This window comes from Lynx rufus, unplaced genomic scaffold (assembly GCF_022079265.1).
Source record: "Lynx rufus isolate CCGP_SWC_20201006 ecotype Redwood Valley unplaced genomic scaffold, mLynRuf1.p SCAF_16, whole genome shotgun sequence".
In the NCBI taxonomy this organism is placed as follows: Eukaryota; Metazoa; Chordata; class Mammalia; order Carnivora; family Felidae; genus Lynx; species Lynx rufus.
The window spans coordinates 56,210,222-56,350,031 of NW_025814830.1; the positions used below are offsets into that span (position 1 = coordinate 56,210,222).

The window sequence follows — 139,810 nt, forward strand, 5'->3', positions numbered from 1 at the left end:
CTATTTTTGAGAGAGAGCAAGAGAGAGAGAGAGAGAGCTCGTGCGGTATGGGAGAGAATCCCAAGCAGGCTCCTTGCTGACAGCACAGAGCCCGATGTGAGGTTCAAACTCATGAACCACGAGAACTTGACCTGAGCGGAAGTGGGATGCTTAACCGACCGAGACACCCTGGTGCCCTGTAAGTGTGACTTTTTTAGATTCCACACGTGAGACCGTGCAGTGCCTGTCTGTGTCTGGCTCACATCACTTAGCATGATGCCCTCCAGGTTCATCCACGTTGTCACAAATGGCAGGATGTCCCTCTTTCTTGCAGCTGAATAGTACTCCATTTTTGACCTATGCCACAACTTTTTCATTCGCCGATGGCCACTTAGCTTGTTTCCATGTCTTCCTATCGAGAAGGAAGCTGCGGCGAACACGGGAGCGTGGACGTCTCTTCTGTTTGCGTTTCGTTCGGATGTTCACCCAGAAGTGGTGGCTGGATCACGTGGTAGTTCTATTTTCAATTTTTTGAGGACCTTCCATACTGTTTTCGACAGCGGCTACACCCGTTTGCATACGTGGGTTTTATTATGCTGAGGCCTATTACCGCATTTATTGCTATTTTGAAAGCTTTTATCATGAAGGGTGCTGAATTTTGTCAAAAGCTTTTTCTGCATCTAATGAGATGATGGTGTGGTTTTCATTGTATTGACGTGGTGGGTGGGTTTCCCTCCGTGTCCCTTGGTGGGTGGGACTGTTCCTGGACCACGGCTGCCGAGTGGCTAGAGCTGGGTCTCAGGGTTCCAGGAAGGCTTCAGCCATGGATGGCTGTTGAATTATGGTTGCTGAGGGGGTGTGTGATGGGGGACCTCCTATTCTACCATGTTGCTGACGTACTTCCTGGCCCGTAATTCTCTTGACGGACCAGAACGTGTGGCTGTGGCCTGTCTCGGGTCTGGCTAGAATCCACGTAAGTGGGGGACGGGGCTACAGTGCCTGCTGAGCGTTGCTTCTTCCCATTTTCCCTGAACCACCCACGGACTCCTCTATCATCGTTCATCCCCAAACCTCATCTCTTCCCAGCAGGTGCTTTTGTGTGAGGCAGAAAAAGGTGTCCCGGGGTAGGAGCGGAATGACAGATCATCCCCTGTAGGTGGACAAATGATAAAGAGGCACTGTTCGGGGTAGTCTCCAGAGCTGTGGCTGGTGGTCAGTGGCTGGTGGTGCCCAGAGCTCCTCATCTCAGGGAACGGTGCTTCTATCCGTCTGTTTTCCCGTAATTGCAGGCTCAGGTGACATCCCAGATGCCACCCCCAAGCCCTGCGCCTTGCCTCCATCCCCAGTATCAGGTTGGGGGTCAAGTCCTTTTGATCTCATCCCATGACATCTCTTCTCCACTGTGACCACCCTAGTTCAGGCTTCCGTCACCTCTTGCCAGGACCCCTGCCACAGCCTCCTCAAGTACTCCCCCAAATTCACTTAGGAACCCTCCTCCCCATACCCCATTCATTTTTCATCATTCCAGCTAAAGCAACTTTTGAAAATGCAAATCTGATCATATCTACCCTTGTCCCAAACCTTGAAAAGGCTTTGGTTATTTTAGGATCAAGACAAAACGCATCCTTTGGCCAACAGGGACCCGCACAGCCCATATCCTAACCACCTTTCCCGCCAGATTTCACAACCTTCCACCTCACAGCTCTAGCACTGCCTTGGCCGTGTGACCCTGGGTGTTAACCTCTCTGAACTTCACGTTCTTCACAAAGAATACGGACTATAATATACGCCTGACTCAAGGCACGGCAACTTAACACATGATAATGCCATCATTTCTTGAGTCGGGCCTTCTGCGAAACCCTTTACAAGCTCTACTTCCTTGAATCCTCCCAATATTCCCATGAGCTGTGAGTCTGAGACGCCGTTTCCGGAAGAGGCGGCCAAGGCTCACGAGGCCTCGGCAGTGCAACATGTGCCACAGGAGAGCTTGGATTCCAAGCCCAGGTCAGGCCAACTCCATGTCCCTGCTCTTACAGACAACTGTGCTGTTTTCTAGGGTTTTTCCTGGGCAACTGAGAGTTTCACGAATAATGGACTTGGCTTCATACTAATGACATCTTCAGGAACAGGACGCTTCTGCAGGATCCCAGGGTCTGCTGGAAACGGCATCGCACAATTTTGATGGGGCCTTTGAGATCTCTGCGAATGCCCAGTGCGCACACGTGGAAGGGGGTTCCCCTGTTTCTGGTACCATCCAGGCCAGAGTGCCCTCCCTCTCTGGCCATAAAGCCCCCACTAACAGGACACTAGCCTCATTACCTCCAGAACCTGGACGGGAATCATGTACGAATGGACTGGCGTGGAGCAGGGCCCTCTGCAATAGGGAAGCAGCCCTTCTTTGGTGGACAGCTGGCTTTGCCAACGGCCAGCTATTTAATTATTTTTAAAACCGTGGCTAATCAGCTAGATGTCAATATTAACACTCTCCTTTATTTGAGCTTCCTGGGTGGCTAAGTGTAAAACGCACGAATCTGAGTCATCAACAACGAGAAAGAGAAGTCAGTGACTCTGGCATAAGCGCAAAGACAGTTTTGATGGGCTTACTGTCTGATGATGACTTAGCAGTGGCTTGGGGCCCCGCAGTGTGCAAGGCCCGGCCAGGAAGGAGCCGGCCACCCACACCTGCACTGGAGCTACAGACAAGGCACTTTGTGATGTTTTGAAATGACACGAAAATTGCCAGTCTACAGTTAGCTGCGTTCTCGTCAGATACGCACGTATCTAAGAAATCTCAGTTGGGGCGCCCGGGTGGCTCAGTCGGTTGAGCGTCCGACTTCGGCTCAGGTCACCATCTCACGGTCCGGGAGTTCGAGCCCCGCGTCGGGCTCTGGGCTGGTGGCTCAGAGCCTGGAGCCTGCTTCCGATTCTGTGTCTCCCTCTCTCTCTGCCCCTCCCCCGTTCATGCTCTGTCTCTCTCTGTCCCAAAAATAAATAAACGTTAAAAAAATTTTTTTAAGAAATCTCAGTTAAGTTTTAGACTTGGCTATGACTGAGGCAGGGGTGGGGACAGAAGGGACGGTCGTCTAAAACCATTTTGCAGCCACTCATCTCTCAGGATCTGTGTGCTCAGCTTCCGCAACCCTTTTCCCCCACTATGAGCAGACTCTAGACCACAGTGTTTTGGATTCCAAACTCCGCTTTTGTCTTTTTCCAGCAGCGTGACCTTGCTGAGCAATTTTCCCTCATCTGTAGACAGGAAAATTCTCATTTCAATGTGAATAAATATCTCTTCCAGCACTGAGCTTCTGTGACTCTTCTCTGGAATTTCTTTAAGGCACTTTTCCTGCAAAGAAACCCAATGACCAGCCTCAGGAGAGCTCCCAGGTGTTAATTCTGGAAGAGATTCTAACTAACGAGGTTGCCCAAGGTCACACGGCGCGTTCCTGCCCTGAATTGGGCTTTTTGTCCCTGGAAAAAAGGGAAGTGGGCAGGAAACTTGCAGGGAAGCGTTTTCTTTCCCAAATGAAAATAGCTCCACAGCCTTGTTCTTGCTCGTCGTAAACAACTCGGAAAACAGAGGCGAGTAGAGAGAAGGAAAAGCAATGGGAACCCCAGCCCACGTGAGGCGCAATGCTGATGGCAGTCAGCAGGAATCGTTTCTGGGGATTGTCTACAGTTCAGTGATTTCTTCCCACGAGTGCCAACAAGCGTGCAATTATGCTACATGCGTGGAACACGTCCACACACCGAATTCGTGCTCGTCCATAAGATAGCCTATACATTACTGACGCACGTCTCGTACGGTAACACATTAGTTACATACGGTACATATGCCACATAACCACACACACGTTTTTCCACTCGTGAGCGCCGGGAGGTGTGGACGGACGCCGGGGAGCCCGGGGCACCTCCTATTACCGGTGGGCGCGCCTCCCCAGCGGCAGCGGCCGCGACCCCCACGTCTCAACTACAAGTCCCAGCAGCCGCGGGCGCGGCCCCTGACGGGAGACCCGAGTACGGAGAGACTACAAGTACCGGCAGGCAGAGCGCACACGCAGGGACTACGATTCCCAGAAAGCACCGCTAGCGGGTCGCGCACGGCCGTCTGGGATATGTAGTCGTCGAGGGGAGAACTGATTCCTATTCACTCGGCCTCAGAGAAAAATGTAAATTCCTCTCACGGTCCACCGACGCAGCTTCCCACTGGGCTAACGCGGAGACGGAGCTTACGCTGAGGAGGTAAGGACCCTCAGAGGCCCAAACTAGGGCGCGGCAGGAGGACGCGTGCGCATGCTCGGCGGTCGTCGGCGCGGGCGAAAGCGCGCGCGGGAGGCTCCGAGCGGCAGGCCCCACCCCCTCGCCCCGTCCCTGCGCCCGGCGCGCCCCGCTTAGGGAGCGTGCGCAGACGGTGCCGGGCGGAGGGCCGCGGGGAGGGACTCGCGGCGCCTGCGCAGAGCGGCGGCTTCTCTCGCGAGGACGGACGCCATTATCGCATCTCCCCGACAAACACCACGAGAATTCCGCAGCCCACACGGTAATTGCAGCTCCCGCAGCCGGTCGCGTCTCCACCTCCCCCTTCCCGCGGGGCGAGAGCGAGAGCGAGAGCGAGATCTCCCCTCCTCCCTCCTCCCTGCGCCCTCCTCCGGCCGCCGCGCCCGCCGCCCCCGCCCGGGACGCCCTGCGCGGCCGGCCAACGGCCCGCCGCCCTCGGCCCTGTCGGCGCCCTCCGCTCCCCCTTCCCGGTTCCTGCTGCTTCCCCGCCGCGGGCCCTCCGCCCCCGTCAGCCTCTCCTCGCCGCCCGCCGCGAGCCCGCCCCTCCCCCGCCCCCTGGCCCCGGCGGCGCTCCCGGCGGCGGGCCGGGCGTGGGGCCGCGCGCGAGCCTCGCTCCCCCCGGGGTGCCGCGCGCCGCGCCGGTGGGACGGGCGGGGGACCGGGCGGCCGCGCGCGGTGGCGGGGCCGCCCCTGCCGCTTGGCGGGGACGAGGGGAGACGGCGCCGCGAGCGAGCCCGGCGCCGGTGGCCGCTGTCAGGCCGGTCTCCGGGCCGGCGTGTGCCCTGGGCCACCGGCGAGCGAGAGCGCACGCCCCCGCTCGGCCGAGGGCTCCCGGAGCAGGGGGGGGGGTCGTCCGCGAGGGAAGATTTAGGGGTTCGGTCCCCCCCCGCCTGTTTGGTGTGGCCCTTCGGAAGTGCGGCCTCGGATGCCGGTCCCACCTGCACCGTGTGAGCACCTTGGAGACGCCGCCTTCACGCGGGGCTGGGTTTTCACTGAAGACCTGAGTGCTCCCGGAAGAGCTGCCCACGCCTGTGGGCGTCTGAGGACCGAGACTTTGCCCGGCTTTGGGTCTGTTCGACCGGAGTGGCTCTTGGCGGCCCGTTCGGAATTACCTGTCCCGCCCCGGAAGGCGCTCCCGGGCCCGGCGGCGTTGGTGCGGCGGCGCCCGGGGAAGGTGGTCGGTGGGAGGGGCCGGCCCCTTCTCGGGCACACTTGCGACTGGCCGTTCGGGAGACGGGAGCGAACTTGGGGGTAGTCAGGTGGTCCTGCGGAAGCGGGGGAGCAGGCGGTCAGAAAGTAGGTCACCCGGCCATTCGAGATCCAGCCCTTGGGACCGCCCCGGGGTACAGACGCCCGGTGGTAGCAGGAACCCCCAAACCGCCCGCGAGGCTAGTTCTTTCTGTATGTCTGGCTCCCATTTTCTCCTCGTCTCGCAGTTAAGATAAGAGTACGTTCTCGTGATGTTGGATGCTGACCACGTCCGTTGGCTTTAAGTTTTCAGAAATGGCTGCCGTTTGTGGGTTATGTGCTGTGGCTGGGACTGCTAATCATTTCCAGTGTCTCTTGTCCCAGCGATCCGGTGAGGTGGTGGAGGCCCACAGAGGTTAAGAGACTCGTCCAGGACACACAGAGCCAAGGCTTTGAACTCAGTCTGTCTGAGGTTCGAGCTTTAATATATACATATATATCTGCGTATATCTGATATTTTAACCAAAGTCCTATACACAGTAAAATGTCGGTGAAAAACTTGAACATTGAGAAGCAGCAGTCCCCTGTCCAGCCTTTCAGTTTGTCTCCTCAAAGAAATCTTTTTAATGTTCCTTCTGGAAGGTTTCCATAGCTCTGAAGCGAAAGTTGGTAGTTTATTAGTTTTACACATTGTCGACTTTCTGTAATGATAGATGATTTCGCTTTTTGGGTCAGATGCCATTTTTTCTACCCCCTGAATTAACTGTGTTCAATTGTTTATGACTGTACAAATACTGTTTGCTTCAAGGCCGAGTGGTGCATTTTCTCTCTCCTGCAGTCTTTTGTTTTTTCTGTTGTTGGTAATGGCTTTTTTTTTTTTTTTTTTTGGTATTTTTGCATTTGCTGTTCCCATGATTCTTTGTCTTAAATTTTAAAGCATGCCAGATCTCTCCAATGTCCCGTCTTCTCCCCAGGTCTCTGTCCTCTTTTTCTGATCTGGATTGATTACTCTGTAGGCCAGTGACAAGTGTACTGCCGATATTGTCCTGTGTTGTACATCTGAGTTTGTTCAAGATTCCATGTGTAATTATGGCTTTCTTCATCATTTCAATGAGAACCTTCTGCCAAGTAGCCTTATTCCTTTTGGGTAACTCTTTAGGATCCTCTTTGGTGTTAGGGGCATTCTCAAAGTGCCCCAGGATGTGGAGTCCCACTTTGAGTGCTCTGTGCCTCTGGGGGCTTGCCTTTCAGCTCTGGGAAATTCTCTTTGTATTTATTTGAGAATTGTTTCTGCTTTTACTCTTTCAGGAGTCCTTATTAGTTTGATGGTGGACATCTTGGATTGATCCCTTGAATCTTTCTCCTCTTCCTTTGTCATTTTATTCTCATTTCTGGGAGAGGGCCCAATCTTTTAAATTTTTTATTAACACAACTGAAAATTTCGAAGAGCTTATTCCGTTTTTTCCCCTCCACAGTTTATTGTTTTGTGAATGCATTATCTTCTCGACTTTGAGGAGACCAGTAAGGATTTTTTTTCATTTCTTTTATTCTCTGATTTCTTATTCTAGTGTCACTGTCGCCATCATCTTTTTAAAAATACAGGTTTCATACTTCATATGGCAAATACTCCTTAAATATTGGTAATTATTGTTGTCTAAGGCCAGAGAAAGGCAGAGAGCTGAGTCTGTGGGGCTGGTTTTGAAAATGTGCGGGTCTCCCCTCAGGTGATCGGGAACTTGTTACTGTGTGGGACTTTGAGTGCCAGAATCCAGAGACTTTTCCTCTGCGTCTTACAGCTTAAGAAAGACCCCTTTGATGTGGGGCTGCTCCCCCTGGTCTAGGGAGGACTCTTGTATAGCTTTTCCATGCAGGGATCCCACTTCTGTGAGCAGGCTCAGCCCTTGCTTCGCCGAGTGTCCTGGCCTACCACAGGCTTAGAGCCCTCCTCTGGCCATACCCATTCCTATGTGCTCCAGGTTGTGGTTTCGTTTGTCCTCCTAGATCCTTTCAGTCTCCCAGAAATTGGCAAAATACCTTGCCCGTGTCTTCTTTCTTGTGGGTTTATTATATGCGATTAAAAGTCATTTTAATGGGATGAGCAGAGATCACATTGTGGCTCGTTCTCACTGTGAGCAGGAATTCCAGAGCCCATTCTTGTCACTCTGCTCTCCTGCCTCCCTGTGGCCTTGGTAATGGGTGCCTTCTGTCAGTAGAATGGGTGGCCTACTCATTGTCCCCATGGCCATCTCCGCGCTGCAGTGTGGGCGGACGTGGTGCGTTCCTGCTGGAGGTTCTGGCTCTGCAGCCTTGGAGGAGTGCCAGGCTCAGCTGGGGAAGGCCAACCATAGACAAAAGGTTGTGATTTCATACTCTTCTTTCGGTCTTGGCATGTCGCACCGGCTTCTCACACCACGTCCTCGTACAAAGATAGCACTTAAGCATGCCCGAGTTTAAGGGTTTGCCTCCGGTTAAACAGTGATTACTGTACTTGAAGTGTAATCTTTTAACAGTATTTTTTCAAAATATTTTTATTCCCTCCCCCCCCCCGCCCCGTGTTTTATTTATTTATATTGAGACAGGGAGAGAGAACGAGCAGGGAAGGAGCAGAAAGGAGAGAGAGAATCCCAAGGGCTCAATCCCACTAACTGATCATGACCAGAACCAAAATCAGAGTTTGGTGCTCAACTGACTGAGTCACCCAGGCGCCCCTAAAGCGTAATCTTCAACGCATTTTAGTCGATTGTCCTTTGAAAGTTGTGCACGGTGAAATACATCAGCTGCATTTGTCAGGGCCCAGCGAGGCCCATGTGAAGTGGTCCGTGGATCAGTGACCTTGCCATCTCTAGGTGTTTGGGAGAAATGCACACTCTCAGGCCCCCAGCATACATGGAATCAGAATCTGCAACTTTGTAAACTTTTAACTTTGAAGTAAATTTACAGTTAAAAAAAAGTTGGGGGAGTAGTTCAGAGCGCTTCCCTCTTCCTGTCACCCACTTGCCATAACGCTGACTTCTTACATAATCAAGTGTCCTTAAAAATCAGAACCTTAGCATTAGCACAACACTATTGACTAAATTACAGACCTAACTGAATTTCATCAGTTTTCCATTAATGTCCTTTTTCTGTTTCAGGATCTAATCCAGGATCCCACTCTGCATTTAGTTGTCATGTCTCCTGAAGTGTCCTCCAATCTGTGATACTTACATAGCCCCAAGTATCTCTCCCAAGAGGTTTATATATCACAAAGGGAAAAATGGTAACTTCACGGTGGAAAAACCTGACAGATACCACCTTAACCAGTAGTAAGACATACTGTGTCCTGCACTGAGACAGAAATGCGTGCCCATAGTGCGGTCACGTGAACCCAGATTGAGAGACAGTCACCAAAATCTTAACTGTTGCTCCTCAGAAGCGTCCAGGTCTCGAAAATCCGGGAAAGACTTAGAATTTGCATTTGCAAAGATGGCAGGTGTGGTATATGCACTTTGACGCTGCGGAAATACTTCCTGTCCTAGATGGGTGCCAAGGAATAAGAGATCACCACAGTCCCGTTTTGTGGATTGGTAAATGGATGCTTCAGGCACAGGTCCTAGGTGAGTTTATGTTAATGGTTTATTGATAAAACACCCAGCATAGAGTATTAGTCTTCATTTTTCCTGTGATCTTCACCTACACTGTATAAATTCTGAAAACATTAGCGGTACCATTAAATACACAACCCACAAGACTGACTTTAAAATGTGCGTGTAACTTTACCAGTTTAGCTATTTATAATCTGGAAAACAAACATTTTTCTCATTTTGAAGAAGCTCCTGGGGGAAAATACACATTGAGGTTTTTGGTGAGACTGTCTCAGATAAAGATTTAAAAAGTCCTCCCTATAACAGGTAAATAAAGATCATTGTTGTGTTCTCTGACTTCACGTATATGATGGTCATGAAAACATCACGTAATGGATTGTTTATTGGAAGTACTTTGAAGCATTCTGAAATGTTCACTTTTGGGGCTGTGAGGGGGAGTTTTAGGGAATTTGAGAGCAAATATTGAGTGGGATCTCGTTGCAATTTGCTCTGTCTCTCTCTCTTTTTTTTTTATTTTGGTGAAGTTTATTTTGAGAGAGTGCACATGCGCACGTGAGTGGGGAGGGCCAGAGAGGCAGAAGGGGAGAGAACCTCAAGCAGGTTCCGCACTGCCAGCACAGAGCCCACCGCAGGGCTCAATCGTGACCTGGGGGACCGGGCCCCAGCGCCCTGCAGTTTGCTCCTAAAAAGCTACCCTTGTTTTCTTGCTGGGGGCCAGTGCCTGGAGCTCATTTAGCGCGTCCACAAGAATTGGAAACGGCAGTCCCGTCCTGCCTGCTTTTCAGGGTAGCGATCAAATAACGTTTAGGTTTCCCTTTTTCATCTTGTGCATGTTGTGAAACCAGTTACATGTTAGAGCTTCAGCTGATAATTCAACTTCATGCTACCTGCCTCACCTTTTTGGCTCTGTCCGTTGTCCAGGGCTGTGGCCGCACTGCCCCCCCTGGAGGAAGTTCTGGACTCCTCACCCCCCAGTGCAGTGGTGAGGTGTGGCATCCTCATCATAGAGCATCGGTGTGTGCCTCTTTAAGAGGAAGCAGAGCCTGGGGGCAGCACCTGGAGCCTCCCATCCCTTGAAACCTGTGATTGTTCTTGAATTAAATTGTGATGGGAGCATGAACTTCTTAAGCCACACGCGGACGGTACGTCCAAAATAGAGTGACATCACGTGAAATCGATTCCTATATTGAATTAACTTTTCTGTACCTTTCACTTCTACCCACGGTCAAGAAGTGTCCAATATAATTGAATGTTTTGGGCCATCTACCTCCATGGTGCCCCAGAATACCTCAGGAGGTCAGGTCGCTTACAGTGCATAAGCGTGGAAGACGAATATCCAACAGGAAGGGCCAGGGAAGGCAGAGATGAGAACATGTTTTAATTGAGTCCCTGAAAAAGTAGATAGGTGGTATGAATGTATATGTGGAAATTGACTACCATTTCCTTGTCCTAAATTATCTTGTATTAGCAGATAAAATAGTCGAGCGTACGTAGGGCACTGAAAGTGCAGGCGGGCTGGACGGGGGCCCAGGTAGGGAGTGCCCTCACGGGTGGGAATGCTGTCAGGAGACCTGGGATGCGTTGAGCCAATCAAGCAACTGTGGCCAGAAGCCTGTACTGACAAACTGTTTAGTAATAAAGATTTGTATTCTGAGCTTCAAAAACTGCTGCTTGTGGTCTGTAGTGATTTTTTTCCTTTTTTTCACAAGGTAGAAAATCACCAAATAACTTGAAGCGTGGCTTAACCTTTCTGAACTTTCTAGAAAGGGGTTTGGATGACACTGGCAGTGAAAACTTGATGTGTGTGTACTGCTGGACTCCCTGGGTGGCAGTTGGGTCCGGTGGGTGTGGCCAGAGCCTCGGGCATCTTCACGTCAAAGACAGATCAGGAACCGTGGACCCAGGCTTTGGTTCCTGCTGTCACCGCGGTTCGGCCCTGTGATCCATCGGCAGGTAGATGGCTGGGGTGCGCCTGTCTGCTGCCACACCATCCTGTGGACTCGTCGGCAGGAGCCAGGGATGGTCCTCGGGAGCAAGGTGCTGCATTAGGCTGCCTTTTGTGCCAGAATGCTTCCCTGAAGATGCCGAAGCCGTGTTAATTCACACCCCGTGTGTTTTTAAACAGAATTGGACAAAGAAAGCTGAGCGTCCTGTTTACCTGCTAAAAGTGGCTGCAAAAAATGTTCACGTTTTTTGCAAAGTGAGGGGTTAATAGGTTATTTTAGATTTGTGCAGTTTAAATTTATGTAAAATTGCAATCCTGCTATGCTAGGAGAAAAGCTGACGGGGTGACGTGTGATGAAAGCAGATGAATACTGCTTGGGGTTCCCTTCAAGCATAGCTGCTAATAAAAAGTGCGGTTAGATTTGCGTCTTGAGTTCTGGGGACCATTCGAGAACTCGGCCTGCTGTACCTCGTTGGGATTTCTCTGGATCCACCCTCATGTGAATCAGAAGTCACTCCTTACAGCCAGCAGGAGTTGGAGCAGCAGGATCACCGGGACCTGAAGGCAACCGAACCGTGCTGTGGTCGCGCAGGCCCCTCTTCCAGAAGGTCAAGATTACTCTTCTGCAGGAATAGTTCTGATTTCCTTACCCCGCAGTCTCAAGGCAGTTTCGAGATTCTAAAGATTCCACAAATGTCACTAAACACTTGGGAGCTCTAGGGCAGAAGTCAGGAGACTTTTTCTGTAAAGGCCCAGATTAAATAAATTTTTTTGGCTTTGGGGTCTCTTGTCACAACTGCTCAGCTTTTCCCTTGGAGGGTGGAGGCCAGAATGGGTGTCGCTGTTTTCCAGTAAAATTTATCTACAAAAACGCAGGATTTGGCCTGTGGGCTACAGTTTGTGAATCTCCAGGCTCTAGACTTAAAAGTGCTAATGCAAGTTGGAGAAATAAGTCAAAGCTGGGGGTTCAGTAACAGATGATAGGAATACTTCAGCCGGTGCCAGGTGCTGTTCACGCACTGTCCTCATCTTACAGGTTGCTGTGCTGTTCCCTGGGAGCGCCTTGCTCTCGAATGCAGACCTCGAGACTTTGGGGTGATCTGGAAGAAGTCCTCCAAGCCGTCTCATTCATCTGCTGAAGGCACTGAGAGTGTAGGTCAGACGCTATTAGTTCATTTTAGAAAAGTCTACTTGGAAAGGAAGGATCGGGTGGCAGCCTTTCGGAAATACAGCGATGACAAAGTCACCTTCAGATGAGAATCTTCTGTCCTCACTGCCTTTCTTTGGAGAGCAAAAGCCTCGGCACCTCTTAGGGACTGGGTGTTTTCAGGCTTAGACGTTGCAGGAATAGTACAAAGAATTATAACAGTCTTCTCGGATGTTACTGTTCTGTATTTGCTTTATCACCTCTCCTCACTACAGCTGTATATGTGTGTATTTTTTTCTGTACAGAGTAAGATAATGATGTCCTCTTACTCAACCACTTATGTGGCTGTTTCCTAAAAACCAGGGATATTCTTTCATACAACCACAACATAATTATTAAAATTTGGAATTTAACGTTGATACATCTCTTATCTGAGCAACAGATCTAATTCAGGTTTTACTAGTCATCCCAATAATGTCCTTGATAGCAAAAGAAAAAGGGATTCTTGCATGCACTTTGATGAATCTTTTTCCCCAAGAATATTTGCCCTGGCCCATGTAATTATAAATTAGGCCCACACTCCTCACAAACTGCAAGTTTAATAAAATCAGAAGTGCAAATTTATTGCTGACAAAAGTCACTTTGAATAATCCTTTCCTTCTGCCCTTCTATTGAGAGAGGAGTGGGAGACTCAGCCGAGAGGCCGAATGCATAGCTCTTTCAAAAGTCCACTCAGGTCATTAGTTCCAAGTGTAAATGAGCTGTGATTAGAACGTGCTAGAATTGTGAGTCCGAAATGAACCTGACCTTACATGGTATCATTTGCTAGAGTTATTTTCAAAAAGGTTAAATTACCTAAGGTTGCCCTCAAGTATATATAACCCTATTGGGCACGTTAAGGGTTACTTTACAGGAGTACCTACTCAGGGCTGGATCTGTGTGTGTGTGTGTGTGTGTGTGTGTGTGTGTGTGTGTGTGTTTAATCAGAGCATACATATTTTGGGTTTCTGCATTGAAATTCGTCCCGCCCCCCTCATCCTCCCCTCCTGAAAGTCAGGTTAATGGCCCAGGGTGAAAACGTTTCTGAAAGGCAGCTAAATTATGTCACGTTTCTTTAATCAAAGTAAAATTTTTTTAGTGTAGCAAGTAGATTTTCTTAACATTTAAAAATAAGTTTCATTTGGAATTGTCTTAGCATGTAGCAAGCAGTTCCTGGCTCCTATGTTGCTGTCCCTGTCCGCATTTGTGACTGGAGTTCCAGTTGACTGGGTTCCCCCGCGCCTGTCTGGATTGGAGTTTTGGGTTCCATGTAGCACTTCTTCCGACATAGGTGGGACAGTCCTCCCCAAAGATGTATTTTGGCTCTGTTGCTAATAGGATTGACTTATGTTGTGTGGGCTGGTTTCGAGGAGGGGGAGTGTTGGGGTCTGAGACCCAGATCACCTTGTCCTGGTTGTTTGGCTCAGGGCAGACTCTTGAATGTCTCCTGCAGAGGAGGAGGAGGCTGGTGTGGAGGGCAGATCTGAGCACTTGTGAAGCCGTTAGCCCAGCATTCACCAAGTTTCAGGGCCTAGTGCTGTTTGCAGCCTAAAATCCAAACTCCTCGCGTCTCACACAGGCTTCCTGGTGTTCTTGAGCAGTAGTGGGAAGGCATCCTAGTTTGATTCAGACATGTGACTACAGATGTGACTTTCAAAAATTAGGATACATGCTTTACATGGACGTTTTGATTGCATGGACTTTTGTTTCTGTCTTAGACCCGATCCAGTTGATTCTGGGGTTCTAAGTACAGTTCCTTTCCTTCTTTGTTTTGTCCTCAGTTACACATCGAGAACTCTGATCTTAAGGAAAACAGTGCCAGGATGCTGTATCTAGTACCAAGAGTGTAAACAGATTCTTGGCCCCCACGGTGATGGTGGCGTGGGATGCGTCTGCCTCCACCGAGCCCTCGTGAGGGCTGTGCTTGGGTCAGCCAGTGTCTATGACACAACCTGGCCAGTCTCCTCAGGCTTTGGTCTGTTTTCCGTTCCGGATCCTGTGAATAGTTCTCCTTGGTTATCGGCCCTGCCTCGGAGGGGTCGCACTTGCTTGACAGGTTGTGTGGGTCAGAAACCTCTGGAAATGTCCCTGCCTCTGCCATCTGTCATTGTTACTTATTTTAACGACTGCTCAAGTTGGGAGTTAATCTTCTTTTGTTTTTATGTTGCCTGGCTAGGGTTACAGATTCCCTTAACATTTAGGCACGTGCTAGTGGTTTTGTTTGGTTTCTGTGAAATTGCGAGGTAGGGAGAGGAGAGTAGGACGCTGTAGTATCCTCACCCTCGGACTGCTGTCCGCCTTCCTCCCCAGGCTTCACAGCACGCCGCATGAAGTAGGAGAGGCGGGCGGGCGATACAAGGATGGCAGTTTCTGGAGGGAGCTCACGATGGACGGGTGGCTTTGGGAGGGACCGGGGGGACGCTCGGCTTGCCAGATCAATGGACTCCGCGGCAGAGTGTGTCACAAGGAGAGGAGCTGCGGTGTCCAAGTTTTTGACTTGATTTTCCCCATGAGGTGATTAAAGCCAAGATTTGGAATGTCCTGTAGCCGAAGGACTGACCGGAGAGGAAGCGCAAATGTGAGCGATGGATAACGGGCGGGCTCGGTTAGCAGGACACAGACGAGTGTCTGTGGAAAGTACTCTGCTTCCTGCCCCCCCTCCAGCCCCCCTTCTTCAGGGCCCTGTGGTCTCATTTCCCTTAATAACTGTTCATGATGCCTGTCACATAAGGGAAGCGTTTAGGGCTGGGCCTACCTGTAAAATGGGGGCACAGTGACCTGCACCAACAGGTGTGAAGATAAAATGCCTTACTGCTGGGGCGCCTGGGGGGCTCAGCCGGTTAAGCGTCCCACTTCGGCTCAGGTCATGATCTCGAGGTTCGTGAGTTCGAGGCGCACATCGGGCTCTCTGCTGTCAGCGTGGGAGCCCGTCTAGGATCCTCTGTCCCCCCCTCTCTCTGCCTCTCCCCAGCTCGTGTGTGTGCACGCACGCTCTCTCTCAAAAAATAAACTTGGAAAAAAAATGCCCTAGTGCTCATAATGGTGCTTAGAACTCAATACACGGAGTTGTTGTTGTCACATTACCTTCCAGGCCCCACATCTTCTTACGCTTGTCAAGCTCATATGGTGCTGATTTCACTGACAGAAATGTGCATAAAGTCACAATCTTGTTTGTGGTAAACTTACATCACAGAATCTTGGAATTTTAGAACCAGGCCAGGAACTCAGAGGTATTCGAAATTAGTAAACTTGCTAAGAAAAAGCCTGGCCGTGCTTGTAAAGTACACGTGTCTTGTAAATGCGAGAAGCCACAATGGCCTTTGTGTTTCTGCCGTGAGGAACTGGCCGGTCTGGACGCCACAGACCGCCGTCCATGTAGGCTTTTAGGGTTCAGACACCCTCTTGTTCTCTCCAGGGAAGTGACTTCTCCCGCACTCCTTACTGTAAACGGCGATGGATTCTGTTATTACACGGTGTTGTAATGTGTGCGTACTGTTTGTTACTTCATGATACTTAATTGAGAATTTTAAATTCTATTAGATGATTTTAAACAATTTGCAGCGGGTACGGATTCTTACAATCTTAGGGCCAATAGTTCTTGTATGAACGAACATACGTCAATGGGAAAAGGACTCTAAGTGTTTAATTTTACCTTTAATTCAGTCTCATAGAATGCGCCATAGCTGGATTTAGGTATATGATCACCCAGTAGATGATCAAACCAGTAGAATATCTCTTTGAAACATGGCTTTCTTCTCTGGAGGGACAAAAATCGGCCGTGCCGTCTGCCCCATCTCCACACCTCTAAGTGTTGTCTGTCTTGACCGAAACGACAGAGGTTCAAGTCGGTCAACTTATAGGAGAGAGTCTGCCTTAGAGCTGCATTCTCCAAGGGGTGAATGCTTCCTTTTGACTTTTCGTCCCCCATGAGATGATTCAAGCCAAGATTTGTACCGTCCTGTAGCTGAAGGACTGACGTAGCTGTCCAGCCAAGGACTGGAGACGCGAGGTTCGGGATCGCGTGTTCACAGGGTCGTCGGGACCCCTTCGCTCACCGGTACCTGTGGGCGGCTCCCGCGTGCCCAGCGCAGCCCTTGCGGTTCCCGCCCGGTGCACACTGCAGTGGTTTGATATTAAAGTGAGAGGTTCAGCGCCGGATGAGCCCTCCCAGCCCCTAAGCAGCTGTAGACAACATGCAAACAGCTGGGTGTGGCCAGGTTCCGATAAGGCTTTCTTTGGGGACGCTGAAGTTGAGTTTCATATGATTTCGTGTCACAAAATACTGTTCTTTTGACTTGGCTCGAGGGCTGTCCGGCAACAGGGGTGGGGGGGGGGTGGTATTTGACCTCGCACGCGTTTGTGGGGCAGATGAATTAGAGGAGGTCGTGTATGGGCAGGCAGGCTGGAGCCAGACTGGGGAAGGTTTGAAACCTGGGTGAAGGGGAAGCCGAGGAGGGCCATGCGAGGCGCTGGAGCCGGGCTCTGAGAGGACGAACCTTCTTTGGAAGAGTGTCATACAGGGCGGATGAGGGAGGACCGGCTTCCTGCCCCAGCCGCCTGTGGCTTCGGGAGGGACCAAGGGGACGCTCGGCCTGCCGGATCAGTGGGCTCAACCGCAGAGTGTCACAGGGAGACGATGCTGCACGTCAGAGGGGCTAGAGGCAGGGACTGGGGGGAGGCCAGCTGAGCGGCCCCCCGGCGGACCAGGTGCAGCGGGAGAGAGGAGGAGGAAGGGGGAGGAAGTCGGGTCAGAATCAGCAAGCGGGAAGAAGCCCTAGGGTCTGGTGAGGGTCGGAGAGTGAGGGTAACAGCAGCGAGAGCTCCCAACTGTCTGCGGGGTCTTTTGTGGGAGGCGCCGGGAGGCGGGACCTCCTCGAGCAGCCTGCTTGGGGGTGGGGGGCTGGCTCGGGCAGAGGTCAGTGGCGGAAGCGTTGGGTGGATTTTGTTGTCCCAGGCCGTGGCGTGTTTGAAATACGAGGCGTGAGGGCAAGGTGGGGGACAGATTCGGGAGGGATGGGGTCGCCCCCCGTCATTGAAGCGTGAGCCTGCCGGCAGCCCTGGGAGATGATGCCTTCCGTCCGTCCAGCGTCCCAGGTGCTGCTTCCTGGGAGGCGGGAGGGGCCTCGGTGGCGCCCCAGGGGGGTGGGTGTGCTCTGCAGGGAAAGGTGGGGAGCTTTCGCAGGAGGGCAGAGGTGCCGGGAGAGAGGGAGACGAGACCTGGGAGGGGTGGTGCGGAAGGGCAGTCAGGAACGGATACCGGGCTCCCGTCTGGGCCCTTGGAGAAGAGCTGACAGTGAGGTTGGAAACCATGTTGTTTGTTTGGGGTTCCGAGGGAGAGGGAAGAGACCTCGTTTGTGGATGCGCTCGGGTGGCTTCCAGAGTGTGCTTTAGGAGTTTGGCACGGGAGGGATGTGATGGTAGGTGGTGGGCAGCAGAGTGGATTGCAGGGTCTTGCTTTTGTTTTTTCTAACGTTTACTCGTTTGAAGACCTTTTATCAGCTCCCTGCGCCGATAGCCCGGGTCGTTCTAGCTACCTGCACCGGTGGCTCCCGCTGCCAGCAATGCACAGCGCTGCGACGTGGGGCTGTGTCCGGCGACGGGGGGGCTCCAGGCACGGCGTGGCCCGTCAGCCTGAGCATGTTCCGATCAGCCGTTCTGTGCCGCGTCCCCTAACTGGAACCTAGGGAGCAGGTGCCGGAAGAGTGCCGTGAGTACACAGGTGTGTGTCCTTCGTCTCGGTTCACAGAGGGTTAGTGTTTGGGCCGCGCTGCATCCGCGTGGGCAGGCACACCTCGGACGCGCTGTGGGCTGGCTTCCAGACCACCGCAGTCGGGCGGGTGCCGCGGTAACGCCGGCCGGTCACGTCGGGATCTGGGTTTGCCGGCCCGAATACTTGTTTACTCCGTACTGTAGTTGACTTGTGTGCACTGGCAGTATGTCTAAGAAACAATGTCCGTACCTTAATTAAAACATACTTTATTGTGGGGGCGCCTGGGTGGCTCAGTGGGTTAAGCGTCTTGACTCTTGATGTCGGCTCAGGTCGTGATCTCACGGTCCTGAGATCGAGCCCCACATGGGGCTCTGCCCTGAGTGTGGAGCCTGCTGAGGATTCTCTCTCTCTGCCTCTGCCCCTCCCCAACTTGTGTGTGCGCGTGCGCTCTCTCAAAAAAAATAAAAAATAAATACTTTATGGTTAAAAAATGCTACCCATCGTCTGTGCTTTCGGTGAGTCATAATCATTGATCACAGATCACTGCAACAAATAATAATGAAAAAGTTTGAAATATTGTGAGAATGACACATTTTGGTAATTTTTGGTAGCCCTCTATTTTTTTTTTTTCTTTTTCCTGCTTTCGAAAGTAAGTTGCATAGGGGCGCCTGGGTGGCTCAGTTAGTTAAGTGTCCGACTTCGGCTCAGGTCACGATCTCACCGTTCCGGAGTTGGAGCCTTGCGTCGGGCTCTCTGCTGACAGCTCAGAGCCTGGAGCCTACTTCGGATTCTGTGTCTCCCTCTTTTTCTGCCTCTTCCATGCTCATGCTCTCTCTCTCTCTCTGTCTCTCTCTCTCAAACATAAACATTAAATTTTTTTTTAATTAAAAAAAAAGCAGGGGCGCCTGGGTGGCGCAGTCGGTTAAGCGTCCGACTTCAGCCTGGTCACGATCTCACGGTCCGTGAGTTCGAGCCCCGCGTCGGGCTCTGGGCTGATGGCTCAGAGCCTGGAGCCTGTTTCCGATTCTGTGTCTCCCTCTCTCTCTGCCCCTCCCCCGTTCATGCTCTGTCTCTCTCTGTCCCAAAAATAAATAAAAAACGTTGAAAAAAAAAATAAAAAAAAAGTAGCAGAGAGACCACTATATTTCACCCCTAAATGCTTGAGCGCTCATGTCCTGAGAGCAAGGGCATTCCTTTATATAGTCATACCTAAACAACGAACAGTATTGAGTGTCACTGAAGATACTGCCCATATATTTAAAAAAAATTTTTTTTTGAATGTTTTTCAGAGAGAGAGAGAGAGAGAGAGACAGAGACAGAGAGAGACAGAGCATGAGCGGGGAAGGGGCAGAGAGAGAGGGAGCCACTGTATCCAAAGCAGGAGCCAGGCTCTGAGCCGTCAACACAGAACCCAGCGTGGGGCTCGAACTCACAAACCGTGAGATCATGACCTGAGCCCAAGTCGGACACTCAACCGACTGAGCCACCCAGGCACCCCGACACTGCCCATATTTAAATGTCCCCTGAAATTTGTTTGTGGCTAACGACCCCCTGCCTCCCCCAAGACCTCGCTGCGTCTGGCAGGTCTCTGTCTTGGTTAATTGAGAGCAGGCCTCTCCCAGTTTTATGCCGTGGACTTTTCAGGGGTTCCGGCCAGTAGACCTGTACCTGTATCCCTTTCGTTCCTGCCTCTGCCGACTCCCTCAGGTCTCCACTGGGGCTGGGGGAGCTGCCTCATCGGTGCACCCCTGCCTAGGCCTGTTCTTAGCGCTAGCTAAGCGGGAGATCCAGGGGGAGCCCATTTGTCACGTGTAGTTACTGCTCTCTTCTCTTGGAGTGGCTGTTTAGCACAGTGCCTAGTGATTCTTTTTTGAAGGATCAGTGAATGAGTGCGAGATCACTTGCGGCCGCGTACAAGAGTTCGCAGACACTCGCTAAAATTCCTCCCAGGACTAAGAAATGAGGCGATGGCTCCCAGGCCTGCAGTCCGTCGTACATTCTCACACTCGCGCATCTCTGGCAGAGGTAGTATTGTGTGTTGTCGGGGTAAATCCTTGACAGTGTGAACAATTTATAGCTACCAAGGAAGAAGTAAAATATGGATGCAGTAATGTAAGCACCAAAATTTTTTTTTTTTTTTTTTTTTTTTTTTTTTAAATTTTTTTTTTTGAACGTTTATTTATTTTTGGGACAGAGAGAGACAGAGCATGAACGGGGGAGGGGCAGAGAGAGAGGGAGACACAGAATCGGAAACAGGCTCCAGGCTCTGAGCCATCAGCCCAGAGCCCGACGCGGGGCTCGAACTCCCGGACCGAGAGATCGTGACCTGGCTGAAGTCGGACGCTTAACCGACTGCGCCACCCAGGCGCCCCAGCACCAAAATTTTTATGGCAAGACACATACAGGCTTCTGGAGTGTTTTCCCGTTTATCGTTGGCAGTTGGTAAATCAGGTGAGAGTTGCTTGTAATTGCACTCATGGTTTATATTTTATAGCAGACATCTGAAGTTCACTTTAGGTCATACACGGTTCTTCTGCTTTCTTTCTGGAGCTATGATATCTGAAAGCACTGTTTGTCAAAGTGTGGTCCAAGGAGCCACATGGGTGACTTGAGGCCTTGCCGGGGGCTCTTTGAGGTCAAAATGGTTTTCATAATGATCCTAAGAGGTCATTTGTCTTTTTTGTGGGTTGACACTTGCACCGATGGTGCAGGGTTGATGTGGCAAAGCGGCCGCGGCCTGGGCCCGACAGAGGCCAGGCCCCCGGCCGCGGCTGGGTCCTTGTTTTCTTCACTGCCATGCAATTAAAAACAGCCATTTTCACCTAAGAATGTCCCTGAGGAAGCAGTCAAATTCATTTTATTAAGTCTCAGCCCTCGAGTACGCCTCTGTTTCATTCTCAGTATGACAACACAGGAAGGTTATGGAAAGTTCTTCTGCGGTGTTTCGGATTCGGAGCCCTGCCTTGGAGACACCCCTTCTGCACTTGTGTTACTAGCTCAACTAGCTGTGTTTTCTCATGGACCACGTAAAAGAACAGCTGACAAACTGGGCATTTTTTTTTTCAATGTTAGAGAGAGGGTGGGGAGGGCGGGGGGGGGGGCGGGACAGAGCATCCCAACGCGGGGCTCAAACTCATGAACCGCAAGATCATGACCTGAGCTGTCGTGACTAAGCCGCCCAGGTGCCCCGAGGGTATTTCTTAATGAGTTTTTTTTTAAATTTTTTTAACGTTTGTTTATTTTTTGAGAGAGAGACAGAGTGTGTGCAGGGGAGGGGCAGAGAGAGAGGTAGACACAGAATCCGACGCAGACTTCAGGCTCCAGGCTCTGAGCTGTCAGCACAGAGCCCAATGCGGGGCTCGAACTCACAAGCTGTGAGATCGTGACCTGAGCCGAAGTCAGATGCTTAACCCACTGAGCCATCCGGGTGCCCCTTTACTGAATGAATTAAGTTAGCCTTTTGCTTCAAGGAAAGCCACTGTGGCACCATTACTGGTGAGAAAATTTGCACTTTCAAGTGGAATAGGAATTTTGGGAAGTGTGTATCTGTCATCAAGATCCTGATAGCTTCTCAGTACTTAAAGGTATTTCTTTTTTTTTAAACTTTTTTTTTTTTCAACGTTTATTTATTTTTGGGACAGAGAGAGACAGAGCATGAACGGGGGAGGGGCAGAGAGAGAGGGAGACACAGCATCGGAAACAGGCTCCAGGCTCTGAGCCATCAGCCCAGAGCCCGACGCGGGGCTCGAACTCACGGACCGTGAGATCGTGACCTGGCTGAAGTCGGACGCTTAACCGACTGCGCCACCCAGGCGCCACCCAGGCGCCCCCACTTACAGGTATTTCTGATATCAGTGTTAGTGAATGTGATGCTTTTGGTAATACATGATAAACTACACCTGGAATGTTCCGTGCGTGATGTTACAAAGTTGCACTTGGGTAAAAGATCCATTGACAGTGCAAGACAGACCAATGGATTTTAATTTAATTAATTTAATTTATTCTATTTTATTTTATTTTATTTTATTTTATTTTATTTTATTTTATTTTATTTTATTTTATTTTATTTTATTTTATTTTATTTTATTTTAAATGAAACTTTATTTTTTGTTTTTAAAAATTTTTAATGCTTAATTTGTGAGAGAGAGACAGAGTGTGAGCGGGGGAGGGGCAGAGAGTGAGGGAGACACAGAATCCGAAGCGGGCTCCAGGCTCCGAGCTGTCGGCACAGAGCCCGATGCGGGGCTCGAACCCACAGACTGTGAGGTCATGACCTGAGCCAAAGCCGGACGCTTAACCGACCGAGCCCCCCAGGCGCCCCCAGACCAATGAATTTTGAAACAATAAAGTAAAATGTTCACTCACAGGGTTTCAATGCAACATGACTTTAGAAAAATAAAACGCCAGTTGAGTTTTGCTGTTGGATTAAGAAAGAATATCCACAGGTGCCGGAAGAGGCTGGTAAAATACTGCCCCCGCAGCACTCTGCGTGAGGGTGAATTTTCTTCATGTGTGTCAACCAGGGTGGTTCGTTCTAGGGCAGCAGATTGGGAGCTGATGTGCGTGGGGGGATCCAGCTGCTTCCCAGGGAGTCTGACATTAGACATTTGTGAATATGCCGCGCTGTGGCCCTCTTCTTGCTCAGATTTTGCTGCTGCTGTTGTCTTGGAAACTATCTCGTACGTTAACATGGAATATGTTGATTTTTACAATTTCAAACGAATAAAGAAATATTCAAACATTTTCTGTTCTAATTTCAAATATGGTAACTACTGATAGATACACCCATACAAGCATTAACTCTTCGGGGGCCTCACTAACTTTAAGGCGGTAAAGGGGGTCCTGGGTGCTGTGCGTGTGTGAACTAGGGCCGTGGGGGCTGTGGGAGCGGCTGGAATCCAGCCACCTCTCCTTCGTGTGTCGTGGTTGATGTTTGAGGAGGTCTGTAGTTTTTGGAAAGGAAGAGTGAAAGTGCACGTTTAGCCAAACATATTAACCTTAAGAGGAAGGATCTGCTATCTGAGGCTTAACTGGCCTTCTTTGTCTCATTTTAAATGTAAACACATTTCGGGGGGGGGCTGTCTTACACGAGGGGCAGTGGGCTGGGTTTTCCCCAGAAGTGAAAACCTTGGGAAGAAGGATTTCCTGCTTCCCAGTGTCCTTGTTTATCTGGCCCCTGACCTTTTATGGAACTATGTCCCTTTCCTCCCCAGTTCGTCCTTTGCCTGCACGGATTTCGGAGGGAAAAAGGAAGCGAGCAGAGTTTTTTCCACATATCTCAGCTTAATAAATACTGATTTTTTTTTGCTTGCCGCAGACCAGCTTTTAATTATTTTATTACTGTACTACTTCCATCCAAAAGGATTTGACTAAATGGAATGATTTCAGTTTCCTGGAGGTTTCCCTGTTTCTGGAGATTTAGCCTCGAGTGCTGCTTAGCCACGTCCTTCCGTGGGGATGGAAATCCCTGTTGTGGTTTTGATGGCGTGGTGGGCTTGACATTCCTGCTCACGTGCGTTCGAAGCCTCCAACAGGAGCCATGCAGGGTGACAGGTGGCGGCTCGGCGGGCGGCGGGCTGGGGCGGCCGGCGTGCGGTAGTGCCTCAGCGGTAGCGGTCCTCCCCGGCACTGCTGTCTGGTCCCAAGCGTCTGTGTCGTGTCATGGCGTCCTGAGACTGTCATGTATTTGTCCCGGGACGCTCCCAACCCTCAGTTCGTGTCCTCGTCCCTAGACCTCAAGGGCCTGCAAGGTAGGGGCCTCCGCCGACTGTGTCTCTTTAGACTGGCCCCTCTGCGTGCTTCTGATGGCTGGTAAATAATTGTAGTAGCCGGAGTCAGGTCGCTGCCCGGGGAGGCTGTGCGGAAACAACTTCGTCCAAATCACACTCAGCATCAAGGCTTCGCTCGAGGGTTAATGTCGGAAACGGCTCTGTGAACAATTTCTGCCCTGAAACAACTGATGAGAAAATAAATCCCGTACGTGTGACATCCCTAGCGAGACAACTCATGTGTTGTTCCCGCAGTGACTGGGAAGGTCCTTGTGTCAACACAGGGAGGCTTTATTTGGTGGTTTTTCCTTGCTGTGTTTTTTCACGTAACGAGAGCCGATCGCCTGTAGCATTTTATTTTTTAGCTGTTACTGCTAAAGCAAAGTTGTGTGTGTGCTCAAATACAGCAGTTTGTCTCTTACGCCTGTTTTAATGGCCTTGTGGTTTTATTTTATGGGGATCCGAAATATTTAAAAGTTAGCAGAATTAAAAATAAATGTGCAGTTCTGTATTTCAGCTGATGGAACGGCTGCTCGTGTCTGCTGTTGACAAGTGATGAGCGGCTTTTCATACTTTCATTGTTAACGACTGAGCGCGCCATTCGTATGAAGTTGGCCGTCGTAAACTAAACAGACTCATGACTCCATTGTGGTCTCGTCCTTTTTGATTTTCTTTTATTTTTTGAAGTTTATTTCTTGTTTTAGCAATCTGTACACGCACCGTGGGGCTTGAACTCATGACCACAAGATCGATAATTGCAGGCTCTTCCTACTGAGTCCTTATTGAGATCAAGACACAAAGGCAGTACTTTGAAGAGCTTACTCTGTGGTTTTTTAGTGGAAATGCTGACCTTCCCAGTTGTGCGTTGGCACGTAACCCCACAGTGGGCTCGTAGCGTTCCAGTGTGCAGCCTCTGCTAGGCAGGGGACAGAGTGATGGAACTTCCTGCCCCAGTGGGGCTCATCTTCCAGTAGGGGAGACAGGTGTTAGACGAAGTAAGTATTTAGCACATGTAGTGAGGTGGACCATCAGTGCTGTGCACCGAAGCAGGAGAGGGGAGCAGGGAGGCGGGTGCTGGGGGTGGGTTTTGAGTGGGTGTAATTCAGTGTCTCTGGGAAGTTGGCGTTGGGTAGGGGCGGGCAGGTGTTGGAGTGCCGGGGCCCTGAGCTGAACGGGTGCCTGCTGAGTGGGGAGGCCACCTTGGACAGGGACCCGTAAGCAGCAGTGGGGAGAGCCTGACGGGCCCCGGAGGGTGCTGGCTGGCACTCCAGCAAGCACTTGAGTCGGCAGGAAGGCTTTGGTGGGCTTTGAACAGGTAAGGGGCATAGTTTGACATGTGTTTTCACGCGGTCCAAGTAGCTTTTTCACTGGGTATTGGGAACAGTTACGGGGCAAAGACGGAGCGGGGAGACCCACGCAGAGGCCAGCACACAAATCCAGATGTGAGGTGACGAGGCCAGCGCGCAGGAAGCCAGACACTTGCCCACAGAGTGGCTCTAAGAGGGACAAGATCTGAGGACTGGAGGTTTTGACAGGGAAGGTCTGGGAGGAGCAGGGCGGTTGTGGAGTGGGGGTCTAGTGCGGTTTGGGCACGTCGAAGTCGAGACTGGACTCCCAGGGGTGGTGTCGGGAGGCTGTTTGCTTCGTGGGTCTGGAGTTCACCTGAGAGGTCTGAGCTGAAGGGTGAGCCTGCGCCATCAGCATGCAGGTGGTGTTCCAGAAGGACCGAGAAAGGCCTTGCCCCCAGCCGGGCATTCCGTCTGACGCCGACCTCCACAGAGGGAAGGGAAGGCCAGGAGACGCGTGGAGGAGGCGGGACAGAGCCCGTGCAGGTGCTGCGGGCGAGGAGCACAGGACCCACCTGGGCGGTTGGCTGGGGGGGGGGGGGGTGGGGGGAGAGGGGACCGCTGGTCTGGGTTCTAGAGGGGATGAAGACAGCAAGTCTAGGCAGCAACTTGGGGGGCTGTGCTCTGGAGGGGAGCAGAGCAACGGAGATGGGGGGCTGGGGGAGTAGCTCTGGGAGTAAGCCCAGAGCTGTTGTGGAGGGGCTGTGAGGAGGGCACGGCGTGTGGGGGGGTGCCCACGGAGCCACAGGGAAGCCCTGGGGGAGGTGGCGAGGTGGCCCGCCGAGCCCAGGCGAGGAGGGGCCGGGACTTGGAAGGGAGAGGAGAAAGGATGGCGAGGACTGTCCCCGATGCCACTTCCCTGCAGGCTGAGGCGGCTCCCTCGTGTTGTCGGGATTTGATGCCGTGGGCCTTGGCCACGTACTGTTCTGTCGTAGAGAAAGCATTTCACGGTGATCGTCATAACGTGCCTACAGAAAGCTCCGCCCTCGGGAAGGACAGAGGATGAAGGGAGCCCGTGTCATCTACACCCTCCCTCCCTCACGGGTACCAGCAGGTCCACCGTGATCACTCCAGGCCTCTTGTGTGCATTACACACACACAGACATGTGACTACACGCGCACGCGCGCGCACACGCACACGCGAGGGAGCGCGCAGTTGTTAGAAAGCCGAACTGGGATCGTGTACATGCTGTCGGCCGATTTTCCTCTTATATTCCTTTCCGTTGGTGTTGTGTTCTGGGGATCTTTCCATTTTGGTCCGTGTGATTGAAGCAGTGTCATTCCCGTTAACAAGTGCAGCGGTTGACGGGACGGACGGCCTGCCGTCACTTCTTTTCTCGTTCCCCGAAGTTCAGGCGCTTAGGTCGTTGATCGTGGTCGGAGGGTTCTCCTTCCTGTGCCCCAGGGAAGACGCTGTCTTCATGGGCTTGCTAAGGTTCTGACTAGTCGTTGCCATCAGAGACATTGTTGTACATTAATCTCAGTCCAGCTGCTTTATTATGTTAAGACTGGACTGTCTCCAGGACTTCTGAGAAATGGTAAATTTAATTTGCCAAAATGGCAACCGCATGTATCGCTCTGTTCCAGTTTTCTTGGGCTTCTTGCCCTAGTTTTTTCTATTCAAACCTTCCCTGTTAGCAGAATTTTAAGTGACTCTGTCCTGGCAACAGAACCATTTTGAGTAAACAACTTGGATAACGTGTGGTGTCCTCATTTGGAAGACGTTGGGATGCAGGATTTTATGGAGAGTTTGGAGTATTTTCCTCAGCTGCTCGCGGAACTGTTAGAGGCCAGGAAAAAGCTTGAACTGGGCGTTTGAAAACTTTCCATTAGCCCTTTATGAGACAGCTAGTTTAACCTGGAGCCTCTGAGCCCAGGGCCGTCGCGAACGGCTTCGGTGCGCAACACTTAGGTCAAGCCTGGCTGCGCATTACAGATCCCAGAATACGCTGTTTCAGAGCAGGTGGTTGGTTATTTTCCTTTCTGATAAGGAAGTCTGAGGCCGGCAGTCCAGGGACATGTGGCAGCGTCCGTCTTGTCCTTTGCTCCACTGTTCTGGTTCCTTCTGTCCCGTCCTCATCCCTATAGTCCAGCAGGAAAACAGGATGGCTGTGGCCACACGCCAGGTGTCCTCAACGAGGTGTCCTGGCAGCTGCCCCGCGTCTGCACGTACACCCCCTCGGCCAGGCCTGGTCGCTAGGCTGCAGGAGCGGCTGGTGGGGGGAGCGGTCTGGCGGCGCGTGGCCCGGTAAATTCGGGTTCCTCCACTGAGCATCAGAAGGGCGGCTGAGATAGGCAGCCCTTCCTGGTGTTTGTGAAGCTCTGAAACTTGGCAGAATTTTGTCTGTCGTGCTTTTCCTGGAAAAGGGTCTACAGTTTTTTGTTTTGTTTTGTTTTGTTTTGTTTACATTTTGAAAGCAATCTGTGACCCCAAAACATTTTAAATCCACCAGGTCAAAGGTTGATTGGGTGGTATTTTGTCCCCGAGGACCACTGCCTTCAGGAAACAGCTCACTGTACCCTTTAATAATCTTTGCTTGGGCTCTTAATTTGGACAGAAGACCAAGTTTACGGCCTGAGTAGCCCCGATCTTCAGACTGACTGCCAGTGAATCTGTACTTAGGGGTCATCTTTGGAGGACACGGAGTCAGCAGACATCTGTTCTCTACCCCGCGTCAGGCCTGACGGGCCCTCCTGGGTCCACCGGGTTCGTCTTGGCGCCTCCTCGGAGCTGTTGCCGTGCGTGCGACACCCGCTCCCAGGGAGGGACACGCACTCCAGTGCCCAGGCAGCGCGCTCTGGGATGGACGCTGGAATTGAGGATTTCCCCAGCAGTTTACGCCCATGTGTTTAGCTGACCAGTTTTATTTCTGAGAAGGTGACACATGCGCAGGATAAAAATGCAAATATTATAAGAGAGTGAAAAGGGAAAAATAATTTTCTCTCCCTCTAATGTCCCAGGAATCATCTGTGCAAATAGTCTGTGCGTATGCAGCATATTTCTTTTTAAAAAAAAGCATGCTATACACTTTCTGCCCCGCTTATATTCATATAATTCTGTATCTTGGGCGTGGTTTCTGGGAGACACCTGCCTGGCTCTTTCACACAGCCACTTGGCGTCCCATCGTGTGGCCTCGTGGGCCCTGTTTTAACTCCCTGTTGGTGTACGTGTAGGCTGCGTCCACCCTTTTGCCTCTAGAACCACGCCTTGGTTGTGTTTTGTTTTGGGTTTTTGGGTACGTAGATCTTGGCACAGGTCTGCTTGTCCTGATTCTCAAGGACATGAAGAATGATCGACCTGGACTGTCCCAGAAGTACTCATCTGCACACGAACGTTCTCAGAAGGGAACGCCAGTGCTCCCACTCAACGTGGTCATGGGAGATCGTCGGCCTTTTTCTGTGTATGTTCTCCCAATGTTTTTCCCCATTGTGAACAGTCGTATGTGTGTCACAGAGCGTGTAGCCATTGTGGACGGTACTCTCTCCTTTATATTCTTCACTTAGTCTTAGTTCTGCTTGTAAATGCACAGTGCTCACCCCCAACCAGTGTGCGTGTTGTCTCCTCAAGTGACTTGAGTTTTCTGAGCTTTGTTTTCTAGCAGCTTTTTCAGGAAGGGTTGATGGGAACGCCCTTCTCTGAGAGCTAGCGGGTGATAAATGTTTGCTGCCTTCACACTTGAAAGTCATTCTGTCTGGATATAAAATTCTTGGCTCACATTTCTTTCTTCGAGTATCTTAGACATGTTAATCTACTTTTTTTTGTTGTATTTGATCATCCGTTTTTGCCCATTTTAAGTCACCTGGTGTTTTTGCCTGAATGTGTAAAGGAATTTTTTTTTTTAAATTTTTATTAGCGTGTGTCTTGGGATTGATTCGTCCCCCCGCTCCCGCACCGAGGTTTGTGGTGTGTCTTTTTCATAAGTAGTTTTAAACTTTCCCCCCTCGGAAGAGTTTTCTTGATTTACCCTTTTGAGTGCTCTGTTTCCTTGGACTTTGCTTTGGTTTTCGTCATTAGAGCCTTGCTCTCCACGTCCACGGGGCCTTCTCTGCCCGTCATCTGTGCTCCTCATTCTTGAACTCTTCCTTCATTTCGTTCTCATTCTTCCAATTTGCCCCCTTTTTCTCATTTCATTTTTCTTAAGGCACAGTTTACCGTGTTTATGTGCTCCTGGGCGCCTTCTCACTTCCCTCCTGCGTCCTGTCCCCTCACTTCTGCACATCTGTAATGCTGGCTTAACGGCTAACGATAACCCGCTCCCTCTGTGTGGTTCAGCTTGTTTTGGAATACTAGGGTTGGGTTTCATCTCTTTCAAGGACATGGCTTTACGCACGCTTTCATGGTCTGTAGTGCTATTATTTTCCTCCTTAGTCTCTTTTTCTATTTTTTTATTAAAAAATTTTTTTTAATGTTTATTTTTGAGAGAGACACACAGAGTGTGAGTGGGAGAGGGGCAGAGAGAGAGGGAGACACAGAATCCGAAGCAGGTTCCAGGCTCCGAGCTGTCAGCACGGAGCCTGACGCGGGGCCTGAACCCACGAACCTTGAGATCATGACCTGAGCTGAAGTTGGACGCTTAACTGACCGAGCCACCCAAGTGCTCCTTTAGTCTCTTTTAAAACATGAAATCTTTGCATGAGATTGGACTTCAGTATTTTCTGTTGTTCATTTTCATGTGGAATTAAGTTGCCTGGATATTTAGAAGGGAGGCAGGATTTAGAATAGTTATCTCTAATTTCCGTGTTCTAGGCTCTACATTCTATTGATGTTAGAAAGTTTTAAAAGACGCAGTAACTCACTTTCTGAGCTCTCCTGGCTCTGTTTTTTTTCTCCCACTTTCTTTTTTAAGTTAGCTCTGTACCCAACATGGGGCTCGAACTCACTACTCAGAGCACATACCACTGATTTAGCCAGCCGGGTACACCTTTCTCTCTCATCTTCAACCAGACGTCCATTTCTCTCAGTCTCTATTTTCTCTGTCCTGTACATTTGGTATTCTATTTCCAGTTGTTTCTCTCTAGGGTATTTAGCCTAGAAGGGAGCTTTGGGTAGTTAGCCTTGAGAGTTCATGGGGCCCAGACTGTCTAGGCCTTCTAGATGCTCCCGCAAAGCCCTTTGTGGCTGTCCGCCATTGGACTGTGCTCACCGCCTGGTTTCAGCTGCTGTTGTCACCCTGTCCCATTGCTTCTCTCTGCTTCCTGCTTTGTACCTGCTCCCACCATGGCGATCCTGTAGCTGTCAGTGATTTGTCCCCACTTGCTGGTATTTTGGGGTTCATTAGGAATACCTCATCACTCAATCTTGTTATAGACATGGGCCTGGATTTTGGTTTTGCTATCCTACTTGCTCATGTGTTTTTATGGCGGGACATGGAAAGATTAAAAATCTTCGTCACTGCTGTCTTTTCATAGTTGGACTCTTAAAGCGTTCTGTCACAGTACCTTGAGGCCTCTTTTTCCCTCCCTGGCGCTTGTCATCAGTTTCTCCTTTGGTGCATAGACACCTTGTTCACTGTTGAGTCAGGTGTATCAACTGGGAATAGAAGCACCTTTGCCATTTTGCCGGTTATACATTTGATCGTGCATTTACGTAGAAATGTTGCACATACTCCATAAAGGAAGATTTAAGGGGCGCCTGGGCGGCTCAATTGGTGAAGCATCTGACTCTTGACTTCTGCTCAGGTCATGATGTCGTGGCTCGTGAGATCAAGTCCCGAATCAGGCTCTGCACTCAGCTTGGAGCCTGCTTCGGATTCTCTCTCTCCCTCTCTCTCTCTCTCTCTCTCTCTCTGCTCTGCCCGTCCCCACCCCCATACTGTCCCTACCCCCTGCACTCACCAAAAGAAAAAAGAAAAGGGAGATTTAAGGCAGGAGATTGGTTTCTCCTTTTTATAATTGTTTTCTCTAAGAAATTATGTAGAATTTAAATCTGGAAGAAGGGGAAGAGGAGCCACTCTATTCACAGGATGTGAGAATTTAGAACTTTATGCCTCTTGGAACTTATTCGTTAACAGGAGTTGTCGCTAGACCTGTAGCTGAAAGCGGGTGATCTGAAAACTTTAATTTGACTCCTCCTGCCCCACAGGAGTGTTGACTGGGGGCTGGGAGCACTTAGTGCCAAAAGGAACACAGCTATAGAGTTGAGGGCATAGTCTAGTTGGGGAAAGATCAATACATGATTTATTTTATAAACATTTACCACAAATAATTAAAACAAAACACGTAAGATAAAATATCACGGTGACGTTGATTCCTGACTTCTCCAGGATGTCCCATTTTTACGTAGTATGTTTAGATCCGTGTGTTGATAGACCATATCTGACACGACATGGCCTCGTTTTTGTTTTGGAAGATAAGGTCTCTCTTGGCCTAATCAGAGCGTTTCAGGAGCAAGAAGAAAGTAACTGACTGTTCCAGACATGGTTTTTGGCTCGGGGATGACAGTTCAAACCCCTGCCCGTGAGGGCGCTTGGGGGAAAGGACGATGGTGCTCCCAGGCCACGGTAGCAGGGCGGTGCTGTGGTTTGGGTCTGCTCTGGAAGCCAAAGGAAAGCAAAGCAGAGGCGCGTAGCGGAATGGTGCCTCGAGCCGCAGAAACGGAGTATGGGAGCAACAGCCCTGGGTAGAAGGGCCCGTTCAGGTAAAAGCGGGAGGCAGGGCAGCGTGGTACCGGGCGGTGCGGCGTGTGTGGCAGGACGGGCCGGCCGGGCGGGGGCCGCCGAGACTCCGGCCGGCGGACGGCACGGTCAGTGCTCAGGCCGTCACGGGAGGCCGAGCGGGGGAGGCTGGTGCGCGGAGTGGACCGAGGACGCAGGAAGCGGGAGGCCGTGGGGCAGGGCCGGTCTGGCGGTGGGGATGAGCAGGGTTTCTGAACTGCCGCTCGCTTCTCCGAGAGCGCTACCTTTCGGGGGTCTGAAGCGAGGAGTGGCCTGTGTCAAACAGCACGGCACCGGCTGTGATCTGGGAGCCACGAGGCTGGCGGTCAGCCTCACGCCGCAGGTCACCGTGTGATCTCCCTGTCCCTGTCTGTCCCGCTTCTGTAGGTGGCGGAGACGCAGTCCCGCGCGAGTCTGACTCCCGCCCACTCGCCGGCCACCCTCCTCTCGCTCTGGATGATGTCAGAACAGGATCTGGCGGACGTGGTGCAGATTGCCGTGGAAGACCTGAGTCCTGGTCACCCAGGTAGGGAGCTGGGGGGCAGCTCACATTCTTATCCTCTCTGTCCCTCAGAAGTCCAGAAGCACTTCCAGAAGTTTTCTTTCCTTTGAAAAGTACAGCAAGAGCAAAGACGATGCACGCGCTAACCACGGGGGGCCGGAACGTCGGCCCGTGGCCGTCCATCCCAGGGGGAAGCCACCTTCCTCCCCTGCCCACGGTGGTCCTGTGACCCTTGGGGTTCCACAGCTTCCCCCCGGACTGTAGTGCGCCTTGGAAACCATGCTTGGCGGGAGCGCACAGGTCTGCTTCGCGTGTGCCCCGACCGATGGGCCTCTTGCCCGCAGACGCCACTGACCTTGTCTGCACCACACCCTGGTAGTCAGGACCCTTGCCCGTGTATCTTCGCAGATGTGTCTGTAGGGTAAGTTCCCAGAAGTAGAACTGCTGTGTATGTTCAAACTTTTGATACGACACTAACAGATTTCCCGGAAAAGTTTTCACTTTTTTTTTTTAATAATTTTTTTTTTTTTAAACACTCAACTGGTTTATTTGCATGATTAATAATCACATTTCCAATAGTGGGTTTTTTCTCTTTAACGTTTATTTTTGAGAGAGTTGGGGGTGGTCAGAGCGAGAGGGAGACAGGATCCCAAGCAGGCTCCAGGTTCTGAGCTGTCAGCACAGAGCCCGACAGGGGCTTGACCTCATACGCAAACCGTGAGATCGTGGCCTCAGCCAGTCAGACGCTTCACGACTGAGCCACCCAGGCGCCCCTCGCAGTAACGTTTTATTCAGTTATTCTGTCATTGACTGTGTGTGAGAATGACTTTTTTTCTGTGTTTTTGTTTAAGGCTGGTAATTTTTCTTAATGATGTTAAAAGCACACATCTACTTTGAAACTTTAAATATTTGTCTTGAGCAGACTGTGTATAAAAGAAACCCTACATTTTAGGAATTTCATCTATGAAAAGCTTTGTGTACGCATTTGTTTTAGAAGATTTCTTAGTAAATTCCTCCCCCTCTTTTTTTTTTTTTTTTAAAGTTGGAAATGAGAAGTGCATACGATACAATCACTGAGTGTTTTAGTTGCCTGGTTATTCTTTTTGGAATAATAGAATTGAAAGGCTGACTTTTTTTTTCCCCCACAGAAAAGAGAATTTTCAGAAATCTCATAAGAAGTAGGAAGACGTCTATCTTTTGTGATCTGTTTGATATGTTAATTGAAAAAACTTCATTTGGAACTTAGCTCTGCTCTGGAAGGGAGAGAGTAGTATAAATGATTTTAGAATCACGTGAGCAGTCACAAAGAAATAGAGGTCCTTTTTTGAGGGATGCTGTGCTTTTCCTCTTAGTTTGCTTCTGATTTGTTTGTAAGAACCACTGTCACCTGTTGGCTGGCGAGATCAAGAGCCTGGCAGGTCACTGAACAAAGTTACGGTCTGTGAGTGCAGCTGTGTGACCACAGTTTCGTCTGTGAAAGTTAGTCTGTTTGTTTAGAGCTAGAACTTGGAACCTTGGCCTCATTAGCACCACACCTTAGATGCCACTGAGCTAAGAAAAACAGAAGCACTATCACTGTAGAACACTTTTAAAAATGTCTTCATATTTTGGTAGGTGAATGACAGTTTCTTTAGAAAACACACATTGCAATGTTACCAAAGGAAAATGTTCCTATTACATAACTTTTAAACCTTTTTAGAACTGTTAAAGTTCCAGAGAGAGTTTCCTTCCTAAATAAATTGTTTCTCTGTAGATTATAGTTGAGAGAAGGCTCAGAGAAACCATTTCTAAGCTTGGTTTTATCCCGTCTCTGTTCCTTAAATAACTGGGAACTATAGTTTACTGTTTCTTGAGACCATTGTGTACGGGGCTCTCTGAGGCCTTAGTAGGCAGAAAGCTTCCAATCTCTGGTCCAAAAGGACTTGCACACACCCAGCAAATACCATGCTGCATATACGTGTTTGCCTCTAGAGTGGGCTTAAGACTGAGATGATCTTTTTCCCTCATCCATAAAATACGAACTTTGTGAAATTTACAAGTAGTTAGGCAAGTAGAAGTAAATCCTAGCAGAAGAACTGCTTATTGGCATGTATGAAAACAAAGATGTTTAGGTTCCTCTACTTTTCATGTCCCCTCGCTGCCGCCCCGCCCCCCCCCCCCCCCCCCCCCCCGGCCATGGCTACACTCACTATGCCTGTCTAGCATGGACCGAGATTGCAGCCTTCTTTAGGCCTGCCCTTCCAGTTGTTAGTCACGGCTGTAATGAACACGGAGTTCTTCTATCTAAAAGTACTGCGAGCAGAATTCTAAAAGGCAGCGCAAGCAAGGTGTGCAAACGTAGCAAAGGACGAAGGAAAGTAAACTTGTAGCCCCACGTCCATAGGAGGTCACTGCTAGGATCCTGGCATGCTCCTGTCATCTGCCGCGGGTGCACTGCCTTTTACACGTCTGCCCCTTTGCTTAAAGCCTTGAGGTACTTGACGCTGCTGTGGGGCATGGACTCTTCTGTAGTTACAGGAACTAGCCGTGTGGCCCTGGACAAGTCACTTAACCTCACTGGACTTGCTTTCTGTTCAGCAAATTAAAAGGATTAGAATAACGGTTGCCAGGATCTGTCTTCCAGTCCTGATACAATTCACCTACCAGTTTTCACCCACCAGTGGGAGTAAATAGACTCGGGTTTCGAGAACCCGTGTTTTGCTAACCACAAACACTTGCAGGCATGGATTTTTTCTGTTTTTACTTAATTGAATGAGAATCCATTCTCACCCATTTCTATGGAGGTGGCTGAGGCATTCCCTCCACAGGATGCACAGTGCATGATGCAAAGCCCTTTGGTAAGCAAGATGCTTTCTGTTATTGTTGACCTTGGCTATAAGGGTCTGCAAGGTACAGCTCTGGATAATTTACCTCTAGGAAATCAGTTTACAGCTCTTGCCTTGGACCCATGAAAGGTTCACGTTTGAGCCATAGGACTATTCAGCGTCTCCAAGTTTTGGAGCTTTGAGATGAGTCATCTAGTAAGTATGGGCTTAAAGGCATTGACGCTTTAAAAAAAATCGAGATCTTATTTGGAACCTTAGTCTGTACAACCTGTCGAAGCGTCAGTGCTTTGAGGTGGGGGCAGGGCACCTGGCTTTCCCCGTGCTTGCCCCAGCTGTCCCTTAGCAGGTGAGGAATCACATGCCAGCAGGATGTGCTTTGCCCACATCTGTGCATAGCTCTGTGGGTAAAGGGCGGGGAGGCACCCGCCCGGGGGGTAGACACCGTGCCATGGCTGGTATCATGGCATGAGCCGGTGTGAGTTCCAGCATCTGCCCGGGGCTGCAGGGAAGGGGGACGGATTTCCCGGAGTAGAGATGGCTGGGCGGTGGGTGGTTCTGGGATGGTTGGGGGAGGAGCAGGGATGTGGTCAGACAGCACCGTCTGAGCAAGGCAGACGATGACGCCTGTCGCGGCGAGTCCATCCAGAATGTGGGGTGCTCAACTAGAATGTGGGGTGCACTTGAAAGGCGGACAGATGATACCCCGAAGTGTTTGCGTGCTACGGTTTATTCCCACAAGTGCCGTGGTAACCTGTCTTGGTGTGTGCATGTATACGTACGGTGTTCTGCACACGCACCTGTGTATCCTCACGCGCTGGTATTATTTCTGATATTGCCCTTAAAAAGTAATTGAAGCCACTAGCCAGGAGGGTTGTCCACGTTCCGTTGCTAAGTGCAGAGGAAAAATGCAGACGGATCTGTTGGTAAGCCCGTGGCAGCCCCACTCTGTGTACCTGTTTGTGTCCACGTGTGACCACGCAGGACGGGGGAGGGGAAATATACTAGGCCGTGAAGGTTGGTGACTTTGGCAAGACGAGAAGGAGGAAATACTGGGGCAAAATGGAAAAGCCCTCACCGTATCATGTGGAAAACAAACATCGAATCTGAAATTCTGTCTACGTTTGTGAGTGTGTCCCACTTACAGATTAGATTGACTAGGTCTGGGGCCGAGGAGCAGGGGTAGAGAGAAGCGCCTTTGCAGGGACGATGTGATCGTGGCAGTTTTGGTGTGGGATTTTGTGTTACCTTTACTGTTGTTTTTGCGGCGGATGCTGGACGATAGGAAGGCGGTGGGGAGCCCCCCCGGGCCGGCCCGGAGTGCGGAGGAGCTGGGAGGGGGAGTTGGGAGGTGCGGACAGGGCGGGTGGCTGGTGCAGGGAGAGATGAGACAGCTGAGGCGGTCTCCCCGCGCGCCGGGGCTGAGACGGTTTTGAGGAGTAAACACCTACGGAAAGGGAGTATAAGAGCGGTTTTGGTTTTCCAGTGCGGTGGCCAACAGACACGACTTTGACGCTGGAGAGAAATGTGTGTTACTTGGGTTTTCTCCTGCTGACGTTCCAACAGGGCAGCTCAGCGGAGCAAGCGCTAAGTGGGAAGTCTGTCGTTTTGGTGTTAGGTCAAGTTGGTGGCCTATCAGGGAACTCCTTTGCCTGGTGTTGCACTTTTTTTTTTTTTTTTTGAGATTAAGGAGAGCTCCTGTTTTCTGTTTGAGAATTTTAAGTTTACACGAAACAAGTACAATGAGAAAGGGCTTGCGTTATTTCTCCATTACCGGAAAGGCGGCCCGACTGCTTCCTAGCTTAGTATCGACGCGGCCCCGTCCGGCCGTTCACGTTCACGTGTGTGTTCTGTCCCCGCCGTTGGTTTTCAGTGGTCCTGGAGAACCATGTGGTGACCGACGACGACGAGCCGGCCCTGAAGCGCCAGCGCCTGGAGATCAACTGCCAGGACCCCTCCATCAAGGTGAGAGTGCGGCGCCTCCCCGGTCCCTCCTCCACCTGCCCCGCCTGCTGGGGGCGCGCCTGCCGCGTGGAGTGCGTGCCTCCTCCCCGCTCCGTGTCTGCTCCGCGCCCTCCGACAGCACGTGCCCCGCGCCCCGCCGCGCCACGCCGTCCCCACCCCACGCTGGGCCCCGCCTGTGCCGCTGTGGCACCTTGGGCTCCGCAAGGCCGCGGCTGCGTGCGGCGGCGCAGCGCGAGTGAGACGCGCTGCCCGCTCCCTGTGGTCACGTGCTGCCGTCACGCGCCGTTCTCACGCTGCCCTCCCGCGCTGCCCCCTCCCAGCTGTCCCGTGCTGTTCGCTCACGGTCCTTTCGCCGCCCTCACGTGCTGTCCTCACACCCGGTCCCCGCGGGAGTGTCCTCGGAGGGGGTGCAGGTGGGCCTTCCCTGCCAGTGGCCGCTCTGGTGAGGAGGTGTGTGGGCACAGTGACCGCTCCACGAAGCGGGTTGCGTGGACGCGTGCGGACTGTGTTCATCCCGTGGCTCCCCTCGCTCCCCGCCTCCCCGCGCAGGCGGTTTCAGAAGCGCCTAGGTCCTTGAGAAGACGAGCTCGGTTGCGCAGGGACTGAGGATGTCTGCCCCTCCCCATTAGAGCCCGCCTCGTCCCCATTCTTGGTCCCCCCGGTCCCCTCAGCCCCGTGCCCGCCCGGGTCTCTTGTTCCCACAGCCCAGTGCCCACCCTGGTCTGTCCCCGTAGTCTGGTCCCTGGTCCCCGTCTCCTGGTTCCGCGCCCGTGTTTCGCAGGTGTCTGTTACTGTCCCAAGTCAAAGGAATGGAGGGAGAAAAGATGGACACCGCTTCCTGTCCTGTCCGGCGGTGGTTTCTCGAGCCCCCCCACCCCCGCAGACCTGCAGCAGGCAGTGCACTGGTTGCGGGCGAGCTCCCCCCCTCCCCGAGGAGCGCCACTGGCGGGAAGCGAATTTCAGGGAAGCTCCATGGCCCAGGGAGGCGGGTGGGACTTGAGCCCGCAGCCCTGCACGCGCAGGCCGCGTGCCGGCCACTGGGTGGCGGGCTTGCTGTTCGGAAGCGCCCGGCCGGCCCCGGCAGGCCGTCCGCTTGCTGTGTGCCGCTTTCCCGGTGGGCGACTCGGGCCAGCAGGGCAGCGTCCCGAAGACCGCGTGCGCGCTGTCGCAGAGCTGGGACCCTGGGCGCACGGGGACGGCCCCGGAAAGCACGCCCTGGGGAAGGGGGCCCCCACGGAGGCGCTGCGGGGTGGTTCTCCCCGAACAGATGCGACCAGGGTCGGCATCCGGGGACGTGGCTGCTTACGGTTCTCGGCGTCCCTTCTGAGGGTCTTCTCTTTTCCGCTTGCAGTCATTCCTGTACTCCATTAACCAGACAATCTGCTTACGGTTGGATAGCATCGAGGCCAAGCTGCAAGCTCTGGAGGCCACTTGTAAGTCGTTAGAGGAGAAGCTGGACCTGGTCACGAACAAGCAGCACAGCCCCATCCAAGTCCCCATGGTGGCCGGCTCCCCCCTCGGCGCGACCCAGACGTGCAACAAAGTGCGATGGTAAGAGCGGAGCGCGGGGCCCCCTCGCCGGCCCGCCGGCCCGCCTGGCCCCGTGGCGGGAGTTGTGCACACGCCGGCGTCCCCTCCTCGGTTCCCTGGCCCCGGGTGTAGCGAGAGGAAAGCACACGTGTGACGTGCAGCCTGAGTGCCGCTGAGTCGGCTCCCGGGCACGAACCAGCCTGTCGCGTGTCCTCTGCAGCCAGCCCACCAGATCTTGGAAGGTGTACCTTTCTTCCCTTTACTGTGTCCCATGGGCTGGTTCTCAGATGCCAGTGCTTGTAAGTGTTCCCGGAGCATCCTGCACTTTCCTTCCTATCGGTAGTTACTGCGTCTTCTAAAAACACTCACGGTCTAACCTAGTGGTGCCTGTGGTAGTTTTACACCGTGTGAGTTGAAACTTCATAAAGAATTCACCTAGACTGGAAAGATGTGTCCCCGTCTGTGGCCTGTTTGTGTCTCTGTCCAGGGTGCCCGGTTAGATGCTGGTGTTCCTGGCGTGACCTAAAGCTCAGGCTCTGGGCATCAGTTTCCGTCAGCCTTGGCGTCTCGTCTTTTCCCACGGGGGCTCCAAAGAAAGTCACACTTGTGGTGGCGGCAGAATTTGTCCTTGTAGGTGATGAGAACTTGAAGCGTTTTTGCTAAGGGCTCTCTTGTCGTCGCCTTGCTGCCAGTGTCTGCTGGGTTCTGCCCTGCCCACGTGCCCTGGGGATGGGAGCAGCGATAAGGGGCAGGTGGGGTTGACCGGGGGTTCCTGGTTTGGTTTGGGAGTGCTCACGAACACGCTTCACTTTCAAGGTGGCCACTTGTCCCAGTTTGTCTGGGACGGCTGCTGTGTGGGTGTGATTGCTAGTGCCTCGTGTGTCTGGAATGCCGCGTGGCCCACGCCTGATCTCTGTCCCTAGGGAAGGTGGGCTCCTCCGTGGTGTTGCTCGGAGACAGGCTTTCGCCCTGTGTTTGCAGGTGCCCTACCAGATCCCGCGTGGGTTTCCTCCAGCAGACACTCGTGGACCCTCATCTCTGTAGGCCGTGGGGCTCCACCCTGGCAGAACCAGTGCCTGTTTTCAGAGCAGTTTTTTTGTGATACCCTCTTATCCCAAAATGTGATGTGAAGAAAACATTTATATTGGAAAAACCGGTAAAATGTCTTAATTGTAGCATAAGGAGAAATTAAAGTCCGGTGGGGTATAATACGATAACATGTATTTCCATAAGTGAACGGTTAGGTGAGATGCACGAGGGGGCAGTGAGCAGGCCAGATGCCCAGACGTCGTATGCGGAGTCCTGGTGGTGGGGAGGGCTGTGGCGTGAGTCCGCACACACTGGGAACTCAAATACTAGTTGGTGATGGAATCCTACAAGGTGATGAGCTGTTCTTGATGAAGTTTCAAATAAAGCAAAATGGAATTTTTTCTAGACTCGAACGATAGTTGAATTCCTGGAAAGTTTGTTACGTTAAAATTACCCGAGAACATTTTGTGTTGGAGCATAGAATAGAGTCAGATGCTAGGCTCAGAGAGCTGTTAGAATCCTGATTTTCCTGGAGTGTCGGGGACATTGGAAGTTTGTGCAGGAAGATGTTTTGTTAGATGAGCGTGTCTCACGCGCCGAAGGATGTCTTAACCTCCTTGGCCATACCCGCGAAGTGCCAGCGGTGTCTCGTGAGTGTGATGACCCAGTACGCCCCACTGGATTTCAGACCCTGCCCCCAGCAGTTCCAATGGGAACTGCTGCTCCGGGGCACGAGAAGAGAATGACTCGTGAGCAAGCAGCCGGCCCGTGCCGAGGGTGGTCCTCCTTCGCGTGTGACTTCCTTACCTGTGTTTGGAAGAGGTAATCTTGACGAGTCAGGGAAAGTGTCGACGAAGTCTGCCTGTTCAGATTCCACAGCTGATGCCTTGTGACGGTTCCATCAGGGGCAGGCGGGTGAGTTCCAGGTCTGAAGGGTGCTGTTGCAGCTGCGGTTTGGACCTGCGAGCCGCTTGTTTTGGGATTTGTTTTGTATCCGGAGCAGGGTGTGTTACTGGGAGAACAGGCCCCTGCGTGCCACGGGCTGCCCTGGTCTGAAGCCGCGCGGTGACCTGGGTCAAGTCACGTGCTGGTATTAATTGTCCGTTTCCAGTTTCCTCGTCTTCAAAAACAAGACAAGACGGAGGTGACCTGGGCCTGCCTTTAAGGGCTCCGTTTCCGTCTCCTGCGGTCCTAACCATGAAGCTGGGGGGTGGGGGCTGGGAGACAGGGTGGCACCCCTTCCTTTGGATTTGGGCCTCCGGGCCGGTGTGCCGTGTCCTGTTGGGCTTTGGGTTGTCCGAAGGCAGAGGGGCTTACTTGGATGAAGGCATTTCCGGGCGGCAGGGAGCCACCAGCTTCTCCAGCTTTCTTCAGCGTTTTCTCCATCGCGGGACTGGCAGGGAGACACCATGGGCAGCCTCCCTGGGTGGAAATCCCACCGTGCTTCCCTCTGCCCCAAGACAGGAGGTAAAGCTGCTGTGGTTTTCTGTGTGTGTATTGACAAGCGGTAAATTAAAAGGAAAGCTTTCTGATACCGAGTCAGATATATGATCTGGCTAAACCCAATCAGGTAGGTTTTCTGGCTTTGAGTAATTGTACCGGTAACATAAAATCAACCTGCCAGAGAGCGCACTCACTGTGTCTTGACACAAGGTTTGTGAATGTTTTTCGTAAAACAGTTACGTGTAGAAACTGCTGTGAGAGTAAGAAAGGAACAGTCCTTTTTCTGTTTTCTCCTAAGTGTGGCGTTAAGTCATATGTATATGAATGATTGTTAAAGAATTAAGACAACAGTTGAAAGCTGCTGACAGGAAATTTTGGGGAGAAGTAAGGGAGAAGAATTTAATTACAGTAGATCAGAGGAAAAAGTGTATATTTTAGTTAGAAGGTTACAAATTTGTAAACCGTAAGTAAAGGAGAATCGTGAGTATGAAATGCGAGTAGTAAGTGGGACGTAGAAAAGGGAAAGTCTCCAAAATAAATTAAAAATTGATTAACATTCTGAGTAACAGAGTACTTTTACCAATTATTTATTTTGGGCCTCAGATGTTTAAAATATAAGTTAGAAGCATTTAAGTTCTGGATTACTTTAGATGTAAATCATATGCTTTTAATTTAAGATTTTTCAGGCCCATGTCGTGGATGATTCGTGGGGAAGTCTGAGTGTAATTGAACCCGACAGATGGGGGCCCCTTAAAAGGTCTTTTCAGTTAAGGAGGAATCGGGTGGTGGGTGAGCAGCCGTCGTCTGAAACCCCGCTCGCCCTTCCATTTGGAGAGGCTGCCTGAGGCCCAGAGCCGGCCCGAAGCCGCGGTGCGCAGCTAAGTCGGCGTCTGCATTCTGAGATGCGCCCGCTCATCTGCTGGTTCTTTCTCGAGACCGTGCTCTTAGCTCTGAGGGTTACTTGTTCTCTTTAGTCCCTGGGGGGCAGAAGGCGGCAGAGCGCTGCCAGCTCCAGGTGGCGACTTAGGATCCAGATTTTCAGATTGTACGCCTGAATGAGATTCTTTAAATGAGTCCAAGAAAAAGAAATGGAAGAAAACCTTTTTCTTTGATGCTCAAGCTTAACCGTTGTAATGAAACTGTCGGTGAGGGTGTTTGGATAGGTTTCATCCAATGACGGTGTTCTTCTTGGGGAAAAGAACACTCGAGGTGCTGCAGGTAGGTGCTTTTCTTTCTTGGAAGTGCACCATAAATTTGGATTTTGTTTAATTGTGGTTCTAGGTGTAGCGACTCGAGGCTTTACCTCTAAAGCTCCTCTCACGTTGGTGTCGACGTTGGAAGTGGCTGACCGCTGACGTGCTCCTTGAGGAGCTGTGGCAGGCCCTCTGCGCATTTCAGAAGGGCCTCCGTTTTAGAATGTGGGCTGCAGGGGCCCCTGGGTGGCTTAGTCAGTTAAGCGGTTAAGCGTCTGACTTCAGCTCAGGTCACGATCTCACAGTTCGTGAGTTCGAGCCCCGCGTCGGGCTCTGTGCCGACGGCTCAGAGCCCGGAGCCTGCTTCCGATTCTGTGTCTCCCTCTCTCCCTGCCCCCTGCCCTGCTCACACTCTGTCTCTGTCTCTCGGAAAGTGAATACGCGTTTAAAAAAAAAATTTTAGAATGTGGGCTGCAGGGGTCAGGTGTATGCATAGGGACGTTCACGCAGATCGGCGTAGAAATTCCTCTTTTGCACTTCATTGAAGCTACACACCGTGCCATTTGGAGAGAGCACAGTGAGTAGGACATCGCTGAGCTGCGGCTGCTGCCCTAGCTGATGACCGCCAGGAAGCTGGCAGGACGGTGCCCGCACGGTGCCTACCTGGAGTGGGAGAATTCCCGCTTGTCCCCGTTGCCCTACGGGGCCAGCCTGTGTGACGAGTCAGACAGCAGCTCAAACCCTCGTGCTCCCGGTTGGTTTTCATTAACGGGACACGTTACTACACATTGACTCATTTAAAAAAATGCTTGTCTCTTATTTTTAAAAGCAAGATGCTTTTATTTTTTATGCACAAATGGTTTTTTATTGAGATGTAATTGCCGTACAACAGATTTTCATTTTTAAAGCTTGAAAAGTTTTTTTTTTGTGCTTTTAAAACTTTAGTGTACTTCTACATCTACAATTTTAAAACAATCGGAGTAAATCAGGGGCCTCTTTGTAATACTCAGACATACAAGTGATTTCTTTTCGAGATAATCTTTTCCTTCAGAGAGATATGTCCTCTGGGACACCTGAGGGAAGAAAATGATTTTCTCTCCTTTCCTCTAAGCTGATTATTGATCAAGAAATTATTTAAATTCCCTCTACCATGCTGGCTGCTGAGTCTGTTTTATTTCCCAGAGGGCCTTTTGTGTTAAGTGTTGGTGGATGTTTGTGGAAAGGCTATTTTTTGAGCCTTCGTGGCTTCTGGGTAGAGAGAGGTCCCCTCCTGGGGTGTCTCGGGACACTTGCAGTCCTGGTGAGGGGTCATCCGTGTTCAGAGCGTTTCCGCTCTGGGTCATTGAGCTCTTCAGTCAGGACCGTAGCATTTCGTAGGCTTTGGAATGTGAGAGACTCCAGATAGGGCTGTTTGAATTATGAGAAAAGGTTTGGTTTTAGCCACAATGGGCCTGGTTTTAGTTCTTTCCTTACCAAGTTTTCAGTTTTTCGATGTTTCCACTTAACTTTGTTAGACGTATGATCTCTCGCCGACTGTCTACACTCCTTTGTACAGCCGCACGCGTTTAGTGACCTAACGAGGGTACCCTGTACTTGTCAGGGCCGAGTACCAGCCAAGGAAAACTCACAGTTTACACACATACAACCGGCGGAATGATTAACCTAATGTGATGACTCAGATACAGTCTGATAAGCAGCGCAGATGCTAAACGTGCAGCCGAGCATTTTAATAGATCGCGCACGTCTGCTAATCTGGAGTACTTCTCTCGTGGTAGAATAGTGCAAAGCTCATCACTTGGGATCTGTAGGTCAGTTTGGAGAGAATTGCCCTCTCAACGCCATGGAGTCTTTGGACCCAAGAACGAACACGGTGCACGTCTCCCCTTACGCTGGTCTTTAATTTCTCAGCAGTCTTCTAGTTTTCGGTGCGTAGCTCTTACTCCCATTTTGTTAAAGTTTTCTCCAAGTACGCCATACTTTCAGGTGCTGTCACGAAGGGTACTGTGTTTTCTATACTTACCTTTATCTTGCATCGTTTCTAAATTCACTTTGTTTTAGTAGCTTTGCTGTAGGACTTAAGATAAAGGGAAGTATTTGTGGTCATATATGTTTTTTACATATATAGAGTTTTACTTGTCATCAAATTTCTCTAGCATTTCTTTTTTTTGAGAGAGAGTGTGAGGGGAAAGGGCCAGAGAGAGGGAGACAGAGAATCCCAAGTAGGCTCCACACTCAGCGCAGAGGCCAAAGCAGGGCTCGAACTCAAGAACCCTGAGATGATGACCTGAGCCAAAATCAAGAGTTGGGTGCTTAACTGACTGAGCTACCCAGGCACCCTGTCTGCTCCATGGATAGGATCTCTCATTTCAGCGTGTATTTTTTTTTCTTTTTGTACTTTTACTTCATTTCTGATCTCCGAGTGAAAGCATCCAGTCTTCCACCGTTAAGTGTGGTGTTGGCTGTAAATCTTTTGCAGATGCTCTTTATCAGGTTGATGAAGTTCTATTCCTGATTTCATGAGAGTTTTTACTGTGAGCTGGCCTTGAATTGAATGTTCACGTGCTCTTTCTGTATCTTCTTGAGATGATTATGTGGTTTTTCTTTTTGATTCTGTTGTTGCAGTGAGTTATACTGATTGATTTCAAACGCTAAACCAGCCTTGCCTTTCTGTCATAATAAACCTGATGGTCATAGCATGTTACCCTTTTTATGTATTTTTGGACCGACTTGCTAACGTGTAGTGGAAGGTTTTCGCATCTGTTTTCATGGGGTATGCTAGTCTATAGTTTTCTTTCTTGACCTGTCTTTGTTACTAGGACGATGCTAGTCTCAAAAATTTATCTGGGAGGGCTGCTTGGGTGCTCAGTCGGTTAAGTGTCTGACTTGGCTCCGGTCATGATCTCATGGTTCATGAGTTTGAGCCCCGCATTGAGCTCTGTGCTGACGGCTCGGAGCCTGGAGCCTGCTTCGGATTCTGGGTCTCCCTCTCCCTCTCCGCCCCTCCCCTGCTCATCCTCTGGCTTTTTGAAAAATAAACAAACATAAAAAAAACTTGAAAAAATGGTTTGGGAAGCCTTCTCTTGTCTGTTTTCTGATAATGTTTCTGTATGGTTAGTTTTATTTCTTCCTTAAATATTTGATCCAGTTTGCCAGTGAATTATGAATTCAGTTTCTTTAATAAATACAGAACTTTGATAAACGTGGAACTTTTTGAGTCACTGTTATTTAATTTGTATTCTCCAGGGATTTTGTTTTTGTCTAAACCCTGGAATTTGTTAACGTAATACTTTTTCATAGTACTGGCATATTTATTTTTTTATTTAAACAATTTTTTTAACGTTTTTATTCATTTTTGAGAGACAGTAGGGGAGGGCAGAGAGAGAGGGAGACAGAATCGGAAGCAGGCTTCAAGCTCTGAGCTGTCAGCACAGAGCACGACGTGGGGCTCGAACCCGCGAACCGTGAGATCGCGACCTGAGCTGACAGAAGCCGAGGTCGGATGTTTAACTGAGTGAGCCACCCAGGCGTCCCTCACGTATTACCTTTCAAATGCCTGTAGGTCCACATTGCCATTTAGTTGCTGTGTCTTCTTGGGCTCCTTTGGTGTGTGATAATCTCACAGACCTGGTTTTTATAATTTTTTGAGGAGTATTGGTCAGGTGTTTTATAGATTGTCCCTCACTTGGGATTTGTCTGTTGCTTTTCTCCTGATGAGCCTGGGGTTGCCGAAGTCTGAGAGGCAGACCCCAGAGGCGAAGTGCCATTCTCATCACACCTTCTCCAGGGAGCGTGCTGGCTCCGTGACTTCTGTCTGCTGGTGTGGTCTTGGATCACTGGGCTGAGGTTGCGTTGGTCAGATTCCTCCCCTGTCAAGTTCCAACTGCCCCCCTTCTCTGCCCCCTGTGCTCTTGGGAAGGACATCACTGGACATCACTGAGCTCAGCTCCAAATGAAAGAGTGTGGAGTTCTTTTTTTTTTTTTTTTAATTTCTAGTTTGTTTGTTTTTTTGTTTTTTTTACATTTATTCATTTTTGAGAGACAGCACACGAGCGGGGGAGGGGCAGAGAGAGAGGGAGATGCAGGATCGGAATCGGAAGCAGGCTCCAGGCTCCGAGCTGTCGGCACAGAGCCCGACGCGGGGCTCGAACCCACGAACTGCGAGATCATGACCTGAGCCGAAGTCGGATGCTCCCCGGGCGCCCCAAATGAAAGAGTGGGAAGTTCTGCTGCACCTCTTGGGTATGTTGTTACTGTACTGCACGGGAGGCTTATCTCTTCCTCCCCCTTTGATCATCACTCATTTATATCAGTGTGGACTCACGGGTATTTATTTTACGCTTTGGGTTGGAATCCAGTACTCCTTTGTTTTGCTGCTCAAATGTTCCAGCTTCTGTGGCTGAGACTGCTCTGCTGTGGCTTCTGTGTCCTTGGACACTCCCTCCCCGCTAGTCATTTTGGTTTGTTTTGAGCACTTCCTTCCTTTCTGGCACCACAAGGCGCTCCAGGCTCGTCTTGCGTGCTCCCCACGCCAGTCCTCCAGTCAGCCGTCTCCTGTATTGGAAAGTGGCGGCAGAGACAGGATCCGAGCATCCGGAATCTCACCGCTGTGGTGTCCCTCACGGCTCTGTGTCCCCCTGCTCCCCCTGGGGGTCCCTCCTGTTGTCCGGCTTTTCCTCCTAGCAGTTCTTGTCCGGTAGCCATTTTCCTGTAGCTCCTTGGGAAGAAGAAAGGATCTGCGTTCCCAACCAATGTGCCCTTCTGGTTTGGGACTGACGGCTTGCAGTCAGAGGGCTCCGTTACGGTGCAAATGTGGCTTCTTGGGGAGCGGAGGCAGGCTTAGAACGAGCCCTCCTCTGAAGCAGCTCGTGGTCGACGTTTACTGCATTAGGTTATCCCTGTTTCTCTGTGGCAGCTGCTTATTTGGGGGTGTGGTTTTCACGCTGGAACTTGTTTTTTTTTTTTTTTTTTTTTAATGTTTTTATTTATTTTTGAGACAGAGACAGAGCATGAGCAGGGGAGGAGCAGAGAAAGAGGGAGACACAGAATCCGAAGCAGGCTCCAGGCTCCGGGCTGTCGGCACAGAGCCCGACGTGGGGCTCGAACTCACGGAACGTGAGATCGTGACCCGAGCCGAAGTCGGACGCCCAACCGACTGAGCCGCCCAGGCGCCCCAGGAACTTGTTCATTTCATTAGATATTGGGAAGCAGTTTTTAATGCTCATTTGTTCTTATCCCTAAGGATACTTTTTTGGATCCTGGTTTTTATGACTTTTTAATCTTGAGCCTGTAAAGAACAGAACTAACCCCACGAAACAAATTTCAGTGAAGGTCGAACGCTTGGTACGTCGGTTGGGTGGCTTGAACTGCGGTGAAGAATCCTCCAGACTCGTGGGCTGACTGTTGCAGGTTGGCACGTTCTGTTCCTAAAAATGCTGGCCCCTCTCCTGTTTACATCTCATCCGTGAGCACTGGTCCCAGGGCCGTGCTTGCTCCGAAGGGAATGTGGCTTGGCTGCCTAGTGGCTCCCCAAGATAGGACCACCCCGTGCACCGGGGGCGGGGGCCCCTGGTGGCCACGAGCCCCCCTGCTGCTCTGGGACGTGAGGATCTCGGGGTGTCTGGTTTTACCGTTTTAACTAAGGGCAGTGCCCCTGCTTCTGCTCCCACCAGGTTTGCTGTCACTGAAGTCTGAGGCTGGCCGCTGGATGGTTTAGACAGTTGGGTGTGTGTAAGTACACTTCACACACCGTTTTATTACGACCCCGGTTCCCGTGTGCCGTGCAGGAGCACGCCTCTGAGCGCCCGTGGGAGAGTGCGTGCTGAGGGAGCACGTGTCTGTGGAGTTGGAGAATCTGTACCTGTTTTCTTACGAGTAGAACGTGGAATTACTCGAGATTTTTGCTAGCTTGCTTTGTTGAGAGTCTTTGGGATAATTCACAAAAATGAGAAGATGAGTATCTCAGATTTCCCCAGCCGAACTTTACGAGTAGTCACTTTGAACGGCAGAAGGACCGGCCGGCAGAGGAATGTGGCCCGGGTGAGACTCCTCTGTGGGTGCGAGGGAGGCAGGGACGCGGCCGACATTTTTTTGATGTTCTGGCAGGTCCCTCCTCCCTCGGCCACAGAGCACAAAGCTGAACGTTACTGTGTGAAGAGAAGCCGCACCTGAGCTGCCCGCCTTGCGCGGGCAGGGGCGGCGTTGCGTGAAGGTGCGGTCTTGCCTCACCCTCGAAGGTTAGCACGGGACACAGAACGGGACACCCTGAGGTCGGGGCGTCTCTCCCGTGCCCGGAGCCTGGCTGTCACTCACTGAGCGTCAGACTTCCTAGGGGAAGGAGTATTCAGAGGACTTCCTTTGGGCGTAGAAGTCAGTCTCTTCTAGGATGGTCGTGCTCTCAGCACCTGCCTGCGTGAAGTACGACGTAGGCAGAGAACCTAGTCATGGGCGTTCTTCTCTGTCCTGCAGTCGTTTGGTGATGGGTGTCTGCGTCCCCCCAGCAGTGAATGTCCGTGGGTGTGTCGCCATCGATTGATCAGACTTGTTCGCCGTTGGTTTCTTATTTCCTGGAGCGAGTGCAGTCAGTGCTTGTGAACGTTTTCCTTGGTGATTAGGAGCTGGAAACCGGTTCATACAAACCTGACTTCCCCAGGGCACCCCATTCTGCAAGGAAGCAAACGTAGAGGCATTCTCTTGGGTTAAGCCCAGTGCACTAAAATTCTTGGGTAGGGAGGGAGGCTACCCCCCTGCCCCACCATTTGCACAGCAGACTGGCTAGTTGATGGCGGCCATCCCCTCTGAGCTGGCAACAGCTTCAGACCCGAATCGGCATGCTGTTTCCTTTGGCTTCAGCCGGCTCCAAACATTAATCTCTTTTGCCATCTCTTTGTGAGGACACAACACAAGTTTTGTGTGTGTGCAAGTGCACGTGTGTGTCTGTGTGTACATTCGGAATATGGTCATAAGCCACTGAAATCTGTATGAGGTTTTAGCTAGTTCAGAGTTAGAGTTTCTTTCTTTCTCTCTCTCTCTCTTTCTTTCTTTCTTTCAATTTTTTAATCTAGAGAGAGTGCGCATGCAAGTGAGGGAAGAGGGGCAGAGGGAGGGAGAGAATCTCCGCTTAGCGCGGAGCCTGATGCGGGACTCGATCCCAGGACCCTGGGATCCTGACCTGAGCCAAAATCCAGAGTCAGACCCTCAACCAACTGAGCCACCCAGGCACCCCAGAGTTAGAGTTTCTGTAAAGTTCTCTGAGTTTACGTAGCTCTGACATCGGGCTCTTCCCAATAATATTTGCAAACTCTGGGTCCACCTGACTTGACGTCATTGTGTCCTCTTTGCCCGAGGTCTGTGTGTGTTTCTCTTTGCACACTACATGCTGAGCTCCTCTCCGGTGTTGGCTGATCTTTGTCCCGCGCACCCCTTGCCCTCCTCCTCTCCGTGTGCCCACCTGCACCGGCCACTCTGTGGTCCTCAAACTCTCTGGCTCAAACCAGCTTGGTTTCTGTTTTCCTTTGTAATAAAAAGTGGCAAACAGCGCTTTTAAAATGACGTTTTAAAACTTTTTACCTACGGTTTTCAAGATTTTTTTTCAGGTCTTTTGTTTTGGTGGTTTGTTAGGTTTTTTGCATAGACTTCAATAGAGCCCCTTGGCGTATATTCAAATGATGGTCCATTTTGTGTGAACGATGAGCTAAGGGGACAGAGATGTTGATGTTTTAAAATATGAGTACAGAGACTTTTAACACGGTCACAAAGCGATTTCCTGAAACAGAAGAGAAGTCGAAGGTCACTTTGTAAGCATAGCTCGGAAAATGTCTGCCATGACATCTCTGAAAGCTGGAGACTTTGTTGTAAAGCCATCGGAATAAAACAGTGAAGATATGCAACACTGAAAGGCTAACAGAAATAAAGGGGTATTTCTGGTCTTGACTGACAAGTGGCTAAGAGCTTGAGAGGTGCTTGGTGACAGGCTCTGTCACCTCTAAGGGGTGAGACCTTGGGCAAATTCTTACCCTTTCCCAGCTTCGTCATCAGTACAGTGGGAATAAGACACTATGTGAAGATTGCTGTGAGAGAGGTCATGCATATGAGCGCTTGGGTTCTTTGACCCTCAGCAACCTCGCGAGGGGTTTTGTTTTGGTTTTGGTTTATTAGAAAGAGAGCGAGAGCGAGAGAGAGAGAGAGAGTGCACGCATGTGCATGCGCAGGGGAGGGGCGGAGAGAGGGGAGACAGAGAGTCCCAGGCAGGTTCTGAGCTGGCAGCGCGGAGCCCCGCGCGGGCTCCATCTGAGGAACCGTGAGATCATGACCTGAGCCGAGGTCTGACGCTGAACCGACTGAGCCGCCCGGATGCCCCACCGACCCTGTGAGGTTTAAAAACCCGACCCTATTAAGGCTTCTTGTTCACCAGGGGGTACCGTCAGCCAGGCCCCCTGGTGCGTGCGGGGCTCACGCTGGTGAGCGCACAGAACTCTAGGTCGCCCCGCCCTCTGTGGGTGACAGTGCGCTAGGCCGTCCCGTGGGCATCGTCTTCCTAAGTTTCTCTTCTGGCTCATGAGTCTTGGTCTCTTTTCTTTCCACGACACGAGACCATGGAGTCTAGAGGCAGGAGCCAGAGGACTGAACTAACTCAGAATCGTTCTCGAATTCATTCACATCTTATACACACGGGCTTGACTGTGTACTGAGCACTCGCCGAGCCAGTTGGGGTCTGTCCTTCAGAAAATGGACAGAAAGGCCCCTGTGCAGGGGCTGCCTCGTACCAAAAGCTAATCTGTAGTGAGTGAGCCATGTAGTGCGTGAGTGCCGTGTGGGGCCCGTGGACACAGCAGGTCTGTGCCTCTTCTGTGGGGTTGTGTGTGTGTGTGTGTAGTTTTGTTGTTTTATTTATTTTGATGTTTGAGAGAGAGAGACAGCGTGAGCAGAGGAGGGAAGAGAGAGAGGGAGACACAGAATCCGAAGCAGGCTTTGGGCTCTGAGCCGTCAGCACAGAGCCCGACAGGGGCTCGGACCCACAAACTGTGAGATCGTGGCTTGAGCCAAAGTCAGATGCTTAACTGACAGAGCCACCCAGATGCCCCTGTTGTTTTAAATCATCAGCACCCATCAGAATCACGTGGGAAAAATGGTTAAAAAACACAAAAAATAACTTTGGGCTCTCTGGGGGCAGCCCCTAGTTTCCCCAGGAAATAACGGTGTTCAAAGAGTTGTGGGTTATGGACCATTCCTATATTGGTTTTGGTTGGAATGTCCCCTTTGCTGCTTGAGAATTTGGGCTCAAATCTATCTTGGCTGTGTGGGCCTGGGCACGTTATTAGCTGGTCCACGCGGTGGTCTGCTGATCCGCGCAGGGAAGGTGCTGTGGTGCCCTCTCCCGCTTTGAGGATTGGGTGTCTCCTTCCCCGCGGAGCCCTGGGGGCAGTCCTGCCTGCCCTGACTCTCCTGGGGGGAGTGCCTGAGGGCCCTTTGCTCAGTCACTGCACACGGGTGAGTGATTCTTGTGCCCCCCCCTGGTCACAGGTCACTGGGCCACGTCACAGAGGATTTTTTGCTTCTGAATGATCCTGTTTTACCCAAGAGTATACAACTTGGGCGATTAGCATAATCTTAGAATTAAAACAGGACAGTCTATGAGTCTACCCTTTTCCCTTTTACTTAATTTTGGTTTTTATTTAATAAGAACTTAAAAAACAAACCAACATACGGTTATAGGTAAGGGTATAGAAAACGATTTAAGATTGCCAAAGAATGAGTTGAGCATGTAGTTTTTAGAAAACAAAATGATTGGGGCGCCTGGATGGTTCCGTCAACTTGGGTGTCAAACTCTTGATTTTGGCTCAGGTCGTGATCTCACGGGTTCATGGGTTTGAGCCCCGTGTCAGGCTCTACGCTGACATTGCGGAGCCTGCTTGGGATTCTCTGTCTCTGTCTCTCACCCCTCCCCCACTTGCTCTTTATCTTTCTTTCAAAATAAATAAAAATACACTTAAAAAAAGAAAACAAAATGAGGGAGAGAGAAATTGATCATTGGAACATAGAGCCTAGAAATAGCCCCGCTGAGCTTTGACAGAGGATCGAAGACCAGTGGGGAAGGGCAGCCTTTCAACACACGAGCCAGGGCACTTGGACATCCCCAGGCAGAACAAGCGAGATGAACCTCGGTGTCCCATCATACCTGGAACAAAAACTAATTGTAACCGGAGCACACGTTTAAATACAAAACTGTAATACCTGTAGATGAAGACGTAGGGGAAAGCGTTTGGGGCCCGAGGCCCGGTTCAGACCCCCAGACTTGATGGTGAAAGCACCACCCGTGGAAAAGGAGGTGTCAGACATGATGGAAATCACCAAGTTCTGCTCCACGAAGACCGGTGAGGAGGACGGAGAGTCAGGCTGCAGATGGGAAGGGGCATGCTGGTTCACCACGCGCCTGGCAGGGACCGACGGCACACTCATCTGTAGGAAAAAAGCCCGGTTAGAAACCGGGCAGGAGACTCGAAAAGGTATGTTGCCAAAGAGGAGATCTGGGTGGTGAATGGGCACGTGACTATTAGTCGTCAGGGAAACCTGAGTCCAAACCACACCGAGTGTCGCTCCACGTCTGTCAGAATGGCGAAAAGCACCGAATGCTGGCGAGGATGCGGAGAAACTGGATTTCTCATCCCTTGTTGGTGGGAACGTGAAAGGTACAGCCATTCTGGAAAAGTCTGGCGGTGTTTTTTGTAAAGCTAAACGTGTACTTACCATAGGGCCCAGCAATCACATTCTTGGGCATTTCTCCCAGAGAGATGAAAACTCAGGTTCACGACTTCTACGGGGATGTCCGTGGCAGCGTATTTGTAAGAGCCCGAACCTGCCAGTACCCCAGATGCCCTTCTGGAGTTAAAGGTTCACAGACCCCTGTGCCGTGGGAAACTGCGCAGCGATGACGCCGGTTGAACCGGTGGTCGCTCTGCCCCTTGGATGATCTGGGGCTTCCGCTGAGTACAGAAAGCCAGTTTCCAAGGTCACGAGCTGTTTGATTCCACGTCTGTAATATTCTCGAAATGTGAGGACCGTAGATGGAGAGCAGGTTAGCACTTGCTGGGGGACGGGTGGGGCTGGGAGGCCGGATGTGTCTAAAGGGGCAGCATGAGGCCGCTGCTCGTTAGCGGTGGCACGGTGACGGCACAGTCACATGGGGTCGATCCGTGCACAACCGCACACGCGTGCACACGTGCGCACAGAAACTGGCGGCGGAGTCCGAGCGAGGACTGCCGTCGCATTGACGGAAGCGTCCCATTGTTGACTTCCTGCTTCTGATGCTGTACTGCAGGCTTTATGGGATGTCGCCACCGGGGACCTAGGACTTGATGTGGTACTTCTATTACTTCTATAGTTATTTCACAGCAGAACCTGTAGGGGATACGTTCGCACCCGTGTGTGTGTGTGTGTGTGTGTGTGTGTGAGAGAGAGAGAGACAGAGAGAGAGACAGAGATCTCACACACACACACACACACACACACACACACACACACACAGTGCACCAGCACACCCTGTAAAGGATTTGTTATATGGAGTTGGCTTACGGTTGTAGGGGTAGCCAGGCACGCTTGAAGTCTAGGGCAGGTAGGCAGGAAGGGGAGATCGGGATCAGCTGGCAAGAGCTGTCCGGCGTCTCCAACACCAGGGACAGAATGCCTAAACCTCCTTTGGAAGGGCTCTCCTGATCAGGCCAGGTCCATTCAGGGTAGTCTCCCGTCTGGTTAATTTAACGTCAGCCAGTTGGGACTTTTAATCCATCTGCAGAATTGCTTCACAGCAGATGCACATCAGTATCTGATTGAATAATTGGGGACTGTAACTCAGCCCAGGCAAGACATTTACATTCTTGTGGTAGTTTTCCTATAATCAGCCCTCAGATGACTACTGCATTCTTTTTTTTGAATGTTTATTTTTTTGGGACAGAGAGAGACAGCGCATGAACGGGGGAGGGGCAGAGAGAGAGGGAGACACAGAATCGGAAACAGGCTCCAGGCTCTGAGCCATCAGCCCAGAGCCCGACGCGGGGCTCGAACTCACGGACCGCGAGATCGTGACCTGGCTGAAGTCGGACGCTTAACCGACTGCGCCACCCAGGCGCCCCAGATGACTACTGCATTCTTACTCGTGTGATATGGATGTTCCTTAATTTTTGAAAAATGAAATATTCTTCTTACACAATTTGAGGTCGATACAAGTACATTGCATTAGTTGAAAGGGTATAATTTCTGGCGTATTGTGACCTTGATGTTTAAAAACAGAATGCATTCATTGTTTTCTTAAATGTTTCCATTATGAATACTATTACCCGTTTAAAAGCATCCCATGAATAAGCTTTCCACAGTTGAATTTCACCCTATTCCTTTTGCTTTTCGGAAGTTCATGCCCCGCCCTGCAGTTTACCTCATCCACCAGGCTGACGTAGTCCTCCTTTGCAGCGGACAGGTGGATAGAAATTGCAGCTGGGACCTGTGTTTCCCGTAGCCACAGGGCTCAGCTCTTTTGGCTGAGTTCTCATTACAGTCACTAGTGCGTAGCTGAACAGAACAGCTTACGTGTGTTACTTGTGTGACTGATTTTTAATAATTCGGTGTCATGAGTGTGTTTTTGAGATGGATGGGGCTTTAGATTTAGTTAATTCTTGAATCCATGGATGGTAATGACTTATCACTCAAGGTGAGACAGGGTTCAGCCTTGGTCCTGCTTCCCTTGGTAGTTTTTAAAGTTTTGAGTGCTGAGAAACTTGGTTCCCATGAGGGCAGAGGTGCCTCTCAGCTTCTCAGGTCGTTAAGGTCTTTGTACACTGTCGTCAAGAACTACTTCTGATCATCTGTGAGCTGAAAAGGTCCCTTGGTCCTCCGTCAGTTTCGTTGAGAACAAGGAATGGTAACCCAGTAACTCACCCAGCGGTGCTTGGTCGGTCAGCGGAGGCGTAGACTCTGCACGCCCTGCCTGGTGTCTCAGAGTGGCCTCGTGTTCCCTCCTGGGGTCCCCGCATCCCACATTCACGTCCTTTTGTTTCAGGGTGGGAAAGGGGCTTTGTGAAAGGGAACAGACACATTGACGAGGGTGCTCTCTCAAGGGAAACATTTTTGGAAAATAGTACATTGTGCAAGGTGAGGACTGGGACGTTGCATCGTGAGAGCTGCCCACACCCGGGAACCCCCCGAAAGTCTTGGGGTACATCTAGGGTGCCTCTTCACATTGAAGCTGGTGGCTTCAGAACATCGTTTCCTTGATCTTAACAAGAATCGTTAAGGAGAAAAGGTACATTTACTCAAACAATTTGCCAGCTGGTGCCATGAATAAATTTTAATCTTTTTTCTCCAGGACTTCTGAGACCTCTACTGTGCTCCTGTCCATTGTGAATTCTCATTAGGGAACTGTTGTCACCCCGCAGGGTCATCCTGGTTAGTTGCTCAGGGAGGAGTGGAGAGGAGACAGGTGCATGCATGTAGGATCCTGGGGTGGAGGGAGCAGGGAGCAGTGCCCCACGGGACATACTTCAGGAGAATACCCCGTGCGTACAAACCATTCATCTCCTGTTTTGAAAGAGGGAAGCTGAAATCTTCAAAGCCTGTGGGTGGCCACAGTACCAAGTCGAAGGTCACCTATGTCACTTGTGAGGCCTGCCTGTGGACAGGTTGTAAGGATTTGGTGGGTTACTTTAGGTGTCACCAGAGAACAAACAGAATCGCTGAAAATACAAAGTTTTGAATGAAATGCAATTGATTATGCTTTTATTTTATTTTATTTTTTATTTTTTTTTTTAAATTTTTTTTTTTTCAACGTTTATTTATTTTTGGGACAGAGAGAGACAGAGCATGAACGGGGGAGGGGCAGAGAGAGAAGGAGACACAGAATCGGAAACAGGCTCCAGGCTCTGAGCCATCAGCCCAGAGCCTGACGCGGGGCTCGAACTCACAGACCGCGAGATCGTGACCTGGCTGAAGTCGGACGCTTAACCGACTGCGCCACCCAGGCGCCCCTATGCTTTTATTTTAGAAAACACCTCACGGTCCTGCGATTTACTTGGACGTGAGATGGTGCCATTTGTGACCCTGATTTTGGGAGGGGGCGTTTAACAGCCGTGTTGCTCTGACACGGGGCTACGTTTTCTTACGTGCTTTTGGTTACATGAGGTCTTCTCACGTGAGAGCAGTGGTTCTCCCAGAGTCGTGAAATTTAAGAACGACCCGTGCTCAGGTGACCTTGCCGTGCATTTCCGGTGCTCTCTGGCCCTGCAGCCTCCTGAGAGCGTGCTCGCACTTCCTGTGGCCAGAAGATGAATGACCGAGCAGTCTCCTGGAGAACCTTGGTGGGATAAGCTGCTGGCTGCTGCTTAAACTCACAGCGCCACCTCGACGAAGGTCCCCTCATAGGGGCTCCGTTCTTTCGTGGAATCGCTTTCCTTCAAAGCAAAGCCCTGTGTGTGGTCCACACACTCCCCTAGTAGAAGCTGGAGGTGATAAATGTCAGGTGTTTTTGCCCACAGTCCTTCTGTCGTGTTTGCCCCTGTCCTTCCGGAGCTAACATTTCGGAATGGTGTCGATACGTGTGGTTCTGAAAGCCTAGGCTGCCGTGCAGGCATTCCTTGGGATGGGACGAGTGAAAATACCAGCTGAGTTTCACGCAGACATGCTACTTCAGGAGCCTCACTGTCACCTGTGGCCTTTGGCTCCCTTCTGTGTAAAGGTGTAAATACTCTGATCTCAACTCAACTAAGCATACTAGCAGCGAGGGGTGGTAAGCTCTCGACAAAACAGTTCACCTCTGGTCTATCCTATGCCCGGTGTAGACAGTAAATCACTTTAAACGTGACTTCTGTGTGGGGCCCCCTCCCTCCCGTAGCGCAGGTCATTGGATGCTGAGTGTATTGAATTACTCTTGTGTATTCTGACAATGAATGTTGTTGTTTTAAGGTCTTCTTTTTCTTTGTGATTCTTTTGTTCCCTAGCGCCGTCCCCCAGACTACAGTAATACTCAACAGTGATCGGCAGAGCGCCATTGTAGCCAAGATGGAAGAACCCTTGGGCAACAGGGCACCGGACCCCCTGGAAAGTACCGTTAGCAAGTCAGTAGCCACCACACCAACCCCACCTTTCACTGCCACTGCCACCGCGATGAGTCCCCTCGAGAGCCACTCCACGTCCTGAGCCGGGCACAGCTGGTCGGTCGAGCCCAGCGGGCGCGGCCCACAGTTGTTTGTGGTGGGCAAGGGCCGTGCTGCGTGCAGGCCCGGGTCCTGGTGTGCCAGCTGGAGAAGGGGACGTGTTAAGGGGGGACGCACCGGGAACTTCTGTGTCCAGTGCTCACGTGCCCAGTGGGGAGATGGCTCTGTGTTTCCACAGCAGCCGGTGGAGCTTGTGCCCTCCTCCCTCGACCACCACTTCCTCACGTGTGTCTGTCTGTCTGTCTGTCTGTACAGCAGCGTGTCAGGTCAACAGACACCTTCTATTGAGTGTGCTAAGCGATGAAGGCATTTCGAGGTGATGATTTTCTTCTCCCACCTTTTTCTCTTGAGACACTGGAACTGTAACCTTGGTCAGAAAGAAGGGTGCGTAAGAGGCATCGTGTGACGGGGAAGCGTGCCGTGGACGGCCCTGCCCGGCGGTCTGGGCTCCGCTTTTCCTGGCGACCCGCCCCGAGACGGTGGTTTTGCTTATTGTTGCCATCAGCGTGTTCACAGCGTTCTGTTTGCCTTTTTCTCTCAGTGCCCTCCGCAGATTGTTCCTGCCCCAGCTCTGCCCCGTTGTCTTTATTGTCCGAGCCCGGGCTCCCGGGGCCTGGCTGTGCCGCGGGCCTGCCGTGTCGGGTGGCGGGAGAAGAGTTGTTGACGCTCGGGCTGAGGAGATCTGGGGATCTGGGAGGCGGGGTCAGGTGTGCCTCCCGCAGGGGCTCGGCAGGAGGTGAGCTTGGGCAGGCTGCCGCGGGATCGAGTTCAGAAGCTGGAGCCCCAGCCTGCGGCACGACCACGGTCGGAAGCATGTTTTTGTCTTTGTGAACGGGGACCTTGGGCTTCGTCCCCCTTCTCGGTGCTTAGCAGTCCCCGCGAAGGGATGTGGAGAGGGTCGCGGTAGAGGCAAGTAGCTTGTCTCCAGGTAATAAATACGTACGTTTTGGGCCTTTTTTGGAGCTGGCGGCTTGTGCCCTGTTTTCCTGGCAGTTTCTTACTGCTCCGTAGCAGGACCCCTTTAGTGGTGAGAACATCCTCCGGGAGAGTCTCGACTGGCTTTTCAGACCCGCTTCAGTGGTTTTTGTTGGCGAGAATAGTTAGGAGTGTTGACTTTGTTAACAAAGGCTGAGTCCCTTCTAGAAGGCCTACCAGCGTGGAGTGGATTGGGTCAATGGAAGTCTCCGGGCACACTTGCTCTCCGATGAGTCTTTCCCATGACACAGCCCTAACAGTCGCTCTCACTCAAGTGCCGGCATTTTGGGGGAGCGCCTCCACGATCAGAGAGCCGCCTTCTAGGCCTTGAGTCACCGTGGGTTGTGGTTTTACTTCTGCGACACGAACACGTTTGTCGACTTTTACGTTTCATGCAGTTTCTTCCGACCCCAGACCATTTCGTGCGATTCGGTCGCTGCTCCCCCCGAGTAGAGAGAGCGGTGTGGGAAGACTCGCGAGCTGCCGCCTCGTGCAGTTAGGTTCTCTGATGAGTGGAGGAAAGAGGCACGCGGCGGCTTCAGTGCTAGTCTCTGCTCGTTGCTTGTGCTGCTCTCACAACATCGGCTGGTGTTTTTGTTTCCGCTCAGCGCGGTGCCCGGGAGACGGCAGAACACCATTGTGGTGAAGGTGCCGGGTCAGGATGACAGCCACAACGAGGACGGGGAGAGCGGGTCCGAGGCCAGCGACTCCGTCTCCAACTGTGGACAGTCGGGAAGTCAGAACATTGGGAGCAACGTCACCCTCATCACCCTGAACTCGGAAGGTGCGCCTGCAAAGCCTCTTTCCTTTGCCTGAATGGCAGTAGGTACAGCGTTCTCTTCTGTTCTGTTCTCTTCTGTTCTCTACTGTTCTCTTCTGTTTTCTTCTGTTCTGTTCTGTTCTGTTTTTTGCTTTTCAGGAAAGTCGTGCGGTCCCTACCTTAACACAGTAGTCCAGCTTGACGGTTTCCCGACTTTACGGCGGTGCACACGCGGTCCATGTGCAGTAGCCATTGTGCTTTGGGTTTTGAGTTTGGATCTTTTCCCAGGCCACCGACGTGCGGTCCGATCCTCCCTCCTGGCGCGGGGCACCGCGATCGCGAGGTCGATGGCCGGAGCCCCGACAGACGCACTGCGCCCACACTGCCATTCCGTCAACTTCAGCGGTGTTGGCGCGGTGGCTGCGTGCGTTCCGTGAGCGGTTTCACGCGTCGCGATCTGTGCGAGATGACTCCGCCCAGCGACAGGCTGCCGTGAGCGCTGTGAGCACAGTGAAGCCGGGCCGGGCTGGGGCACGATGTTTGGTAGGTTAGGGGCGTTAAGTACATTTTTGACTTTGAATGTTTCCAAACCCGCGAGAGGTATTTTGGGACATGACCCCATCCTGAGTTGAGGGACATCTGTATGTGTTTGCTGTTTGTAAAACGTGGTAGGAGACAGTGGAAACTCTACGCACATTCAGGCGGTCTCTGAAGGCTTTCTGGTGACGGACACACCGCTGTGCTTCTAGAACCAGGAGCTGATCATTGCCTTTGAACAGAGGTCTCTCCACGTCTCTGCTGGGGGCCAGACGTAGGTGCCCAGAGGGGACTGTGCCAGCTCCCGCGAGAGGCAGAGGGAGCTGCCTGGCGGGCGCCCGGACCGGAGCCCGTTTCGCCCACACCGCATCCTGTCCCCCTACTTCTCCTGCCACAGTCTCCGTAGCCACCTGGTGCCTCTGTCCTGCCTCTGCAGGCTAACGTGGGCCGACGTGGGCTGCCCACATGGCCTCCCACAGCACGGGGAGGAGGGGGAGTGCAGGCGTGTTAGTGCCGTGTTCCCGACCTGTGAAGCCTGTGCTTTATTCACTGATAAACTTGTGTGGTTTTTTGCTTTACGTCTGAGTTGTTGATTTTGACTAAAAATGCAACGTAGCTTTCCTAAAACGATGATGTAGATTTACCGAGCCACGATGTTTCTGTGAGACCAGTTACCGTATCTGAAACATTGAAAACAGTGTTTTTCTCAAAGTCTTGCTCGCTTCTGACATAAATAGCAAGGATCAGGACAGCAGAGCAGGAGCAGGGAGAGAAACAGAGTTTAGTGACCGCCTTTTAAAAAAACCGAGATCAGGGGCGCCTGGGGGGCTCAGTCTGTTAAGCGTCTGACTTCGGCTCAGGTCGTGATCTCAGGGTTTGTGGGTTCAAGCCCTGCATCGAGCTCTGTGCTGACAGCTTGGAGCCTGGAGTCTGCTTCAGAGTCTGTGTCTCCCTCTCTCTCTGCTCCTCCCCTGCTTGTACTCTATTTCTTTCTTTTTCAAAAATAAACATTAAAAAAATTTTTTTTTAAATTAAAAAACATCTAATTTAATTACCATAGATTTGGCCTATTTATTTATTTATTACATTTACTTATTTATTTTGAGAGAGAGAGAGAGAGATGGAGCATGGGCAGGGGAGAGTAGAGAGAGAGGGAGAGAGAGAATCCCAAGCAGGCTCTGAGCTGTCAGCCCAGAGCCCGACATGGGGCTTGAACTCACAAACTGTGAGATCATGACTTGAGCTGAGATCAAGAGTTGGATGCTAAGCTGTCTGAGCCTCGCAGGTGCCCTAAAGTTTACCATCTTAAAGCGTACAATTGAGTGGGTGTTTAAAGTACATTCATATAGTTGTACACCCAGCCCCCGGTCTGATGCCTGGACATCTCTGTCACCCTGGAAAGCAGCCCTGGCAGCCACCGTCCACTTCCTGTCTTTGGAATTACGCGCTGCAGGCACTTGGCACACGTGGGCCATGCAGTGCCGTCCACGGTGTGGCGAGTATCGCTGCTCCGATCCTTCTGTGGCTGGGTCCTTCTCCGTCGTGTGAATGGACCACATTTTGTTATCTGCTCATCTGTCGATGGACACTTGGGGTGCTTCCGCTTTTTAACTGTTCGGAACGTTCGTGAACAGCTGTTTGGGAGAACGTGTGGTTTTGTTTCTCTTGGGTAGCACCCGGCAGTGGAATCACTGGGTCAATTTTTTACACATTAAATTTAAGAAAGAGAGGGGTGTCGCCAGTGTCGGCGAACGGGCATTAAACATCCGTGGAGGAGATGGTGTTCGCAGTAGTCGCAGAGAAGCCTGATTGTTCTCTCTGTCCGGGTGGGTCCTGGGCGGGCACGCACACAGGTCTGACCAGCCACTTAAGGCCCGGTGTTTGTTCGGGCTAAAGTGCGTCACCTGAGGCGCGTAACACTCGATAACTCCAGGAGTTTCTGAGGTTGTCGTAGATACAACATATTTCATCTTTTTATGTGTGTTACTGTGATGTGATTAATGTGAGATATATTTCACTTGGAGAAACTACAGAGTGACACAAATGAACACAGAAAAAGGGGTCAAATTTCCAGCTTATAAATGTCTAAGGGGGGAAAAAATACAGATTTTCTTTTGATCTGAGTCTGAGTTCTTTATGAGCTGATGCATTTGTCGAAAGCATTACTCTCTAGCAGATTGTTTCCATCAGATATGACTCTTGGACGGTACCTGTTGTTAGGATTGGGCAGACGAGACAGAGTTGACTGATTCTGAATTTTACCTTATATCAAAGAAGAGGTCATAATTCAGGATCATTCTGCCTGACCGTTGCACTAGGAGAAAACGTGCGGTGACACGTTTGTTGTGCTGACACTCCTTGGGAGGGTCCCCGCCGGCACTTTGCCTGCTGTGTGGAGGCCGGGCCGCGCCGCCCTCGTGGCACCGTGGTCTGTGTGGGAGGACACGGAGGCGGACGGAGTCCTCTTTAAGTGGGTGCCTCGGACGTAACTGTTGAGGAAGAAGCTACTCCGCTAACATCTCGTATCAGAGTTACTATCGACCGATAGTGGCATGTTCCGCGAAACACGTCTGTGAGGCGGATGGGTGCGCGGAGAGGTGGGTGAGCGCTTTGCCCCACGACTAGAACCCCTCGCTGAGCTGGAGAGAGCGTCAGGCAGCTACTTGTGTTAGAGAAGCACCGTTCACACGCAGAGCTCTGAAGGGCCATGAGCTCGGCTTTCGTGGGGTCATTTAATTCCTGCTGACAACCCAGAGCTGCAAGTACGCAGACCGTTCTTACCTTCGTAGAAAAGCATTTAAGTGCTTGCGGTTTTAGAAACCACAGGTTTCAAAATGGTTTATTTCTTAAGAATTCCAGACGGTTTGCCCGAGTTGACGTGTCGTTTTATATCACATTTGGAGTCCGATTATTTACTGCGAGGTTTCGTAGCATTTTGTCCCCGTGTTTTTGTGTAGGCTATTTTGTCTGTCACGGCACAGATTTCCTCAGAATCAGAGGAGTGCTAACTGTTGAGGGCAGTGGGCAGTAAACTTACTCTGGTTCCAATTCCTCTCTTCTCTTGGCGTTGCGGTCATAGTTCAGCATCGGGGTATCATCATTCAGAGGTTAAGCTGGCCGAGTCAGAAACAAAGCAGCTAAAATAGGACCAACAATGGAATGTGTTAAAATCAACGAAGAGACTTAGTGATTTTTTTTTTTAATTTTTAATGTTTATTTATTTATTTATTTTTTGAGAGAGAGAGAGAGAGAGAGATGCAGCGTGAGTGGGGGAGGGGCAGAGAGAGAGGGAGACATGGAATCCGAAGCAGGCTCCAGGCTCCAGGCTCCGAGCTGTCGGCACAGAGCCCGTCGCGGGTCTCGAACTCACAAGCCGTGAGATCATGACCTAAGCCGAAGTGGAATGTTGAACTGACTGAGCCACCCAGGCGCCCCAGATTTAGTGACTTCTTAACAAAGCGTCTAAATTCTTGCTGTCTTTGCACTTGAGAATTCTTAAAAAACTTGAGTAATCCTTCTCATAAGATGTTGGCTACTCAGCTTTAATGGGGAGGGATGGTACTTGAGTTATAATTGGATTATTGTTGGAAATTGGCCTCATGAATGTTCCAAAGCCCGGTCAGGAACATGACTTATGTGGTAAATCTCTGGGATGTACTCGGTGGGGGGCAGCAGGGTAACATCTGGCGGGAGCGGTTCATTTGGGAAAGGTCGTCAGTCACGGCGCCAGGAAGGGGACGGCTCCAGGGGCCGTGAAATACGACAGGTGCAGATTGCCGTGTTCACAGAACATCAGCCTGCATGTGTGAAGAAGGAAGTGTAGCCGGGAGTGTTTCTCGAGGATCTATTTACATAATTTATTTTACAGAAACTTTTTTGAAACAAATTCTTCATGAGGTCATAACACTAAAAGCCAGCATATCGGCCGTCGTAAGTGGGCTCCCACAAGAGCGGGATCACAGACAGGTTGGCGACCGATCCCGGCGAGGTTAACGAGGACCGACCGGCGTTAAGGATGCCGGTGCGTCCTCGGGCGTGGCAGACCGTGGCGGACGGGCCGCGCCGGGAGGCCGTTGCAGCACCTCGCCCCGCGTTCCAGAACGGGCAGTGCGTGACGCCTCCCGGAGACACCGTGTCTGTGCCCGGTGGTTCCCACTCTTCGGTGGCAAAGGACCGAGGCATCCTTAGTCTCCGCCGTGGTGGTCACGGGCGAGCTCGTGACGACTCATGCTGAGTGGGGCAACCTGGCCCGAGCCGGCAGCCTTGCCGTCCGGTCGGCGGTGTGCTCGTGTGGTTTCTGTGCGACGCGCTCACAGTGGCTCCGGTGCCGGAGACCGTTGGTTTTGTCCCTTTTCCGTAGTATCCTGTGTGTACCTCGGTCCTCTTGAGTCGCCTCTTTGAAAACCCCCAATTATCAATCTGTTTGTAGCTCACAGACGTCACATCGCTCCCAAATGAGCATGGTTGTTCGGGCAACGGGTGCAAAGTCAACTGTGTCTAATGCCAGAATGGCAGGCGGGTCGTCCGTTCTCGTGGGTCGGTCGCAGGTCAGAGTGTCCTCAGCGCTCTTTGAGGGTGACGCATGTGAATAAGAGGCACAGTCGGAGCGTAAGCACCTGAATTTCAAGGATTTAGAAGTCGGTGCCAAGTTGTATCGTGAGTGACTCAGTGCTGGGAGGCCGGCCCGGCCGGGCACGTCTTGGAAAGCCTTGGTCGGCTCACCGGGGCTGCTCTCGATGAGCACGGCCAGAGCCTGCGGGCCGGGCCACCCTGTCCTCGCCGCCCCTGCTCCACGCGGCAGCGTGGAGAAAGCCGCACGCCGTCGGTCAGTTTTAAAAGCAGCAGACCTTACTGGGCTTGTCCTCACGCCAGAGGCTGATGATGTTTGCTCCAGGAAGTGTCTGGCTCAGGACGGGGACGCGGCGAGTCGGGTGTGCTGGGCAGTGAGGGCCACAGGAGACGTGTGAGCGCTGGGCTCCTGGAGCCTCTGAGGGATTCACCCTGTGGTGCCATTCCTGTTCGGAGCCGTGTCTTCCGTTGTACGCAGTACGTTGCTTTTGAAATTCATTAAATTTGCAGGCCTTAACAGAAGCCAGATGAAAGTTACTTTTTGGTCGAGGTGGAAAATACAGCCTGACACCAGTCACGACTAGCAGTCTGTTCCCTGAAGTCTTGTCCGGAGATGGTGGAGGCTGACTTTGAATGAAGTTGATGTGAGATTTGCTGTGACCGTGTCCCGTGTCTCTGAGAAACCCTGGGGCCCCTACTGAGTCACGGAGTGTTGCCGCCTTTTGTTTGTTCACTGTCCTCGGGGTAGCGTCACTTCTCATGATGACAGAGAAGCGATTATGTGGCGTCTCAGTCACAGCCAACAGATGCCCACGGCTACGGGCAGCCCTCCCCGAGGGTGTCGGGCCTCTGGGAGCATCACCGGGACCCACAAGCGTGCCCCAGCAGCACGTTCACAGGAGGCGGGCACCCACTCCCTTGCCCTTCTCTCCATGGTGCTGCAGACACACGGGACTCCATGACTGAGACGTTTTTCGTGGCTGGCAGGCAGGACGGGCAGAACCACGTTGTCTTTGGAAACAGGTGAGGTGGTGAGTTAGGGTTGGTTGGAGCGAGACGGCGTTTGGAGTGGCTGGTAACCACTTTCCCCGCCCCTGCCACTTTGCGGTCACACACAGATGTTGGCGGTGACGCCCTGAGCAGAGAGCGCCCGAGCTGCAGTTGGCCGCGTGAAGTCCCGGCTCGCGTGAGTGCTGGGTCGGTGCCATCCGGGGAGAGAGTGTGTTCAGGCCTGGGCCCTGGGCACGCAGTGAGTTTGGCAAGGCTCACTGCCGTCACTGGAGGGGAGTGCGCGTCCTGGTCGGGCGCGTCTGTGCACACGTTTGCCAGCAAGTATTGAGAGGGAGCATGACGCCAGGTGGCCCTTTTCTCTCCGTTGAACCTGTACTGTCGTGAGAATGTGGCAGCCGCTCGCGGCTTGGTGCTTTCTTCTGTTCGCCTTCCTGGGGCTCAAGTAGACCTCAGAACAAATATTTGTATTCAAGTGTTTTAATGGCAAGAAAATTCAAGTTACTGCTCAGTTTTTCATTACGTTAGACTTTGCAGAAGTGTCAGCTAATTGCATTGAGAATTTAAATGATTGGAATAGAAGGCAAGTTTCTTTTTCTCATAATCTGCTAGTTTTTAAATAAAGCCAGCAGAACCTTTCTATTGTTAACGATGCCCAAACTGACCAAGCTGTTTTGGTAAACTAAGTCCTCTATGGATCGTTAAAAGGTAAATTTCTCAGATATTTATGTGAAAGGACGTTTCATCTTGTCTTCCATTTGAAGGACCTGATTCATTGTCCTGGCGAGAAGCTGGAGTCCAGACCGGGTTCTCGCTCCCGCATTGGAAGTGGGTTAGGGCTGAGTGTTTCCAAGAGGGGGCGAAACTAAACCAGCTGGTCGGCCGGTATGACCCTGTGGAGGCGGGGGGCCGGAGCGACTCCGGTGTCCTCTCTTCTTGCCGGGGGTCCTGGAGGTGCTGCCCAACGCCCCGACGACCACAGATGGTGACGGTGGAGCCCGGGGGTCCTTTCTCCCACTGGGGTGGGTCCCCTGCTTCCGTGGCAGTGATTTGTCATTTCTGTGTTGGGCAGCGTGACTTGGGCTGTAGTTCTTGTCCACTGGGCTTGACTTCTTGCTCCAGAGACCACGTGCCTGGGACTCACAGAGTGCCTGGTGAAGTTAGGGGTGAATAGTTTGTAAATAGGTCGTAAAATGCCTTCTAAGAATTTTTGAGACGTTTGATTGGAATAAAGTTTCTGGGTAACTTCCTGTGTTATGCAGGAAATTTAAACTGTTATTTTCAGGAGTGATAGGAGGGTGGGGGTAAGGGAAACTCATTTTTTAGAGTAATTTACTTTTGGGGGGGGAGCATCATTTCTTGAAATAATACTATAGGATTTTTTTTTGCTAAACCTTAATAATATTCTTGGTACGTATCTTTATTTTTTTATGGTTTTTTATTTTTTTAATTACTTTTTAAATTTACATCCAGGTCGGTTAGCATATGGTGCAACAGTGATTTCGGCAGTAGATTCCAGTGATCATCCCCTATGTGTAACACCCAGTGCTTCCCCCAAGTCCTTAATGCCCCTCACCCATTTAGCCCATCCCCCCTCCCACAGCCCCTCCAGCAACCTTCTGTTTCTTCTCTGTATTTAAGTATCTTATGGTTTGTCCCCCTCCCTGTTTTTGTATTGTTTTTGCTTGCCTTCCCTTATGTTCATCTGTTTTGTCTCTTAAAGTCCTCATGTGAATGAAGTCCTATGATATTTGTCTTTGACTAATTTCACTTAGCATGATACCCTCCACTTCCATCCACATAGTTGCAAATGGCAAGATTTCCTTCTTTTCGATTGCCAGGTAATACTCCATCATATATGTAAACCGCATCTTCTTTACCCATTCATCTGCCGATGGACATTTGGGCTCTTTCCATACTTTGGCTGTTGTCGATAGCGCTGCTGTAAACATTGGGGTGCATGTGCCCCTTCGAATCAGCACACCTGTATCCCTTGAATAAATGCCTAGTCGTGCAATTGCTAGGTCGTAGGGCAGTTCTCTTTTTAATTTTTTGAGGACCCTCAAAACTGTTTTCTAGAGGAATTTAAACTGACATCTTTCTTCCTCCAGAGTATTCTGGTAGCATTTCCAGAAGCCCATGTGCTTGGCACGGAGGACAGGTGTTTTTGCTGATAGGCGTCAGCAGGGAGTGGGGAGCCCTTGCTAGAACGGAAGCCAACTTCCTGTGAGGGCCTGGTGAGGAGACCGCCCGCCCCCCGCGTCCACCCTGGCCGTTGTCCCAGCATCGCGATTCTCCTGGTGGCGTTGGCGTCCTCGGCTGAGGACGTGCCCTTCAGTGTTCTCTTCTGTGGCGCTCTTAGCAGAGGCCAGTTGGCTGAGGACAGACTCATTGCTGACGAATTAGTCTTACGATTAATCACGTCTGACGTGAAAAAGATGAGGCTTAGCTTTGATGTGTAACTTTGTTCGCTCATTTAGCATCACGTCTTGCCTTCGGAGAGTTGGAATCTTTTTGAAAATACTTGATTTACACGTTTGTCACAGTGTCGGTTTGTTGGTGTTTTTCTTTGTTGTTCTGGAACCACGAGGCTGTCCAGTTGGGTGCCGTCTGGAAGAATGGTCTTTTGCATGACACTGTTTCAGCGCCAGGGCCAGAGTACAGGGTTTGGACGAGGTGAGGTGCTCTTGGCACAGGCGGGCAGGTGTCGGAGGCCCCGTGCTAAGGGGCTTCTGATTCGTGGGGCCGTGGCGCCGGCGGGAGGCCTCACGGCGTAGATGGCACGGCTCTGGTGGAGGAAGACACTCCCCTGAGGTGGGGACCGAGGGGCGGGCTGGGTGCGCAGGGCAGCCTGGAAGGAAGCTGGTTCTCAGGGCTGGAGTGAGTGCTGCGGTTCAGGGGGTATTTGCAGAGACCTGAGCTGCTCGTCCTTGACTGAGTCACGTCCTGCGCGTCCCAGGCACGCGGTCTTGGTATCAGCCCGACGAGATGTGGGTGACTGTTGGGAAGACAGCCCTGAGCCCTTGTCCGGCGTTTACGTTGCTCTGACAACATTACGTAAACACGGGGTGCTTGCTCAGCACAGTCACGTTACCCGTTCCCGAGAAAGGCTGCAGCAATCTTGGGCAGCCTTGCTTGTGCCAGCCCATGGGGGGGGTCTGTGGTGGTCGGGGAGGCAGGTGTGGCGTGGCTCTGTGCCCCTCGTGGCGCAGGATGCTGCCGCCCTTCCCTGTGGGCCCACAGGGGTCCTCCTGTTCAAACACTCAGGCCCAACAAGGATGTCATTAGACGTCGGTCACCTTGGGTTTGACGGTATTCACAGTTAAGTCAGCAGCAAGGGCTTGCAGCGCGGAAGGTTCCTTTGTTTCAAGCTTATCTTGAGAGAGAGAGAGCAGCGCGCAAGCCCGTAGGAGCCAGGAAGGAACAGAGAGAGGGGGAGAGAGAGGATCCCAAGTAGGCTCTGCGCTGTCAGCGCATGGCTCGATATCAGGCTTGAACTCACAAACCATGAGGTGTGACCTGAGCCGGAAGCAAGTTCGACGCTAAACTGACTGAACCACCGAGGTGCCCCGAAAGGTTTCAACACGGTAGTTCCTGTACTGAGACGTGTTCTTGAGCTGGCGAGTAACCTCATCAGTGGCCAAAGGGGTCCTTCTGTCATCCCGTCCACTCCCAGTGTCCCCTGTCTGTCAGTTCTCAGCAACGTCGGGTCACTCCCCCATCTCTGTTCTCCCTCCCTCCTTCCCCTACTTGCTTTGTGCCTTGACCTGACTGCTTCAGGTGGAGGGAAGTCCTTCCACTCTGTGGTGTAATCGCAGCTGGGTTCACTGGGGGTTTCGATACCGACCATGAGACCCCGTGCCAGGCGTGGAGTTGCCCAGTAGGGATTTTTAGATGTAAATACCCTAGACGTTTGAGCCTTCGTGGCATCTCCGATACGACCTCGAGACCGCCCCGCGAGTCCCGTCCATCTGCGTGTAGATCACGTGCCAGCCTCTCTTTCTGTACGCGGGCCGAGTGTGGTAGTAGCTGAGTGATGCTCACAAACGTGCATCTACTGAGCATGTGCCCACGGCTCTGCTCCCTCGTAAACCGCCGGTGTCTCTGAGAGATGACGCTGGCCACTCATCGCTTATTCTCAGTTCCAGCGGCCAAGATCGGTGATTTGTTTTCTGCCCTTCGCTAAAGCCAGGAGCCTCGCCTCAGCCACCCTAAGTGGTGCTCCTGCCGCCACTCGGCCCCCGGTGGTGACGTGGGCATCTCGACAGGGTTGCTGAGCCTCGCCTGGTGCTGGTGCACACCTCCGGGTTCAGGAGCTCAGCCGGGAGAGGCTCCTGCAAAGGGGCAGGGTGGAGGCATGGGTCACAGACGGGCTCTCTACTCGCTCTGCTCCAGGCTTTTGGCAAAGCAGGGCCGGGCTGGTTGCCCTTCATGGGGACGTTTTCTGTTTCGGGGAGGTCGGAATGTAAACATTGGGACATTTCAAAATAAAGCTCGTGAGAAATGTTGAAGCAGCGATAACCGTGGCTGCGACGTGACTTACGGCCCGCTTGTCAGAAAGCTGGTGTCCCTCTTCTGTCCCAGGCTCCCAGAGGGAGGTTGCGGCTCTCCCTGTAAACGCCCCTGCCGTCCCACGGTGGCCTGTTGATGCAGGGGCTCTCTCCCACACCTCAGCTAGCTTCCGTGTCAGCATCAGAAGAGCTGGTCTGGAAAGCCGTCAGGTTTCCCGGCAGTTCTGATCATAAGCGGAGCTTCCTTCTGCCAAAGGTTGAGGCTCCTTTGAGTTGAAGTTTGACAGTCAGGGCGCCCTTTCACACGCAGTCTAGGTCACTCCTGCAACGACTGGAAGGAATCTGTGCCTGAGCAAAGCCAACGCCCCTTGCTAAGGGTCTGGCTCGGAAGCCAGCCTGGCCGAGAGCCTGGTCTCTGCCCCACCGTGTCCTCCCCGGGTCCCGGGGGGAGCTGGATCTGATCTGCATCTGGCACACCGCCGGGGGTGAGGTTTCCCCTTCCGGACGGGAGGGGCGCTAGCCACCCCACTGCCCGCCCCCTTCTCTCTCCCTGAGCCGTGGGCCTGTCTCCCCGCCATCGCGGTGGCCGGCCTTCCCCCGCGTGAACACTGGGCTCTGGGCGTTTGCGTGTCACATCACCCTTGAGAAAGCCCAAGTCTGGGGCTTGTAACGATTTTCAGTTTGCAGAGGCACAGACGAGTTGCTTGCACGAGAGGCCGGGAGCTCCGTCGTCTGCTGGTCCTGGAGCCCTTCCTCGCAGAGCTCTCTCGAGGGCGAGGTGGCCAGAGAGAAGACTGGGCGGCTCGCCGGGGTAGCCAGCCTGGGTGTGGGGAGACCTGGAAGAGCTAACGAATCCAGAGCGTTTGACACCATGTGGAGAGGTGCCTCTCTCCAGACCTGGTCAAGGGTGTCGGGTCTGCTGGGGTCAGAGGTCAGGTGTCAGCAGCGCACGCGGCCCCTTGGCTACCCGGGTCCCAGAGACCTGCAGCTCCCCAGGCACCACACCCCGTCCCTCCCGTGTGCCCTGCTCCTGCAGTCAAGCGAGACTCGGGGCTTTTCGTTACGTAAAACGGTACTTTTGAGATTTTAAGATCACGAATGGCGCAGTTTTCAGGGTTAAGGAAAGCACGTGTGGCAGGGAACGAAGTTTCCACAAGGAGAGGAAAAAGGTCACAGTGCTCTGAATAGCAGGTCAGGGGAAGGTGCTCTCCAGTGATAGACTTCCAGCTTCACTGCTGGAAGGGAGAGGGGTGGGGGTGGGGGAGGTCCACAGAACAGGACAGGGGAGCCCCGAGCCCTCACAGAAGGGCTCCGCGGTGAGGAGAGTACGGGCGGGTCTGCGCAGCCCTGGATCCCCTTGTCCCCCCCGAGCTGGCCGGCTGCCTCCCCCGCGGTGCAGGGCAGCGGATCCGTTTTCTTACGTGGGGCGTGCCTGGCTTCCACACGGCTTCTTCTCAGAGCACTTCCGGGGCTGCGCGTGGGTTCTTGTCGCCCCAGAGGCCGGTGGGCTCCAGGTGGCTGTCGTGCTGCTGGAACCCGAGGGAGCCCCCCTCCCGACCCCTGACACTAACACTCTCGGGACCACTCTTGCTTGCTGTCCTTCCGGGCGCCAGCAGGCCGAAAACAAGCACGGTGTTTAGAAGTCGCTGGTGAAGCTCCCCTGCGGCAGTTGTGGAGGGAATCGGTTGGAGGCTAGAGCTCGTTTGGTGTCCCCGCTTCCGGACACTGAGACCCAGGTGTCGGGTCTGGGCGGCACCTCGGCCGGCGCTGCGGGGTCTTCTGCCACCAGACTCGGGAGGGCTGTGGGCAGCCCCGTCTCCCCGGCTGCAGACCGGCTGACGGTGCACGGCGCTCTGCGTTCTGTGTGCTTTTCACTGAGGTCGTGGGGCCAGCCTGGCCCCAGGGAAGCCCGACTGGACGGCAGTGGGGTGTTTACGGGTCGCAGTGTTACATCTTGTCTCCGAGATGGATCACTGGAAACCGCGGCGGCTCTTTTGGAAACGACGCACTGGTTTCTGGTCAGCTGTAGGTGTCCACACCTCTCCTTTGTGACCTTGGGGGTCGCCCCGGGGCTCTTGGCCGTGCTCTGGAAGTTGGGAGAGCCGTTCGCCAACAGCCCCCGGGGAGGATCCTTCTCGAGTGCGTTTGAGTTGAGCACGGGGCGCTTTGGACTCGTGAGCTTACGTGAGACTGTGTCCTGTCTCTCCCAGAGGACTACCCCAACGGCACCTGGCTGGGCGACGAGAACAACCCGGAGATGCGGGTGCGCTGTGCCATCATCCCGTCCGACATGCTCCACATCAGCACCAACTGCCGCACCGCCGAGAAGATGGCGCTGACGCTGCTGGACTACCTCTTCCACCGGGAGGTGCAGGCCGTGTCCAACCTCTCGGGCCAGGGCAAGCACGGCAAGAAGCAGCTCGACCCCCTCACCATCTACGGGATCCGGTGTAAGTGTGGCCTTTGTCTCTGGTCGCGGGAAGGGTCTGGCCGAGGGCGGGTCGTATAAGGTAGCATCTCGGGGCCGAGTCTGGGCCCACACTGTTGGCCCGAGAGGATGCTGGCCTCGGCACTAGTCGCGGAGCCGGGAGAGGAACTTCCGGATGGAGCGTCTCCTTTAGTGAACATCACCGGTGCCTGCCCGTGGGAAGGACCGGGGGCGCACGGGCCTTTCAGACCCCGGCCTCGCTGGTCCTCAGGCCGTTCCGAGGCCTGGAGAGGAGCAGAGCCAGAGCCTTCCCCAACCTCTGCTGACCGCGGCCTTTCCCTGGCTTCCCCCTGGCGTGAGCAGGGTGCTGTCTCCCTCCTCCCTTTCCAAGAGGGCTATTGATGGGCTGACCTCCCGACCGTAGCCGGCGGAGCTCATGGTGCTGGTCCTGATATCCTCACGGCCTGTGTGGTGCGCCTCCTCTTTGAAGAGGGCCCCGTGCTCAAGTCAGTGATCCCTGTGTACCATTGGTGACATTTAGGGGGTGCAAGTGGCCCTGCGGGTGGCCCATATCCTTATCGGCAGCACCCGCTTGCCTCTCACCCCTGGGCTCGTCCGATCCACAGGGCCCGTCCGACTCCGGGACGCGTTGACGTGGCTTATGATATAGACATGAAATGAAGCAGAAAGACACGAGACACGAGACTTCTAACAGAAAGGCTGGGTAGCCGCGTGTGAGACCCAGGTTCTGGAGGGCCACTGTGCTTGAATGTGAGGTTTAAGTCTCATCTAGCAAAGGGCGGGAAGTGAGTGAGTTACCTGGAACTCACTATCTCAGACCAGGGAAGGGCGCTGTCCCACCAGGAAGGAGTCGTTTTTGTCACAGGAAACTCTCTGACGTCGATCCATGAGCCTTCTGTTGGGGACAGAGAGAAACAGAAAGTCTTTTTCCGTAGTTGTTATAAGAATAGCAGGTATGTTTTTACCTGTTCTCTTATACTTTAGATTAAAACTGAGCATTTTCTCCTGACTGTAGATCTTCCTGGCAGTCGCTAAGAAACAGAACCCAGGTCCCTCTTACACTACAGCGGCTCGTCGCCATGGTGTCCCCATTTGTTGGCCCTCCGCTTTCTGCCTCTCCTGTCTGACCCGCTAGGGGTGTCTGTCACGGATCCTGAGAACCCTCCCTGGTACTCTTCCGAGAGACCGTTCATGTAACCAGCCGACGTCAGCCCCCGAGGTGGGGCGAGAGCGGTTCACGGTCGGCGGCGGACTTTTCCCGAGGGCCAGGCTCTGTGGGCCGCGGGGTCTCTTGGAACCGCTCCGCCCTGGAAGTGGCCACTGACAAAACAAGTAGGCCCGGCTGTGTTCCCACAAAATGGTATTTTTCAACAGCAGGCGGTGGGCTGCCACCGTCCGCCAGCCCCCGGTCTGGAGCGTGATGCCAGCTGGGACCCTCCGGTGTGCCTGCGCCACTCTGGTCTCTGGGCACGTGGTGTGTGTGCAGCCCGAGGACTCGTGCTGGCATGTCGACAGGCCGCCGTGGGGTGGTGTGTGACCCCGTGACCCATAGTGCCCTGTGTGGCGGGTTTGTGAAGGTGAGGGAGCCGTGGTCCCCGATTCCCGATGGCTCTGCGGGCCGTCAGGTGTTTGTAAATGGCCACGGCCCTGACAGTGTGTCAGGGGCTTGGAAGGGGAGCCCTGATGGAGAGGCTCCGTCTGTGGCCTGGACCGGGCCCAGGGCTGCGTGGGCACAGTGGCCTCCGGTTGGGGGGCTGCTCTTCCCATGGGGAGTCGACAGGGCTCCTAGGACCGGAGGCTGGAGGGTGGTTGCCTCTCATTTGGAGACGCGCCTTGGAGCATCAGTCCAAGGAGTACGGGCGCCCTGTGTGCAGGCCGTGACGTGCAGGTTATTAGGCAGAGGTTTGGAGAAGTTTCCCTGGAGGTGGTGGGGAAGCCGGGGGGGTGGTGGGGCCCAGAGCAGAAGCACGTGGCGGTGGGGCCAGTGTGCTGGTGCCCAGGGAGACTGTGTGTGTGTGTGTGTGGGGGGGGGGTTCGTGCTGCATCAGCCAGACAGGCTGGTTCTGTTCCTGTGTGTGGGAGCTGGGCTCTCCCATGAGCCCTCCACCATCCGGGAAACCGAGCTGTCTTCCTGGGGCATCAGGAGGCGCGAGATGCTGGCATCTGCCACGCGGTAGGGGCTCAGCACGGGAGCTGTCCGTTTCCCCTGGCCTCGCAGGTTCAGGGCACGTCCCCCGGGAGGTTGGGGCGTCCCCTGCGCTCACCAGCTGTGGTACCACATGCACCTATGCCAGCCGGGCGAGCCAAGCCCTCTCCCAGAAGGTAGCACAGCCCCAGACGGCCTCTCCTTGTGAGCTCCTGGGGGATGGAAATGTGCCCGCATCCGCACCTGGCATCCGTGCCTGTGGTGCCCGGTACCGCGGAGACACGCGGTAGCGCGGGTTGTGAAACTGCTCTGGGGAGGGGGGGGGGCGCCTAGCAGGGTGACCTTCAGGGAGACTGAAGAAGGACGGTGTCGTAGCGGGGCTGTGTTGAGAGACTAACACGGGGGTACGGCCCAGGTTGCGGCAGTAGAAGCAGAGGGGGGCAGACAGACTCTAGGAATTCTGGAGACGCGAGCAAGGCTTGGCTGAACCGAGACCCAGGAGGTCAGATCGCCCGATTTCTCTGCAGCAGAGGACCGACTGACCGTCAGAAACTTCTGAGTTGCCAGCACAGTGGTTGTATTTGCTTCCAAGCCAGGTGGTGGGGGCCTGTGAGTGTTTCAGCGGGAGACCGGCCCACCCGCGTGTTCCTGTGGGGGCCCGAGGAAGACCCGAGGAAGAGTTCTGGGGTGCCGGGCTGTCCGGGGGCCGGCGGAGCGCTGCCACAGACAGCTGCTTTGTGCGAGCAGCCACACTTGGCCTGTTTCTTTCCCGGGCCGGGGCGGCCTGCGGGTGTCCGTGAAGTGGGAGGGGTCCCTGACCCCGACTACGTGTGTTCGCTGTTTTTTCACATGTGATTTGCAGAGAATGAAGGAGTGGCTTTTCAAAAGGAAAACAGTCCCCTGCGCTCAGTTGTGAGAGACCGTCCACAGGGAGCCTTCCCGGAGCCGTGGGGCCTGCCCTCACCGACTCCCTCCCTCCGATGAGGCCTGTTGAGAGAGCAGGCGCGGAGTCGCCTGGAACTAGGCTGGAACTAGCCATCTAACCGTGGCTCTGAGCTTGTGGCCCCATCCACCACGTGCAGCCTGCGTTCTCAGCTTCCCAGCCAGAGGAGTAAGAGGGGCGCGGGCTCGGGGCCCGGGGCCCGGAGCCCTGCAGACCCTGGGGCGGGCTGCGCCTTTGCTGTGGGCGGGCAGGCGGGATGTGGCCCTTGTGAGAGCCCGGCTCCGTCACGCGTGCCTGGAGCAGGTGAGGGTGGGCATCCTCCTTTGGAAGCGGGGTGTCGGGGGCCTGGGCGGAGCTCGAGGAGTGGCTGGGCGGGAGGGCGGGGTGCCTAGTCCCATTGCACACCCACCTGCCTGCGGCTCCTCCCATCGCGAAGCCTGGGCTTTCCCCTCGGCCCCTAGTGGCCGGGGCACAGTCCTGGGCTGAAGGGGCACAGGCGGGCTGGGTTTGAGTCAGGACTCCGGAGGGTTGACCGCATGGCTTTGAGCCAGTCCCATGTGCGCCGTCACGCGTACTCGGACAGCAGCCCGCAAGGGGGCGGGGGCACCATCTACACCCACTAGGCCCCTGTTGTTGTCGTCTCCCCGCAGCCCGTCCTGGACTTCCTGTGAGAAGCTGTTCACCGGCTGAGGGGCCCTCTCAGTGGGAACCTTTAGATGTGATTTTGAGGTGTTAAAAGTAGTTGTTGATTTTTTCTAACTTTGGGCCGGTTCAGATTGTTGCACAAGAACCAGAACACAACAGGTGAAGCAGTGGATCGGACTGCTGAGGGCCGAGTGGCGAGAGTGGCTCGGTGGCTTTGTCGCACCCGCCTCTGTTTTCAGCTTCCTGCAGACCCGGGAGCCTCGCTCACAGCTTCCAGAACGCGACAGCTGCTGCTGCCAAGTGCAGTCATCACGGGGAGGACTCTCATCTGAATTTCCCCTTTTTGTTTGTCAACAGAAGTAGTTTTCTCCCTTTACTTTCTCTGGGGAAAAGGAATTCTGAAACATCCATAGGCCGTGTGTCTGAGAACCGCTTTTCTAACGAGGGAATGTGCGTTTTCGGGAGGGAAGCGGTGCCTAAAATACTCCCTGAGAAATACACGCTTTTCAGGGTGCAGCTTTAGGGCTCCCACGGATTGGAGGGCTCCCTCAGACTCGGGTAAGCTAGCCGTATAGGTCGTGTGCCGTGTGTACAAGCAGCACGTTACTATAGCCGTAAACGTCTGGAACGTTTTTGGGTGGGGCTCTCAGCTAAGAACGCCAGCCGTTGCCTTCTCCCCCTCGATTTGCACATACGGCTTTCGTTCTTACGGTTCATCCCAGCGAATCACCCAGCGTCTCCTGGACTGTATGGTGGAGCAAGTTGCTCGCCCGCGTGAGTTGCTAGAAACGCGACGAAAGCACCCATCGGGTGGACAGTCGCAGACCTCTGAAGGTATCGCGAAGCCTGCTGGTGTGGAGGTGAGGTCCCGTGGGGCCCCCGAGCCCTCGGGAGGTGGTCTGAACTCCACTTGGCACACGCCAGAGCCCTGTGTTCACAGGGGATGGCGGCCCCCGGGTCCGTCCCAGCAGCTGCGCCAGTAGAGGGTGGCGTTTCGTGACCGCGCAGCCGTGACGCAGAAGCTGGTTGGCGCCCACCTGCGTGAGCTGAGGTGCGCTCCCCTGGTGCGCTCGGGGCATCCCGGGGCGGTGTCACAGAGTCACAGAGCGCCGCGCGCTGGGGGCTCAGAGCAGCAGGGAGTCCCCCTTCTCTCCGCCCCGGAGGCCGGAAGCCTGCGATTCTGGAGCCGGCTGGCAGCGTGGGACAGCACGGCTCCTGTCACTGCTCGTGTCCTCCCCGTGGACGCGCTCCTCTCCTCTCCTTGTCAGGACACCAGTCCCGTGGGATCCCAGCACACCTGCGCCGGCCTTCTTTCCAAGGGAGGTCACGTTCTGAGGTTCTGGGAAGGACGTGGATCTCGGAGGACACTTCACGGGGCACAGGGCTCGGGTTCTCCGGAGCTTGATACTCGAACGCGGTGTCTTACGTGGCTTCTGTGGGGGTGCCCGGCACGTGTGTTTGGTAACGCCGAGGCGCCAGAGGGAGTGCAGAGGGGGGCAGGTTTGGTGAGCACAGGTGAGAAGGTGAACAGTCGGGGCCCTGGCTCACAGGTCGCCCGGACACAGGGCCTGGGGGAGGCCCTCAGCCTCCCTTTCCTGCTTCTCCTCAGTCGGGGCCATCACTGCCTGGGGAGCAGGGCTCGCCTGGCTCTGCGGCCTGGACACTGGACAACACACAGTCTGTGGGGAGGTGCGGTGACCTGTCCTCCTCACTCGGGGGCTAAAGATTTCTGTTGTTTTTCTGGGTCAGTCGCTGTCAAGTGAAGACCAGTTCTAAGAAATAAATTTCTGGCACGCGGTCTGCTGTTCTTTCCCCTTGAACTTGAGGTTACGTGAGCAGCGATAGTGGTTTTCATTCCTCTGTGGCTGATGAGCCCCATGCCACCCACCGAGGACGTGAGATCGCCAGCTCTGTTTCTTTTTCCCACAGTGCGTCTCAGCCCTCTGTGGGGCTCATTGTTGGAGAGCTGGAGTGCGGTTTTATGATTTGAACCACCAGTGTCGGGATGGGCGTTCCGGGATGTGGGAAGGCACTTAATGGTGACGGAGCTTCAGCTCTTTGGGAGGGAGGGGGTGAGCAGACAGCTTGCCGGGGAAGCAGCAGAAGCAGGCTCAGAGGGACCGTAATTTTGGGGGGCAGCTGAGAGGGTTTGCCTGCTGAGCACTCTCCCCCAAGATGGTGAGGGGACAAGTGGCTTGCCTTCCGGAGGAGATGAGCCCCCACAGCTGCCTGGGGACCCCTTATGCTGGGGAAGGCACCGGAAGCTGCCTGGAGGTGGCCGCGTCTCCTGCACAGGGTCGCTGCTCACTTTTGTCCGAGGTCTCCTGTGTGTCCGTGGGTGGGGCCTCGCGTGCTGTGTAGGGCAGGGAGGTGCTCCTGGGGGTTATGTGGCCGTTTCTCCTCCACCCGGCTGGGTGCTGGGAGGCCCGGATGTTAGCTTCTCACTCCCGACAGTTCTACAGGCTCCGAAGCTAGCGTGTTGACTGTCTAATTTTGTGCGTTTTTCTTGTGACCATCACATGTGAAAGGTGTTTATTTATGGGGGTGTGGGGAGAGAGAGAGAGAAAGCCCCCACTAGGGAGGGTCAGAGAGAGGGTGAGAGAGAATCCCAAGCAGGTTCCAAACTGTCAGCACAGAGCCCAGCGTGGGGCTCGGTGTCACAAACTGTGAGATCGTGACCTGAGTCGAAACCAGGAGTCGACACTTAACCACCTGACGCACCCAGGCGCCTCTCAAAGTAACCTCTTTGTCACTCATAAGACGTCTCTTCCAAGGTTCGTTCGTTAATCTGCGGTGCTCCGTGCTGTCCGAAAAGACAGGTGCGCTTTCGGGAAAGTCGGAGAAAGCCGCATTTCCAGGCAGCACAGAGCGGTCTGAGGCTGCACCCCGACACCTCCGCGAGCCCCCTGAGGGCAGAGCCGAAGCCTGCATGTGGGCACCTTGGGGCGCACCTTCCCCCTGCGCCCGGTGCTCTCCGCGGGGAGCCGGCTGCGCTGCTGACCCGACGGCGTTCCTGGCAGCCACGGGATGGGTGCTGCTGGACGTGCTGTTGGCAGGAATATGCAGCGAGGTTTCGGAGAGTTTAAAAACGACTGCTGTGTAACTATACAGACGTATGTTTTTTCTTCAAAGGGTGTAAGCCAGGCTTTGAACTGGTAAATTGGTTTTTACAAAGTGGAACTTAAATGTTAACGTCACACATTCATATGCGTCGTAAACGTTCATGTCTGTTACCAAGTATTTAAAATTTCAGGCAACGTCGTTAATTCCTAGCAGCATTCGGGAGGCTTCTCCCTGCCTGTGCCGGTGTGGGGACAGGAGGGTGGGGTTTATTTAGGTCCTCTTACTGAAGCGCGTCCCGGGAAGCGCGTTCTGATGGCGCTGGGTTGCCGTTTCCCCTCTCTCGGCACCGCTGTCCTCGGCTCTGCCGTGACCTCAAAGTTGGTAACCAGCCCAGAACGTTCCGAGTCAATCCCTTGAACTTAAAGCCATCGTGGGGCACGTGGCAGCCACTCAGTAAATATTGATCGATGATTTGTGGCTATTTTAGAGGTGACCTGGAAATCAGCAAGCAAGGAGTTGGGCCTCATTTGTGTATTTCCTTCTGTGCACGAGGCTTGCAAAATGCAGCTGGAAGTTCCTTGGATTATTTTCCTTTCTGATCCTGTAAATCCTGTGTCTCCTCAACCCAAGGCCTTTTCATCTAGATGACAGAAATTTTGGTTGTCGTATTTAGAGTCAGAGGTCTTAAGCACATGCTCGTGAAGTCAAGACGCATCCTTCCGAGAGAAAAGAAACTTGATACTTCGGTGAATTTAGGAAAACGAGCACTCCCTTTGTTGCGATTGTCTGGCCGGTGGTCTCGGCAGGAGGAGGTCTTAGGGATCAGGCGGCCGTCACGCTCTCCGCGGACAGTGTAAACGCGGCCTTCCTAGCAGTCAAAACAGGAAGTTTTTCAGCTCCGTCTTTTTATTATGAAAGTTTTGGATTTCATCCACGTGTTTTCCTGTGAGTCGGCGAAGTTCCGCGAGCCGCTCGAGTGGAGGTCATCCAGTCGAAGAGCGTTTCTTGTGGTTCCCACGGTGGTGACTGACTTCCTGTTGTCTTGGCAGAGAAGAGGCCAAGGGTCCAGTGAGTGTCTCTGTCGGCCCCCTGCGCCTCAGTGGCCCGCCGGATCCCCCGTTTCCTTGTGGGGGAGGGAGGACTCCGGTGCCGTTCAGTCACGTTCTGAGAGCGCTCTGTGGTGTAAGTGGTTGACGAGTGTGGGCGTCAGTAAGATGCCCCGCCGGGCCCCGAGGAACCAGGGCAAGGCCGCATGTGCCTCGGGGAGCGGGGCTGCGGGCTCTCGGGGATAAAGACTGATGTGCCCGCGGGGCGTTTTCCTCCTGACCGGGCGCAGAGGGAGGGCACGGCGAGTCACAGAAGCCGGCCTCGGACTCGGGCGGCGACGGAAGAGTGTCTTCAGGTGGATCGTGACTGCGTTTAGTCCACCAGGGCCGGGGCATCTGCCGTGTGCCCGGGCGGTCTGGGCTCTTGGCACAGCACACACAGTAACTGTGTCCGTCCTCTAGGTGTCAGCCGGACAGGGTGCGGGTGGGAGGGACTCGGGGTCCAACCGGCTGGTTCCGGGTAGGGCCGCTAAGGTGGAGTCTGAGCCGAGACTGGGGAGAAGGGGGACGGCCGCAGGCCCGGAGGCACGGGCGGATGGGAGCTGGTGCTTGCGGACGCGGCTCCAGGGCGTCGTGGGCTTCGGTTTTAACCTCGACCTTCAGGCCCCTGAGGGCCGTGTGTGGAGTGTGAGTGGACATGGTTGAGCGCGGGCGTCCTGGAGGCCCGTGGGGGCCCGGCACCCAGCCGGCCGCCTCGTGGACCGGTCAACGCGTGAATGTGTGATGTCACGGGTCCCTGCCGGTGAGGCTCTCAGCCCCCGGCCACGTGTCGCCGTCCCGTGTTCGTGTGGCTCGCACACGGCCGGGACGTGAGGAGTGGCCTTCTTCTCGCCGTCCTTTAACACGGGGTGTGTGCTTTCAGGTCACCTTTTCTATAAATTTGGGATCACGGAGTCTGACTGGTATCGAATCAAACAGAGCATCGACTCCAAATGTCGGACAGCCTGGCGGCGAAAACAGCGAGGCCAGAGCCTGGCCGTCAAGAGCTTCTCGAGGAGAACGCCGTCCTCGTCTTCGTACGGCGCTTCAGGTACGCTCCGTTCGGAGTCCCGAGTGGTGCGCCCTGGGAGGCTCGGGGGGAGCGGGCCAGCGCCACCCACAGCCCCCCTCAGCGCAGCGACGGGGAGCCCGGCTCCGTGCACGCCCTGCAGGTGAGTTATCTCAGGACCGCCGTGGGTGCTGCGTGGGGTTCCCCGAGCGGCAGGACGGGGCCGGGTCTGGCGGCGAGCGCCGTGTCCTGTCCTCCCTCCACCAGGTTACTGAGCGCGCCGCTGGCTTCTTGTCCTTGCTGGTGTCTGCGTGGGGGGCGCGGGCGAGGCGGGGGTCGGCCCGGGTCGTCGTGCTCATCGCTGCCGCTCTGAGTTAGACTTCCCCAAAAGAGCACGGGGACATTCCAGATTTTCCCCTCGGGCATCGCGGGAGGACTGGCTTTTCCGAAGCAGAAGGTTCACCAGGAACGCCACTGTGACTTCGGTGTTGCTTTTTTTAAAGCTTTTTAAAAAAATCTCCACAACGTCTCCCTTGGCCTCGGCTCGTAGAACCGCAGCCCCGATCGGGGTTGGGGTCAGGACCCCAGGGCAGTGCGGGCAGGGTCAGCCGGATTCTCGTTCCGCAGCACTGTGGCGACAGACCCGGTGGCCCGGCATGCTTGCGGGGTCTTGCCTTTCTGAAGCAGACCTCGGGAAGCGGCTTCCCTCTCGTTGTCTCGGTAGCGACTGGCGAGCAATCCCTGACGACGAGGGGCGGCCACACACGTCGTGCCCCCAAGCCGTGCTTCTCTGAGCGGCAGTATCGAGGGACCTTCCAGCCAGGGATCTAGGCCCTTCTCGCATAACGAGGAATCCTGTTTGGGGAACTGAGGGAGGTAGCGACCGTACGATGTGCTGAAGCGGTGGCCCCCTGAAGAGGCAGCCCGCCTCCGTGGGTCTCGGGCGGGCGGGCATGGACGCCATACACTCAGGGAGGTAGGTTTCAGGCGGGCCCGGGATTGGCCGCCCTCTCCCTGGGGTCCGAGGGACCTAGCACAGAGCTGGCCCGTGGCTAGCGCTCAGTGTCTGTCCCGAAGGAGCGAGGAGGAAGGGCAAGATGAGGCTTTCTCTGTGGAGACGGCACGGCCCCGGTTCAGGACCCCCGGGCAGCGGCCCGGAGCCGCGAGTTTCTGACAGGCAGCGGGGGTGCTCTCGGGCCGGCCGGGACCATGTTTGAGGGTGGAAGGTGTTGAGTCCGGTGAGTGGTTGGGCGGGTGGGCTGGGGGACCCCAACTCTGCTTCCGACCCCCTGATCGGAGACTCGGGGGGGTCTTAGCCTCCTGCTCAGGTGTGATTCCTGCTGTGTGGTGGTGGCGTTCTGACTTGTTTCATACTTACTTAAGATTTTTCATCTCCCTTCCAGTCAGTAGTGTTCCTTTCAACTAAATGATAGTAGTTCTGTTTACCGAGACAGGAGTTTCTCCGATTGTTTCTTTGTTTACTAAGCTTGTCAGCATTTCTTCTAAGATGCTTTGGGTTTGAGTAACTCTCAGGTGCTGGCGGCTTCTCGTGGGCGGTGAGTGGCCGCCGTGCGAGCTTGTCTTTACTTCCCGAGTGCCCTGGGCGGGCTTGGCACGCGGGGCGTGAGCCCAGCGTCTCAGGACGCCCTGTCTGGAATAGACGGTGTCTGGGAAACCCCGGCCACCCGCCGACACCGGCAGCTTTGGAAGAACAACAGTAGCCCCTCGCGTGGCCTCGGCGGCGGCTCCTCTCTCGGGAGCGCAGCGCACTGGCACGGGGAGGGGGCAGGGCTGCCCTGGTCTTGCCCTTCCCGGAAGCGGGTGTCATTCCCGCAAGCGGGTGTCATTCCCGCGTGAGAAGGCTGCTGCCAGCCCCGGGTGGTGTGCAGGGAGGAGGAGGAGGAGGAGGAGGAAGAGGACAAGGAGGAGGACGGAGGTGGTGCTCTTAACAAGCCTCGGGAGGGAGACGAGCGCGCGGTTCCTTTCCCGAGGCCCGTGCGCCTGGGGTGGGTCGGGGAGGCGCCCTGAGCTGCTGTAGCCCGTCCCCGGCTCCTGCTTGCGCCCCGCAGCCGGCCCTTCAGCTGCCTGCCGCGCGCCTGGAATCGAATTCTCGAGAGACCCAGAGCGTGTTTTTCTCTTACCGCGCTTTTAGAAAAGTCCATTGCTTTGGAAGTTCCTGTTGATGGAATTGTTTGCCATTTTATTATACCGCATGCTTGACTAAATTAGAGAAAACCAAGTCGGTGATTAGCTAACGGGACTCTGGCAGGTTCTCCTTGCTCTGTACGCTCTCAGCTTCACAAAGCGGATCTGAGACTGAAGGCTGTTCTGGTGACAGAAACGATCCGGGAAAATGCAGTCAAGCCAGGATTCCTGGCTTAATTCGGAATTGGTAGTCATTCCGGCAGGGTCTGTCTTACTTATTTTGGAATTACCAGACAAAAAAGGAGTTTCCAAATAAATAATATAAAGGAAATTCTGAGCCGAGGCTAGTTTATTTAAAGCTGAATTAGTACTGCCCGTTTGAACACAAACCATACGATCCCTAGTGTCATTGAATTCATAAAACACCAATTTATTAAAACATTTGTCTTGTACCGTCCCACCTGGCAACACCGCGGAAACTTTTGTAAGTGCTTAAGTTAAAGGGGGCTGCATTTCACGGTTTAAACGGCAGCCCGGCGCACTCCCTGCCGGCCTCATCAGTGAGTTGAAGGCCTCAGGAGGGTGTCTGTGCAGCGCCCAATATTTTAGAGCTGCAGAGAACCGTTTCGTAACAGTCCACTGCCTGCCCATCTGTGGGTGTAGCGGTCTTTGTCCCCTCTTTGTCCAGAGGGGAGCGGGGGTGTGGGGGCTCTTGGAGCGGCCTGCCTTTCTGTTGCACACTCTTTCCTTTGTATAATTATAGGGAGCTGTTGATTAATTGGCAGATTCAAGAATTTGAGTCTTAGGTTTGAAAAGCATTTACTTGCTACCCATATGTCCTGTCATCTGCAGTTACTTTAGAACCTTGGGGTTCTAATTCTTCTTGGATCTCTGAACCCCTTGAGAACTGGCACGATCAGCTGATGTTTATTGACACTAGAGCGGGAATTATTTGAGCATCTATTTAGTTACGTAGTTACGACTAACCTGCAGAGTGGACTCTAAGTGTTTTGGTCACGTACCCTCCTTAAGAGGTTGGAAAGTGTGTATTCCTCCCTACGTATTTTTAAGTCGACATTTTAAAACGTTGACACCTAAAGCTTTTCATTATACTTTGAAATCATTGAGAAGGATGTAATTTCTGGCATAACACAAGTATTAACATTTTAACACCATTATGTTAGTTTTTAAAATGTAGGCAGCGAGGAGCGCCTGGGTGGCTCAGTCGGTTGAGTGTCCGACTTCGTTTCAGGTCATTATCTCATGGTTTAGTTCATGGGGTTGAGGCTTGCATGGGGCTCTGTGCTGACAGCTCAGAGCCTGGAGCCTGCTTGGGGTTCTGTGTCTCCCTCTCTCGCTGCCCCTCCCCCACTCATGCTCTCGTTCTCTCTCTCTCAAAAATAAACATTAAAAAAATATTAAAATGTTATGAGGTGGAATGTATATACTGTGTCAATTTAATGCCCATGGAATAGAAGAAAAATATACTCATTTTTCGTCTTTTTTCTCCTTTGTGTTAACAGTCCACATCTCGCTGAGTCTCATCCTGTTGTGTTTACGTTTTCTTAATGTCCATCCACCGTATTTCTCTGCGGAAAAATTGTATGCGCAAAATCAAAACGTTTTTTCTGAGCCTTTAATTTTTTGAGCGTTTAAGAATATTCTATTAAGGTATCATTACAACTAAAATTAATACGCAACATGTCAACACAAAGGTCTCGTTTGGGATGAAACAAAGGAAGTGAGGGTTTATTGGAAATGCATCTTTAAACAAGAGGATGGAGAGTTTTTTTCCATAGAGGGCTTAATTGTCCGTGAACAAATACCAATAACGTACTGGTGAGAAGCAGGGTGTAACCCCAACTTTGTGCTTCTGTTTCACTTCTGCTGACGAATCCTGAGCAACTCGTTTAAACAAGCAGATGAGACTCCTCTGTCAGAATAGTCCTTCCCCGGACTCCTGTCCCCCGGTCAGAAACCTCGATCCCCAGCACTGACAACTCATGACTCTACAGGATGCCATGGCCCCTTCACTGGGACCTGCCGACTGCTGTCCGGGAAGGAGGGGTTTCCTTTCCTCTTTGGGGGAAGGTGGTGCCGGGGAGGGAGGGAAGCCCAGAGGCGTGCCCATGGCTGGCCTGTCCCCCGCTGGTTGCTGAGGCCCTCTGTACTTCCCTGCAGAGACCGTGATGAGCACGCCGCCCCCCGCCAGCGAGATGCCGCAGCCTCCGCCACAGGCCCTGCACTACGCCCTGGCCAACGCCCAGCAGGTCCAGATCCACCAGATCGGAGAAGACGGACAGGTCCAAGTAGTATGTGCCCTTCTCGCTAGTCTGCCTCCCCCGGGGCCAGGGCAGGCAGGGTGGGGGCGTGGCCGGTGGGGAGGGCGGGCCCCGGCTTCCCCTGCGTTTCCGGGTCGTGCCACGGTAGCTTGGGGTGAGGTCAGAGCGCCAGTCTAAAGAAGTGTTTTGGGGTGTCGGCTCTGCATCTCCTAAATGAGGGCGGTTCCCGAGGGGGTGTGTCCTTGTCGGTGTCCCCTCGTGGCTCCCCTGCACGTGCTGCCCCCGTGGCCGCCGTCAGCTCTGGGGGTCAGGCCATTCGACCATCCCTGCCCTTACCTGTCATCCTGGGAGGCGCTGTCGATGCACCATAGATAGTCTTCTCAGTTCGGAAACAGGGGGACCCTTTTCCTGAGGGAAGAAAATTTCCTCCTGGGGTCAGTGGGAAGAGCTAGTGAGTGGCCTCGGGGATCGCATAGCACTTCCTTTGGATGCCTGGCTGTATCTTAGACTCGTGTGGGCAGTTGGCTTAGCAGTGAGCCACACCCCTGCCTCAGCCCTCCTTGTGTGGTCTGGCCCAGGGAGAAATTCCTCCAGACTCATGCTGGCCCCTACGGCTGGGGAGAGCAGGAGGGTGGGAGTGTCACCAGGGAGCGGGACGTTTTCATGCCCCCGGGGTCCCGTTGGCCATCCAGTCACACCCAGCTGCGTGACCAGGCTTTCTCCTGGAAAGCTCAAGGTGGCCTCAGTGTGACGTTGCACTCAGCATGCTGCCTGGAAACGGGCCGGCTTCCGGAAAGTGTTAATGAGCGTTTTTGCAGGGGGGTGGGGGGGGGGGTTCTTCATCTTGCAGAGGAGATAGATAGCAGTTATAGATGGTGAATAGAAATAGTGAATTCTTTGTTTAGGTGACAGTCACAAAGGCAGTTAATTCTTACCTTTGTAGTAAGAAGGTTCTTGAAAGAACTCCAGAATAACTTCAGAACAGTTTACACGCAGTAAAATGAAAGCGAGAGAAAATCCTGCAGTGGTGTTGAGCCATGTTGGCATTTATGGGAATCGTTTATCTGCCTGTGTCTACAAACCTAAGTGGCTCAGTCAGTTAAGCCTCCGACTTTGGCTCTGATCCTGTGGTTTGTGGGTTTGAGGCCCACATCAGGCTCTACGCTGACAGCTCAGAGCCCGGAGCTGCTTTGGATTCTGTGTCTCCCCCTGTCTGTGCCCCTCCCCTGCTCATGCTCTGTCTCTCTCAAAAATAAATAGACATTTAAAAAAAAAAAAAAAGAAGGTAGTCTAATTTTGTGGGAAACTTCTGTTTCCCTTCTTTTCCAAATGACCCTCACATTCTTAAATTTGCCTGTTGGGTAGCAGTTAAAGACTTGACAGATTTTTCCAGGCCCCGTTAAGAGTTAGCCATAAAATGTTCTGTACGTGTCACATTCTGACAGTTTAATTTCAGGAGGCTATTTAATAAGCTTATACTATGCGTATATTGTACTATTCAGGATTTAGTTGTCCTGGATTGCCAGCAGGTAACCGAAAACAAAAGTTCCAGAAAGCGCTTCTTGTTTCCTGTGGCTTTGATTTTCTTCTGATGCTCCTTGGTGTGTTCTCTTGTTGCGGATCCCACAGGGCCACCTCCATATCGCACAGGTGCCACAGGGCGAGCAGGTGCAGATCACGCAAGACAGCGAGGTGAGTGGTGGCCTTCAGAGCTGCCCAGGGCCCACCCAGGGCCCACGGGCTCCTTCCATGGCGGGAGATGGGTGGGGGGTCCCCGGATGACACGCACGTCCAGCCGTGGCCACCTGACTCCTGCTTCCTTAGGAGGCGATTGTGCTGGAGGGGAGGGACCGTGGGGAGAGGGTCTCGGGATGTGTTAGGAGGGAGGTGCTTTCACCTGGAGGCCACGGGCTGCACACGTCCAAGCCTTGTGAGCGGGCCGTGTGCCAAGGGAAGAGGCGCAGAGGTTCTGAGGGGCAAATAGGGATATGCCGCTGAAGGGGTGCTTGCTTGGTCCCGTGAGAAGCGGGCCTCACGCAGGAGCACGGTCCGTTTGCTGACTGGTGGGTGGGCAGGTAAGCAAAGGAGGAAGCCCGTACTGGGTGGGAAAGGAAAGGAGAGCGGACACGGGTTGCAGGAGGCCGCGGGCGGGGTGTTCTCTTGGGGGGGGTGGGGAAGCTCCGTTTCAGAGGTGCCGAGGCCCAGCCAGCGGCCCGAGACGTCTGGCAGGATCCTCCACTGTGCAGGGTGCTTAATTTGCTCGTAGCCTCCAGAAGGAAAATCCATACAGATTTGTTTTAATACTCTTGTTGCTAAAAAAATCATTAGACTGCTGCTTGGATTTCAGTTTTTTGATCAACTTTGCCCTTTTGGATTTCATAAACGCCTCCCTGTTGTTCATGCGATCCCGCATTTTCTGTTTCTGTTAGGAATTGAGTGCCAGGAATTAGAAGAAATTGCTGCTGCCAGTAATGGTTACCTCGTAATAAGTTAGAGTATGTGATTAGTTTTATCACAGTAAAGCCTTAGCTTGTTCCTTTAACAATTAAATATTTTGTCACAATGAAGGTATCCGTGAGGACAGTGACAGAAGAGCCTACCAGACCTAAACCAATCATTTTTTCCCCAAAGACATGACAGTGCATTTCCACCTGGTGAGACGCCAGTGGGCCTGCGTCTGGTTGGTTGTGTTTTGTCCTGTGTCTTCCTGTGTCCCCGTCAGGGACGCTGGATGAGGAGAACGCGGGACCTCTCTGTGCTGCTGTTGGTTCTTGTCATCAGAGTTGTTTCAAAATGAAGTGTTCGGGGAAAAAATGACATTTTCATTTGGGGTCAGGATGGGGGGAGGTGAGCACGACGTCTTTCACAGTTTTTCTTCTTAAAAGAGGAAAAAGTGTCTGTAAACTCAGTTTTAAGATATTTTGTTGTGGAGTTTTTATCACTACAAGGGGCTGAACTTTTGTAGAACTGCTGTTAGTGGTTTTGCTGGCTATTCACACGTGGCACGGGGCGCTCCTGCCCCTGTCTCCTCGTGTCTGGAAGTTGTTCCGGTCCTTGACTTCTCCTTTTTCCACCCATTCTGCAGGGCAATCTCCAGATCCACCACGTGGGACAGGACGGGCAGGTGAGTGTGCATCTGCTGTCACTTACCGCCCGCTTGCCGTGCGCGTCACCAGACCTCGCGCTGCCGCGGGGCCGGCCCGGGGGTGAGAGGGTGGTGCAGCGTTAACTTTGGGGAAGTGCCGGCTTTACCCTTGCTGGCCGCAGACATCCTGAAGGACGTGGACCCGTGGCAGTGGGGCTCTGGGCTGCATTTGGTTCTTTGTGGGAGTTGATGTAGCTGTTTGTAGATGGAACCGCACCGGCTGTTTATCATTGTTAATTTCCACGAATGTTGTGGATGCTGGGTTCGTGCAGTCGCTGTGTGTTAGAACGAGCTCGGTTTTGTTCTTGTGTGTTGCTGCCAAACGCCGGTCACCACCTTCCCAGGTATCTCTGACGAAAGCGTGACTGCACAGTCACTGAGCACCTGATACAGATTGTCTTTACAAAGGAGAGTGCTCCTGCTGTGAGGGTTTGAGGGCGTGATTTGCTTTCTAGATCGAGTCTGAATTCCTGGTGGACTTGGGGATGGATATTTTCACGTCCTTTTGAGGAATTTGTATTAAAGAGACCTTTATAACCTTTGAATAATTACGGGAGAGAGTCTGAAGAATCTTCCTTTTCTTTGAAACGTGACTTACGAGCCACAGACCGCGAGCTCGATTCGTGTCGAGGTGGTACGTGCTATTCTCGAAACCAGCCGTGTTCTCCCCTTCTGAAACACCTGTGTGCGTTCCCGTTGTCGGTGGCGATGGCCCGGTGTCTGCCGTGCGTGGGGCATGAGGACGTGTGTCCCTGGAATCAGAAGCGGGAGGACAGCGGCACCCCCCGGGTTTCATCTGAAACCCTCCGAACGCCTGGGGAGAAGTGCGCAGACCTTAAGTTCAGTCACTTGTTTGGATCGGAGTGCCTCGGTTTTCGGTTTCGTCTTGAAACCTGCGTGTGGGGTTTTCATCAGAGTCTTGAAGCGCCAAAAAGCCGAAGCATTGCAGGGTTACCGAACGGTCCCCAGTTGTTGCCTCTGAGCCCTGTCTCGGAGATCGGGTTGCTGGTCAGGCCCGTACAGGTCGGTTCTCAGCAGGTTCGTACCGCATGTTTCTCTCGGTCAGGCGCGAGATGTCCTGTCTGGGTGGGAGAGGACAGGTCGTCATGTGTAGTTTATCTCAGGTTTTGACAACTTCGTGGTTTGTGTTTATACTGGGAGTGAAATTTCATCCTAATGAAAATGTTGCTGAACTTTATAATTCGTGAGAAAGGAAAGTCTGTTACATTTGATATCCTCCTCGTTCCCGTCTCTATTCCTGAGCAGGATTCCACTCGGGAGTTTTGAGAAATAATCAGGCTTTTGTAGCACGTGAGTACCGTGCCGGTGTGTGTGATTGTAGAGCGCACGTCCCCAACACCCCGTGAGAGCGGAGAGCCCAGCCTCTGTGGGCGAGATGGCCGGTGCTGCTTTCAGCTCAGGAAGGGTTCGTGTGGTGGCCGTCGGAAGAGGCCCTCTCGGAAGAGTCCGCAGACCGGGGACGTGTGTGCACGGTTACCAAGTGCTGCCTCACCGGAGTCGACCGTCGCGCCCGGGCCTGTCCTCCGCGAGCAGCCGTCCTTTCCCCTGCGTTCGACCGTCGGGCGCCCTCCCTGCTTCGCCAGCGCCCTGCCAAGTCCCCACAGCTGCCATCGTGGTCGCCGTCTGTGTCGCACATAACGGTCTGTGAACCATCCGATTCTGTTTGCCTGTGGAATCCCACGCTGCCTTCCCACCTCGGCCTGATTCGCACTGTCCGTCGTGTTCGTGGGCCTCCGATGACATGCGCACCTCGGGGGCAGGCAGGGGCAACACTGGTGGCGGCGGGAGGAGTTTCAGGGTCCGTCACCTTTGTTCTTTTCTGAAGGAGACTCCGCTCTCTGATTGAAGGAAGCAGCGTGTGTGTTCACGTGAGGGGTGAGGTGAGCCGTGTGTGTTCGTGTAAAGCTGCCTTTTTCTGGCAAATGCGCCAGCTGCTCCTTTCTTGTTTTCCGTTTGTGGAAGTTCCTTTTTGTTATTTTATCATTTGGCCGGTTCTTGTTCGTACTGAGTTACCCTGCTTGTGACCACTTCGTTTTTTAACTTCCCCAAAAACTTGAACAGACAATGATGTTTCACAAGACACAGAAGAAGCCTCCGCTCACCTCGAGGTCGCTGACGGGGTGACCTAGAAGTGTGGCCGTGTCGCAGGCGGGAGCGCCCGTGGTTCACTCTCCCGCCCCCGCCCCCACGGCCCGTCGGCTCTGTCTCTTTGTGCACCAGCCTCCCCCACCCGCAGGAGGACAGTGCCGGGGCGCGGTGGCTCCTTCCCCTCCAGACGTGGCCTCCCCAGTTTCCGCGTGATGGAGCCTTTTCCCGGCCTGGCGTGGGCGTTGGCGTTTGGTTTATTGAAGATCGACCGGTTCCGGTTGTAGGCAGCAGAGGTGTTGAAAGGCCATCTCTGCTCTGCAAAGAGAAGAGCCTCCCTAAATTCCAGAAGCCCCCCGAAAAAAGTCACGTGTTCTTGTTGTTTCGGAGTTCACAGACCCACCACCGGTCTCATTAGCTTCGTGTTCGGTTCTTACTCGGTAGTTCTGTCTGTCACTGGGAATCATTATGCAGCAACGCCCCAGATCCTTCCAGAGCAGCCGAGAGTCAGTCAGGGGCCAGAGCCCACGCCGCCCGGCCCTCTCGTTCCACTTGCTTCCCGACCGGGACCGCCGAGCCCCTCCCCATCCTGCTCCTGTGGGGCCGTGGTTGTCCTTGGTTTCGTGGATGGGACGGAGGGACACGTGTGCTGTGCTTTGCTGCCGCCGGTGGGCCCGTGAGGCCACGTCCAGAGCGAGGGCTGGCACCTTTGTCGTGGCCTGTCGGGTCGGTTGCCCTGCGTTCGCACGGCCCCGGGCTGTGGGTCTGCCAGTGCCGCCACAGACAGTGCCGTCTGTGCTCTTCGGGCTACACGGGGCGAGATCCCAGTCCTGTCCTGTGTGGGGCCCCCTGGGCTTCAGCCCTCATGTGGCTACGGGGTCACGTGAGAGTGCGCCTGGTGCTTTAGAGACACGGGCTTAGGGCGCTTGTGTCGTCCCCCAAGTGTGGGACAGAAGGGTCAGAGGAAGGACAGCTGACTTGCAGCCCGGCAGAGAACCACAGGTTTAGTTGGAAGCCGCATTCCGGGGGACGGTCACGGCCAAGAGCAGGTTCCAGGCGGCCCCGGGCCAGGTGGCATGTTCACGTTTCCTATTCTCTTCCCGGCTGTTCCTGGCTACGTGCAGTGACCACTTCCTAATCCTTCCTGATCTATTTTGGGGGGAAGCTAGATGGCCAGGTTTGTTGGGGTTGAAATTAAAATGCAGTCGTTAATTCTGGTCACGGGCTCTGGGCGAGGGCGCCTTCTGGGAGTGCGACGGAGGAGCCTCAGCGCTTGTGGCCCTGTTTCCGGTGCTCCCTGGTGTTCAGAGAGGCACTTGGTTGGGTTGGTTCCTGCTTTGCTGATGTGTGTCGTCTCCAGTCTGAGCACAGGGCCCGTGGGGGTGCAGGTGACTTCTTGTACTGTTCCCGGCTCAGTGAGCACTTCGGGACTAACCTCCCCTGCTGTGGGAACGGAGAGCCGTGAACTTGGAACGGTGAAGCTCTGGGAGCGCCTGCGTGGTACTTGGAACCGTGGGATTTGTTTGAGAGGGTGGACCTCGTGTAGCAGATCAGATCGGGAGCAGAGAAATGTGGAATTCTCAGGAGGAGGCCAGAGCCAGTCCTGCCCCGTAGCGATTCACAGGATGCCAGCCGGATGTGTGGACGAAGCACGGATGAAAGTGTGAGGCACGTGAAGTGATCTTGTGCTTAAGGGATTTCAGTTTCCTGAGTTAGCGGTTGGTATGACGGGAGGAGTTTTAATTCCGTGTGGATTTTCAGAAGATTCTGAAAAGGGAAAACAGTTCTCAAGGATTAAGAGCCCTAGGGTTGCCGTCTGCGGTGGGGTGGAGGAGACGATTGGGATGCATTTTAAAAGAGAAACGATGGCCTTCCTCAGGTCCTGGGAGCTTTTTCACGGAGCGACGTGCTTATGCAGGCGGACCCGGGCTGCCTCAGAGAGGCGCCCTTGGTGCGGTCGTCGTGCCCACCCGCGCTGGGCCTCTGCTCCGGGTCCTTCCCGCTCGTCAGGCCCGTCCTTCCTCTCTCACTGCGGCGGGTGGACGGCCAGGGCACGTGGTGGAGCAGATGCCGGCCCGCGGGCCACGCGCCCGTGTCCACGGTGAGAACTTGGTTCTGCACCGCGGCTCTCGCCCTCTCCCTCGTGCGCATGCGCGGTCGGAGTGGGCTCGCAGAATGACAGTGGCTTCGCTGCGTGCTGATTGCTTTCACGCTTTTTATTCTGTCCTCTTCTTTGTTTTTTTTTTTTTTTTTTTTTAAATCTTTTTTGAAGATTGGTTTTGATGGGACACATTAACTCGACTTTGTGACCGTAGTTTGAACAGGACCAGAATCGATGACCACTGGTGTCACTTTAAGAGCTAAGATGTTCTGAGTTCTAAGTTCTAAGATCTTAAGTTCTAAGATGTTGTCATTAAGTAATTTTTAAAACATTTACGATTACGTAGCGTTTACGTCGTGAACATTAACACATCTTTCTTTTCATGTTTTGATAAAAGATAATTAGATAAAGCAGTGCATAGAAAGCTTATGCTTTTTTTTTTTTAGAGTCTCAGTTAAGTTTAAGAAAAACGATTGTGAACACTTGAACTCCAAACTCTTTTTCAGCATCCTTCTGAAGCCACCTCATCTACTTCAGGAAAATTGGGATACTCTTGGTACTTGAGCGTTAAAATGAAATCTTCCCGAAGGAGTTGGGAGTTGCCTTTCGTCATCCAGGAGCCTCCACCTCCAGTGGGTCTCCAGGCCTTTTGCTGCTCACGCGTGGGTGGCGTGTCCTCACCGCGACTGGGGGCTCCCGGGGAGGGGCGTGGAAGAGCTCCTCCTGCCGAGGAAGCAGGGCGGGGTCTGGGAGAGGGGCAGCCCTGTCCTGGAGGGGCAGTCGCAGCTGGTCTGTGCCGGAAAGCCCGGCTGGGAGCGGCGGTGGGGGTCAGGCCGGCCTCTGCCGGCGACAGGGGGCCTCTGTCCTGCAGCTCCTTCTGGACGCAATGTGCCTGAATCTCCTACTTACTCTTGGTCGGAGAAAACTGGTGGTTGTGGGGCACCCCCCACCCCGGGTCGGCCCTGTGGCGCTGTCTAGGAGAAGAGGGCAGTCCTGGCAGAGAACAACAGCCTGTCGTTTTGTCAGTTTTGTCGTGTGTGTAAGAGAGAGAGAGAGAGAGAGAGAGAGAGAGACATTATTCGGAAAGCTGTGTACTTAAGCATTAGTTAATTAGGAGATACTCCGTTTCTTGTTAATATTAATGCCATGAGTGAGCCTTTTAAAGAAAGAGTAGCTGAACCTGATCAGTGAAAAGCAATTTAACTTGGAAATTTAGCTGTTCAAAACGAATAAAAATTGTTTGTTACAGAAATGCCGCACGGGGTTTGGTCCTCTTAGGGAACCCTCGGCAAGTAGAAGGTGAGGTGGCACGAGGCACTGTGTTTGTGTGACCGAAAATCCCAGGTGGCGACCACGGTGCTGCCGACACAGGAGCTGGGGAGGAAGTGGCTGAGAAAACCCCCAGGCCCGTCTTTAGCAGCAGAGTCCCTTGTAGGGTGAACCTCTCCGTCAAGGCAGCCTTTTTTACGAGCGTCAGCGAGCCTTGCTTCTGTCCCTGCCCCAGGAAGCTGAGCCCGGCAGGCGTTAACGAGACGGCCCTGTCACAGTGGCCACGGCGTGGTGTCCGGCTCGGGCCGAGCTCCCGCTTTGTCGGCCTTGCCCCTCCATGCATGGGAGGGGCTTGTAACGTTGTGTGGACGTTTTAACCTTGGCGAGACATTTAAAAAAATACTTTCAGATGAGTAACACAGGATTCGAGTTTGGCCCGGTTTTGTGCATTAGTTAAGAATGATGCGGTTGAAAATGTTTTAGGAGTCACTCTTAAATTCTAAGAAGATTGTGCCTCGGTGTCTGTCCTTTCGCCATAACTTGTCCTGGCACAGGCAGTAAATTCCAGACTTTTGTCGCATGGCTGTCTGCATTTCATCGTCCAGGAGCCTCATTACCTCCAGAGATGTGTCAGCCTGTTTTGTCCCGCTCCTCGTGGTGCCGGCTCTTGTCTGGGGCAGGGCGAGGCCGTGCGGGCTCGGGACTCAGGAGGACGACGCTGATCTTGAGGAGAAGGGACATTCCCTTTCCACACCGCTGCCCTTCCCGTGAGCAGACCTTCCGGGAAGCAGAGGGGCCTGTGGCCAAGAGTGTTGTTTGGCTTTCTGACTTTGAGGCAGACGTCCCAAGGTGCCTCGTAGATGTGGACTTGAAACTTTTCAGGTTTGAATGCGAGCCTCACAAGTGGGGCCTGCCATAAACAGTCCCCATGAAGAACAACAGGTCGGTGTTCAACCTCGGATTCCAGGGACCCTAAGCTCGATAGGGGAGCTCAAGAAGGTGCTTGATTACCTGTCGTCTGCTGGGAGAGCTTTTTCGAGTACGGTGGCGGCGGGGGGGGGGGGGGGGAACAGGCCAAGTTCCTGTTGGAGGAGGGGTGGTGAGGACACCCAGAGCCTGCCTGGGGTTGCTCCGTCCGGCCGTGCCCTCACACCACCTCGCCTGCAGGACAGGCAGACCCGGCTCTGTGCGGGGACGTCGTCTGTGCATTGTAGAGTCTGGTAGAAGCTGTGGTGTGCGCCCTCTGTCCTGTCACCCGTCGTCAGAGCCCCACGATAAGCCCCCTGCGGCTGCGAGTCAGAGTTTGGCCCTAGCGAGACACGCTCACGTCCTGCAAATCGCAGACATCGACTGGTGTTGGCACAGCAGTTACAGGAGAGTCTTGGTCTAAATCTGCCAGAATTAGAACCAGTCGGGAGTGAGTCGTGATTCAGTTGCCTGAAACTACAAACAAGCAGAAATCCATATGTCTGGGTGACTGCGTGCATGCGTGCATCTATTGTATTTTAAACTATTTGACGCTGGTTGCGGGTGCCGAAAACCTGAGAGTAGAAGCGTAGGCAGGAGGACTTCCCCGTGCGAGGAGTTGAACCGTCACTCTTGATTCAGTCACCTCTTGCTCTATTAGATTAGCAACAGGTACGTGCTCTGGTTCTGATTGATTTATGTGATTGAAGCCTGGGTTCAGATCCCAGCTCTTCCTGAGCTTGTCCTGGACGGAAGACTCCAGTGCGTGGTGCTTTCTGGTCTGAGATCCCAAGTGGGAGCACTGAAGGCGCCTTCCAGCCCATCCCAGACTCCCACCTTCCCAGATAAAACACTCTCAGATCTGTGTTAAGTCCACAGAGGACTTACGCTCGGTTCACAGCTTTCGGGCACCAGCGTCCTAAGTACGTGGTGCTTCGTGAACTTAATGCTGGTGTTTTGTGCCCTTCACAGTAATAGACCGAAGCGTTGAGGGTGAATTCTGCTTTCTCTTTATATGGCTAGGACTATGTACAGGTTTTAAATAAGTGTAAAGATGCCGTCTGACTTTGACCCCAGTGAGTAGTGTCCCCAGGTGCTAGCAGAAGGGAACCTGGGACTTGAGGGGGGCTGACGGGCGGTACCTGTGGCCGGGCCCAGATGTGATCGTGGCTCGCCCCCACCTCAGAAATCACACACAACACAAACACTTGGCTCTGAATTTGTTCCAACGGTTTTTAAATTTGAATGGTGAGTATTGGATAAAACCGTTGCCGAGTCTTTGTCGGGAATATTTGGATGCTCAGGGTTCAGGTAGCAACAGGTACGTGCTCTGGTTCTGATTGATTTATGTGATCGAAGCCTGGGCCAACTCACGGTAGTTTTCCAGCTCTTCCAATCAGTTGGAAGGACAACTAAAAAACTGTACCCAGTTTAAGAGATTGCAGTGCGGTTGTAGAATTAGACGTGGGAGTACAGACTCCGTGCAGAGAGGTTCAGTTTGAGTAGTGCAGGGAAGAAGCGGCCGAAGACAGAGGGCGTTTGTTCTGAAAACGTTGTCAGTGTCGGATTTGTTTCCGCAAAACAAGTTGTGATTTGAAAGTGTAAGGTATGGATGCCCGTGGCAAGCGGGACAGATGGTGGTGTTGTAGGAATACGAGCCCGCGTGGCGGACCCCCCTCTGCTGTGGGTGTTGGGCGCCGTCAGAGTGGGAGGCCGGCCGGCTTGGGTGCCATAGCAGAGTTGGGCGTGCTCTGAGGTCGCTCGCTCACTCGAGTCGTCAAGCTTCCCGCCATGTGACTTCATACCAAGACTGGACATCGCCTGTGACTCATTATGTTGCTAAACCGAAAATGCTTTATTTTCCCCTCTTAACTTCTCTGAAGTTAATTGTTTTCTTGGGAGGTTAGATTACATCAGGCATAGGAAATGTGTTGTTTCAATTAGAGCATATTGTAATTCTGCTCAAATTGAGAACATTCTTTAGGAGAGCAATGGGGTCCCTTGCCCGCCAAGCATTTCGGTTACGTTAACAAGGATGTAAATCTTGTCTCTTGGGTTTCCTGGGATAATTAAGGCAGGGTCAACTGGGATAAAGGCAGTTAAATATAGGCAGGGTGCTTTTCAGTTAGTATACGTACCGCTTTTGAGACATGTACTTGGTGACGATCGCTTGAGAATTTTAAGTTGCCAGTGGAACAGAGTCAGTGGTTCATCTCACTTCGTCACGGAAGTGCGGATGATGGTTGGACAGGAAGGTGCTTGTATTCCTGCAAATCGCAGACATCGACTGGTGTTGGCACGGCAGTTACAGGAGAGTCTTGGTCTAAATCTGCCAGAATTAGAACCAGTCGGGAGTGAGTCGTGATTCAGTTGCCTGAAACTACAAACAAGCAGAAATCCATATGTCTGGGTGACTGCGTGCATGCGTGCATCTATTGTATTTTAAACTATTTGACGCTGGTTGCGGGTGCCGAAAACCTGAGAGTAGAAGCGTAGGCAGGAGGACTTCCCCGTGCGAGGAGTTGAACCGTCACTCTTGATTCAGTCACCTCTTGCTCTACAACAAACGGCCTCAGACCTCGGGGCTGACGACCACGGCTGGCCGTTACCTTCATGACTCTGGCTTTGCTGGGTTCTGCACCAGGTAGCATCCCTGGGGTCCTGGGGTCTGAGGAGGGCGCCCTGTTGAGGGTGTGCTCCTGGGGCCGGAGCTGGCCTGGCCCCTGGCTGGCGGCTCTGGCCCCACGGCATGCTGGCAGGGTTCCGGGAGGAGAAGTCATCGGCATTTGAGGACTGAGGCCGTTGACCCTGCTCTCCTTGGCGGTCGGTGCGGAACGTCCGTGCCGTGATCGTGGGCTGGGAAGGATAAGCTGTGAGGTTGCCTGCAAAGAAGATCACGGAGTCTCTCGGCATCCGTTCTGTGCCCAGTGTGGCTGGACTCTGAGCCCCTTAAAGGCGGGGCCCATGTTGTCACAGGGAGGGACCCTGCCCACTTGCACCGTAGGCCTGTGGGAAGCGTGGGCTGCGGGGGCAGCACTGAGTTATGAGCACCCGAATGTTTCTGTGGAGACGTTTATGGGGTGAATCATGCAACACGCTGCCGCCCCCAGAAATGACCCTGCCTGTTTAGGCTGATGGGTTGGGGCTTAGTCTGTCAACACCAGTGTCATGACCTCGGGCAGACAGAAGCCCACTCGTGTGGCATAAATCCACACTGAGAAAGTTTGTGTGATTTGTGAAGGTGTGCTTTGTTGGGGCAGCTTGGCTGATGATAAAAGTTGAGTGCATTTTTGTAATTATACGTTGTGAAACATTTATTCAGCTGTTGAGATAGTCTTGAATTTTTTTTTCTGCATTAAAAAAAATTTAGATTAAAGAAATTTTTTGGGGGGGTTGCCTGGGTGGCTCAGTCGGTTGAGCGTCCGACTTCGGCTCGGGTCATGATCTCATGAGTTCGAGCCCCACGTCGGGCTCTGTGCTGACGGCTCAGAGCCTGGAGCCTGCTTTGGACTCTCTGTCTCCCTCTCTCTGCCCCTCCCCCACTCATGCTCTGTCTCCCTCTGTCAAAAATAAACATAAAAAATTTTTTTTGAGAGAGACAGAGTGCGAGCAGGGCAGAGAGAGGGGGAGACACAGAATCTGAAGCAGGATGCAGGCTCTGAGCTGTCAGCACAGAGCCCGATGCGGGGCTCGAACCCACGAGCTGTGAGACTGACCTGAAGTCTGATGCTTAACCGACAGCCACCCAGCAACCCTAAAAAATAATAGCTTTTAACTTTGTTTCTGAGACATTTTTTTATTCTACTCATCTTGTTTCTTTGGGAGTTTAAGAAAACAAAGGCCTAAACATGTATTCATGTGACTAGAAATAATGCTCCAGAAGGAGCGTGTTTGTGGGTAATTGGCCACCGCTGCTCGCTGATCTCAGATTCTTCTTGGAGCACCACGTCTGTGGCTCCTCTCTGCTTACTGGGTCCTTCAGCACCCCAGGACAGGCGCCCATTCCCGAGAGGGCACTGGTGCCTCTTTGCTTGTAGTTAATGCTAAGTTGTTATTAAAGACCAACACACAACCAAGAACCAGAAGTTAGTGGTCACTGACCTTGAATGTACCATAGCAAGGTTCCCCATCGTATGCAGATCACCTTTAGAAAGCTGGCCGTGCCTTGCCATCCAGACCGCCGCCATAAGGAGCGAGCCGTCTGCCTTTCTGGAGCTGGACGCGTGTTTTCTCCTGTATCAGAACCTCTCTCGCAGCACGCCTGGCGAGGAGACGAGATTGCACTCAGGAGCTGGGTGAGTGTTAACGCGTGCCTCACACGCGGGGTAGGAGACCCTGGCCCCTCCTGCACTGTGCAGGGAGGGGGGCCAGGGGTGGCTCTCGTGGCTCCTGGAGCCCCATCCCGGCCCCGTTCTCCAGAACACCGTGAGCACCACCGGGGCGACACGACTCCCGTCCCCTCCACCTCCACGCGCTCTCGTGCGATTGTTGATTTTCTTGAGCTGTGTTCTCGTCTGTGCCCTCTCTGCCCTTTCTGGCCCTGCTGAAGTGACAGCTCTTCGAACTTCTGTTGGGGCCGAGACGATTTGAGCTGTGGAAACGTAGGCGGAAAGTAAGGGGCAGACGCACGGGGGCCGTTTCTGGTTATGTGTGCGTTGGGTGGGCGCTTGGGCGCGGGGCAGAGCTGTGGAGCTGCGCGGTGTCGCTTCCTGAGGCAAGCCGCACGTACAGCTTCGGATTTGGATCCAGCAGGTTCGGATTTAGGAAGATTGAAATCCAAACTCCCTTTGGACCCAAAAGTCTGTTGCTAGGCAATATCCTGTGTGTTGAGACATTCAGACCTGGGTCAGTTATGTCTCTGCACGTGGGAGATCTTCAGCCACGTGGGGAATCTTTAAAGGCTTGGCCTTTGGTCACGTTGCTTAGACCACGCATCACAGAACGGGTTAGCGCCGTGTCAACTGTGTGTCGGGATACCGGGTTTTGTTTTTCTAATAGTTGTAGTTGACGTCCTCAGATGCGCGTGAAAGCGTTTATAGACGCGTATAAGCTGAGCGGCCTCAGTTCCCTTGCACACCTGGACAGTTCTGTGTTCTCTGCGATGACGAACACACCACACACACGCTTCCTTTATACGAAAGCGAAGCGCGTCAGTAGCCTGGGCTCCTCTCGCTGCGTATTTGTGACGTAACTTTACCGACATCCAGCGGCAGGCGGACGCTCTTCAAACTCTGCACCTCTCTTGGCTTTGTTGGCGTGTGTATTCCTCCTTATACTTGAGAAGTGAATTTCCGTAGCTTTCAGAATTTTTTCTGCGAGACGAGGCCTTCTCAACCCAGCCGGAGAAGAGATGGGAAGTATTCAACATTTTACGTGGCATAACTTTTTTTGTGGAGTGGGTGAGGAGAAGTGTGTATGTGTTGATTGTATTTGGCGTAGGTGCAGGTGTGTGTGCAAAAGGTGCATAGCAGATGTGTGTGAAGGTGGGCACACAGTAGGTGTGCAGGTGTATGCGCAGTAGGTGTGTGTGCAGAAGGTGTGCGCGCAGTAGGTGTGCGTGTGATGCTTTCCCGTGTAGCAGTAGCAGAATGTTGTGTTTCGGGAAGGCGCGGTCCGCTTTTGCTGGCTTGCCACGCCGGGGAGAACAGTCCCAACCTCACGTACAGGGCACAAGCTGTGTCGCTTCACTTCTAATAAAAACGTTCCGTTCAAGAAAATGTGTTTCTGCGTTGCGTGCCAAACACACACAGAAATCTTGGAGAACCTACGTAGCTCAGGGAATTAATCCCTCACGGGAAAGCCTTCCCTAACTAGAAATGGTGGAAAATATAATTGAAGCCGTAAAGGCCAGAAGCGGCGAGTTTGGTGTTGATTAGTTCCAAAAACGTCCTAGAAAAGTCACAGAAACAAGCACGCCTCTCCTGTCGCCTGGTTGAGGAAGCCTGGCCGGCTGGCCACGAGAGGCTGTGGGTCTGTCACCCTGTGTGAGGCGGCTGGCCTGGACGGGGCAGCGGGGTGGGGCCCCGGGGTTCCCTGCTGCCGGCTCCAGTTCTGCAGGGGTCCTTCGGGTCCCCGGCAGAGGCTTGTCGTACGAAGCAACGTGGGTGCAAGTGGGCCCAGGGCACCCGAGAGCTCGTCCTGGAGGGTCTTGGTCTCTTGTGAGCAGCACGGACAGTCGTTTCAGGCTTGGGGACGATGCGTCGGCGATGCTGGCTGTCGCTTTAGGCCCGTCGTGTGTCCTCCGACTGTCACAGACAGGTCGGTCTCACGCCGGGCAGTGGTTTGGGTGGGAAGGATATTAACCACGTTTCGCGAGAGGTTGGATGAAGTGATTATTTAAATGTAGTTTTACAGTATTTTATGAGGCTGAAGTGTTGTCGTCTTTGAGGGGCTCAGAGAAGTTGAGGCCGAAGGAGCTTTATAACACGCAAAGCGCTTCCAACCGTGTGGCCACACCGTGTGCTGGTGGAACACTCACGGTCCTCCCTGAGCCCCTTTGGTTGATCTCGCATCAGAGTTTTGTGACCAGTCAAGGGAGGGGTCTTCAAATCAAGGGCAGGCCTTACAGTCAGTTTCACATATGTTTAAGAGGTTGAATCAGATAGTTTTAATACCATCAGATCCACAGATTTTATTCATTTCTATTCTCTGCAGCTCTTAGTACAGTATTGTTATCCGTTCTTAATGATTATTGATGAATGAATTCAGTAATAATTATTCCAGATTAGCTCTTAGTTAATCGTAAGATGGGCGGATGGAAGGCATTTCCAAACATTTTTAAGCTGTTTAGAAATGGAACGTATATTCACTGATGATTTTCATCATGAGTAATAGCCTGGAAACGTATGGGAGAATACTTATCTAATGCTTACAGCTCAGTAGGCTGAAAAATTGTGACTGCTGAGTAATTGCAAAATTCTCTTCGGTGGGATCCAACTTGCGGAAATTGTTGTGCATGAGGGAGGTGTGGTGATTTCTTTACGCTTTTCTCTCACCATCTTTTTAACGTCTCTGTTTCTCGCTTGTGGGCCTGCCGTGTCACGGGTGGCACGTTCACGTGACCGGGTGGGCAGCCGGAGTCCACGGCCGGTGCCCGCGTACCGGGCGGTTCGGCTAATGACGCAGAGCGGCTGGGGAGCACGTGAGGGGTTCTTTAGGCCCGAGGCTCCCGTTCCAGGAGCCGTTCTAGTGGGACGGCTGAGAGGAAGCCAGGTCACCGCCGCAGCCCTAGGAACGGAATTTCGGAATTTCTGCTAGCAGTGAGTTGGGTGGAAGGTGAGACTCTGGAAGCAAGATGGCCACTGATGCCGCTGTCATTGGACGGAAGTTTCCCTTCTTCCTCATCAAAGAGGTTGGGAATGAAAGAGGGACACCCGTTAGGACGTTCCGTTCCCCTTCTGACCAAACCTGGCACTTGCCTCGTGCAAACTCAGGTGCTCTGACAGGCCCCCGTGCGTGAAACCCGAGCCTGTGCCCCCAGCCTCCCTGTGGAAGGAGAGAGCTTAGTCAGTGGAGAACGTTCTCGGGAAGTCGGGTGGGAAGGCTGCCGTCGGCGTGCTGTCGGTCTTCAGGGTCTGGAGACCTCGGGAGCACGTGGTCATCCTGTGGGACGCTGAGCAGGGAGGAAGCGGGGCCATCGAGGACCCACCCCCCGGCCGTTGTGACAGCGAGAGGCCTGCCGTGTGCCGAGTGTCGATGGGTAAGAGTCAAGAGCCCGCCTGGAGTCACACTGAGCCCTTGACCCATCAAATGACGAGATTACTACAGAAGAGAAAGTTTTGTTGTTTTTTTTTTTTTAATGATTTTTATCTTTATTTTAGAGAGAGAGAGACAGAGCACAAGCAGGGGAGGAACAGAAAGAGAGGGAGACACAGAATCAGAAGTAGGCTTCCGGCTCTGAGCCGTCAGCACAGAGCCCGACGCGGGGCTCGAACCTGCTGACCGCGAGATCCTGACCTGAGCCGAAGTCAGATGCCCAACTGACTGAGCCACCCGGGCGCCCCCAGAAGAGAACGTTTTCAAGCACAGTAGAACTTCCCATTTGTTTTTAACCCACTTTGAGAGTGAACCGCTGAGTATTCAATCCATTGTGTGTTCATGAGGAGTCCTTGATGTAGAAATCCTAGATCCATTCCGACCACGGTGCCTGGTTAACAAATTCACGCTGCTGCTTTAATGGTGAGCTGAATAACTTAACAGAATCCTGCGTTGTCTCGCTCGCTCATCTTGGGTACCTGAGGGACAGTGAGAACGCGGGTCCTTTGCTCCCGCCTCAGGAGCCCGTGATGTGGCAGAGGGGCCGGGCACACGCGACCACGCGGGCCGTGTCTGCAGATGCGGGAGGCTCCGCTCGGGACTCCGTGAGGATTAGGTTTAGAAATTTGCGACGGTCCGTAGCAGGGCCGGTGCGAATGCCAGTGTCAACGCTTTGCACGGTTCAAGGGCAGAGGTCAGCTTCTGACCCGGTAACATCACAGAGTCAGCGTGGTTTCCACCCTGTTCTGAGCAGCCAGAAAGGTTCCTGGTTTCCTCTCACGCAGGTGAAAAGGGGAACACCTGGAAACACTTCGTGAAACACCACCGTGTCTCTTTTCTGTCCTCTGAGGATCGTCTGTAGTTCGAAGATGAAAGGGGCAACACGCCGCGGGGTTCGGGTGGGAGAGCGAGTGTAACATCCGAGACCGTCAGGCTTGCGTGTGCGTGTGCGTGTGCGCGAGCAAGAGGGAGGCAGGGAGATGAGCCTACTGAACTGACGGCTGCTCCGTGCACAGCACACATTAAGGAGGTGGAAAAACGATCGAGGAATTATTTTCTCGTGCGAACAAATACGGTCCCTTACTTTCAAAATCCAGGCCATTATTTCCTGTTGGCTCCCAAAGTAAAACAAAAAGCTTGGACAGCGACCCAGACTGAGTTTTAATTCTGTTTTTTCCTCCGTGCCTCTTGAGCGTGTGCAGTTGCTCTCACCGGCGGTTCTCCCTCCCCGTTTCTGCGTCACGAGACGTACACAACACTCGGCGTCAGGGACGGTCCCGTGCCCACCGTCAAGTTGGCCTGAGCCCTGAGTTGGGTGCTCTGGCTGGAGAAGAGTGAAGATGCATGTGGGCGGCTGAGTTTGCAGCGGAAGCCTGTGGAAAGGTAGCGGTCAGGGCGCGGACCCATGCCCCCCCGTGATGGCTGCCGCTGCCTGTCCGCGGATGCAGCCGCTCCCCGGGAGTGGCGCCGGTAGAGTGACACGCGGACCGCCTGGGCCACACGGCCAGACGCGGGCCGCCAGCTGCTGGACACCGGGTGCGCCCGTGGTGTGCAGGGGTCTCGACGAGGTTCTGAGAGGGGCCGGTTAGTGGGCGGTTCGCTGAAGTAGGAGGGGAAACCTTGGCTCCTTAAAAATAGGCCTTCGTTGGGGCGCCCGGGGGGCTCAGTCGGTGGAGCGTCCGACTTCGGCTCGGGTCGCCATCTCACGGTGTGTGAGTCTGAGCCCCGCGTCGGGCTCTGTGCCGACGGCTCGGGGCCTGGAAGCCGCTTCTGTTTCTGTGTCTCCCTCTCTCTCTGCCCCTCCCCTGCTCATGCTCTGTCTCTGTCTCTCAAAAATGAATAAACGTTAAAACAGATTTTTTTTAAAAATAGGCCTTCGTGGGGTAACCAGTGGGTAAGTCTTTCTGAGAGAGTTTTCTTCCATTTGGGGTGACGCCCCGTCGGCACCCGAGGGAGAAACGGTCCGTGATCAGAGGTGTTTTGGCAAACGCCCCATCCGGCGGCTGTTTCCGCCTCTCAATTAAGGCTGAGATAGCAAGGATTTAGCTCAACGGTCCTCCTTAGCATTTCAGAGTCCCCTGAGGCTTTGAGGGTCCCAGGCCCACGTCATCCTCACTGTTTCCTGACCGTCTCAGTCACCCACACGTGATTGGATCAGGCCGCGTGGTGCGAGGGGCCGGGGGGAGTCGGCGGAGCTGTGCTCTGAGCTGCTTCTGTTTGCTCGTGTTTCTGCTGGCCTGCGGCGCTGAGACAGAAGTTAGCCTCGGAGGCTCTGCTTCCTCCCTGGCAGAGTGCAGCTGATGGTGACAAGCAAGGTGACCTCCGTGCCAAATGCCCGCGCCGCGGACTCAGGCTGGGGCCCCCCGCCGGTCCTGCCGCCTTGGCGCAAACTCACTGGCTCTGATGGGCCCGCTCACCTTTAGGCTGAGCGATGATTGACGGGGGCCCTTCTGATGACCGAAATGTTACCTATGTGATCCGATAGCTATGGGCAGCGTGCAGGAGGACATCCTCGGGAGAGGACACGCTGGGGCCGGGCAGGACGCTGACGTCCCTGGTTAGTGGCTGCTCTCCTGTGGCTCCGCGTGGGTTTGGCCCGCGCACAGGTGCCGGGGGAAGGAGTCCAAGCTCCACGCCTCCCTCTGCTGATCCGCCCTGGGCCGTGGCCCAGCCGCGCCCTCAACCAGGGCGCGGCTTCCGCTGCGTGGACTCCCCTCCGGAGGAAGTTCTCCCTGCCATCCGGTCATCTGTGGTGGTTTTCCGTCTCCAGGGCACGGTGGTGCCGCGAACACAGCCCGTGCTGTGCGTGGTGGAGGAGCACGTGGTCAAGTAGGATGTGCCCTCGCTCCTCCTGAGCGTCCGCACTGTCCTCCCCAGAGGCAGCCCGCCCCCGGGCAAGTGTGAAGCTGCTATTTGGGTGGTATTTGACTTGGAGAAAGCGGGGAGAAATGCTCTACGCTGGAAGGTAACACGTTTGCGCTGCGTCTGACGCCTGGTGTCCGTTCGCCTCACCTCAGGTGTCCCCTCCACCGGGCTGTTCCGTGTCAGCGTCCTGCAGATGATCGTGGTCCCGGGAGGGCGCGGGTGGGCCAGGATGCAGGTCCCTGCTCCTGCTGAGTTGTTCAAGGTCGACCCTGCAGACCCTGGGCCACGACGAAAAGGCCCGTGTCCTTGCCTGTCTTTCGTTGTCCACTTTCTGAACCCCGGAGGCTAGAAACGAGGTGTCGCACATCAGAGGGCCGAGACAAACGCTCTGTGACACCCCTGGTCACTGTGCTCGGAGAGACCTTCTTCCTGGAGTTGGGATTCAGGGTCTTGTCGGAGGGGTTTTTCCTAAGTGGAACTTGAGATGCGTGTGGGCGAGGTCTTTGAGGAACATCGAAGAGCACGGTGCGTGTCTGTGACGTTCCTTCCGTTTAAAAGTCCTGGAAAATCAGCCCCGGTGGGTCTCGAACCCAAGGCTGATGTACCAGAGGTGCCCGTGGGTCCGCTGGTGGGTGTTTTCTTTCACAGCCGTCTCTGAACTCACCCGCAGCGCCTTGGCTGCCCTCTCACCCGGCTGGTCTTCTGGGGATTGGACAGTTCTTAAAATTCCGTCTCCTGAGGGCATCTTTCCCGCGTCCCTGGGAGGAAGGGGAGGTCTGCCCACTGTCTGCCTCTGTCTGCGTGTGGGCGGCTCTGACTACTGCCACAGACCCTGATGCCTCACAGGCCCGGAGGCTGTCGGTCTCACATCAGGAGCCTCTGCCCGAGGGTCGCACCGCCTTCCTTGGCACACGCGTACGGAGGTCTCCCCCTCCTAGAAGGGCACTAATCACGTCTCGGGGTTTCACCCGCCTGACCTGATCTCCGGACACCGTCACACGAGAAGTCATGGCTTCGACATAGGGATTTGGGGCGGGACACAAACACTCATCCCATAGCACCTGGTCTATTCCCGGAAAGGATGTGGGACATTGTGACGGATCTCTGGGGGTTTGTGGCTGCTTGTCCTCGGATGCTCGCTTGTGAGCAGACAGTAATCCTCCCGTACCTCACTTCTTCACCCTGGAGTTCTCAGACGCTGCCCCCAGTGTCCCGGGGGAGGGCTCAGGCCCAGGGGGGAGCAGGGTCCAGTGTTCGCCCTGTGCTGGTTCCGGGAGGAGCATGCCCTCAGCACATGGGGGGAGGTGCCTCTTCTGCAGGTTAACAGGGTAATGAGAGCGAGGTCCAGAACGGGCCGGTTCCTAGTGGAAAATTGGAACTTGACTGTTTAAGAGACCATCGCCTGTTTCGTCTTGATTTTGCCGGGTTTCTCACGATTGCCGTTAAGCAGCGTGAGCAGCTTCAGAGTCCCGCCGGCGTCCAGCTGGTCTTGTCAGCAGCCCGGCCCTGCCGTCGTCTTGCCCGTGTGCCTCGGCCAGTGGCGTCTCCCGTGCGCCGGCCGCGTCTGTGGCCCGCCCGGACCCCCGTGCCTGTCTGCACGCTCGGGGGCACCCGGCTCTGCCAGTGGGGAGAAGCCTGTGGGTTGGCCCTGTGGGAGGGCCGGGGAGAAGGCTGCCCCCCCGAGCCACCCGGAGGCCCTGCGTGTGAGCGCCCGGCAAGGGTGGGGGACAAGAGAAGAGCCGTCGGCACGTTCTGTGGAAGGAAGGGGCCTGAGCTCCGTCGACCGGAGGCTTGACCGGGCGGCCCTGGGCATGGGGTTACTGTGACCCAGCCGAGGGTCTGAAGGTCGGGAGTCTGTTCCCGAGCTACCACCCCACAATCAGCGCCCCCCGCCGCGTGGTTTACACAGCAGTGTGCTCTCTCACAATCGGGCGGCCTCGGGTCTACTATTCACCGGGACTGCGTTCCTTCTGGAAGCTCAGGGGGGCATCTTGCCTGCCGCTCCTGGGGGTTCCAGGCATCCCTGGGCTGCGGCCACATCCCTCCACCGCCTCCTCTCTGGTCACGTGGCACCCTTCTTCCCACGTGGTCCAAATGTCTCTCTTCTTAGGAGGATGGGTACTTTTGGATTGGGGCCCGCCCGACTCCCATGCGACTTCTGCTTATAGCTTAATCTCATCCTCCCGGATCCTGGGTCCACGTTTTATTTACTCGCTTTTTAAAGTTTATTTATTTTGAGAGAGAGCGTGCGCAGGGGAGGGGCAGAGAGAGAGGGGAGGAGAGCGTCCCAAGCAGGCTCCACGCTATCAGCACGCCATCAGGGCCACGTGTGGGGCTCGATCCCACGAACCTGAGATCGTGACCCAAGCCGAAGTCAGACACCTAACCGACCGAGCCGCCCAGGCGCCTCCACGTTTACAGGTCCCCCTTACGGGTACTGGAGCTCAGGATGTGGACGTTCCTTTTGGGGGACACAGATGGACCCGCCGCGTCCCTTCTCGGACCCACGTGCCCTCGAGGTGTGTAGCGACCGGAGGTCCGGGCCGCGGAGCAAGCCGCTGTGAGGTGCCGGCGTGCGGTGACGTGCTGGTGCGGCGGGGCCTTGGGGAGCGGCCTGAGCCTGCCCGCCGTGTGCGCGTGGCCGTCCTTTGGGGAACACGCGGGGACGTGTGGCGGGGGCCGTTTTGCATGTGCCTCCCGGTGCCGGAAGTCAGGGTGTGCTTTGGGACTGGGCTGTGGGGCCGGGGCCGGACGGGGGCGAGGTGTCCGTCCCTAGACGTTCTCTGCTTGGTGTGCGGTAACCCTGGCTCAGCAGGGAGAGCCGTTTCTGAACCTTGCTTTGCGCAGAATGAAGACGCCGTGCCGGCTGGGGCCACGGCACCGGTGTGAGGCACGTGCAGGTGCGCGTTAGCGGGCAGCTTGTGTGCGTGTCTCCTCCGTGACAGACTGTTCGCGTCTCCCTGCGGACGCGCGTGCGCCTGTGACAGGCACCGTCCGGGTCCTGGTCTTTCCCTCCAGAGCCTGCGGGCCGCACCCTCCCTGTGCCACCTCTGGCTTCCCCGGAGCTGGCAGGTGTTAGTCGGCATTTGCAGCTCCCCTGAGACACAGATGCTCACGGACGCTTCCTACAGAATTGAGCCCAGTAGGAAAGTGGCATCGCTCCTTCTCGTTCTTTCTTTGGCCACACGGTGAGCACCGCGAGAACTTTGCTTGTTCCGTGCAGTGAGTTTCTAAATCAGCGAAGTGACCAGAGCCACGGGAGCGGGAGCAGAAGCAGCGTGCGTGGCCGTGGCTGCCGCTTCAGCTCGTCACGGTCGCAGAGTGTGCAGGTTGGCAGGCCGGGTGCCCCCAGGCTCCCCTCCCTTTCCCGAGTGGGTGTGACCGTCGCTGCGCCGGGTTGACGAGTCACGAGATACACGGAACTGTCTTCTGTGTCGCCTGCTCCCCGTCCACCCCGTGCGCCCCTTCTAGAAGCCAGGGGCCTGGGACCCACGGGGAAAACTGGAGGTCTTTGGACTTGACTTTGAATCATTACCCTCCCCAGCCCCCACCCCGCCCCAGTCTACTAGGAGGTTGTAAGACACGTGGTTAAGATTTGTTCCCAGGAATCTTGTCCTATCTGGAGCGACGGGGGACGTGTGCCAAGTGTCTCCAGACGTCCGTCTCTGCTTTACCGTGTTTCTTCGGGTTTTGCTTTGCTTTCTCCCCGGATTGCGTTGGAGGTTTGGGCTCCGACGCTGGAACAAGCCGCAGAGCAGGCGGCACAGACTCTTTATTGCTGCCTGCTGCTAGCGTCCTTACGTGAGCGGGGTCCGGACGCCGGCCCCTGGGGCCCTCCGACCCGCAGGCCTCCGAGGAGCTTTCTCTGCAGGTCTGAGGAGTGACCCCGGAGGAGCGGTGTTCTGCGTCTGCCCGTGACTCCCTTCTGTTGGTGCTCATTTCTGACCGTCTACTCACGGCGACTCGGTTCACGAAAGCACTCAAAATGGAGCCTGGGAAACAGGAGTGTTCCCGTCAGGGGTTTAAAGGCTTAAGGATGATCATTTGTTTCTGGCGTTTGCTGTGCAAATGTACGAGAAAGATGTGGGGCTGGCGGACCTCCCGGCCAGTGGTGCTTGGGGACATCCTTGGGACAGGCTGACGGACCTGGTTCTCAGCTCCTTGTTTTCCTGTCACCGGGAAGCTACTTCTTGCCTTCACATTTAGATTTGAAAAGATTGCTCTCCTCGAGTCTGTTTCCTTAACAAGTCGGATGCCAAAGTGAATGACAAAAACAAGTAAGCGACCTTGTGTCCCAAGACACCTTTGGATTTCCTGGCCTCATCTTTGTTCCTGGCCACACACACTTAATTAGTCAGAAGTGGGTCTTAGGTTTTGTTTTGTTTCATCTGAGCACATTCCGGCTTGGATTTGGAATTTTGTATCTAAACATTACCGAAAAGTCCTTGGACTTCTTGAGTTTATTTTAGGTTTGTAGCTGTTTTGTATTATTTCATTTGGGCATTAAACAGTCTCACAGTTGGCACCATATAGAGGGAAACCGGATGGGCGCCCTCCAAAATCCGGTGCTCTTGGGTCCAGGAGTCCCTCCGTAGGCTGCTTCAGACGCATCCCCTATGCCATTAATGGTCCCTCGTCTGCCAGTGACGGGCCTGTCTCACTACTGTGCGGGGAAGCCCTGTCCGTGAGGCTGGGAAGGCGGCAGGTGCGTGCGTTCTCCGCGGGGTGGCCGCGGGGCGCTCCCAGGTCAGCCGCAGGAAGCCTGGAGGGATGCTTTCGGCTGCTGGCCTGGGAGCTCGCTGCATTCCTGTTAGATTTTTCTATATTCCCGACCCTGTTGGAAAAGGCCACAAACACCAAGGTGGGAAGGAGCCGGGAGCTCACCATGGGAGACGTCCCGCTCGTTCTAGGGCAGGAGGGAGGCGGCGGTGCTGGGCTCTCGCCCCCCAACAGGGCAAGGATGGGCTGCGCACTTGCGGTGGTTTCGTGGTGGGGCGCCACCGTGATCCGTGCGACAGTGGCACGTGACCTCATTTTTGCTGCTCTGTATTTTCGATTTGACGTAACTAGGCTTTATTCCTCACCAGTTTGAAAGCAGGTCCAAATGTACACATCGTGTCTCCGCCTGCTGTGTGTTTCAGGCGGCTGCTGGAGCTTTGAGCTGCTCTCTAACCATGGCAGGCAAATGAGATTCTTGTGTGATCGATTTCTGTAGTGTTTTTACTTTCACCCGCTTCACGTGAAGCATGTTATCCTAGTAAATCACAGCTGCGGCGGGGGCACGTGACAGAGCGGACCGTCCCCTGCCCCCTGGCCTCCTTGTGAGTGGCTCCGGCTGAGAGCCTCCCCGAGGACCTGTGGGGCGCCACCTGCCGGGCCCTCTCCTCTTAACCACTGTCTCTGTGCCTCTCTGTATGCCCTGGTCCCGGCCTGCCTTGCGCTGGTCACCGACACCTTTCTCTGCCCTGACTGTGGCCTAGAAAGGAGGGGTCCTGTCCCAAGCCCTGCTCGGTTAGTGCGGCTCATTCTTTGATTGTCACACGGCACTAGGTGAAGGGTAGACTGATGTACTTGTCGGTCGGTGGGTTTCCCTCCTCGTGCCACAGGGGTGCCGGCCAGTCAGTGGTCGTGACGTGCCCTCTGTGCACAAGCTCACGGAGGTTCTTTCGAACCTGCTCTTAATAAACGTGTTCCGGTGGCTGGGAAACCCGGTGATCTGTAACTTGGCCGTCCTCCGGTCCGACCTTCTAGACCTTCTCCTCCATCGTCCTCCCTTCAGGGCGAGAGCAGACTCTGCCGCGTAGGTCCAGGTCGTGGATGCTGTTTTGTGGCCCCGGGTGAGATGAGGCCCCCACGTCTGCCTGCCGGACTGCGGTGTGACAAGGAAGCCCTGAGAGGCCGGCTGGCTGGGCTTGGGAGGGAGCTCCCCACGGGCAGAACAGTCTCTTGCCCGCTCCTTCCTCCCTGTGTGTTTTCTCCCTCAACCTCCCCTTAAGAGAGCTTTTCCAAATTTTGAGGACTACCTGAAAAGCGTCGCAGATCGCTTCTGTGTGGCGACGTCTCTCTGCCCGTGGCAGAGCCGCGGCCGGGGTGCCGATGTGTGTGGAGGTCAGCCCGTGGTGGGGGACGTGCCCTCCGAGGAGCCGAGTGTAGCTGCAAGGGAAGCCGGTGAGCAAGGCCAGGCCGGGGCGGTGGCCCGGGTCCCGGGGGCGCCTTCCCCACCCAGGGCTGCTGGAGGTCGGCGTGCGTGAAGCCGGCCTGGAAGACGCTCTGTGATCCGGGTCTCGGTGGAGCCTCCCCGCACAGCTTCTCCGCAGCGAGCCCGGCTCCTGACGCAGCCCCCCAGCAGTCTTTCCGTCCCCTGTGGTCCCCAGAGAAGTTGTCCCCCTGCGGGGCTCTTGCCGCCTCCCTTTCTCCTGGGGCAGCGCGGTGCCCCCTTCCGGCCACGTCCCCAGCCCTTGGCTTTGAGGTCCCCGCGGTGAGCAAGGGCAGGGCGCTAAGTGCCCGGAAGGCCTTTCCCACCAGTCCTGTGCGCGTTGACTTGGCCTCATTCCCGACTCGGCCGTCAAGAGCCACCAGTGCGGGCACGTTGAGGAGGTGTGGTGTTTGGAACGAAGTCTCAGGTGGAAACGTTTTCCTGTCTTTACTTTCACTCGCCAGCCAGGCTGGGGATGTGCCTCCTTCGATACCATGATGAAGCACGTTCGATGCTGCGGTTTCTGACGTTCCAGTTCTTACGATTTACTCAGTCGTGTGGCTCGTGTGAAAAGTCACCTCGTTGGCAGTGCTGACAGGGAACAGTTCGCCCTCAGGAAACCGTAACCTGCCCTCCATCGAAGGGGTGGTGGCTCACGGCCAGAGCCAGAGTCAGACGGAGCCTCGCCTGGAAACGGCCCCACGACTGCGCGGTTTCGTGAAAACATAGTTGCGATCTGACCCTAAACCGGCGTATTCAGGGATCTTTTGTATCGCGCAGCGGTGACTGCGTTAACCTCATGCTTTAGCTCCCGGGTTTCAAAACGTCGTGTGGTTTTTAAGTTCAGTCTGGGGTGCGGCAAAACCATGCTAAGTGGGGGTGGCTTCGCTGCACGGGTCTCCCGCTCCGGCCCCTCCTCCCGCCTTCTCCCCCCACCGAAGGGCACCGAGGACACCGTAAATGTCTGTGCGGCTTTGAGAACTTACCACCGAGTGCTTTTCGTCTTTTCCCCGTTCTGGTCTAGCCGTCGTGAGGCCGAGTTGCCGCCCCTGTGCGAGCCCTCCCCTGAGCCACACACCTGTTCGCGTGACTCCGCCAGTTAGAGGAGAGGGAGTGGGGGCCACCCCTGCCACGTGGGGGGTGGAGGTACGGAGCTCAGCAGGACCGGGTCCTCTCTCTGACCGTGAGCAATCCGGTGGAGAGTAAGTCCCGGGAAGAGAAAACGTGAATGCTACGGGGTCTTTGGTTTTCTCTGGTTTTTTCAAACCCTTCTTTCAAACACTCTTTGGTACAAATGGCTCATGATTATGGTGGAAGGGGAGCCGTCGTCGTTGTTGGGTCAGCCCTTGGAAGTGGGAGGCCAGCTCCTTGGAAGGAGACGGCCGAGGAGAGGCCGGCGTGTCGTGCGAGTGTGGCTGCGATGACCGGTGAGCACACGCCTGCAGGCTCACGCCGGAGGCTCGTTCTCTCACGGTCTGGAGGTCACAAGCCCAGTGTGGGCTCACGGGGCTGCGGTCAGACTGTCACGGGGCTGGCTCCTCCCAGAGGCCCCAGGGGCGAATCGTTTCCTGTCTGCCCCAGCCTCCAGGCCTGCCGCTCCCTTGGCGGGTGGCCCGTCCTCGTCTCCCGTCCCCCGTCCTCCAAGCCAGCGGTTGGCCCCTCTCTGCCCCTCCGCAGCTGGGAAACGTGGTGTGTGACGTGGGGCCCACCTGTTGCCGCAGGACACTCCCTGTCTCCGTGTCCTCGCCTTTGTCCTGCCTGCAGGTGCTTCTGCCACGTCTAGGACGTGGTTAGGGTTAGGGTTAGGTTAGGGTTAGGGTTAGGGTTAGGATCTGGGGGGTTCATCTTCCTGGCCCAGCTGGCTGGTATTAGAACACGACACTGCCCGCAAGTGGTTTCTGAAGATACACGAGGAGGGGTGGTTGAGAGCCGTCTGCCGTCTTCTTTTCTAAGAGTTGAACTCATCTGTGTTTTTCCAGCAGCGGACGCATCGTTACAGTAATAGAACTTTTGCTCGTCAAAAACTACAGTGCCGTTTAAAAACCACGGACTGTGTTTTTATACAGACTGCTGGAGATCTGTATCCGAGCTCGCCTCTCCCGGGCTCAGCAGCCCCTTCCCCTCTCTCAGTGCCCTCACCCTCTTCCTCAGCTCTGACCATTGGTGCGGGAGGCAGTCGGGCCGGTCGGGAGGCACGGTCATTCCCGCCCTGCTGTGGACCGCCGGCAAGCATCCGTGATCCCGTGGACTCATCGTTTGAAGGGGGGTGGGATGCGACCCCGGGTATAAACACGCAGGGTTCACGGCAGCTCCCTCGTGAATGCAAAGCCACGGATGCCCTCACCCCTACCTCCCCGTCCGGCCTGCGGGGCAGCGAGGCGGTGGCCCACCTGCCCAGCTGTTGGGGGGGGGCGGTGGGAATTGGGCCTGGGGGTGGGGTCACTCACAAGTGGTGGGGTCACCCAGAGCCCATCCCCCGGGGCCTCATCTGCCCCTTCCTGTCGGCACGGCCTACAGTGGGTGTCCCGGGGACTCGGGGCCTCCCGTCACCTGGGGGTTCCCCTCCATCAGCGTCTCGGACCTCCCTCCCGATGGCAGCTCCTCACCCTGAGCGCCTCTCCGTACCGCCCGCAGCCGTGGGTCCCTGACTCAGGCACGTCTCCGCTTTGCTTCATAACTGCGGGCATCTGCTGCCCCGTTTCTTTGTGTGCTTGGCTCTTGAGCACTCTGGGGGCTCCCGGCGGATGCGGGTCGAGGACGTGCCGCTGTTTTCTGTCCCCTCCAGGCTGCCTTCAGGCTCTGCCCCCGAGAACCTCAAAGAGCAGTGGTTTCTGGGAGGTGTCCGTGGCTCCTGCCTCTGTCCCACGTCCCTCTGCCTCCTTGCCCCTCTCTTGGCACCCTCGGCCCCGTCCCTGAGCTCACTCGTGTCCAGTGTGTGGGTGCTTGAGGGGGTCACTTGCACACGTTGCACAACTCGGTCACGCCGCGCGCGCCCAACGCTCACACTCGCGCCGTACAGGCGCTGGGTTGCCGGTCGGATGTCATTCCAGGGCCATTCACGAGACAGACGGGCCCCGCGGTGTGGTCCTGGGCCCGTCCCCCGTGGTTCACGTGGTCACGGCGGAGTGGCTCCGGTGTCCGTGCTGACGGGGTCTGCTTTGTCTCTCCAGGTGCTGCAGGGGGCCCAGCTGATAGCCGTGGCCTCTTCCGACCCTGCTGCCGCGGGCGTGGACGGCTCACCTCTCCAGGGCAGCGACATCCAGGTCCAGTACGTCCAGCTGGCTCCGGTGACTGACCACACCGCTGCAGCTCAGGTGGGTCCCACCCCTCGTGGAAGCACACACCCTGTCGGGATAGGTCCCGGGGCTTCTGCAGCTCTGAGCACGGCCTGGGCGTTTCTCCTTCTGATGTCCCCCCGCGAGCAAGGTCCATTGTCACGGAAAGGCACGTGACTTGGACACGGGCACCGACGTGGGCGGTAGTTTTTGTAAGTGCCCGAAGCAGTGAAGGCGAGGGCTTGGTTCCCGGCCCACGTGCCACCAGGTGTTCATCTGTAAGATCAGGGGCCAGCGTCCGGCTGTGCCTTTTGACCCCACGGGGCCAGCTCCCAGGGACTGCAGGACGAGAGGGTCCCTGTTTACCCGAGGTCTCGCTGCTGCTCTGAGAGTGGCAGGGCCCAGAGGTCAGCACTCGTGCAGACAACAGGCTCTGCCTTTGTGGCCTTTGTGGCTCGGCCTTGACCCTTTCCCAGGGGCGGGTTGTGGGTCCTTGTCCCCAGTGGCTCTTCTCTGTGGCACAAATGCAGGATGGCGCTTCACTCGGTCCTGAGGGGCCCCGTCTGGCCTGGTTTCCAGCCTCCCGCCTGGGCGCCTCCTGCGTGGCAGCCGAAGGCCTCGCTGGGAACCACACGGGCATTGGGGCCCAGGGTTCCCTCCGCTCAGTTTGTGCGTACTCCACGCGCCGTCTGATGGGCTGAGCGCTGGCTCCCCGGCCCCCACCTCCCGTCCCAGAAACCACTCGTCTCCGTGCTCTCCTAGAAGCACAGGAAACGGTCTGGACACGTCCCGAGATGTCAGATAAGGGGGCTGCTGCTTGGGGATTTGACACGTTTATAGAGCTGCCCCCTGGTGAGTGCGCTTGGCCGGATGAACACCGTGAACGACCTCTCCTCGGATCTCCTGGGTCTGGGGAGCCAGGCCCGGGCCCCCCACGCTAGGGCCAAGAGCCCACTGGAGGCCCCCTCGAGGGGACGGCATGCTCTCAATCCGATGGGGCGACTGTGTGTTTGTGAGAGTAACCTAGGACGGGTCCCCGGACCGCGGGGGTCGCTGGCACAAAGCTCAGGCCGCGGGTGGCCCGTGTTCTGAAACCTCGCGGGCCTTCCTGCCGAGCCCAGGCCGAGATCACCTCTGACGCAGGACTCCCGTCTGCCCCGAGCGTTGGCCGGTTGGCTCCTGCCGGCCTTCTCGTACACCCTGCCATTCTCTGGGCCCGCTCCTGTACTCCTGCATCCCGGCACTGAGGAGCGGTGTGTGTCTCGATGCCACGGGCCTCTGACGCACGGAACCGAGGCCCCGGATTTCCACGCGGCCCTCTCCCCTCTCGCGCTCCGCTCGGGCCCCGTGCCGGTGCTGTGTGTCTGCTCAGCTCTCGGCAGGAAGGAAAATTCTTTTCTGCTTTCCTTGCAGCCTCATGAGGTGGTTGCCGAGGAATGGAGTTCAGTGGAGCCAGCCAGGGTGCTCGGGGCGACCTCGTGTCCGGGTGGCCGGCTGGGTGGACTAGGCGCTCTTGGGAGACCTCGGTTTTTTACCTCCTAATGCGCGGCGAGGCCCCAGCTGGCAAACGCGGTTCCTGGAGAAGGCGCCGCCTCTCCGCCTCTCGGTCCCCACCACCCACCAGGCCACCCCGGCCACTCCCACGTGAGGGGCCACCGCAGCCCGGTGTGGCTTTTGTGCAGTGGTGACCGCAGCGGCCCATCGCACCCTGGACGTGAACCAAGAAGGGTTGGATGTGACCGGGAGCCCACGGTGTTGGGGGATGAGGTGGCATTCTCTCTGGCTGGCCCATTTCGGTGGTTTGAGCATTAACTTGTCCTGGAAGAGAGAGCCCCCCTGCAGGCCCGCCTTGTCCCACGCCGGGTGGCTCGTGTGATGCCCGTGTGGTCGTAAGCGGGGTCGTTGCACGAAGGCGGTTCTCCTCCCCGCTGCCCAGCAGTTGCAGAAGGGTCACACGGTGTGCGCCACAGACCGGGGATGCCGTGTGCCGAGCTGTCTCACCGGCCCGGGTTTGCGGTCATTTGACACATTTCAGAGTGGAGGAAGGCCGTGTCCATCTTCGCTCTTCGCCGCCCTGGGCTTCCTATCTGTGTTCTTGGTCTACATTCCTGCCTGGCCGGTCTCAGGACCCACTTAGCGCGTCTGTATAAGAACAGGCCAGAGAATGAGGTTTGCACCCACTGGGGTGTTTTCCCTGTAGCAGACCCCACTCGGCATGGGCTTGAATAGTCAGTGGGTTACACGGCAGCAGGGTGGCCCCAGGCCCGGCCCCCCATGCATGTCCCCGGAGCCCGCTGCTCCTGTCCCCTCACCTTCCGTGGCCCCGCTGGTGCCTCACACAGACGCGACCACGTCTGCAGAGGGAAAGGGCTCCTGTTTCTTCGTCAGCACCAAGGCCTCCACTCCTGTAGGTTTCCTCTCGGTTCGGGTTTGCCCATCAGAACGGGGCCACATACCCGAACTCGCTCCTGGAAGAGATGAGAGTCCCCCAGGAGCCCCCCAGGGGCTGTAAGAGCCGTCAAGCTCCTGAGAGGATGGGCTTCTCTTGGGCAGGAGGCCAGGGCACTGGCCCCATGGAACAGCCAGTAGGAAGGGCAGTGAGTGCCTGTGCCCAGGCAGGTGCCCGAGTTCTCACCTTTGTGGGTGCCCAGGGCTCCCCGCTGCCTCCGTCCCCTCAAACGTCTCGAAGGTTCTGACTCGTCTGCTTGGAGCCCTTTCTCTACGTTTCCTGCCCGAGACACAGGTCTGGTGCTGCGTTTTGAGAACACAGGAGAAGGGAGGGGTCCTCATCAGAGCGTGGGTGTCCCTGAATCCCAGGCAGGTCCCCACCTCATCTGTGCTCCGCCTTCTGTTTGCCTGGGTCCAAAGCTGCCTTTCTGGTTTTTCAAGGGTGGGGAAGGACTCTCGCTCCCACAGGGGCCTCTCTGCCCGGCCTGTAACCCACCCTGCCTCCTCTGCCTGCAGCCGCCAACACGGCTGAGTCCACTTTCCCGGAAATTTCCCAGGGATGTGTGGTCGCCTCCGCTGTGCCTCGCAGGTTCATGCTCTGGCCGTTCTTGCCCGCCCTCAGTCCTGGGCTCCGTGGGCCGTGTGGCCCATGCCCGCGCCACGTCCTTCCACTGCAAGGGCCCCTCCCGCTTTCAGGACGCACCGCGTGCAATGTCATTTGATACTCGGATTTCAAAACTGAAGCGTCAGTCTGCGGTAAGAGCTGCAGGGGGCTCCTGCCCGCCAGCGTCCGTGGCTGCCTGCCTCTTTCTGCCTTCACACCCGCATGCCTGGCCTCTGCAACCAGGTTTCCTGCCAGGGCAGCCGGAAACCCACCTCTGAGGGTCCGATCTTTGTGACGTTGCCTTGGCCAACGGCGTAGGGGAGCCTGAAGAACGAGCCCGGTTGTTCTCTGTTTCGGGGCTTGTTCGGGGTGATTGAGCCGGATGATCGGTGACTTACTCCAAGTCGTATTTTTCCCTTTATCTTAAAACTGTGAATATGCACGTAAGGTCCTTTTAATATCCGTAGATCATTGATTAGAACTTCTCTCGTGAAGGAGAGAAAGGTGACTGCCCCTGAAACGTTTTCTGGAACGTTGGAGCAGTTTTTATAAGAAGGCAAAACGGTGACCGAAATTCTAGGTAAATAGGACGGGTTAAGTACTCCGAAGGCATTCCCCAGTGATGCGCAGGGGTGGGACTGGGAAATTAGCACAGAATCTCGTTGGGCCACAGAGCACGTGTGGGGAGGGTCGGTGGGTAAAGAGGGGCCGCGGCCCCTGGGAGAGTCTTCTCCCAGAGCGGTGAACCTACGACTCTCGGCCCTCTCTAGCCCCGTTGTGTGTGTGTGTGTGTGTGTGTGTGTGTGTGTGTGTGTGTGTTCCGTGCGCGAGAGCCATTGGTGTTCCGTGGCCTGTGAGTGACCTGGGTGTGACCCGGACTTGCGTTGGTGGGTACTTTTATAGAAAGCCCTCCTCTCTCCCCTCTTGCAGACGGCTGAGACCCTGCAGCCCACCCTGCAGCCGGAAATGCAGCTTGAGCATGGAGCGATCCAGATCCAGTAGGCGGGCCGGGCCGCCACCCACAGCAGAACCGAAGGCAGAGCCGCCACCGTGCTCGGCGCCGGCCCCGGCCAGCCACCCTGTTCTCCACGCGCCCCGGTCCCATGGCTTTGCACGGAGGTGACTGCACATGCTCCGTTCGAGTGCATCTGAAAGCCTCACCCGCCGGGGAGAGTGTCCCAGTGCATACAAGGTGACAGTAACGGCCGCTGCCCCTGCCGGAAGGCCCTTACTTTTTGTCCCACTGTCGGCGTCTAGAGAAGAGAGGGGAAGCACAGCGTGCGTTGCATCGAGTACGTGCGGAAAATCAAGAACTACGATATTTTTCTCTGTTCAAACAGCTTTTTTAATTTGCTATGGTGTTTATAACAAAAAAGAAAATTGAAAAAAAAAGTGGAGTAGCAGAAGCCTTTTGCTGTGTGCTCTGTTCAGTGTAACGAAAATAGGTATTTGCAGAAGACAACTAACGATTTTGATGGAAATATTGCTTACCTACTTTTCTAGGGGGAAATGCTCTCAAAACTGTTAATTATGCATTTCTAATGAAATAAAATGTATTTATGACCACAGCAGCTTTGTATCCTTTCCTCTTGAGAGGTGGTTCACCCTGAGGCTGGCCTCATTCCTGGCGGGTGCTTGGGAAGTCACCCGATAGGCCCTTTCAGCCGTGCTGACGCCGGAGGCAGGGTCCTTGTCAAAGAAAGGGTCGTGGCTGTTTCTTGCAGTCCGGTGTAATGGGGCCCGGGAATGGCTTCCCCAGATGCCAAGCACCGCGCCATGGCACGCCCCCTCTCGAACACGGGTGCCCCTCGGGACCGCGTGAGCCTGTCTCGGTATTGGGGGAGTTTCCGCAGGCAGACTGTGCTGGTGAATGACACGGGCCTCTCCCAGCTGTACGGAGTTACAGCTCTGGGGATCCTTAGGGAAACTCACACCCAAAGAAGCATGCTCTAGCGTCTCTATTTTAAGAAGAAAGAAAGTTCCGAAACCGAAGTCCCAGCGGTGCTTCGCATGACGTGTCCCCGGCGGTGTCTGGGCCGCTCGGTCCCCTCTGTTCTGGCAGTTACCCTGGCGGCTCCGGGAGATTCCCACCAGGAAGTCGTGTTCACCTACTCGGGCGCGCTCCAAGTTGTCATCTCAAACAGTTGGTATCTATCTCCCACACCACCCCGTTGGGGGTTGCTGTGCCGGATAGTTTAGACCAGCGCCTGCTAAGGGGTGACGGCGGGCTCGGGCAGCAGCTCCCGGGAGTGGGGCGGTGCCTCCGCGTGCCACGCCTCCATCCACCCTCCAGGGACGAGCAGAGCACCGTGGGGGGTGAGGACAGCCCCTGGGAAGGGCCATCCTCCCGCAGATGGGAACAGGAGAGAGGACCGGCTCCACAAGGCTGGAGAAAGATCCCGTTCATGCGTCTGCAATCCCGGAAGGAGGTTAGGGAAGAAAGATGACGTTTACAGGATTCCGGACACAGAGCAGATCCCAAGGAGAAGTAAAAGGACGCTAATGCTTGCACGCCCACACATCGTTAAAGGCAGAGTTCACTCTGAAGGCAGCCGGAGAGAAAGGACATTCCCCCCGCGGTGGGGTGGCTCCCAGCAGCAGCACGGGCCACCTCTCCACGCCCACCGGAAGTCGGGAGCTCAGGCTGCTGTCAGCAGGGCACTGAGAGAAAGAACTTCTCGACACCAAATTGAGCGTTCACTAAAACTGAATGTCATTCAGGGATACTGGGGACAGTCGCCATCGGTCCCGGCGTGTCCGTGCAGGGGTGCGGCGTTCGTACACCCGAGAGAATTGAAAGCACACAGCCACACGTAAAAACATGTTCACAAATGGTCGCCGTGGTGTCATTGCTCACGGCCCAACAGTGGAGACAGCCACGTGTCTCTCGGCGGATGAGTGGGTAAGCTGAATGTGACCTGGCCACACACAAAATGAATTTTCTTTGGCCATAAAAAGGAATGAGGGTCGGACATGGGTTATAACACAGGCGAGCCTCAAGAACATCCTCCCGAGTGAAAGAAGCCAGACACAGTAGGCCACACATCACAGGACCCCGTTTCTGTGAACCGTTTCGAACAGGCCAGTCGGCAGAGGCAGGAGAAGCAGATCACTGGGCGCAGGGGCCGCGGAGGGGAGAGATGGGCAGTGACTGCTCGTGGGGGCGGGCTTTTGTGTGGGGTGACGAGAAGGTTTTGGAATTCAGTGGTGATGTTGGCCCAGCTCTGTAAATACACCAAAAGTCACTGAAATATACACGTAAAAGGGTGAAATTTTTGGCATATCAGTTATATCTCAAAGCCATTAAAGAATTGGATGGCATTTCAAAAACCTCTCATAAACAAAATGAAGGTATTACCTACAGATGATCCCTCCCATAAAGGAAATTGCAAGGAATTTTCTTCAAGAGCAAGAATGTAGACCCAGGAGGAGGCACAAACGGTAACAAACACAGATAATGTCTAAGTGCCCTGCCTAAAACCGTCTGACATTGAAATTTTCAAACACGATAAAATACTGGAGAAAATTGCCTTGTAAGTCGGGACAGGCAGGAAGGAGCTAAACTTTTAAAGCCCCTTTTTATTGCCCTGGAGACAAAGGATCAAGATCCTGTACGGTTTTAAGATGCCAGGCTTAATATCCTTGACAAACATTTAAGAAACGCAGTACAGAGGAAGTGTTAGGCGTGGGGTATCTGAACAACGTGCTGAAGAAACTCAGCCGAGCTGACGGCAGAGCGCTGCGTCCAGCGGTCGAAGAGTGCGCAGTCTGCCCGCGTGCCAGACCATAAAGAAGGTCTCTACAGACCGCCCAGGACTGAGATCCTGCCGCCTGCAACTCTCTGACCACGTGGGATTAAGTTAAAAGTTAATGAGAGGAAAGGAGTATGTGTGCAAAGGTTTGCAGATTAAGTAATGTGCTTTTAAAATCACCCGTGGGTCAAATAAATGGAAATCGGTATTTTTAATTACCAATTAAAAATGGCAGGTTGACATATCAAAACTTGTGCAACACGTTGAGAATTGTGAGTTGGTTTAGAAAAGGTTTATATTTCCTTCTGATACGTTCCCAGAACTGGGGCTCCTGGGCCCTACAATCATTTCTTTTCTACCTTCTTGAGGAACCTCCGCACTGTTTTCCTGAGCGGCAGCACCACTTTGCGGCCCCACCCGCAGAGCACAAGGGCTCCCTTTTCTCCACACCCTCGTCAGCGTTCTCTCTCGTGTTTTTGGCGATGGCCGTGCTGACAGCTGTGGTTTTGGTTTGCGTTTCCCTGTTGTCCAGCGAGCATGAGGGTCTTTCCATGTGCCCGTGGACCTTTCGTAGATCTTCTTTGGAGGAATGTCTGTTCAGGTCCTTTGTCCATTTTTTTAATTGGGTTATCCTTTTTTTTTTGCTGTCAAATTGTGTGAATTCTTTATGTGTTTTGACACTAACTCCTCATCAGATAACCTGCTTTGCAGATGTTTTTTTCTCATCCTGTAGCTTAGCTTGTCTTTCCACTTTGTTGGTGATTCCTTATGCTGGGTGAAAGCTTTTTAGTTGGATGTGGTCCCTGGTCCCACCGGTTATGTTTTATCTTGTCGCCTGTGCTGCGAGTGTCCAGACCACCGTTTCTGAGACCCGTGTCAAGGAGCTTTGTTTTTGTGTTTCCTTCTAGGAGTTCATGGTTTCAGGTCTTACATTTAAGTCTTTAATCAATTTCAAGTTAGTTTTTGTGAGTGGTGTAAAATGTGGGTCCAGTTTGATTCTTTTGCACGTGAATACCTAATTACCCCAATACCACTTAGGGTAGAGGTGGTCTTTTCTCCAGTGAGTATTCTTGCCGCTTTTATTCGACACAGTACTGGCGAGAGCCATTAGAAAACCAGAACCAGCATATGATTCAGCGATTCCATTTATGGGAATATATCCAAGGGAAACAAGAACACTAACTCAAAAAGGTATCTGCACCCCTACGTTAATAGCAGCATTGTTTACAATCATCAAGACCTAGCGGCAACCTAAGTGTCCACGGGTAGACGAATGGATAAAGAAGATGTGGTGTATGTACACCGTGGAAATTCATTCTCTTGTAGAAAAAAAGAAACCTACCGCTTGCAACAACACGGATGGACCTTGAAGGAATTAGGCTAAGTAAAATGAGTCAGAGAAAGACACCGTATGGTATCACTTGTATGTGGAATCTACAACAAACGAAAGGCCAAACTCCTAGAAAAAGAGATCAGACTTGTGGTTACCAGGTGGGGGCGGGGAAGGGAGGGGAAACTGGAGGAAGACGGTCAAAAGGTCCAAACTTCCGGCTATAAAGCAAGCGAGTACTAGGGATGTAACGAACAACATGACGACTATAGTTACCACTACTTTACGACATACGCGACAGCTAAGAGAGTAAATCCTGAGAGTTCTGAAATTTGTCCCCTTTTTCTTTTTCTTCTTTTTTTTTGTATTTATGTGAGAAGATGGATGTTAGATGAACCTATTAGGGTAATTCTTCCACGATATATGTAAATCAAGCCATCACGCTGTATGCGTTCAACTTGTATAACGATGTGTGTCTATCAATTATTTTTCAGTAAAGCTGGAAGAAAAAAAAGGAGGCATCTTGCCTTGTTCCTGATCTTAGACGATAAGCTTTCAGCCTTTTATCACTAGGGATGATGTTAGCTCTGGGCTTGTCATACACAGCCTTCATTAGGACGAAGTGTGTTCCTTCTATACCTTATTTGTGGAGAGGGTTTTTATCATGAAAGGGCGTTGGAATTTGCCGCATGCCTTTTCTGCGTCTACTGAGGTGATCGTACAGTTTCTATTCTACATTTTATTAGCGAGGTGGGTCATGCTTATTGACTGATGTGTATTGAATCCTCCGCACATCCCAGGGATGACTCCCGCTTGATCATGGTGTAGGATCTGCTGGTTCTTGTGTTGAGAATTTTCACATCTACAATCATCGGGCATATCGGCTTATACTTTGCTTGTCTCTTCATCTGGCTTTCATATCAGGGTAATGCTGGCCTTGTAAAATGAGTTTGGGCGTGTCCTCTCAAGTTTTCTGGAAGAGGTTGAGGAGGATTGGCGTAAATTCTTTAAACGTTTGGAAGAATTCATCAGCGTAGCCATCTGGCTTGGGCTTCTCTGCGTTGGGAAGGTTTTGATGACTGTTTAATGTCCTTGTTACTGGTCTGTTCACGTTTTATTTCTTCATGATTTAAGAAATAAATCAAGTTGTGGCAAGCCGTATGTTTCTAGGAATGTATCCGTTTCTGCTGGGTCATCTAGTTGGTAGGCACATAATTGCTCATGGTAATCTCCTAGGATCCTTTGCATTTCCAATTTTGTTTGAGTCTCTCTCCTTTCTTCTTAGTCTAGCGAAAGGTTTGTCCGTTTTGTTTATCTTTTCGAAAAAACAGCACCACCCACTGTATGTGCATGTATATATCCTGCCATATCCTTTTAGTGTATTGGGGAACGAATTAACCCTTTTGTTATTTCATAGTTACCTTCTTTGTCTCGTTACAGTTTTGGACTTGAAGTCTTTTTTTTTTTTTTTTTTTTTTAACGTAAGGATAGCTGCTCCTGCTGCCTTTTATTTTCCACTGGCACGGAATATCTTTTCTGTCCCTTCACTTTGAACCTGTGTGTGTCTTAAAGCTGAAGCAAGTCTCTTTTTAGACAGCGTGCACTTGAGTCTTCGTTTTTTTTACCCATTCGTCTAGTCTCTGCCTTTTTGATTGGATAATTTAATCCATATATACTAAAAGTAATTATTCTAAGAATAACTGGTGCCATTTCATTCATAGTTTCCACTGCCTTCTAGCTTCCTTGTTCCTTCCTTCCTCTCTTACTGTCTTCCTTCGTGGAGTGATGATTTTCTGCAGGTGCTGTGCTCTGATGCCATTTCCACCATCTTTTACGTATCTTCTCTGGGGTTTTGCTTTGCTGTTACCATGAGGCTAACTTAACATTTTATGATAGTCTCTTTAGGGGCATGTGGGTGGCTCAGTCGGTTGAGTGTCTGACTTCAGCTCAGGTCACGATCTCACGGCTGGTGGGTTCGAGCCCCGCGTCGGGCTCGGTGCTGACGGCTTGGAGCCCGGAGCCTGCTTCGGATTCTCTGTCTCCCTCTCTGTCTGCCCCTCCCCTGCTCACACTCTCTCTTTCTCTCAAAAATAAGTAAAAATGTTAAAAAACATTTTTTAAATAAAAAAGTGTTTTTAAAGCTGATGATCTCAATCACACGAAAAAAATACCCTTTTACATTTTTGATGTCACAGTTTACATGTTTTTATATCGTGTATTCATTGACAAATTAGCGTAGCTATTTTTAATACTTACGTCCTTTAACGCTTATGCTAGTGTTAGTGATGAACGCATCAGCGTACGCGTGTTAGAGTGTCGTGAACTTGACCACGTCCTCACCTGCCTCAGCGTCTTCTGTACGTTGGTCTGTTTTCGTGTCATTAATCAGCCTCTTTGCATCTCAGTTCTTCTCGCAAGGCAGGCTCGTGGTGAGGCTGCCCCCACATATGTTCTCTGGAATGGCTTTATCCCCCTCGTTTCCGAGCGACACCTCTGCTGGGTGTTGGGGTTGGCAGCTTTTTTCTCTCGGCGTTTTGCGTGCATCAGCCTCCTGGCTTCTGACGTCCTTCGTGTCTGCAGACAGCCTGTGTGGGTTCCCCGTGTGCAAGCAATTGTTCTCGTCTGGCTGCTTTTAAAAACCTCTCTTTTCCCTGTGGTTTTGGGGACTCGTATTATCGTGTATCCTGGGGAAGGTAGCTTGGGGTTGAAATCAGGGGTGGGGGGGTGGGGAGAGGGGCTTGAGCTTTGTGAACTGGTATTTCTTGAACTGAGCTCTCTGCCCTCCTCTCCTGGGACCCCAGCAACGTGCACACTGTGTCTGGACGTTCTCCTGTAACTCACGTTGCGTTCCTTCATGCGTCGTCTCTCCCCTTCCTGTTTGTTCCCTTGCGGATGCTTCAAGGGGCACGCCTTCTGGTTCGCCGCTGCCTCTTCTCTCTTCCGCCTGCTTCGAGTCTCTGCTGAGTCTTTTAGTCACGGTATTCTTGAGCCTCAAGGTTTCTGGTTTTTATCTATTTTTTGTTACTGTTTTGTAAATGATGTTTTTATTTATTTTTGAGAGAGACAGAGACAGAGCGTGAAGGGGAGGGGCAGAGAGAGAGTGAGACACAGAATCCGAGGCAGGCTCCAGGCTCTGTCTGAGCTTTCAGCACAGAGTCTGACGCGGGGCTCGACCCCACGTACTGTGAGATCATGACCTGAGCCGAAGTCGGACGCTTAACCCACGAGCCTCCCAGGTGCTCTGGGGTTTCTGGTTTTTAAAAAAAAAAATGTTTTCTATTTCTTTTCTGGACTCCATTCTCATTTTGTTCACACGTTGTGTCCTAATTTCATTCAGTTGTCTGTGTTTTCTTGTTTATTGTTTCTTTTTTTTTCTTTTAATTTTTTTTCAACGTTTTTTATTTATTTTTGGGACAGAGAGAGACAGAGCATGAACAGGGGAGGGGCAGAGAGAGAGGGAGACACAGAGTCGGAAACAGGCTCCAGGCTCCGAGCCATCAGCCCAGAGCCCGACGCGGGGCTCGAACCCACGGACCGCGAGATCGTGACCTGGCTGAAGTCGGACGCTTCACCGACTGCGCCACCCAGGCGCCCCTTATTGTGTTTCTTTAAAAGCATTATTCTGAATTCTTTTCAGACATTTCATGGATCTCCCTTTCTTTGGGGCCACTCGTTGTCGCTTTATCGGTTTCCTTTTGAGGTGTCGTGTTTCCTTGATTGTTGTGATCCCGTGGCCTTGTGTTGACATCTGGACGTTTCGAGAAGCGGGCACCCGTTCTGGTCGGTACAGATGGGCTCTGGCAGGGAAGCCTTCACAGGCAGCCCGTCCAGGAGCCGCGGTGAGCCGTCTGGCGGGTTGTGGTGGGCTTGCCGCTGGAGTGCTCGGGTAGGCGGCCTGGTGCCTGGGGGTGCAGGGTCAGGTCTGGGCCCTGAGTTCACGGCGGGCCAGCCCTGGAGTCCGTGGGGCACGCGGGCACAGAGCGGATGCCCCTGCCCCCGGGAGCACGTCTGTGTCTGTGCCTGTGCTGGGGATGATGCGAAATGGTCTTGTCTGAGCTGCGCTCCACCCGGGCGCTCCGACCCTTCACCCGGGCTCCTTTACGCTTGCCGAGATGTTCTCCCGTGGGGGTGGTTGTTCAACCCGATGTTTCCGGGAGGGGACGACGCCAGAAGCCCCCGTGCTGATGCCGCTTAGCAGCTCCCGTCTTCGTGGACTCGCACGTACAGCTTAAAGTGTCGTCACAAGGACAACTCCGGGCGCGTGTGACTGCGCTGGGCGGTGTTTCCGGATGCTTAAGAAAGAGAAGCGGTCTGCTGCACACTCTTTCACGAAACAGAAGAGGCTTGTGTCCCGTCTTGTTTCATGAGGCGGCATAACCTTGGTGCCAAAACCTGACAAGGACGGGAGGGAGGGAGGGAGAGGAAGAGAAAGAGAGATGGTTACAGAGCAGTGTTTCTCTTGAAAATCCCAACAGTTGTAAACAAAGTGTGGACGAGCTGGATCTGCTAATATTGAATGGTAACGTATTATGGCCCAGGTGGGTGGGATTCAGGAATGCAGATTTGTATATTTTTTAAAATGCACGTAGTTTTTACCACATTAATGAGATAAAGCATGATCTTGATAAACTCAGAAAAATCATTTGTACAATTCGATACCTATTCAAGATTAAGAGGGAAGAGTGCTTTTAGCAAACCAGGAATAGAAAGGAACTTTCTTAATCTAATCAAATGAGAAGTCTGTGACAGACATCCTGCTTAACTGTGAAATGTCGAAAGCTCTGTCCCCGAGATGGATTGAGGCAGGACCGGCTGCTCAGCACTGCTGGGGTCCCCACGCTGCAACACTAGCCAGAAAAGGGGACTTAAGGGTGCCGGGCTTGAAAACCCAGAAACAGAACTGCCACCATTTGCAGAGATAATGTTACATGTGAAGAAAATCGAAAGAAATCCAGATTCACAGGCAAACTATTAAAAGCAGGGAGAGAAGTTTAGCAAGGTTGCTGGCCACTGCCCAACGTACAAGAATTGATTCTTATTACCAGGAACAATCAATAATGATCACTTGTTTGTTTATTTATTTATATTTTTTATTTTAAAGCTGAAGTGAGAGAGCTGAAGGGGCAGAGACAGAGGGACAGAGGTCAGATCCAAGAGGTGGGGCTCAGACCCACAGACCTCGAGATCGTGACCTGAGCTGAAATCCGAGTGGGACGCTTAACCGACTGGGCCCCCCAGGTATCCCCTGACGACTTACTTGTCACAGGGTTTCGGACACTTAAGTTATGTGGAAACTAACAAAAGGTAAGTAACAGGAAACTAAAATACTCTTGGAGGAAACCTAAGAGATGCAGGTGTTTGGCACGTCTGTGGATTGATTAGAAGCTTCAAGGTGTCCTTTCTTCCCTAAATGGTGGATCACTGCAATTCCAGCTGAACTCGAAACGGGCACTTTTGTGTAAATTGACAAGCTTGTTCGAGAAGGTATTTGAAAATGCAAAGGGCCAAGAAGACCGTCCTAAGGCCTGAACAACTCTGGAGGGCGGTGTGGCGTTACCGTGAGCGTGGGATCGGGCTCCTGGAGGCAGAGCCATCCGAGGCACCCCGCAGCCCAGAGGAGGGGCAGTGTTGTCCACGGGCGGTGTCCGGGTCAGTCGGATCCCCGCAGGGGAGCGGTCGGGGACCTCCTTCACAGCATACACAGAAACCAGTGGCGGGGGTGGGGCACACGTAGAGGACCGGCGCGAAACTTCCGGCAGGCAAACGATGGTGCTCTCTGCACGACCCTGGAGCTCCAGAGGTGTCTGTCACCAGATGCGGAAGTTCCGCGTGCAACGGCAGCGCCCGGCAGTGGGGGCCTCTGGTTCATCCAAAGGCGCCGGTAGAGAAGGGGCAGGTGTTGTCCGCCTTTTTAGCCCACAAAGGACACGGGCTCAGGGTCCGCGAGGTCGTGAGGTTCCCTGTTATCCGAAGGTGAACAGACAGACCCGGGTCTAAAGGGACCAGACAGATGGAGGAGGGAAGCCATGGTGATGACTTCTGGAGACGAGGGTAGAAGTGCCCGTCGCTCTTTGCTGACGAATTATTTAACGAGTAGTGAATTTTTGTCACGCAAACAGATGCTTCGAAAACCCACAAATGACCACTAAACATCTGAAAAAGTGCTCGATCTCACTGGTCCGATCCAAGCCACCACGAGACACCTCAGGGTCGCTAAGATGTAAAGGACTGGCGGGATCGATGGCCGTGAGCTCCGGCCTGTGCACGGTGACGTGTGCAAGGTGGGAGTCAGTGCGGGGCCTGGCGCCCCTGCGGTCCAGCAGTCCGCGTGAGCCCGGCAGTGCAGTGGGAACGCCTGGAGGCCTAAAGGCTGAGGCCAGCGGGTGGCCCGGGAGCCGGCGTGGTGTGGGACAGGCAGGCCGGCCGCTGGCATTAGAAGCCCCCGGGGAGGAAGGGGTCGTGGTGGCGGGCGAGCCTGGCCTCGCTGTGGTCCTTGATCTGGGTGCATCGCCGTGTGAAGACGACGCCCTCGGGTCGCTCTTCAATTTAAAAGGTCAGTTTTTAGGTAAAACACGCGAAAGACAGAAGTTTGCCACCAGGAGACGTTTTAAAGAAGTTTTCGAGACCATCCTTTTGGCAAAGGGAGCGCGATCCCAGACAGAAGATCCCGGGGGACAGGCCAGTGCAGACGCGTGGGCAGTCGGAGAAGCCCCACGAAGAAGATGGCGTCTGCGGGCCTAGAAGGAAAACGAAGGGAGCACCTCGTGAAGGGAGCACTCGGAGGAATGGAGGAAGCAGAGAGTTTGGGTTTGGGTCCATCAGGCTGTAGCTCTTCGTCCACTAAAAGCCTAGAAAGGCGTGTAGCCTCCACACTAATGGGGGGGGGGGGTGCTGAAGGGTGTGTCGATCACGAGCACAGCCTGGTCTAACCTCAGAATGTCGCCCAGTGGAACTCAGCACGTGGACAGACTGGAGGAGGAGGACGAGAGCGTCTCCACGGAAGCGGAAGCGGCTCTCGTAGTTCGTTCAGAAGGTTAAAGGGGATTGTCAGCGTTCTAGAAGTGAAAGGGAACCCCTTAACCCGATCAAGGGTTTCCACAAACACGGGACGGCGGATGGCGCGCCGCACACCTACCCGGACTCGGGAGCGCGGCCGGGGCGCCGGGCCTCACCTGGGCTGGGTGGGAGGGGAGGGCCCGCGGGGCAGGAACTCAGCATTCGCCGCTGTGCCCGGTCTGGGATCTGTGATGTTGGTGTCGCTTTTCTCGAGGAGGTCCCACAAAACCTGGATCTTGCCCCTTACCTGGTCACCAGCTCCCGGACTTCTGGGAGCCGGTGGCCGAGGGACACAGAGGGAAGGGTGGCGGCCGTGGGACTGGAATGTGGGCAGTGGGCCCGGTTTTCAGCTCACTTCCTGGGCAGCGTCCCTGGGACCCTCTGGCCCGGCCTGTCACGGGAAACCACCCGGAGGCCGGCCCACAGGCCTGATCCGGCCTACGCGTCCCCCCTGTGGCTCCGCCCACGTCCAGCCCAGCCCTCTGCCGGCCGGCCAGGCCGTCAGGAGGTGGTGAGCCTCGGGTCTGGCCCCTTGCCCCTGGCCGCTGGCCCCGTTCCCCGCAAGGACCTCCCCGTGTGACGGACGGCACAGGGGCCCCTGATCCTCGGCCAGGCCGAGGGGGCGTGGGCCGGGCCTCTCTGTGGATCCCGGGCTCTCTCCGCCTGCCCCGGGAAGAGGCGTATACCTCAGTGAGGGCCTCATGCTGGCCGGCGGGCCTGGGGCAGCTCCAGGAATCCCCCCGAGCCAGACCCGGCTTGCTTTTCACAGCTAAGCTGCTCCGTCTTCCTCGCTGGCTCCCTCCGGCCCTTGCCGCGTCTGCCACTGGTGGGCGTTCAAGAATGATCTCAGCGCCGTGGGTGTAGCTGACTTCGGGCCCGTGGCCGCTGACGACGAGGAAAGCCTGTGCTTGCTCTGTTTGGAGTCTGTCACAGACTCACAGATGGATCTCTTGTGTCCTTCGTGAAGTTTGCTTTACCCTCGCGCCTCTCTGGGCGGCCGGACCAGGGCCCCGGAGGCCCAGGGGACCGCCCGAACGCTCCCAGCCCTGCCTCGGCCCTCTCTCCTCCCACTCAGCCGCGGGGCCGGGGGCGTCATTTCGTCCGTGAGCATGGGTGCCAGGGCCTCGCGGGCTGACGGGGGACAAAGGTGGGTCACAGGAGGACCCCGTGGTTCTCAGCCAGGGGTGTTCTGACCCCCCCATGGGACGATGGCCAACATCTGAAGACATTTTTGGTTATAGCGGGGGGAAGGGAGTGGCACTGGCGTCTGGTGGGTAGAGGCGGGATCCAGGACCTGTGGCACCTGGAGTGAGGAGGGACAGGGAGGCTGGGAATCGGGGGAGGGAGGAAGAAGGAGAGAAGACACCAAAGGCCCCCACTTCCCCAGCGAGGCCAGGTGTCCCTCAGAGAGCATGGCTGGCTTCTGGTCCCCGTGCCGTCCCTTCCTTTCCTTGTCTGGACTTAGGGCAGCAGCAGGGGCGCCGCGAGGGCAGGAGGGGGAGGGGATGCCTTGGCCCAAGGGGGGTCCGGCCCTGCCGTCTGCCTGCTCTGGAGGAGTGGGCGCCGGACGGACTTCTGTGGATTTTCAGGGTGCAAGGGGCACACCTGTCCCTCGGGCCTTTGCTCAGGCCCATGCCCTGGGGCTGCTTCACTGGCCAAACCCTGGGACGGCCTGGCGGTCCTACAGACTGGGCCGTCCTGTGGGCTGAGGCCCTGGGCGGCAGAGCACGTGTGGGAGGTGGGGGGGGGGGCTCAGCTCAGATGAGGGGAGGCCGGGGACAGACTGGCAGAGCGGAGGGTGTGGACGGCCAGCCCCGTACCCAGGGGCGACGCTGGCCCGGGAGGTGGAGGGGGACGCGCGGACAACCCGGGCCGGCGCGGCAGGTCCCACAAAGGCAAGGGAGCGGCCCGCGACCGCGGCCGCCTGCCGTGCGGGGCGGTGGCAGAAGTGGGCTGTCGTGACCCGCACCTTAGTGCGAGGGCTCGGCTCCCTCGAACTCGGACCTGCTCCCGCAAGGCCCGGCGTGCTGTCCGAACGGAAAACGGCACCCCCGTAGTCCATCTGAGCCCCGTCCCAGTCGGGCCAGAGAGCAGAGGGCCCATCCGGGAGGGGGCAGAATTTCACTCAGGTCCGTTACTGGCCATGGGAACAGGAACTGTTTAATACAGTGTTTGCCAGGGCCCTCCACTGCAAATTATTCTCATCTTCTCTGTTATACGAAGTATTTTGCACAAAAATATTTTAAAACTGTGCAAACATTTCGTGCTTCCTTAAACTTCCACTTATTTGCCCATTCATTTATCTGAGTTTGAGCTCACGAACTACGTTTTTTTTTTAACCCAGAGAGTTATCTCTTACTCTCGGTGAGCCCCGCCAAGCTGGCTCCCGAGCGCGGTGACGGCCCCGGGGCTCCTGGACGGCGTCCTGGCTGCCTGGTGTGTCAGAGTTTTGCAGGAGCGCCTGGTGTTTCCCTGCCAGACTGCAGCCTCTCATCTCTGTAGGGAGTCCTGGTCACTTTCAGTGGAAGATGGTACTTAGAAACCAAGATCTGGGTGCCGCGGGTGCTCACGACCCTGGCACTGGGGCATCACTGCTCCCTGCCGTGTGTGTGTGTGTGTGTGTGTGTGTGTGTGTGTGTCCGTCCGTGCAGACATACCCATTCGCTCAACACACGGATACACATTTATCTGCTGCTGAAGTTCCCTGGTCAGCCAACTGCCAGCTTCCTCCCTTTGTCGAGCGGTCTGCATTTTCGCTTCCTCGATGCACAGAACTCTCTGCTCGATCCTTCCTAAGATTCTGTGGCCGGTGGGAGGCATCTCTCCCGAGCCTGTCATTGGACAGATGGGGCGGCCACGGCCCACCAGGAAATCTGGACCGATGGCAGAACTCAGGAATTGTCACCGAGGCTCTCTGGACAGGTTCCGGAAAGAGCTGCCGGCGTCTGCTGCGTGCTTCGTAAGAGCAAAAGGCATACAGGCCGTCTGCGTCCAAGGTGATTCTGTGGACCGTGGCTCGGGGCATCCGCCACAGACCTCTGGACGCCGGCTGGAGGTCGGGGGCAGCGGGCGATGGTGGGAGGGAGTTCTCCGGCCCGAAGCGCGGAGAGGCGAGAGGAGAGGGTGTTGTAGCAGGATAGCGGGTTTGGCTCCAGGGCCGTGTCCGAGGGCGGCTGGGACTTCGTGTTTTCTGAGGTCATGAAGGAGCCCCTGGCTCTTGAGGCCACAGGACAGCCCCGCTTCATGCCCTGGCCCCTGGACCGGTGGAGCCTTCCACTCGTTGGACTTGCTGTGGAGCAGGGAGAGGGGCAGAGAGAAGCGAGTTAAACCAGAACCCTCGATAATCCAGCGTTCACGTGCCCTCGGTCTGCCGTAGGCAAGGCGCTCTGTCTTCCCCACCTGGAGGCGGTTAATTGGAAGGAAAATCATGCCCGCTTGTGCCGCACTGCCGCACTTCCTTTGTCAGGGCACGGGGCCAGTCCCCCGGGCCAAGCCAGCCCTCACCTGGAGGTTGCCACCCTCATTTGCTGATGTGCCTGCTCTGGCCCGTAGGACCCCAGCCCCTTCTTTGTCCCAGGTTCAGCTGCAGAATGGCCTGGCTGGGGTCAAAAGCACGGAAGGAAGGTTCTCAGGAGGCTCAGACACAGGGGCAGCATTAAATCCCCAAACTCCTGGCTGACCGGGGCTTTCTCCCATCCCGCGAGGCTGAACAGCTCCCGGGGCCGAGCCACGAGGGGCCACCGGCCACGGGGGTCCTCGCCACTGAACACCTTGCCTTGAAAGGAAACGTGCTCCCTGCTGTAGGAGCAAGAGGACGTGGGAGGGAATGTTGGCCAGTGACACGGGGGGTGCTTGGAATTCAGGAAGGGGGTTCTGACTGGTACCGTGTGTCATTAGGACAGGCCGTCAGCCTTCACTCCAGCCTCCAGGTTACCGGCTGATTCTCCCCATCTTCCTGCGTGGATGGCTCAGCCCTCGCGTGTCCAGACCTCTCTTCCCCCTGGTGTCCTTTCTCAACCTGAACTTCGTGGCTCCTTGTGCCTCCTGGGTAAGGAGTCCCCCAGTTAAATTCTGCCACATTGACTGGCATTTCTTTTCTTGGTCTGAAAACACCGTTTCAAGGATCAAAATGACCTTATGTTTTGCAGTGGTGATGGGAGACTAAAATCCGATGAATTGTCCATTTTGGTGAAACGTGTAGCATCTTAATTATAGCATAATAAAGCTGTGATTTTTTTTAAAGGGCCTTACCATTCTAATTAAAATAAGTGAGTTAATCATAGCAGCATAACTCTCTGCTCTGGCATTTCATCGTTCTCTTAATTCCTTTGGCCTTCCCATAAATTTGGTCTTCCAATAAATGGGTGTAGAAGGGAGGTCAGACGCCATCATCATCTCTTTGCATGACAGTCCCAGTCCCAGATAGGGAGTGGTAGGGCTAAGACAACCCATAGATTTTGACCTGGGCTCTTCCATTGTGCTCGCCATCAGTTGACGTTCTATGATTTCACACTGGTCACCATCCTGGTCCAATCGGGTCATTTTCAGATTGGTTAGTCTGAGTCTCTTGACCTTTTCATTGTTTTTCTCTGAACCTCTTTTTTTTTTTTTTAATTTTTTAACGTTTACTTATTTTTTGAGAGAGACAGAGACAGAGCAGGAGCAGGGGAGGGGCACAGAGAGGGGGAGACAGAATCCGAAACAGGCCCCAGGCTCCGAGCTGTCAGCACAGAGCCCGACGCGGGGCTCAAACTCACAAACCGTGAGATCGTGACCTGAGCCGAAGTCGGACGCCCAACCGACTGAGCCACCCAGGCGCCCCTCTCTGAACCTCTTTCATTTAGACCCGTCTCTAGGACAACACTGTGGTGGTCAGCCTCCAAGATGACCCCACCGATCCGTGCCTCTTGTATTCACTATCTTCCCACCTGGGATCAGGGCTGCTTCAAGTGACCGGTGGAATATGGCGGGGCTGACAGAGTTGACCTCTGAGGCTGAGCTGTAAAAGGTATTGCAGCTTTATCTTGCAGCCCCATGGAGAGGCCACTTGGAGAGACACTGAGTTCTGTGGCCAACAGCACCAACTTGCCAGCCGTGTGATGCAGCCACCTCGGAAGAGATCCTCGCGGCCATACCTTCAGATGAGACTGCAGCCCCAGCCAACGTGAGTCCACAGCTGCACAAGACCCCAAGCAAGAATGCCCGATAAAGCCCTTTCCAGACAAGGGGGTCCCAGTTACACGGCGAGCAGCCATGTTGCCTGCAGCAATATGGAAAATAAATCACCTGATGGGCTGAGCGATGGAGCGAGATTTGTGAGGGAGCTCAGAGGGCGGCTTGTCCCAGTAGCTCGTAATGAAAGGCGTGAGGGGAGAGAGAAGCCCCCCACAGACGGCTGTTAGATATCCAGGAGACTCCTTCCTTGATTGGAAATCTGTTTCTCATTCATGGTGGCAAACAGTGCTAAAAATAAGAAATGGGAGGCGTGTGGACCATTTGGGGATTCAGGACAGACTGTAGGGCCAGCCTCCGAGGTGGCCTCAGCGATCAGCTCCTCGTGGTGTTCACGCCCTGTGCCGGCCCCTCGCACGGCGAGCCTGGGCCAGGTCCACGTGAGCAGTGTATTACGGCGGAAGTGAGCGCAGGGCTCCTCCTTGATGTGAGATTATAAATGCCTTGCGGCTCCTGCCTCCGTCTGCTGGGGAAGCCAGCCGCCATGCCGTGAGGACCCCCCACAGGCATGTGGGGAGGAGCTGAGGCCCCCAGCTGGAGCCAGCCGGCTTGCTAGCTGGTGAGGGGCCCCGGTCCAGCCTTCAGATGAGACCGCAGGGCATAGCCCAGGTGAAAACTGCCCAGCCCACAGAAAGGGCGAGAGAGAGCAAGTGATTTTGCTGTTCCAAGCCACCAGTTTTGGGGTGGTTTGCCACACAGCACGGGGTTACCGAAACAAGCACCCCCCACCCCCCCACAGGCTACAGATGAGCAGATGCGCCATAGTTTTGGACGAGGGACAGATAAAATCCTCCTTTTTTTCCTCCCTGAGACCCTGGTCAAGATCCTGGAGTAAGTGCTCCCTGCCCAGCATCCCTGATCTGCTGTGGGGTTTCAACTCCCCCGGTCCTGGAACATCCACGGTGGCGTGCAGGTCCGTGAGGAGGTCTGTTGGACAAGCCAGGCCACCTGCCACCTTCGCTGACAACAGCCAGTCTCGCGAGTTTACCCCTCAGGAGGCCGGTCTCTGGTTCTCCACGCGTCCCCGAAGTTGGGCGTGCTGTCGGCAGCACGTGCATCCCGTGTCTGCCTCACGAGAGAAAACGCCTTGTCTGAAATGCCTGCGCCAGAATTGGAGGTAAACCAGCTGCGCTCGAACGGCTGGGGGAACTCGAAGGAAGGCCGTGGCCCTGCCCCCGCCCCGAGACTCCGGTTCGGTCCTCCGGAGCGCACCCCGGCACCCGGAGGTCCGGAACCCGCCCGGGAGTAAAAAGTAGAATCCAACAAGTACAGGCCGTCCACAGTCTTAGGAAATTGTTCTGGAAACGGTGGTCTGACCTGAAACGGTTTACGCTTAGTCGCATTCGCTGCGGGAGGGTCTGTCACGGTGCTGTGGAGGGCCGGACGCCCAGCGTGGCTTTTTAGGTAGGGAGGGCCACAGAGCCCACAGCTGACGGGCTGTGTCGACAACCGCCCGGGCTCCACCTGCCACAAACCTCCGTCACGAAGCGAAGCAAGTCTCGCAGCCCGGAGCTCCCTCGCACGGCGGGTGCTCACGGAGCGCTCAGAGAAGGGCTTGGCCCTGCATCGGTCGGGGCCCTACCAGACCAGGGGGACCCGGGGGGAGCGTTCACACACGTCAGAGGTGGACCTTGAGGCTTGGGCTCACGGAGTCCGCAGCGCAGCAGGAAACAGTCGGCCGCGGTCCAGGGCGAACCTCTTCTTCCGCAGGAAATCGCTCTCCGCTCAGTGTCCTTCAGCCCAGGGGGTGAGGCCCCCCCACATCTCAGAGGGCGCCCTCCTTTACCTGGAGCTTAGCCACGCGTGCCAGGCACCTTCCCAGCGACACCCAGATGCGAGAGTGACTCAGCACCTGGGGGGACCGCCAGCCCCGCTCCCGAAGGAGCCGCCTGTCGGGATTCTGTCCCCGACACCGAGAAACTTCCTCGCTCAGCTGCGTGCCCATTGTGCCCGTTGCTGTGTGCGCCCGGGCTGCGCCGGGAGCTGCCTGTTGCAGCAGAGTCCCCAGCGCTCGGGGGACCCCTGGCACGCGGGACGCTTTCAGAAGTGTTTGTTGAATCGTGATCTGTGCGTCCATGCCGGCACGGTGACGTGCACGCCGATGTGCCTGTCGGACGCTGATGACAGGGACGCCCAGGGCGGCCGTGACGTGACTCGTGAGGCCCTTGCACCGAAGAGCGCCGTCCAGACGGGCCCTGAAAGGGAAGCATCGGTGAAACCCACGTCTTTCCCACAGATCCCGTGGGGTGGAGTCTCTCAGCCTACAGGGTGGCTCCGGGCTTTGGTGTAAGATAGGTGCAAGCCCCAGCCCTGCCACCTGCTAGCTGCGCGACTTGGGCAAGTCACTGGGCCCTCTGAGCCTCGCTGGTCCCACCCAGAAGTCCGGCAGGCAGCACCGGACTCGGGCAGGGGAAGGCTCTGGGGGGCGGGAGGCGGGGTCGACTCTCTTATTTTTAGAGATCTGTTTCCTGATTATAAAAAGCCAAGCACCCTGATCGTGGGCAACCTCAAACATCCCGAAAAGCAGGAGGAGGTGGGTGAAGCCCACCTACAACTCTGCCATCTGGACAGGCCCAGCACTGAAGTCGTGGGGTGTCTTGGGTTCAGGGTCTCCCTGTGCATTCCTTTCTCCCCAGCCCACCCCTCAGGGTCAAGATTCAACGCCTCAGACATCAGGTGAGGACGCGCTAGAATATCTGACCTCTGTCTCCACGCACGGGTCCTGTTTCTAGGTCCCGTTCCACCGGTTCCGGACACAATTACTTACATCTATACACGGGTTTAGGGAAAATCCCTGCAAAGGCGGAAGGCCGTTAGCCATGCCCGTGAGCTGCTGGCCCACCCGCGTCCAGACTCTTCTTAATTTACCGCCCCCCACTTGGGGGTGTCGAGGTTCCGATTAGTTGGCATCTGTGCAAAGCGTTTTCTGGATCTTGGACCTCCTCCGGAGAGGAGGTGCCGTAGAATGACCTCCATCAAAGGTGAACAGCATTTTCAAGGCTGCAGGCACACATCAGCCAATTGGCGGGTCACACGTGAAGAGTGCACGGGCCTGGCCACGGCCTGCGCGAGCCCCAGCGGCGGGACCAGGCGAAGTTGGAACCTGTCTGGACTTCCACGCGTGTCGCACGTACTCCTGATCGTGCAGTCCTCAACCTCATCCCCACGAGAGAGGGACCAGTAGCGTCTGAATTTTGCCAGGCTCAGAGAGGGTTAGCAACTTGCTTTAACTGGCCCAGCCAGGTGGTGGTCAAGTCAGGGCGTGATCCCTACGTGCTGCTGCCTCCTGGGGCCATACGGTGTGCTTGCTGAGGGGCCTCACCCCTTCCCTCCACGGGGGGCCACGGAGGCTCTCTGGAAGAGGCCGCAGAGAGGTACCTCCGTGGGCTGGAACTCACGTGTCAGCTGAGTTCTGCCATCAGAAATGAGAACCAAGGTCGGGAATGTGTCCTTTCGGTCTCCCGGTCGAATGGCTACCGAGGGTCCTTTCTGATGGCATGGTAGTCAGGAAGAAGGAGACTGGAGACCCCAGGGACCCTTTGGAGGGTTGTGTGAGCCCTGTGTGACCGGGGGACATACTAGTGACAGCTTTGCTTGGTCCCTGTGGCTGGACAGGAATAAGGACGTGAGCACGTGTGTGAGCACGTGTGTCATGAGAGCCATGTGTAAGCATGCGTGTGCGAGTGTGCCTGGGGCCTCTGGGGGGCTGGGAGTCCTCTGCGGGGCTGCTGTCCCCCGAGAGGTCAGTCCTGTCACCTCTTTCCACCTCCGCTGTGAAGTCCGCATCTGGCGCATGGAAGGAGCTCACAGCAACTTCAGGGGTAGACTATGGTCACGTTATGCTCCCGTGACTCAGTTTCCCTGGTAGCTGAGAGCCGAGGATGCCTTGGTAAGCAGACAGATCAGGCAACTCTGGGGCCGCAGGATGTGTAGGCTCAGAGGAGAGACCGGCTCTCGTGTTTGGTGACCCTTGCCTGCACTGGGCACGTAAATGGCTCCCGCCAAGTTCATTGGTCAGTGGGTGCTGTTGACATCTTGCAGACGTGGACGTGGGGGCTCACGAGGGAACATGACCGGCTGAGCGTCCACAGAGAATTAGGAGGGGCCGGAATCCAGCCCGTCCTGCTTCTCCCAGTGCCCACCGCCCTCCCTGAGCCTGGGGGTGCATCTGAGCCGCTAAACTGTCCTACAGAAAGCCCCAGAAAGGAGCCCAACAAAGGGCAGCCCCCCGAGACCCGCGGGCTGGTGACCCCCAGGGAGGACGCCTCCTGAATCCC

General features: G+C 54.3%; 1 protein-coding gene across 5 annotated transcripts; it reads left to right on the plus strand.

The window, feature by feature from the left end:
* Positions 1-4,436: 4,436 nt before the first annotated feature.
* On the plus strand, positions 4,437-119,731 carry BANP (BTG3 associated nuclear protein). 5 transcript variants are annotated; one of them, XM_047078899.1, is made up of 13 exons: positions 4,437-4,513; positions 32,016-32,154; positions 36,826-36,917; positions 38,269-38,468; positions 57,091-57,207; positions 58,890-59,065; positions 71,877-72,116; positions 80,881-81,048; positions 85,333-85,463; positions 87,054-87,125; positions 88,519-88,557; positions 115,007-115,150; positions 119,094-119,731. In XM_047078899.1, exons 2-13 carry the CDS (start codon positions 32,085-32,087, stop codon positions 119,163-119,165), a joined length of 1,521 nt encoding a protein of 506 aa, XP_046934855.1. In that variant the 5' UTR covers positions 4,437-4,513; positions 32,016-32,084; the 3' UTR covers positions 119,166-119,731. The 5 variants fall into 5 exon arrangements, with proteins under 5 accessions (XP_046934855.1, XP_046934858.1, XP_046934859.1 ...); XM_047078902.1 differs by having other exon boundaries at positions 87,063-87,125; XM_047078900.1 differs by lacking the exon at positions 4,437-4,513 and adding an exon at positions 30,723-31,612.
* The last annotated feature ends 20,079 nt before the right edge of the window (positions 119,732-139,810 follow it).

Excerpts from the sequence above, each read along its gene's own strand:
- BANP (XM_047078899.1), top strand. The coding sequence starts at position 32,085 with ATGATGTCAGAACAGGATCTGGCGGACGTGGTGCAGATTGCCGTGGAA. Across the intron at positions 38,469-57,090 it reads ACGTGCAACAAAGTGCGATG|CGCCGTCCCCCAGACTACAG; the intron begins GTAAGAGCGGAG and ends TTTGTTCCCTAG. Across the intron at positions 72,117-80,880 it reads CACCATCTACGGGATCCGGT|GTCACCTTTTCTATAAATTT; the intron begins GTAAGTGTGGCC and ends GTGTGCTTTCAG.